Source organism: Neolamprologus multifasciatus, chromosome 6, assembly GCF_963576455.1.
Source record: "Neolamprologus multifasciatus chromosome 6, fNeoMul1.2, whole genome shotgun sequence".
In the NCBI taxonomy this organism is placed as follows: Eukaryota; Metazoa; Chordata; class Actinopteri; order Cichliformes; family Cichlidae; genus Neolamprologus; species Neolamprologus multifasciatus.
This window is the reverse complement of record NC_140444.1, coordinates 7385339-7505335: the sequence shown is the minus strand read 5'-3', so window position 1 is coordinate 7505335 and position 119997 is coordinate 7385339. Positions and strand designations below refer to the sequence as shown.

Genomic DNA, 119997 nt, shown 5'->3' with positions numbered 1-119997 from the left:
ACTGTGGCAGCTATCAAAGAATAATGATTCACCAAGGCTCCCTTAATATATTCTTTTCTATATACTTTCCCACACACACTGTAGTACTGCATGTATGCTGAAAATAGAAAGTAGCACTTGATTTGTAGAGATTCAGACCAAGGAGTTTTGTATGATTAGTTTATCGACAGTACTGCATGTAGGGAATTCCACTTTAATATCTTGAATTAGAAGTTTTTGTTCCAGTAAGCAAACAGAGAATTTAAAGTGAACACTTTGGGAAATAAACCTTGTTCGCTGTAAATCTATCTGGTAAGTCTTAGCAGATGTCATGACTGAAGCAATAAAATACGTATCAAAGAGTGTAGTGAACACCGCTTTTCATTTCAGCAGAGGCAGTGTAACACTTATTCTGAAATATAAAAAGAGGAAGAGAAGACACTCAGAGATGATCACTGTTATTATAAAAAACGTTTCTCTTGCCTGCTTCTGTTCTCTGAAGAGCACTTTAATGAGATTGCTAATGTGTGGGTCATTAAAGAAACATTATGATGTCACAGCGCTCTCAGAGCACCATGCTGAGTCATTACTGACGACAAAAGATACAATTCGAAAATCTTTGCTCCAGAGCATACTGCAGATCACGTGAATTCATCCCCCTCATATCACCAAAATATGTTTACCCTTTCAAAACAAAGAGTGCACAAGTTAGTTGCAAGGTGAGGCAGTGAATTAGACATAGTTTCCCATAAATTCCTACAAATCCTCAATCAGTATGACATGTGAAATGTGGGAAATGTATAATATGTAATATATTATGTTGAATAGAATAATGGTAAATGGCCTGTATTTGTATAGCGCTTTACTAGTCCCTAAGGACCCCAAGGCGCTCTACACATCCAGTCATCCACCCATTCACACACTGGTGACGGCAAGCTACATTGTAGCCGAAGCCACCCTGGAGCACACTGACAGAGGCGAGGCGCCACCGGGCCCTCTGACCACCACCAGTAGGCAACAGGTGAAGTGTCTTGCCGAAGGACACAATGACCGAGACTGTCCAAGCCGGGGCTCGAACTGGCAACTTTCCGATTACAAGGCGAACTCCCAACTCTTGAGCCACGATCGCCCCTTATAGAATAGAATAGAATAGAATAGGGTGATACAGCAGTGACAACAACCATTTGAGCAGATGTTGTCCCAAGCATCACACTGCCTGTATATGCACATAGTGAAATCTGCTGCCTTTTCCCCCTTTTGTGATTCAGTTCAGACCACCTTCTTTCACTTATCCATGATCCATGTTTGAAGCTTACATTTAACATGCACACGTACATTTAGGCAGTGGATATGGATCCGTACAGCCTTCTACATGTAAAACTGTAACAATTCAAACAGTGCTATTTACAGCCTTCTGTCTAGCTGCACATTTGCAAGCTGCTTTGCAACCCATTGTGCTTTCCACATATGCGTGTGGCATGACACGAGTCCCTGGGAAATAACAATGTTCTATGACAATAGTGGTCCTCACAGAACTGCTGTTTTGGTGAAACATAATCTCAGTCGTGCGGCCACCACAGTTAAACATCACTCTCATCTTTATGCTTACCCATTTTCTTTAGATTCATCTCTTTTAAGAACTCATTGTCACCTGTCAGATAACATATCCTGAGAGGTGCTACTGTCAAGGAGCAGGCTACTGTCAATCAACGTACTGTATTTGTTTCACCTGTTGGTGATTTTAAGCATGATTGGTGTGTGGTTAATGTTAGTGCAAGTCTCCAGGGAATGAATGCTACATAATGTGATTACTTCATGAGGGAAAAAAGCAAGTGTGAGAGTGCATCTGTGTATTTATGATCGTTTTTTCTTCCCTTTCTAATCTGGCCGTGATTTTAACATCAGCTATAGGCCAACCAGACAACCTGTTTTATTCTCTCTCTCTGTGTGTATACTTCTTCCCCCTCCTGTGGCCCCAGCTTGTGTCAGGCAGTGGGCCCAGCAGGATTTTCCTTGCATTTCCATATCATTGATAATTGACTGGCTCACGGAATGAGGGAGTGGAATGGCAGAGCAAATGCTTTCCTGCTACTGCAGCTGCTCCTGGCTGCCACGGCAACTGGGGCAGAAAATCGGAGCTATCGCTTTGTCATAATCAACATTCTGGTTTCCAATCTACCCAAACCTTTGTGTCTCCCATCCTTTCTTTTTTTCCTTATCAAATAGACTTTTCCAGTGAAAAGCCTGTTCCTTTTAAGCACCTGAGTCTTCCTGTGCAAACATACTAAGTCCACCATCCCTTGCAGGAACCCTGAGTCTTTAGCACTAAAGAACTTTGTAAGTGGTTTTAGTGTTTGGGTCTTTAAAAACTGTGTCCCTTTTTTGCATCTAAGATCTATTCTGTAAACTCGGTCTGGCAAGACCTTTTGCATGAGAAACAGACAATTGCTGCTCTGTCATTAAAATAATTTCCATGTAGTATTCTGTTTTACATTTCTGAGACCAGGGAATTTATACTGGCATCACAATACAAAACCTGACCATAGATTTACAAAAAAAAATGGATTTATTATGTCTTAGAACATTTCTCTTTGATATTTACAACTCACCCTTTATTAGCCATTTGGTTCTTTCGCTTAATGTCCCACCTCCTATCCTTTTTTGTGTCTCATTTTTATCTCCATTAACAATAGCTACTGAGGAACGCTACTTTCTAGAAACACAATTCATTCAGCCACACTGGGTAATTGCTGGCGTGTGAGATTGTACACCAGCCTTTCAAAGTCACCTTTTTGCTTAAGTTTTTACTTGGATGCTTCTTTACCCCGTGTGTCTGTGTGTCCATGGGTGAATATAGACCTCATGTTCAATTTTCAAAGATGAAACCCTATAAGGAATCTCAAGACAGAAAGAGTTATATGTGCATGAATTGTTAGTGATGTAGTCCAATACAAGTAGAAAATAAGAATAAGAAATGTCCTTAATATTTACTGTTTTATGAAAAAAAATATGAAAAGGTGGGGCAGTTCTAGGTATTACCTCATGCAACATGAAGTCATCATCAGGTCAGATTTTTCCATACCAGTGCTACTATGAGTCAGAGGCATGTTGGCATCAACAAAGGAGATGTCACGGTCTTTGGAAGCCTATTTGAAAACCATTTCATTTGTCACACTCTTTAGTGACTTCATTATGTGACTTTTGTGTTTTATGTACATTGAATGAAACATTAGTTACCATAAAACAAAAAAGCATAAATAAATACAAAAAAAATACATATAAAAAGGAAACATACAGAGATTTCTAGTTTTAATGATCCAGTTTGCTTAGGTGAAATGAATCTAGTTATAACCTGTTTGGTCAGATATTAGGCTAGCTAATGATGTGGAATAAATCTAAAAAGAATAGCTTATAGCTAAAACATAGTCTAAGGTAATTTAATTCTTGGGCAAATTAAATATTTGCCCCCAAAACTCTAGAAGGAGCTTTCTTTTTGTCGATGTAAAGATAAAGAAAGAAACTCATGGGTACACAGCCAGGGGCAAATGTTCTTATTTTAACTCTCTTGCTGTTTGGAGTGAAAAGGTCACTGAACACACACCAAAGCGAAGCTGCTAAATGGATGTGAAAATGACTCCAGTTTGACAAAGAGGACTGATATTTGTTAGCGAATTTTTCTGTAAGTGTGAGTAGTCAGGTATACGTGCCTTGCATTAAGTTTTGGTCTATTACCTCTGGCTTAAAGGGCAGCACGGATTCCACGGTGACTTAGTAGTCAAGCAACATAAAGTGATATACTCATTCATAAGAAAAAAACATGTACTTAATGCATTGCAGTCAGGGATGAATACCATCTTTTAATGTGATGGATTTTCTGCTACAGTCAACCATTCATTTACTCATCAAAAGAGGGGAAGATAGAAATAACAGATATAAAGCTGATATTAAGCGACAGAGAGAAAAAAAGAAGAGAAAAAAACTGTGGACTCATCTGTGTATTCCAGATCCTCAAGAATTGTGATAATTTCTTGTATAATTAAGGCACAAACTGCTCTACCGACCTTCCCTCAGCACTCATGACCTTAATGTGAACTCATTTTCTTAATTAACTTGGATCAGGAGTGAATGAGACTAATTACTGAAGTAGTCTGCAATTTTAAGTCCATCCAGAATCTACATTTGCAACCATCGTTGGATAACAAGACTCTAAAAGCATCCACTTTCAGTTTGTTTACATCGACACAGAAGAGGCATAGGTTGTTTGTGTGTTAGATAAACATGAAGGTTTTTCTTACTTGACAGGAATGTGTTTGTCTATGTGTGTTTGAGACAGATAGGCTGGGCTGTCCCCCCGGGCAAATCTTGGCAATACCAGAGCAGTGATCAGGTGCTGGCATAAGATGGCATTTAATGAGACACACAAAGCCAACAAAAGCAGTCGAGTGGCAGATTTTCAAGCATGTGACCTGCATGTGTTTGTGTGTAGGTGCTGGATGATTCACCTTACAGTTCTTCTTCCAGCTGCTGTTCGCTCAAACTTAATTAGCAGAGAGAGTGGGATTCCATCTTCTTCACTAAATCGCCATGAGTTGTTTACGAGTCAACCAACTGCTCATTTGATTGCCTGCATAAATGACACAAAGCAAATGAATCCGAACTGTCTGCTCTGTGTCAGATGGGCTGGCTGCTGGCCTGTTGTGCCTCAATAAATCAACCCCATTCGTCACACTCTATTTGTTCTCTACTAGTTGTTTTTTAAACAGTGACACAATGCATTTTATATTACATATGAGAAGGGTAAAGTTGCTTGACCGATTGGGAAGCCTGGTCATTGTCAATTGGTCAAATTCTCTGTCTTTTACACTGCTGACAACTGGTAGTGACGTGATTATAACTAAAGGCGATAGATATTTCTCAGTATCCAAATACTGTATGGAACATTTTAAAAATTGATAGTTAGATCATCGCATCTGCTCAGCTTGTACTGCAAGTAATTAGATAGATTGTGCTGCAGTAAGTGCTTTTCTCCTACTTTACCTTTTATAAGTGAAAGGTGATAGCTTTGGAATAAAAAAAAAATACATAAAAATAATTGCCCGAGCATCTTCAGCCTTGTGGACTCAGGCTCTAATCAAGGTCTACAATGCCCACATACATTATAACCTCTAATCAGATTTAGCTTCAGGAAGTGATGTGCCAGAGTCTACAGCATAGTTCCAGTCACTGGATGCTTTTATCATCCCCTGCTCAGTGTATTTATATTATTATGATTGATTCCGTTTCTTTGTGTTATACAACCACACCCAGCCAAAAAGGTCGGAGCACGGCATGCATATGTATATGGACATAACATGGCTTGCATAGCCTGTCTTTTTCTGTCTAGTCGAATGAATGAAGCATCAGTTCCGCTCTCTGATGAGTAATGATAATGCACTACCTATAAAACTGTGTAATGCGCTTCTTGGAAACTTACAGGTCACTGCTTCCTGAAAGATTATCTTAAGCCATTAATCATAAACCAAAGTGCTTCACCACATCAGCACTATTGCAAGTATAGCAATAAGTGCTGCAGTCCATCACAATTATTTGCTCCTTGTGTGAACATGTAACTTCAGAAGAGTTGAGGAAAGGAAAAAAAAAAGTGGGTCGCTTCAGCAGCTGGTGTGTATCTAGCGTGTAACTTTTAAAGTTTGTCTTCTCATTATTAAATTCCTTCTTTGTTGTACTATTCTTGTCACGGCTTAGCAAGCAAACACTGTCTGTTAAAACTCAAACAGGATTTTATGTACTAGAAATTCAGCTCTGGAACAACCTACTTGGTATTTATTTCAAGTTTTGTGGTTTATATAACGTTTTTAGAGTTACCTCACTTGTTGAATATGCAAACCGCCGCTCTTTCTTACACTTGCAATATTCGTGTAAGTGACGATGAAGTGCAGTCCGTGCAGCATGCCATCACTTTGTGGTGGGTTAACAGATTCAAGCGAGCATCTCCCCACCACACTCATCACTGAATAAAACATGTAACAACCTGTAACTCTGAACTGGAGACAACACAGCCAAGTTTAATCTTCTTTTTCATTATGCTTTTTTTTTTTTTTTTGTCATCATTCGTATTTGACGAGTGTCGAATTGCACTGAGCTGCACTACTTTGGAATATTTAACATTAATAATAAGACCATGCATGTAATTTCCTAATCGTAGAGGCTAGTACTGCTCACACAGAAATGTATTTTATTTTTTATTTCTTTATTTTTTTCTCTGATTGGGGACCAGATCTGTCCTCCCCCCTACATCCCACAGTATGACAAGCCAGCCCTCTTCTGTCCCGCCCTCAGCCCATCTTGGCTCGGGCAGGATCCATCTCTGCGACGGGACACGCACGAAAAGAAGGTGCAGAGAAACCCAACAGGCGACAGAACCAAGACAAGGAAAAAAACTAAACAAATACACACACATATTCGACACAAGGTGGTGTTTCGCAGCGTGAAGGCGGTGCGTGTTGTACAAAGCCACCAACAACCGACCGTCCTTCATTATTTAAACTGCACATCACGGCGGTGACACTCCGGAGGTCCCACTTGGCTGCTGAGATGCACGCAGGGATGAACAGTCAGATAATTTGATCTTCGCTGTGGAAATATCCACTCGGTCTCGTTGATGACAGGAGGAAAGATGAAGTTTGCGGTTGCGGTGTTGTGGTTCTGCGTGGCTCTTGGGAAAGCTACGATGCAAGGTAAGAATCTGGAAACACTCGCCTTTAAACTGCTGAAGCGGCACAACTGTCAGGACAGAAAATCTAATTTGTACAAAACAAAAGCTCAAACTGACAGAAGATTGAGCAGGAGAATTGTGTCTAGTTAAATCGAAACACGTTATATCCTCAATATTCACACTAATTGGCTAACGTGCCACGGCTCTGCCCAGTCAGAAAGGTGTTTTAAAAAGAGGCGATCATGCTATGTAGTTTAAATATGATTATAGTTTTTAATCAGGGCGCAGGACAAAACGATGGGGTCAGGTGAAAGAGCATGTTTATGATTTATTAAAGAGTGAGTTCACAGCGCCCCCCCTTGGGATGCGTGACTAAGAATGGGCTTTATAACACTACAGTAGAACAATAAGGGACGGTATAAATACAATAAATATTCACAGCAATGGGAGAGAAGAATTCCCTTACATAATAAAGCCGTGAGCGGGCTATGCCTCATAGAATTTGATATGAAATATATTGAGCAAAATACTGTGACACAGAGATCGCAGAACAGAAGTCCACGATCAAACTGCTGTCTCTTCATCATACTGCCATGTGTGTGTGTGTGTGAGCGTGGGCAGATATTACTTTAACACACAGACACAGATTAGCAATCTAAAGTTGTTTATCTGTTTGTGTGTTTGTGCACACGCCTGTGTAAATCCACTTCATCTCAGTGGCCTCGACCTTTCGCCTTAATACTTCATGGTTTAGACGAACAAGGTGCTGGAAGCTTTCCTCAGAGATTTTGGCTCATACTGACATTATAGCATCTATTACATGCTGCAGATATGTCAGTTGCGCATCAAAAATGCGAATCTCCCATTCTGTTATATAACAAAGGTGGAATGAGATCCGATGTATGAACTTTGTGACGTGGCACATTATCCTGCTGGAAGAAACCATCAGAAAATGGTTACACTGTGGCGACAGAGGGATGAATGCAGTCAGCAACAATGCTTAGGAAGGACATAGTGTTTAAATGATGCTCAAAGTGTGCCAAGGAAATATCCAATGCAAGGCGGGATGGATCCATGCTTTCATGCCATCTAAATGTTGCAGTGACTGTGCAAGTTGTAACATTTGCGTGCGTGTGTAAAGATGCTCTTTGCATACTTTGGTTGTAATGAATTGAGTTGAGTTACTGTTGCTTTCCTGTCAGCTTGGCAGTTTTACTCCGAGAACTGCTGCTCACGGAATATTTTATCTTTTTCATACCATCCTCTGTAAAGCTTCCCAGTAGATCAGCAGTTTCTGAAATACTCAGACCTGCCTGTCTGGCACCAACAGCCATGCCACATTCAGAGGCACTTAAATCACTTTTCATGGATGAGGGGAAATACTGAAATTACCCCTCAGCATTCAAAGCTCGCTTCCTACTTTTCCATTATTATAACAATGAAAAGATAATCCTTCATTAGTCCCCTAGTGGTTAAATGATACAACTTGTAGTTTCTATAAATATGATTCTTTAGTATGTGAATTAACCCCCCCCCCCCCCAAAAAAAAAAAAAAAAATCCTAGTGATTACCATATATGTCATGAGTGACCCAGTGAATGTTAAGAGGTTCAGCTTGGCTGTTTTTGCATAATTCTGTTGACACACAGACAAACCAATAAACATCAAAGCCTCTGTCAACTTGCTGAGACTGAAACAGTGACAGTGGAGTTCGAATATAAAGTTAAACTGTTGTTCATATGCACTGGTGTGTGACCAAAAAATGTGTTCCCCTCCAGTTTCCTTCTCTCATATTACCCCTCGCAGTGGTGCATCCTGCTGTGGCTCTATGTGAACAGATGGTAGTCACGTCAAGGTGATCATACCAGTTGTCACCTTCAAATTGAGGAGGAGGCAGGGTGCATGTTTGCATGCTGGGTCACTCCTTTGTCTCTATCAATCATCAACAAATCTCTTTTACTCTCTCAGACACACACACACACACACACACACACACACACACACACACACACACACACACACACACACACACACACACACACACATTCAACCTAATGCATTATAATTTCCCCACAGAGAAACAACCGCATCCTTCCAACCATCACAGTGTGTGTGTTCTGATCAATACTTTCCTCTTTACCTTTGCTCAGTCAAATATGCACACACTCACATAGTGCAGGGTCAGTAAGCGTCTCTCTGAGGGAGGGCGTTGGCCCTTGTAGAGGAATCCATCCCTGTGGTGTTTGACTACAGGGGCTCCTGGGTTTTTGTTGATGAGGATCTCGAGATGGGCTGCTTCCTGTTGTGATGGGAGATAGATGGATTCAGCTGAGTGTGTTGTTGTCCCATTTCAAGTCTTTACAAACTGAGTGCGGATCTGATGCAATAGTAGGTAATCTGTCTGCGTATGAACACAGCATGTGCTTTTACTTATGGCAGCACACCCAACAGAGAACAAGAGGATCTAAAAATGAAAAAAATACACGGTATTTTTGTGTCCATGCACAAACACACACACACACACACACCCTTCACATTTTACCCACACTGTATTTTTTTGTCCTTTGCATGTTTTTCCCCTCAATTAATGACCAATAACTATCAAATGTTTGCATATTTGTTTTTGTTTTTTTAAAAGCATCTTTTAATCTTTCTACAAATATTGCATAGGGTTAGGTTTAGACTCTCGGTAGGGTTAATGATGAGAAACCTGTCCTGAAGCCATGCAAGTGTTGACCTAGCTGGATGCTTCACTTCACTGTCATGCTTTAAGTTTCAGCATCACCACTTCATGAGGTATATCCATTTCAGAACTTCTTCAAGGACCTCTCTGCATTTGGCTGCAATCATTGCTATTCTTTCACCCATTTCTCTGTCCGTGACACAGACACACATTCCTACAGTATGAATTGCATGGATTGTACCCACCAGATAATGAGTAGGGATGGGAGTAGAAAACCATTTTGAGATTTTCTAATTAATCTGAATGATATGACTCCAAGCTTTTATTATTTTTATCAGTGCCAGCATGCATAGTCATATACACGCCTTTCATTTTCCTCTTTTTCTTTATTGTGTTCTGGCTCAGAGATGATTGATAAGGAATCAACAAGGGAGTCAATAAAGCATGGAGTGAGCTTAGAGCTTGGAGTTCTGTTTGTCTTTCAGACCCACTCAATCTGTTTCTTTTATAGATATTGCACAAATGCAAGAAAGCAGTCCTACATATTAGTTTAATATGCATGTTGAAGGACATGTACCGGTCAAAATGGACTCCAAGATTCTGCAGAGAATTACTAGAGGCCAATGTAATGAAATCTAGAGTAAGTATCTGGTTAGAAACCAAGTTTGTAAGATTTTTAGGACCAAATAAAATTAAAAGAGTTGACACTCTCACAAGTCTCTTTTACTCAAGTGATTTCTGTCTAGGCATTCTACCATAAAAGCTCGAGCTGTTGAGAGCGTTGTCATTCTGGCAGGTTTTCTCTTCACTTTAGAGGACTTCTGAACTTTTGTTATTGCAACTGTCGGGTCTCTAGTCATCTTGCATTACAAGGCTGTTCTTGCTTGCTAAGTCATTTTGGCTCGAATTATTGTGGCCACTAGATCATTATTTACCACGGCCCTCCCAAAAAGCCTCAGAAAAAAGCAACATGCAGTGTTGCACCATGATATCAAGAAATTTTCTAGACAAATGTCTTCACTGTGCCATTATATATTATTGAGATTTTTTATTGCTGTATTTCAAACAAACAAAAAAAACCAGAATAAATTATTGCAGATTACATTTTAAATGCAATCTAAAATAAACCTAGTTTCCTATATTATTTATTAATAATTATATAAATAGGGATGCCCTTCTTATCTCCCTCTCCAGCTAACATATTATATCACGACTGTATACCAAAATGTAGGACGGAAAGAAGATTGCATTGCTTAGCAGAGAGCAATGTCGCTGCATTAAGATGCAAGTGGAAGTGGGAGTTTGTTTTCTCACTTCTATCTTTTTCTCTGTCTGTTCTCATTCCCCTTGCCCCAGTTAGTGTACCCTTCTGTAGCAACCTCTCCCCTTCCCCCTGCTTCTGTCTCTCTTATATTCTAGGGGGAATTGCTTTGGGTCACTCTGTCTCACTCTTTCTCTTATCAGCACTCTCCACTCCTCTGCAGCATTCCTCTCATTTTAGAGGCTGTTGATTCAAACTTCTCTTTTCTGTCTATCAGCTTCTGTCGCAACACTACCATAGGCTGTGCCAAATATCGGGCTCTTATGCAGACAATTGCTCCAAGCTTTGAGCTGATAAAGCCACAGAGTTACTGTGGGAGGCTCTTGTGTGACTCTCAAGTACAAATACCACATAATGCTCTGAGCGTCCAACGAATGCTGCTGTCATTTTCATCTTAGTTACACACAAAGAGTAGTTTTTTTCTACTCAGTCTAGGTTTCAAACTCATACATGTATATTTTAGCAAAGATGAACTAAACTGATATTCACATCATAATCTTGCATGTTCTTCTTCATAACTGTTTACCTAAAAAAAACAAAAACCATCTCCCGGCTTGTTGAAATGAATGCACTGTTCCTTCATTGCACTGTTTCCTGTTCAGCATGAGCGTCACTCTTTAACTGACTATTATGTCTTGTGCCTGACTGCACAAAGCGCTCCGAGCTCTTTTTGTTTCCCCTGGCGATTGTTCTGTCTGAGGTGATCATGTCAGTATGATCATCTTGTCAGCCTTGGGAGCTTAGATGCATTCGCTCGGCCATGACCAGCTGTCAGTCCGAGGCTGACTGTGTGTGCATGCCTGACTCTAAGGCCCTGACTTAATTTTTTATCCCACTTATTTTTGAGACTCCGGAGACGTGTGGTAGAGCTCGTTCATGCATAACTTAAACATGTAAAACTTGTGACAGTTATGCATCTCAGTGGCAGTTATGCGCAGATCTGTTTTGCACATGAATGTTGAGTGTATATGAGGTAAGTAGCCATCTGTTTAGAGGTTCAACTAGTTTTACTTTTAAGTAATGCACTTTATGATGTACAATGAGGTCAACAAAGTTGACATTTATATATATAATTTTGCCACCACAGTGGATTAATTCCACACAAGTGCTAAATTAACTGGCTAGCCCATGACAGCCATTTTTACACATAGGCCTCTATTTTCAGAGGCTCAAAAGTAATTTGACAATTAAGGAAATAAAATATCTGGAGATGATTCCAAGTGCTGAACTTGCTATGACATGTTAGTGTGTAAATGTGAACCCTGTAAAAATGAAACCTGTTAAATATCATCATATTAACACCACCGTTTTGAGCCTTACTAAGCTGCTAGTGTGGCGGTGTCTTATAAAAGGTTTGCACAGCTGCACAGTAATGAAACAGCATGTTAGAAGAGCAGCATTGAAAGCCACAATGGTCAAAAGAATGTGAAATCACTGAGTGTAAATGACCTTAATTTAGGTGAATAAAGAGCTGAGTTTAATCATTTTACTTACACACATCAAAAGGAAAGGAAGGGGGGTGTCAAATGTAATGTTCAGGTACAGTCTGTGTGAAATATGAGCAATTATGTGATGTGTGTAGTCATCTGCATTGATTCCAGAAGCACATCTATTCCTTTACAAGTGTGTGACAGCTGCTCCTGCTTTTTACGACATACAACAGTCTTACATTTTTCCTTTCTGGCCTTATCCCTACTACCTTCTTCCCCTCCTTCCAGCCCAGGAAGATTTTGTGTCGCTGGCAGAGTTGGAGGATTCTCTGCTGAGGAACCTTTTCAGAGGTTACCAGAAGTGGGTGCGGCCTGTTCAGCACGCCAATGACACCATCACTGTACGCTTTGGACTAAAGATCTCACAGCTGGTTGATGTGGTGAGGAAATAACACGCACATCCACAAACCTGCAGGAGGTATACAGTGTGTATAGTAATGTCAAGTTAGTTAAATTGTTTTATAAATTGCCTCTGCTTGTTGACACTGCTTACTCTACCCAATATTTTTATATAATATTAGGTTACAATTACAAGGATTTGGGTAATTTTGTCAGTTGGTATTGATCAAATTCTTGAGCAAAGTAGATTCAGGTGAATACACAGCTGTGTCTGTGACTCTGCATAAATTAACATAGATTAATATGTAATGTGGTTAATACAATCCTGTTATAATCGTCTGAGGAGAAACGGGTTATTCACAGGAACAAGAGAGGAGTGTGTGGAAATAAGAAAAGAGGAGAGACAGCAGCAGGAGAACTAGAAGATAGGTAAGCGAGGCAATAGACAGATGGAACATACAATAGGTGTAAATGTTATATATGGAGGTAAAAAACGAACTATTGTAGAGATGAAGCCTTCAGTGAGGATAAACAAGGAGAAGGGTGTCGAGAGGGATTTAAAGGACCTCAAAATGAAGAGAGAGTAACAACAAGGAGAAAAGAAGAAAGACTAAAAGTGAAGTCCAAAGTGGACTTGTACATGTAGTGGGAGAGGAAGTAATGAGGCCATCAAGCTGAGAGGAATCGGATTTCATTTATTATTCACACAAGTATGCGCTCACAAAGCTGCTTGCCCCAAGTCTAAAGAGGGCAACAGTTTTACTACATCAGCATTTCACATTTGTACTTCTCCCTGAAAAGATAACATTTAGAAGAGTGCCATCTTCTGGTTTTCTGTCTAAACTGCAAATATTTATACCAAATTAATTAAATGTTGCAGTCAGGTATGCCTCACAAGCTCACGAGAGTAGACAAAATCGATTTCATAGATTTGCATCTTTCTTAATACTTTTTTCTGCTCTCAAACTCCACATGAAATGTATTCTGTCTTTGACCTTCTCCTGGTAATCCTCTACCACCCTCTCAAATGTGTTTTTATACAGTGGGTTTCATTATTTTGTATAGCACAAGATAGGAGTAAGATCACAGCAATAGTAAACCATCTCTTTTTTTTGTCTAATATTGTTTGTACTCAAAAGTGAGAAACTCTAAAATATGTGCGAGACCCCAAAAGCTGTTCCACTGCACTTATTAAGTAGGAAGCTGAAGAAGCAATTAACCCATCAACCTTTTTAGGCTTATGTCCTTTCTTTAATGCCACTCAGCTTTTTGTCTCCAGCTTTGGGTTTGCTGCTCACCTCCTCATTAGCTTCACTTATCATTTCAAGTAAGTAGATTTATAAATAATGAACTTTTATAAATTATTTTATTCTTTTTTTGTCTCGCAGGATGAAAAGAACCAGCTTATGACTACAAATGTTTGGCTCTGGCAGGTGAATACTAGCTCTACTGCTTACAAATTATAGGATCTTTAATTTTCAGTTTTCTTGAAGTAAGCTCATTTTACTGTTATTATTTACATTTTGATAAGGGTTTTTTTTGGTGTCCGTGGACAAGAAGATATAAATGAATGAGAATACATGATTAAATAAAGGTATAAATGTACCATTGCGTGCATATAAAATAATGATTATTATCGAGTAATTATCGATTTATTATTATTATTTTTAAAAGACAATAAAACTTGAGCACATGAATCTCAATAAAACATTTTCCATTTACGCATATTTCCAGAGGCACATTGTGAGGAGAGGCAAGAAATGTGCCCATCTTTAACACATTGTTAAATTTCGCTTTTGTATATTTTATTATATTTGGAGAGGTTCAAAGTACATTTAAGAGGAGGATGGATCCTGAATGACTGCGCTACAGAGAGAGATGATTTTCTAAAACTTGTGTTGGACTCACTGAACATTACATCTCTGGCCTTGGTGAATAGTAAATTGGCTGACACAAGATGTATAATAGATAAAGATAATAAATATGCATAGATATATAATAGATGAGGGTAGTTTTAACTGTTACATACTGCTTTTGCCTTTTTTTTCTATTCAGCCTTTCAGTAATAACCTTTTAATGATTCCCAATACATCCTTTAAAATGTGTCACACTAATGTTACTTTCTACTAGAGATAGCAGACGTCAGATCAGCAAAAGAACAGCAATAAAGTATTAAGAATTGGCCCCATTCTTATTGCTGTTTACACCTGATTGTAAACATTACTTTATATCTGCCGCATTGTACAGTTTCTTTAGTGTTAATTATTCTAATTATAAATTATTTAGTAAAAATTCTGCTAGTGAGCTCTTGATAGAAATAGAAAGTCATTTTTTAAACCACAATGACAAGGGCAAAAAAATAAATAATCTTAGATTGTATTTGCAAGTAAAATCACCAGTATACTTCTCCTTAAAAACAAGGAGAGATATACTGGTGGAAAACATATTCTAGTGTCCGTTCCATTCCTGCTGAGCGAGCAGCCTGGTGCTGTCCATGGTGCTGAGCATGGATGGTACCATGGACAGCACCATGTGTGCAGAAACTGCATGCACTTAGCTTGTAGGCTTAATGTATCAGTGGGTCATTGTGTTATTGTTTGTGTTTCTATAGGAGTGGGTTGATGTGAAGCTGAAGTGGAACCCTGATGATTATGGGGGCATTACCTCTATCAGAGTGCCTTCAGAGACAATATGGCTGCCTGATATTGTTCTGTATGAAAAGTGAGTTGCACAACACTCTACACACATTGGTACCACATTCTGAAGTGCTCAATGGCTTTGTTTTTTGCCTCCCTTGCCTCACTTTTGTGACTTCAGCCTTTTTTCCTCTCTCTTTTCCATTTCTTTCCATTTTCTCCCAGTGCTGATGGTCGCTTTGAAGGTTCACTGATGACTAAAGCCATTGTGCGCTGGGATGGCACCATAACATGGACTCCACCCGCCAGCTATAAGTCGTCCTGCACCATGGATGTCACCTTCTTCCCCTTTGACCGACAGAACTGCTCCATGAAGTTCGGTTCCTGGACCTATGATGGAAATATGGTGGATCTTGTCCTGGTGGACCACTACGTGGATCGTAAAGACTTCTTTGATAATGGCGAATGGGAGATCCTCAATGCAACAGGAGTAAAGGGAAGTAGGAGGGATGGGGTTTACTGGTATCCATTTGTCACATACTCCTTCATCCTTAAAAGGTTGCCCTTGTTCTACACCCTCTTCCTCATCATCCCCTGCCTTGGCCTGTCCTTCCTTACTGTGCTGGTATTCTATTTGCCATCAGACGAAGGAGAGAAACTTTCACTTTCAACATCGGTGCTGGTATCGCTCACTGTGTTCCTGCTGGTCATAGAAGAAATTATCCCTTCATCCTCCAAGGTGGGTAATCTATGTCAGTGTTTCTCCATAGTCAAGTTTTTACTGGGCTATATTATGATTATTATTTATTTATTTTTTAATCCACTTTTCTTTCTTCTGTGTTCAGTTATCCTAACTACAATCTTAATTACAGCACGCTCTAATTAAAATGGAGCACAACCCCAACCTTCTCAATTACCTGCTGCTTGAACTGCATGTCAGCTCCATTAACCAAGCAGGAGAGAAAAACGACAAAGCCTTCAGAAAAAACTACTTTCAAAGGCAATGACAGAATCAATGACTTTTCAGTCTGCAGCCCACTACGAGGCATATTTCATAGACTATTATAATGTTGCCTGAATGTTTTATTCAGGGTTAATATGTTATTACAGAGGATAGTTTAAATAAGAAGTAAGTAGAAATGCTATAAAAGCTCTTAAAATGTGTACCATGCTTTTTAAATGTATTAGACTAATTAGTATTTTTTGCAAATGAATAAAATCTATATTTAACAAGCTTTGAAACACATCAGAAATGCACTTTGTTCATCATTAAATATTTTTAAAGCCATTTTTTGTTAAATATAAACAAATTTCATCCATGACAGCAAAAAAGAAAAAAAAAGGCATGAAATTGTATTTTAAACATCAACACTGGCATCTTACAGTGTTAAACTAAAGCTCTTTTCTGAAACATGTGGGTGGGTGTAGTCTCTGCTTCATTAACAGCTCCTTGAATCTCCTGATACAGTTGCTAAGGTGAAACGGCTTATACATCTTGGAGTCTAGGAGGTACACTGAGTTATATGACGTCACGTAATTCCAATCATTTAGTAGCCACGAGCTTGAGCAGAGGTCTTTTCAAACATAATACACAAAAGACTTGTAATCTTCTGCAGAGTACATGAGAAAAAGTAAATTCTACCACAAGGAATCAAAATAATTTATTTATGTTTTATACACTGCATCCTAAAAAGCCAGTGAAACAAACTCAGGTCTCTTAAACCAGCAGTCACCAACCTTTTTTGCCTCACGGACCGGTTTATGATCGGCCTTTAAGGTGTCGCGGATAAATACAACAAAATAAAACTAGTACCGGTACCGAAAAAAAAGAAGATTTATTCATAACACATGTGAAAAGACCCAAAACAGAGTTAACGATAAAAACGATAACAAAATAACACTGAAAACTGATAAAAACCCTGAAAACTATACATTTCACACCTGAGCCTCAACTCTCGCGGCCCGGTACCAAACGACTCACGGACCGGTCCCGGTCCGAGGCCCGGGGGATGGGGACCGCTGTCTTAAACCACTACTACATGTCTTGAATTTTTCTTTAAATTTGGCTAATATTCCAAATTTTGTTGATTAGTGAGTGGAGGAAGTATCCCACAGTCTTGTTCATTAGTAATGGTAATGGGAAAGTGACGGACAGATTGGGGCCACTGCTGCAGTTATATGGATGCTGCACCAGTCCAAAGTGGTGAAGAGATAGTTTAGGGGCGCTCTTGATTTACTGGTCGACCTGCGTCCACACCCTCACCTATGGTCACGAGCTTTGGTTAGTGATTGAAAGAATGACATTTACAGCTGGGCATGTCCTACTGGGGATGGACCCGGGGTAGACCCAGGATATACTTTGGTGCTCCCCTGGATAAGCTGGAGGAGGTAGCTGGAGGAGGTGGTTCGGGAGAGGGAGGTCTGGTATCTGCTTAGGCTGTTGCCACCTTGACAGAGCCCCAGATAAGTGGAAGAAAAAGATAGCTGGATGGATGGAAGTATTACTGATGTTCGTACACAACTGAATAACTGTTTCATTTTTACATTTACAGGTGATCCCACTAATTGGGGAGTACCTGCTCTTCATCATGATCTTTGTCACATTCTCCATTATTGTCACCGTCTTTGTGATTAACGTCCACCATCGCTCCTCTGCCACCTATCACCCCATGGCCCCCTGGGTAAAGAGCCTCTTTCTTCAGAGACTGCCCAGACTCCTTTGCATGAGGGGACACACGGACAGGTAACAAAGATCAGCTTTAGTTAAACAAATATTTTACTTTTCTGCTGTTGTAACTTTAGATTTACTGTACAGCGTGGTATTGATCATTTCATGTAACGTTCAGAGTTAAGAGAGTTAGTTATAAAATTTCCAACTAACCTTCAAAGCCTAACAGTTTCAGTTAGCAGCTACACATGCAAAATAAAATAAATAAAATAACAGATTTAGTGTCATTATCTGCAGATACCACTTCCCAGACATTGAGATGCGAAGCCCAGAGCTGAAGCCCCGTCGAGGTGCGGGGAGGAGGGGCGTTCCTGGGCACTGTGGCGGTCAGCAGAGAGGCCCCCATGGAGGGAAGGAGGATGAAAACCAAGCTTGGTTGGCAATGCTGGAGAAAGCCACAAATTCCGTTCGCTACATCAGCCGTCATATCAAAAAGGAGCACTTTATAAGAGAGGTGGGCGTGGCCAAACGGGAGACTAGATGTGGGACGAATTGGGTTGCATGCATGTTACATCATCTGTTTACTGTTACAGAAGTGGCACAGAGTCATTTACATGTCACTAATGAGGGATGTTTCACTGTGAAAAAAATGTTTGGCGCTAACACAGACTCACACCTGTGTACTTTTGCCTTTCTGTGTCTCTCTTTGTTTCATCAGGTTGTACAAGACTGGAAATTTGTGGCTCAGGTGCTGGACAGAATTTTCCTGTGGGCCTTCCTAACAGTGTCAATCCTGGGAACTATCCTTATCTTCACCCCTGCTTTGCAGATGTACCTCAGCACACCTTCATGAAGGCGCACACTCTCCAACAGTTCGTTCTTGGTTTCCAGTCCGTCTTTAACTATGATTTATTGATAAAGCTCAATGAAACATTCATACTGTATCTTTCTATTGTAGAGAAAAGCTCGGGCAACAAACTTTTACCTCCCTACAACATGGTTTGCAGCCTGTAATAACTACTGGAAACTGTAATGCTCTAGATGCAACTTGTCCTTTGCTGTGAAATGCATGTAGAGGGGTGCAGAGGAGTACAAGCAATAAGCAGGTTAAGGTAGCGTGTATGATTTGAACGTCTTTGTTCGTATAAATGTAAAAGTAATTATACACGCAACAAAATGCACAATGTCACTCCATGAATATTGAGCTGTTTTATGTGTCACATGCACTTTGTTGATTATTGTATGTTCTGTAATGATGATCAGAATAAAGAAAAAATTGAATACCACTATTTCTACGTCCTTTTTTGCGACACCCACACATGCTGAACAGGTAGAATAAAGTGTTAAATCAATATATATACATATGGTAAAATGATTAGTAGTAGTAATGATAATAATAATACTAAAAATAGATGTCTGGTACCCATAGCGTCCGCTAGATGGTAATCTAGCACTGTAAACTGCACCCAAGAGCTTCAGTGTGCACTAGAATGTGTTATTGGTTGTAATGACACAGTATATACACTAAGTGGCAGCAGACATCCATTTTTTTGTCACAAAGGCACACATGACGGTCTCTGCAGAACAGCAGTAGTCTTTGTTGAACAATGTGGTGGAATTAGCGTTGAGCAACAATGGCTGAGAAACAGGCTTCATTTTTTGCTTTCCAATTTGCCTACATAATAATGCAACAGATATTAAAGATATTGTGCATAGACTATAATAAGTTAGTAAAATAAAATCACTTAATATATTACAGAGGGATGTCTGATAGCTGGTTAGGGTGTTGCCACCTCGACCAAGCCCTAGATAAGCAGGAGGAAAAGGATAGCTGGATGGATGGATGGGTTGATGCCATGGTTTAGCATCAACCCAAGTCCTGTCAGTCCTCATCAGATGAGCTCTGCACAAAGGCATATTACCATCACCATCGTCATCATTAGTAATTACACGAGGAGACAGTGACCCTAAATCTCCCCAGAACTTGTTCTCCCAGCTGACTGGGTGTGTATTTGAACCACGAACTGTAACTTTATAATGGCGGTAACTTTCTTAAATTTTTAGTCACCCAGATGTTACAAGTGGCAGTCTAAGGTGATATCGTATTATTGCGTGATTTGGCCTAGTTTTTGGAAGATGAGTTTGTTCTCTGACTTATTAAATATGACTGGGATGCTTAAGCAAGAGTTTCCCCTCTTTCCCCCGCACTTGAACAGTCTGACCTCAGCCCACTCTTCCATTATTCACAGCTACAGATCTGACTCAGGAAGACAGGTGTGTGTGTGTGTGTGTGTGTGTGACACAGATAGACTGTGACAGAGGAGGGTGCAAGCCCCTCAGGATTGCATACAAATAAACAAGCTTTCAGCTCTTTCAATGGAGAAAAATCTTTGACCGTATGTGAGACACCCAAAATATTTTGAACGGAGCTCTTCTTTCCAGCCAAAAACATATTTCATGTACTTGCTTTCTTTAGAGCTGCTGGGAAATTAATAATTCAAGACAACTAAACTGTATGAGAGGTGGCGTCACTTATTTGTGTTTAAAAAACTGAAACCCACCAAAGCACTTTAAAATATACCTTTGTCTTTCCTTATTTTCTGTACTTCTGGATCTGCATGATATCATCAAAAACAGTTGACCTTAACATGGTCATTTTAAGCATATAGCTCTGGCTGTTAGCATTGCATCTCCAATCACTTGTTTAAATTTTCTATTTGCAAGGGACAGCCAATGTTAAAGCCAATGAGAAACGTGGCCAATCTTGTGGTAATAAAGGATTATTATCAACAATGAATCATGCAAAAATAAAAACAATGGTGTGGGACTTGGGCACTTTAATCCCAGGCTTGCTCTGCCCATGACACGGCCTGTGTTAAGCACATTTTGAGTCAGTTTCTATGAATCTGAAATTGAATATAAGTTTAGTGTATTGACTTGAAGTTGCTATTAGCAACACCAAATATATATCAATACGCTACGGCACATACCACAAATCATCACACCTATTTTACAGTTTATTGCTGTGGCGTTAACATGGATGGCTTGGCACATCATGCCCCCTTCTCTGGGCATACTGTCTACATCTATACTGCAAGTACCAAAACCTCGAAGAATATAGAAAATATAAAAAACAAAAAAAGCAGCATCAATAAATAGTAAAGGATGGATGATTGAAAGATAATTTTTTGTTGTTATAATTTAGACAAATCATGTGAACAAAAGTTAACTGAAAAGAATAATAATGGATTGCATTTATATAGCGCTTTTTGAGAACCTCAAAGCGCTTTACAATTCCACTATTCATTCACTCTCACATTCACACACTGGTGGAGGCAGCTACAGTTGTAACCACAGCTGCCCTGGGGCAGACTGAGAGAAGCGAGGCTGCCATATCGCGCCATCGGCCCCTCTGGCCAACACCAGTAGGCGGTGGGTGAAGTGTCTTGCCCAAGGACACAACTACAGAGACTGTCCAATCTGGGCAGTCCAAACCGGCAACCTTCCAATTACAAGACAAACTGCCAACTCTTGAGCCACGATTGCCACAGAAAAGAAGGCACGTAAAGGGTACTCAATATGCTTTATTCTAACTCCATATTATTATGATTATTGTCTTTATTGAATAGCACATTGAATGATTTGTAGTTCCTTGCAGATCCTTTTTAACTTTCTTATTGGCAACAGCTAAAGTCTGAGTTCATCCTTTGTCTGAAAGAAAGTGTTTGAGCTTGTCTCCCTTTTAGGAAAACCTCACTCTCAGCCAACTATCTTGTGATTGGCTGCCTGTCACAAACAGAAAGTTCTAAACGTCTGTGTTTAGAGAGAGCTCTGTGTCTCTGTCTTCGTCAGTATAGCTAATATTAAGGAAACTGGCTATACTAATACCAAAAGACACACGTTGAATAAGACAGAAAAGCCCAGCTGAATATGAGTATTTTGACAAGTTGTTTATACAAATGGTGAAAAACACATATGACAAAAAGTTTAGTTGATTAAATAAAAGTCAAAAATCTCTCATTTGATCCCAGGAGGAGACACAAATCCCTTGAGGGTTGCATTAGTAAGGGCATCTGGCATAAAAAAAAAAAAGCCAAATCAAATATGCAAAGCTATCCATGGTGATGACCCCTTGCAACAAAGGAAACAGCCAAAGGTAGCTTTGACCATGTAGCAGAAAGCAAGGAACAGATTCATCTTAGTGGCAGAATTAACTCGTTAATGTTTACCAGGCAGTGTTTAACAAACTAATGATCTGACAGTCGACAAGAGGACAGGCAAGACTCTATAGCACAGAGAGAAAGCAATCAGACACAAATCAATAAGCTAGGGTGAAAATTGCCAAAGGGGGAAATGTGAGAATGAACAAAATGATAAACAAGTCTCACTTTTGTGTTGGATAAATTACAAATGACGGACATACATTCGTGGACACAAGTAACTTGGACTCACTAAAGTTGTCATGCAGTATTTTATATTCATAGGGATCCCGACTCAGTTCGTTCCATCTGAGTGAACATTCATTGCTAAGCCAGACACCGTACAAGTAAAATTCAGCTTTATGTGTCAGGTATTTTCATTTCATTTCAAGGCAATAGGCACTGCTTTACTTTGAGACAGGTTTAGAAATACACGATTAAAGCTCTCGTTGAGAAACATTCATGGTTTCTATTCTGCTTAGTACTGACTTGGGATATGCATAGTTTATTTTCTGTGACACCGACATACAATTCCAGTAGGAATGAAAAAGAAAAGATTGAAAAGGTGATCATAGAGGCACTCTAGGGAATTTCCTGGCATAAAGAAAGACTCAATTTTCAGCTTTATATCTGTTATCACCACTGGGAACTGCAGCTTATCTGAATGAAAAGGCAGAAACACACAAGGTTCTCTACAAGGTCAGTCTCACAACGATTCTTAATGGAACAATCCCAGGTTGTACATCACTGAGAAATTACGGGGTTGTGGCCCTGGCACTGTGTGTGAAAGTATTGGAAAAGACCTGTTCATCCATCCACTTGCCGACCTTATATTTTCATCACATCTACTGTGTGTGTGCGCATGTGTGTGTGTGTAAGTGCGTACACAAGCCTTGTGAATTCATGACATAAACTGTCAGTAGCACTTACAGGACTACGAAAAGCTTGTAAGGACTGCAAAACATACTCTATTGCACTCCTCAGCCTCTTCATTTAAAGGTGTGATCCTACCTTTCAAAGAAAACACAGACCTATTTCGACGTGACCTTTACCTTTCATGTCTTCTGTCATGAGAACTGACAGTCTGAGTGAAGGGCATTTGCTGTTTTTTGCTCACTGAGATATGAAAGTGAAGAAATTTATAGAAATATCATGGCAACGAGGTAGGTTTCTCAAGAGGGGTTAGCTGTGAGAAGGTGAATAGGTTGCTGTTAGTTATGGACTTCACACAGAGGTGTCATAATCTGTGTGTGCAGATCGTGTTGGAGAGAGGGTTCAAAAGCAGAAGCGTAGAGATAGGAGTGGACTTAACAAAAAGCAAGCCGTTTAATTGGGCTGGGAGAAAAACCAACAAGAATACAAAAGGCAAAAAGAGACTAGACTTTACTAACGAAACAAAACACTAAGAACTGGACACATGGATACATGGAGTGACTGACACAATATATACACATGTGGGTGATTTAAGTGGAGACACACGGAAACATACGCAGGACAAATCAGGCATAAGGAGACAGGGGAAGGAAAAACTGAACACAATGCACATGACACAAAGGACTTCCAAAATAAAACAGGAAGTAACATGCACACCAAGAGTCAGACAAGGACACACAGGCTTGACACCAAGACAGGGGTATACAAACATGGAAACACACAACAGACTTGGGAAGATGATGACAGAGAGGGAGAAGAACATGGAGACGGACCCAGAGACATGACAAGAAGTAGACCATGACACAGAGGTACATTTACTCACTGTTAAATAAATCAGGTCGTGCTAAAATGCTGCATTCATAAAACAGATTGTCTGTATGTGAAAGTCATTTATACAAAAATTCATATATTTAATTTCTAAAAGTATTTAGCGAGAAGTGATGTAAAGATAACTCAACAACATATTCATCGCACATCCTTTGTAGAGGATTTCAGCAACTTTCAGTTCATTTTTTGTCGCCAAGGAGCAGTACATGTGAATTTGCCCTTTCTAAACCACATTTCCAACATTTAACAAAGAAGGAAAACAAACAAAAAAAAACTAATCTCTTCCACTCCGGGCAACAAATAGGATATTTTCCTTGGGAGTTAGTGAAGAACAAAACAGAGTGAGAAGGAGAGTGAGTTCAGGAATTGCAAATTAATGTTTTTCCAGACCTGCTAAATATACACAAGTATTTGCTAACATGTTTGCTGTCTCTATTATTTAAGGTCTATTAAACTTGAAAAAGGTCAAAATGTAACTTTAAGAAGTAATTATGACATTTTTTTACCGGGTACATAAGATATAACAAAACATTTTCCTAATCCTGGATGGAAAAGATTTTTTGTTTATTAAGGTGCAATTAAAAAAAAAAATGAGAAAACAACATTGGGACCACTGGTCGTGTTAAGCAAATATGTTGATAAATAAACTCGTGAACCAGCTCTTGAGGTAAATATCCAGACTTTTAGCTGCTAAAGCTATAAGACACATGCAGGACTGTATTCAGTATGTGTTGTGTCTTCAGTGCAACCTGATTATTTACAGTGCAATGCATTTTAAAGTAAGAGAATAGCACACAAATAGGAGCAGAGTACCAGTAACAAACCCTCCAGGCTCAGCCAAAGGGACCCGTGTTTAATTTGAGTTGATAGCACTCATCATATATGCACAGAACTGTGTCCAGATTGAAGCCTTGGGGAGACAGAAAGCGACGTTGGGGAGGCATGGGGAGAAGGGAATTTTTTTACACTGTGGACAAGGCAATCCAGTGAGAGAGTGTGGTAAATAGTGAGAACAAGAGAAACGCTGCAGGCTCCCTTGTAATGGTCTGAGGATATCACTGTATCTGATGTTCACATTCAGTGCTTCAAGTGTACAAAACAGAGACAAGCGGAAGCAGAGAGGAAGAAGACAGAGACTGCAGTTTGTTTAGGAAAAAAAGACAACATCATGCTTAAAGAGGGATTGAGTGGGAATAGCAGATTAGCAGCGGGAAAAAGAATGAAAAAAATTGGAGGACATGAGGGTGGGTGAAAGGGTGACTAAGAAGAAAAGAATAGGAAAGAAAGAACTATAATATAGTGTACACAGGGGTGGCATAAATGACTAAGCTAACTGATGTGGAAACCAATCATATGTGCATCACACCAAACCATACAACAACTTGAAGGGTCTCTATACAGGGTGGCAATGCTGCACGCAAGCTACAACACAAAGTGCACGCACATGCAACCCACCACAACAGTCGTGCCATGCAAGGTGTGCTGCCTGTGTGCCCTGAAGATGTTATTCTCCCTACTGACAGCACCACACTGAAGCTCAGGCAAATGCCTCGTTAGAAGTAATTACGTGATGGAATATGCTTTAACAATTGGCCACATGCACCAGACTTACCTCACTGGACAGCTGCCATGCTGATTAAAGACATAAGCAGTGGTGCATGCTGAAATGAAACTGTGTTCATCTAACCTAATTCATCATCTGCACCACTGCTGCAAAGACATGCCATGGATGATGTTCTTGGTATAAAATGTTGGTTAGTGACTAACACCAAAATTATTATTATTATTTTTAAATTAACATTGATTGGGAAAACAGGGAGAACCTTATTCTTCCAATCTGAAAAAGAGTAAAGTGGAAGAAGGTATAACTGAGAGACCTAACAGTGACACTCACTAAAACGAAATCTAAATGAACAGTGAACAATGAAAGCCAAGTAACTTTTGGTAGGTGCTGAGATACCTTTTTAAAGAATGTCTTAAAAACTCAGCATGGCTCCATGTGTGAGGAGTTAACGGAATCTACAGACCAGAATCATCCAAAAATATGTTGTAATTGATGTGTAATAACCTGGAAAAAATGAATGGAGTAAATTTTTGGTCCCTGTCCTTCTTCAAGGGGTCCGTGATTTTGCACGAGTACAGTAGCCTAGAACAGACATCAATAATTACTCTACAGAGGATGGTTTGTGGTGGTTTTAGTGACCAAAGATCCTCCTCCAAGCTTGGAGTACAAGTCTAAGATGATTTTCAGGTGGTTGCGGTCTAAAACCTAACCCTCAGATGGGATTATTCATTGTACCTTCAAACAATGCTAACAAGTCTGTATATTCTTTGAAATTATTACTGACAATTTCAGAGTAAGTCATAGGGGAACAAAAGCCACATGATTCCACATGATCTGAGCCATGTCTGTTTTACTGTGAAATTCAATTTTCAAAAGGTTTCTGGGTTTTCATTCATGTACACATGTTTGTAGTCTTATTTTTTTTAATGCATCAAAGCTCAAAGTCAACTTTAGGCTGCCTCTCATTACCTTTATTTCCAACTCAAATTTCACTGTCTTCTTTTTGTCATTTCACAGATTACTTCAAAGGGGTCCCTCAGACATGTGTTGTATTGTGATGTAGAACGCTATGCTAATATGACCTTGCACCTACCTGTGCTATGGAAGACAATTTGAGCCCTATGACAATGAAAGGGTAAAGATGGTGCAGGCATGGCCATTTGGAGCTAAATAGAACTTTATGGATACAGATATATAGACTGAATCACATTGAGAGCTACTTAGCTAGAAAAATATATATTACACTTAAAGCTTAAAGCATTTAAAACCGTTTATTTGGCATTTATTTGGTAACACTCTATAAACAAAAAGTATTGCACAGTGAAGAACTAGTATTACCAGGAATCTCACCATTAAATTAGAATATTTAAGTTTTCCCCTTCCATGAAATACGCACAGTAATAATAATAAAAAAAAAGCAGCAACATAGGTGCAATCTAAAAGTAATACTTTCTCAGTGGCAGGTTCCTGGCAAAGGAGCATTGTGTTTCTAGAAGACATAAGGAGGAGCTGTAGGAAGTGTGACAAAAGAAGATTTGGCTCTCTGCTCAATGTGTGCTGTTTTCTATACTTGTTTATTTGTTTCTCAGTTTTCGATCCCTGTGGCATGCAGGAGGAGATCTTTTATTACACTGGGTGTGAAATCACGCTAAGATAAAATAAAAAGTGTGTAAAAAGTTTTTTTTAAAAGTTGGGTGGGGGCGTGCTGTCCTCTTTTGGAAATGTGTGCATGTTGAGATTATGCGTTCATCGGTTCCTTAGTCATCATCCATAAAGAAGATGAGAATGAGCCTGAAATGACCGGAGGGGACAAACCTTGACGAAGTATTGCGCAGCAGCAGCTAGCGGACAGGTGGCTGTCATCATCACCGCACTCACAAACGACCGGAAACGCGCGAGGCTCAGGCTCGAGACGTTTGATATAAAAATACGCGTGAGAGCAGCAGAAAGAGTACAAGAGAGCTGAATTCGATGTGACTTTTGAACAGACCCAAACGCAAAAAGACACGTTGGGTGTGTGCGTGCGTGCCCGCGCGTCTCCTCCAGCATCAGACAAGGGGAAAGAGAGAGAGTGAGAGAGAGAAACAGAGCGAGAGAGAGCAGCACCAGCAGTCTGACAAAGCTGCACTCCCTCAAAGTTTGACATCTCCAGCGGCTACAGAAAGAGTTGTGCTCCGCCGCGGCCATGGAGCCTCGGAAACGCACTGGTTTTGTACTGGTTGGAGTTTACCTGTGGGCAACATTCTGCTGTCAAGGTGGGTCACTGGAGCCTTCAGTCTGTATTCTGTATGCGTGGGTGAAAAGATGGCCAAAAAGATCGTGAGAGGAGCAATGGATTGACATGTTTTAAGACAGACTTCGGATTACTTCGGATGTTTATCGGTCATGAGATTTGTGTGTTAAAAAAAGCACATGAGTTGTACATACTGTAGAGACTTTTGTATATAAAAATAATAATAATAATGCTTGATTATAATGTTAAGTCAGCGTGGCAATATCAGTCGTGTGGCTATATATTTGCGGTATATTATTATATGCGCAAAGAGTGAATCCCTAAAGATTGCCACGGTTAAAAGTGCTGTATTACTGGATTTCCATGCTTGCAGCGCATGGCTCAGTGACTGCATGTGTCTGCGCGTACATGATAGTGAGTGAACCTTCTTTAATAGAGTGGCGACAGCTGGCCCACAATAACGAGGGCGTCCCGGCGGTGATGCACGAATTTCATGGGGCCATTCATCCCTTCAGTGTAATCTGCAGTTAAAGGATTGTTAAATGCGCGACTACAGTGGAACTGAGCAAGAGAACCCTCAGACGAGGTTAAAAGTCTATGTCTGAATCCCTCGTTATATTCTGTCTTTGTGCAGTAGTCTTTTTTGTTTTGCTGCTATTGAGAGGGTGGGGAGGTGGAGGGGGGTATTGAGCAGCCAGTTTCAAAAAGTGATTTCTTTGCTCCAAGATTAATATCCCAACATGGTAGGACTTCAAGTAAGGAGGGTGCTGTATGCTTATGTGTCCTCTCAGCTTCTCCCAACAGGTTGCTTGCAGCTCTAAGAAGCCACATTGCTATTACAAAAGCAGGCAAACATGCATTCTGTATAATAAAGTGGCTGGAGGAGGGGCATTTCCTGGAGAATGTTCAAGAGCAGTTTCTAAGAGACAAGTGTGAAGTTAAATGTTGTTCACGAGATGAGTCTGTGAATCTTCAAGGAAATTGTCTCGAGTGTAGTGCATCAAACCTTTTTCATTACTCACTGAATTAATGGATTTGTCTTCTGAGCCCTACAATGCTGCACAAAACGTTGGTCATAATTCATAAGACACCTTTTGAAGGGGGATTTAAGCTGTCCTGAAATGAAAAGATGCTTATTCATTGATACTGGCACTTATTCCCAATGAATGAGCATCATCGAGTTGTTGTTTTTTTTCTTAATAATGTGCATTTCTACCAGCAACACTGAGTCACACAGTGATTTCAGATCATACAGTAGTTACTCCCAGTATAGTCTGTAAAATATGGCCTGGATCTAGTCCTTTCATAGCTCACTGAACATGATTATTTGCAGTGGACTTGCCATAAAATTTAAGCTGCTAATGAGACAGTGTAGCATGATTGCTTATTATTCTGAAAAATCTATGTATACACCCTAAACGGGTAGCCATTTTTGTTGTTGTGTTTGACAACATTTAGGTGTATGCAGCTGATTCAGAGTCGGCCATGATGAAAACAGTTCAAAAGACAATTTCTCTTTGAATAGTTAGAGATAAATGATTAAGACTGAACACAAAACTGAGGTGACTCATGGGTCTGTGTTCAGAGTGACTCAGACAAATGTAAATGGCTCCTGAAAACTGAGTATTTGTCTGAATTTTGCAATTTTCAGTTTATTCTTCAGCCCATATCTTTCCTTTTTGAGTTGGGTTTAACTACCATACCATACCATCTTTATTTATGAAACACTTTAAAATAACCACAGCTTACACAAAGTGCTGTACATTAGAATTAAACAATAAACATACATAAGATATAAAAAAAACTATTAAAAAGTTAAAAAAAAAATGAATAAAAGAAAAAAATACTACTTCATTTCAATTCTAGTATATCTACAGTATACAGCAGCATCATCAAACCTGTTTCTAGCTTGATTAGCGCTGTTAAATAAATTTAAAAAAAAAGAAAGCCTGGTACGTAGATGCTGACCATAGTGGAATAGTTAGCAGGCCATGAGACATTTCCCTCTGGACTTACTGGGGATCAGAATACAAAGTAAACTGTTGGTGGTCACACACCACGCCGAATGAAAAATGTTGGTCCTGGATGATAACATTTAAATCCCTCATTGGTTTTATTTTGAAAGTTTGTCTGTTTTATTTACAGGTTGTTACACCATCACCAAGTGGCTAGAAAAAAATTGATGCAGCTTTAACCTCCTAGGTCCTGGCGTCCACATATGTGGACATCACATTTTGGGTTATTTAGACCAAAATACTCAATTTTGCTTGATATCCACTTACGAGGACATTATACTGCTACTGTTCTATCGAAATTTTAAACAAATATCCTCATATGTGGCTCTCATTTTTCTTAGAAAAAAAAATTAGGTAAAAAGAAAAAATCTGCTAATTCTTTGTTTTTACATTCATCAGGTCATCAGTTCAAATATCAAAGAGAAATTAAAAATGCATGCTATGGAAGAGTTCGGGTCTTAGGAGGTTAAAGAACATTTCTTATAATAAATAATGCAGATTCAATGCACAAATCAATGTTGCTTACAAAAAAAGAGTATGAGACAACTTGTTTTTGGAATTATTAAATCATGTTTTTGTATTGACTAGAGCAAATGGCAAAACCTCCTTAAAAACATATTTCCACTTCCCAGCAAAGTGACTTCATATATATTCTCAAGGAAACTTACTTGAAACACTCAGACACAGTTGGGCTGTCGTTCTTGCTTTTCAAATTCTGGATATGTATTGATCTTTTGCAAATGTTTGCAAACCATCTGCTTTAATGTGATTCGATTTTAAACTTGGCCAGCCTTCCTCGATGTTCAGACTCGCCAAGGCTAATCAATATTTAATCTGTCTTTGTGGTGTGGTAATCGTCATGATATCTGTTCTTTAGTTGAATGGTATCTGCTTTCATGTACATCCCTTCATGTGCTTGCAGTTGTGATCCTAACTCTGTAGGGGTATTTAAGAGGAAAACTATAATAACACACAAAGCAAAATGTACAATATTAATGTGAATTTCTACCATCAACACTGAAGTAAAATTAAATAAAACACCCAACAAGGAAAAACTGTTTGTGTTTGATCTACATATGTGTTATATGCTAGATATGTAGATATTTAGTTGTACCAAAAATATGCTTCTGGGAAATAATAAAATCCTTCCATAAATTTTCTACTTACCCAGTTCATGGTTAAGTACAAGAGGAAGGATACACCCTCATCAGGTAGCTAACACAGTAAAACAGAAAATATTCACACTTGCATCTACAGCCAATTCAGAATCACCAATTAGCCTAACTCCAAACATGTCTTTGGACTGTTGGAGGAAGCTGCACAGGAACACATACAAAGTCCACACAGAAAGGCCCTAGCCAGTCTGTGGATTTGAACCCAAGACCTTGTTGTGAGGCAACATTGACCCAATACCACTAAAGTAAGTGCTCAGATACATTAGCAGGGAAGTGTAATATCACTACAACAGAATTCCAAAGGTCCACAAATTCCACTCAAAGGGAAGAAAAAAAACTTTGATGTAGGAGAGTAATATGTGGAAGCATAATTTTTCACTTTAATGCGTTTTAGGTTTTGTTTTTTACTCACTGCTTTGTTTTGTATTTACTTACTGTTCGGTGCAGAAAAACCCTTTTACTTTCACAAAGTAACCACATTTAATTGTCTATTTTCTGGGTTACACAGAAGTGACAAGTAACACCCTATTTAATATGTGACTGGCCGCCTGACAAGAACTGACAGAAGAAAGGCAACCACTTGAACAAAGATATATTGAATACCTATTTGTACAATGCCAAAAACAAATGTAATGTCTGATAACATGGAAATGCAGTTTGGGAGCACACGTTTTAGAAGTCAGGGCGAGTGACAATTTTCTGGGCAGAGATCACACCTCACAAGAAGGACCACTGATAGTTGGTATGAGGGCCTTTATTCCACCAGCTATCAGCTTTTTAAACAAGGTTCAATTTACCCTGTCGGTTGTTGTAAACACTGACAACAGATCGTTTTCATTGCAATCTCACTGACGGTCACACTTAAAGTGGTACGATGGTCTGTTATTCATTGTCCTGTGAATTTCACTTTTTACTACTCAGTGTAAACCAACCTACCTTTTGCAGGCATTAAAGATTGACTCTCCTCTCCTCAAGCCCATCTTTGGCCTGCTGTCTTCAAGTGTCCCTTTTATTGCTGGAAGCCAAAAGCTGTTAGGGTTTCCCTTTGGCTGGCAAAAGCAATATGGTGTACAGTAAGATGGGAAACCCAGATAAGAATTTGCTTCAGGAAGTATAGTTTAATTTTTCCCCCAATATATTTTCAGTTTGTAAAACAAAGTTTTTAGTGTCGTTTAAGAAGCGAAGAATATATGGTTTTCAGTTCAGTTATGGCAATTACAAATGTAAGATTTTGGACACAATGATAGGAATAGATTTTGGTGCAAACTTTAGGAAATGACATGCTGTACTTAATTGGTGGATTTCCACCTTATGGATGTAATATCAAATCACTTTTATTGTCACATCACATGTGCAGGTACACTGGTACAGTACATGTGAGTGAAATTCTTGTGTGTGAGCTTCACAAGCAACAGAGTTGTGCAAAAATACAATAACGTAAAACAAGCAAAATATAAGAATGGCTAAATCTGAGACTAATAAATATATGTACAATATATAATAGTATATGCATTACTGGATGTGTATACTAAATATGTTTTTCTAAGTGTGTTTGTGTGTGTGTGTGTATATACATATTTTACAAATTAAATAGAGTAAACAATAAAATAAAATATAGAAAAATATACAGAGTTGGTTGAGACATGTGCAAAACAGAGGCATTTATATAGAGTGTGGAGTGCATAATGTTGAAGTTCCAGTAGTGAAGGTGAGGTGTCTATGAAGTGTTCAGCAGTCTGATGACCTGGTGGAAAAAGCTGTCTCTCAGTCTGCTGGTACGGGACCGGATACTGCAGAACCTCCTTCCTGATGGAAGTAGTCTGAACAGTTATATGTAGTATTGTGAAAAAAAATGCATGATTGCTAGAAATTAAAGGAAAAAATGAAAATAAGAGAAGCACCCTGAGGAAGACCAGTTCTACTGTCAGCTGTGTTACTTTAAGCCTAATTTTAAGTACATGAAAATGATTAATGTCCAACATGCATCAGGTTTGTGTGTAACTGAGAGATTATGATTTGTTTTCTCTGCCAAGAAGAATGACAACAGTACAGATGCCAGTATGTGTAGTATTTTAAAGGCAGCATACAACTTCAAGGGTGAACCACTTATAAACTAAATTGTCTTTCTGTCTGCTGCTGTAGAATCCAGACAATAAAAAAGAAAAAATATTTTCATTGCCGTTAACTACACTGTACTGGTATGTCCTGTGCATCTGTATCACTGAGTTCAGAATGAATGAATTAAAACTGAAAAAGAGCTACAGTTGCAATCTGGGTGATGGAAGTATGACTTGACGATGGAAAACTGGGGCAGAATCCTGTATGTCAGTGGCAGGCTCTGAGGGTAAGATGAATATTTTGAGGATGTAGCTATTTGTGTAAAAAAAAAAAAAAAAAAATGAGGATAAGACCACCCACAGAGCATGAGAAAATATAAAGCAAAACTAACCTAAAATATTTCTTATTTTAAGTTAATATTCTTACCAAAGTGTTTTTTTGGCATTGTTCACTCAGTGGGTAATGATCGACTTTTTTGGACTGTATTTTTGGATTTATCGTATTAATAGAAGTAAACATCAGATACAAAAATGTAATTCTGTAAAGATACTAAAAAAAACATATTTAAGGAATTATGAAGTTACCATAGAGAAAAATGAACAACATGACTTTTTTGAATCTTCAGCTAAAGCTTTGTAGTAGTTTAGGGAGGTTAATATAAAACGTAGACATTTTACGCTCCTTGAAAACTGCTGCCTTTTAATTCTCCCTATGTTAAGAATGAACATAATTAATGAGATTTGTATGCTGCAGCAACACTAGAAAGAGTGTAAACATTATTAGATTACAATAATGAACACATGTACAACATCAAGCATTTCTAAGATCTTACTATAGGTTTTACTGTATGTGCAGTCGTGTATTTGAAGAACAAGAAGGACAACAAAGAGGCATTTCATAACTTAAAGTGAGCATTATTTGTATTTTAGTCAACCAGTCAGCCTAGTAATCTCTCTAGTGTGTTCTGGAGAGATTAGATCTCCATTACATGAATGAAACACTTTACCTAGAAGGTCCCTAGGAGGCATCCTGGTCCGATGCTCAAACCACCTTAAATGGCTCCTTTTGATGTGGAGGAGTAGCAGCTCTACCAAACTCTCCACCCTTAGCTGTGCCTAGAAATTCTGTCCATAAATATTATGAACAGAATTGGTGGTAAACGGCAGACCAACAGGCACTGAGAACAAGATTTATTGCTGCTAGTGTTAAAATAAGCTCTAACCACAGTTGCGCAGGAAACAGAAACAATTACAAACAGCTACAGCTAAATAAACTACAGCCAATTATAACACACAGTTTAGCTCGTGCTATGTTCAGGATCTTTGTTGCTTTTTAACACAACATTTTTCAGGGTTTTTCTTATAATGTAAATATGAACCTATAGTTCTGTTGTGGAGATTTCTGCAGATATCATGTTTGCAAGATGCCCATTCCTTGAAGGAGAAGCAACAGTCCTAAATGTTCTAAATTTTTAGATGGCATGCAGCTATTACCATTTCATTATTTTTCTGAAGTCTGCTTTTTTAAGTTTGCTGTACAATAACACATCACAAGTACACACACACACATACGCATGATATTTCTGTCTAATTGTGAAGGTTTATAGCAAGACAGATTTCATTAATTGCCATGTTGACACCCATTTAGAGATGTATATTATTTGTCGTGGCTCTTTGACAGGTCTTTTTACTGTTCAGCTTGTTTTTTTTCTTGGCTCACTTCATTTTACTGACTCTCAACACTTTTGCTGGCTGCCACTTTCAGCCATTATGCAGATTTCCTGTCACCCCAAGATTTAGGAGTGGCCTATCACTCGCCAACACCCTCACTCACAAATGAACAGCTAGATGCCTTTGTTTATTTTTGCCTCATTAGCTAATTAGTCATTCACTCGGTCATTGTCGGTGCACTCACGTCTTGGCTGTCACTTGGTAATTGCTGGAATATGTTAAGACAACATCTAATTTGGACATGGATCACTGGGGAGATGCAGACTGAGACCTTTTCAGCTGTGACTGAAAATGACACTGAAGTAGAGAAGTTTAGAAAATTATCTAATGTCATCCTTTAATGAGAGAAGCTGCTGCTCTAAGGTTTTGGGGACCTCAAAGAAGAGAGACTGTGAGAGATATGCAACCCAGGAATCCTAAAATAAAATATATGAAGTCCACATATTCTCCCACCAATAACTCAAAAGAGCCAATCAGAAGCTTTAAAACAGCTGAATTGGGAAGCCAGTGTTGTTGTTCTGGAGACGAAAGTATACACTTGATGTTCACATCTGTGTTGCGCACACATTTCTACATGTTACTATAGGAAGAACATAGTCAGGATTTTCATTGTATGTTGCATGGCATTTATTCAAATGCTATGGTAGGAGCCCGAAACAGTAATTATATTGGTACTCTGTATAATTTATGTCATTGTGACATAATCCAAAGTCACCAAACATTATTAAAGTTTTTTCATCAGATTTTTACATCTTGGTGTTCACCGAACCTAAAGTTATGGCTCACTTCCATTTGTTTTACCAGAGCCTTGATTGTGTAAATTCCCCCTTGTTCTATATTTATATCAGTTGCTGTCTTTTTCAAAAGCAACACTGCAAAGCATTATAGCACAAAATATTCACATATTCTAAATAATACAGCTGAACTGTGAGATGCAGATTAAAAATTCTAACAAGTATATAATAATGTTCAACACAGGTTTACTTCAGTTTAAGCTTTGACTGTAAAGACTAGTTTGATAACAATAGTGGGTTTTTTTTTTTTTTGTCTGGTTACACTAACAGATACACACTTAGAGCTGTAACCACCAGAGTCACACTTGAACAGAAAAACTGTTTGAAATTGTGAACTCAACAGCTGCATGACATGACAGCTCCATCGATTTGACCCATCCATCATCACTCTGCTTACCCTGCTCACCCTGCCTGCTGTGAAAGGGCCTTAACAGCAACTTGGTTAAAGTCACTGCTTTGACGGCCACTCAAAGTAATTATATTTCAAATTACGACAGCAGCACTGATAAAAAAAAAGAAAAGTATTTTAGCATTGTGGATGTGCTATACCCTCGTGACACCCTGTGCTTGTTTTTGCTTGAGGGACTGTGCTGTAATACTTGTAATTGTTCAGTGTAAACGTCTTGATGAGGCATAATGAGTACGGGAGAGAAAAAAGGGAAACACGGTCAACACAATTAAAGTTCAATGATTTAATGTGCTCATCACATTCACCATAGTGCGACTTAATCAGTATTTATTGCAGGATTTGACACTGCATGAACAATGTTGGTTGTAACTGCAATAACAGCGCTGATTAGATTTAATATGGGTGGAGTAACTGTTTGATTGTTTTACAAAGTTACTGGATTGAGTGAAAAAGAAAAAGGATGTGCACAGCAGAATTTATATTGATCAGTTCCTTGCACCATTGTTCCTATGGTTTCCTTTGCTAGTTTGTTTTCCTCTTTTACCATAGGGCAAATCAGTACAAGTTAAAAAGTGAGTGACTATCTTGCTTCATTTTGGTTATAATTCTCAATTTATTCCCTGCAGTTTGTCATGGTGGAGTGTACCAGAGAAAGCTGTATCGTGATCTGATGGTAAACTACAATCGACTTGAGAGACCAGTCCAAAACGACTCTGCACCCATTGTGGTTGAACTCGGCCTCACTTTGCTACAGATTATTGATGTGGTGAGTCTCTGTGTGTTGTGAAGTGCCGAGAATATCTGAAGACAGTTGAAAGATTACTTTTGGCGATCAACACAGAGGATGAGGGTTCTTTTAAGACAAGTTGTACAGCAGCACACTGCCTGCAACAAACACTCATCTCGCAGCCAGTCGCACATAGAAGCCACTGCTGTTAGTTCAATTTGAGAGGATGATTACTTTTACTGAAAACAAGCTTGAGGTTTATTGCCTACCCTAATAACAGGATTACAAAAAGGTGTTGGTCTTCTAATAAGGGTTCTTATCTCTTATTAGAATCAGAATACTTCATTAATCCCAATTCAAATAATGAAAAATAACAGAATGGGGAAAAAACCAGGGGTGATAGCAACAGGCTGAGTGCAGGTCGGTGCAAATGTGCTAAATATTTATCCCAAAAGATTGATTATGTAAATCTTTTCCAACTTACACTTGAAAATGAAGCAATAGCACTCCTTGATTAAATAAAAAACACTATTTTTCCACGTTTTCTCATCTATTTGTCACTTTCTTTCCATACCTCCCTTGCCCAGCGTTATATGTGTTTTGGGCTTATAATGCTGTCTTACTTTGTGAAACTTGATGCATGTCTTTTAGGCTTTTTTTATATTGAAGGTATTTCATCTTTCTTTATGCATCTTTTGTACTTCTTTAAAACTGTGAAGTTGAACTTCAAAAAATTATTCCCACAGTGTCAAACCCAGTCAAGGGGGGAAAATTAAAGACTGACATGGTGAACATGCTAACCATATCCTAACCAAAGGCAGTATAGAGTGCCTCTCTAGATATTCCTGTAGAAGGTTTTCAAGGTAAAAGTTATCTACAGTGTCAAACACTGATTCCTGTCAGTTTTCAGTTTGTTGTTTTTGAAAACAACAATAAAGATCAAATATTGTAAGATTTTTTAATTTCGTCTTCAGCTATTTTCTCTTTACAGAACTCTGCTCTTCTATGCTATGCTAACTTGCTGCTTATATTTGTCACCAGAAATAGGAGAAATAACCTCTAAAACAGAGGTTAGAAGGTTTCATAATGGTGACTCAGCCTAAGAATATATTATTACTTGACAATTTTTAAAATTGTTTTGTCACCTCAAACACTTATTACCCCAAAGCATCATTATATTAAATTAGAGCTGATTAACAATGCCATCATGTCTTCCTAGCTAGTCAACAAGCTAAGGCATATGGAAAAAATAACTCGAGTGCTCAACAGACAGATTTAGTTATTTTTGACTGCATATTTTGATCCCAGACAACATTTGCCAGCCTGAATACTTAAGTAGCCACCTAACATTAGCTGGTTGCTGGTAGCCACTCATGTAAACACTTCCTGCACAACACAATACAATACCTGTGTTTGTCTTCTTCATTTTATGGATATCATTTGAAGTGGCACCCTGAGAGAAAAGCTTGACTTAAAGCATCCATTCTTATCTTTGTGTCCTACATTTTATACCCACAAACACACATCCATACACACACCATTTAGCTCAAAAGGGCACAATGCTCCCTTTCTCTGACATTCTTCACTCTTTTTAATGTTAAACCCACAGCTCTTAAATTGACACTTCTGTGGTTTGAGTAGATTTTCTGTCACATCTCATATTTTGCTCCTTCAGTGTTTGCTCTGCACTCAATCAAGTGTTTCCTCCTGTTCCCCATCTCATACACCTACTCTTGCACAAAAACACACAAACCTCCTGCCTTCTGGCCCCACCACACAGCCAGGGCACTCAACCAAAAAAGCCAAGCTGACACCCTGTCACATCCCAGAGTCAGCCCTGTGACAAGACATGAGGTTTCCTCATGATAACTACATGGTGGTACAGTAAGTCTCATACACTAGACTCCTATTCTAATTCTATTGTTAATATGAAGTCTCAAACAGCGCACACTAAAAACATTTTAATGCATTTTAGATCTTGAGCTTCCATATGGAGAATCAGAACCAAGCAGCTTCCACATGGAAGAACTCGTCACATAGTTACATGACTACAAATTTCTTTTCTTTTGAAACTATTTTATAGTTATTGTAGTTTATGTTATGTAAATATGTATAGTGTGCATGTATGTGCATGTATGTGTGTTTGTGTGTTGGTCGTTTATGTATTGTCGTGCTGTTAGATGGCTTGATAAATAATGAATAAGCTGGCAAAACCAGGTGAATTAATGCTTACTGGGCATCTGTAAATAATGTAAACCTCGCTGTGTCTGTGTCTGTGTATATGTATGTGTGTATAATTGCAATGTGTGTGTAATGTGGCCTTTGATTCCTCCATCTGCTCCTGGGTAACTCTCTAACCATGGAAATAGGGCAGGTTGATGCCCACTGGGTCCACTGCCATGAATAATGCCATACACAGACAGACTGATGGACAACTGGTAACCATATAGTATAAAGTGCCACCATGTGTCTCATGCACCCTATTAGGAAACCAGTGAAGTTCATTGCAGATATGTAACAAAGTATATTTAATTGAGGACAACACATATATACCCTTTCATTCTTTTGAGTTTCTCTTTTACCTCTGAGTGAACAACTATGAATGAGAAATAAATATTTGCAATTTTACTTTACCACACATTTACTTGAATACTATAGGTGTTGCGTTCTTAACTGATTAGGGTTTTACATTAAAAAATAAATAAAATTAATTTTAAAAAAACATGTACTATGACATTATTATAAATTTAAATATGAAATCAAATGAATAATGAGCTCTAATCCGGCTATCAACATTAAATTTGCACAATCATCGTATTGCCTCAATGAAGATGATTCAGTGATAAAATATAACAGTCACAATTTTGATGTACCATGGCCAATTCCACTGTTAAAAACTCATCTGCAGGATTTTTGCCAAAAACGCTTCATTGAAGACACATTTCAACTCAACAAGTTTTTGTTATAAAAACATACTTTCACACAATGAGAATTTGCTGTGGTGATAATTTAAAAAAATATTAATATTAGTCATAAATGCTTAAGTAAACCATTTTGGATACTTCTTCTTCAACTGCCAATTCAATAAAATTGAATTGAATTGAATTGAATTGAATTGAATTGAAGTATGCTCATGCTACATTCAAAGTAAGATGGAAGTCTATTTGCTTTGGGATAATAGTATTACTTAACAACTCTTGAGGAAGATTAAAATAGTCAGAAAAATGCTTGTAACAGATGTTTCTTTGCACAAGAGCAGGCACTTCTTCGCTTCTGTTCATGTTTGATTCAATCAACCCTGAGATATAAAGTATCTGCAGAGAGGTGCTCCTCTTTCAGATAAACTGATGCATTGCAGCAGAAGCATGACCGTATCCATTGACCTGTAAATACAAGAACAAATTTTTACTATTCTTTGTCCTGATGAAGCTCTATTATTCAAAGTAACTGATGGGAAATAAAGTCAATGCAAGTACATGAAGCACAATAGAGTTTTCTAAGAAGATATTATTTATTTCAGATTTTAGAATTTGTTGTCTTCCCTGTTTGGTGATTCTCTATCTTTGAAATATTGATCCTTTCATCTGGATTGGAAGAAAAAGAGGTAGGAAGTTATCCTATTGTTCCAAGCTGGGGATATAACTGAATGAATTCCACAGATGAAATCCTGTTTCTGGGGGAAAATGCACATGAAGATTTCAAACAAAGAACTATTTCATATGTGTATTACATTTTTCAGCCTTGAATGCTGTATCGCTTGCAGTGAAATACAGATAAAGAGCTGTTATTAAATGCAAGTGTCCATCAAGCACAGCCTACAAAAACCAATCACAGTAGATTTATGAAAAGATTAGAGTGTTTATAGCGGGTGTCACAGAGCTGATATTGTCCATTGCGGCTCAATGAAATCCCACAAAACACCAAAAAATAGAGCAAAAACACAGCAACCTTCAAGCAAAGCCAGGTCTCCAAAACTGTACATTAGGTTGTACACCAGAGGTGTTTCTTTGTAATGTATACAATAGAAGGCTGTTCCATTTCAACTGTGGAGAAGGAAGCCTGTTTAAAAGAAGCAGAGATTAGAAAGGACAGGTGGAGATAAGATTGTAGTTTGGGGGGAGCTAGGGAGGAATTGAGGAGGCGGGGGGATAGGGGGATGAGGGGGTGTAAACTGTGAGAATCGATTTTCACTACAAAGAGAAGTAAAAGCAGTGCTTTGCTTGGCTTGTCGCTGATGACACAAAGTTAAACCTTTGGAAAACTGTGGTAGTTGATTATACATCCTGATAATCATGACAGAGAATGCTAATGAAATTCGATGTTGTATAGTGTGTGCTGCTACATTTACAATTTAGAATAAGAATAAAACTGGTAACTGTAAAAAAAAAATCTCATTTACTTACATTGTTTTTTTTAATTGAGGTGACCACAATCCTGAGTGTGTGTGTCTATGTATAGTAAGTATAGTAAGTATGTTCAGAATTTCCATTATATACCTATGTGAAAAAAAATCCTCTTTTTAGTGAAAGACTGAAAAAAAACATGTAGAGACAGGGTAGCATATATAATTTTATTTTGTCAAGACCAGTATCCTACACATTATAACTTCCTTTTTTTGCGTATGACTTAGGTTTGCCATGGCTGCACCAGAGTTGTGGAATAACCTTCCGATTGTGATCCGGGCGTCTGATTCCATCCAATCTTTTAAATCACGGTTGAAAACCTATTTGTTTAATCTTGCCTTTCCTGCTTGTTAATGCTCGCACCTGACTTTTAGACATATTCTATTTTTTCTTATACATATTTTTATGGCTTGTGCTTTTATTATGTTTTTATTTTGATATGCATTTTATACTACCCCTGTGTATTAGTGGCATTGACCTGTGAGGATATTTTATACTTTGCTAAGTAGGGATGGGTATCGTTTAGGTTTTATCCGATACCGGTGCCAAACCGGTACTTTTGAAACGGTGCCGGTGCTTAAACGGTGCTAAAGAATGGAAAACACAAAAGTGGTCCAAAAACCTCTCATGTTCAGCTGTTTTTTTGTAAAAAGATAACAATGTTAGCCTTTTCTGCAGCTATGGGGCATATATGGTATCATTCTTGGCTGGAAGCAGTGCTTAAACAATGGAAAAAAAACACAAACTTTGTCCAAAAACCTCTCATGTTTAACTGTTTTCCACTTTTTCTTTGGTCATTTTAGCCTTTTTGGCCAGGGTGAAGGGAGTATCTGCCATCAAACAAGAAGACAGCTGCATGTAGCTATGATGGTGTTTGCTGTTCACCTTACATGCATTAATGTAATAACGTGGTTAGCCTACTCAACGTAAATTACACACGAACAACATTAAGCTACTCACGCAGAGAAGAACGGCTGCTGCTGCCATCATCATCCGTCATCATTTCTGCTACACTGGCAGGGCTAGGGGCCAAGACTCTCCTCTTCGGGTTTTTGGGGGATGTTGCTAATTCCGGGTCCGATAACAGGCAACCCACAAGCAGTAGATGTGCTCGGTGTGAGGTCTCGCAGCAAGCTATCAAATACGGCGCATTTCTCGGCTTTAAAAAAAAACACTATGCGTCGCCAGGTGTTTCATCAGATTTGAGGTGTTACCTTCTTTGACAGTATCACAGTATCACCTTAAAGCACTTGTTGCAGCTGCTGAGTTTGCATCTTTTGCTGTGAAGTACAGCCAGACTTTTGACCGCTTCGCCTTGGACATTTTTAATCTGTAGCTCTGCTCTAAAAGAATGTACGTACCTGGACCCGCCTACTATTCTCGGAAACTTAAAATGATTGGCTAGAATCTAAAGTGTATCATTCCATACCAGTTGGTGGCGGTAATGCACCTTTCAGTTGTTTGCCAACCGCCAATACAAATGTAAGGAAGAAGAAAGTGTATCACAGCTCAGGAAAAAAAGCACCGAAATAAAGCACCGAAATGTGCGCTGCTTTTCGGTCTGGTTACTACCGTTTATGTCAGAACCGGTGCCATCATGGCACCGGATACCGGTACCCATCCCTATTGCTAAGGCATTATAATACTCGTGTTACTTCTCTGTCTCTTATGTTAAGCACTTTGGTATACCGCTGGTTTTTAAATGTGCTCTATAAATAAAGATTGTTGTTGTTGTTGTTGTTTAGTCATAGTTTTTGTTAAAATCTCTTCTCATGAATTCCTATGTAAGTGCATTTTGACAAATGCACTTGTGCCCTGAGCTTTTTCAAGATATTACAGCATGTAGCTGCGTGTGAAAAAGCAAGTGTCCAACCTTATCAGATCAGATATTAGGCAGTTTTGCCATCAGCCCCTTAGTAGAAAGTCTGTGTAATATATGATTGTACTGCATATGAGAATAGGTGAATCACTGCAAGCATTTGCTTGCTCCTTGCAGGCTCTACACAGGTCTAAATCAAATAGAGCACTTCCAGCATCTGGGCAGCATCTGAAGCAGACTAACTCCTGTTAAGCACTGCATGCAAGAAGGTGCAATGTCCTGACCTAATTCTCTTGACACTGTCAATAGTTCATGTGTCCATGTGGAAATGGGTTTATATCACTGGCTGTACCATGTTCTCATTCAGGAACCACGGGGATTCAATATTGTGTATGGTGTCATAGCAGTTTCCCAGGTGGAAAACTCAGACTCAAAATTGGTTGATTACCAATCAGAACCTCACACTAGATAGATAAAAGGGCCATGGGTCAGTACACTCGTGTAAGAACGTTTCCCCCTCTGGCAAGCTTCGCTTTCCTGTGATGTTTCTGCCTTAACCCAGATCAGAGATAGTGCTGAGGCAGAACAAATGTGTTTAGGATTCTTTATATGCAAAATGTGTTTTAATTGATTTATATTGGTAAACACAAAGAAATTATTCTCTTCTTTGTCAGTTGCCTGTTTTATATGGTATATTTACTTTAATTTACTATAGTTCTAGTGTAAATGAGCATCTAAAAATGCTTTGTTAATACATTTATTGTGCCTTTTTATTGAAAATAGAAAATCATGGTTGCCAATATTAAGTGCAGTGGCAGTAGCTTTTCAATTTTGAGTTAGATTTTGGAGGGCCAAGTGATAATATAATTTTCAACACGTCCTGTGCTTGCCCTGGGGTGTCTCTCTGTTAGGATATGCCTGAAACACTTCACCTAGTAGGTGCCCAGTAGGCATCCTAGTCAGATCCCTGAACCACTTTAGCTGGATCCTTTGGATGCTGAGAAGTAGCTGCTCTACTATGACCCCTTTCTGGCTGAGCTCCTCAACCAATCTCATAGGCTGAGCCCAGAGGAAACTCGTGGCCATAGGTGAGAGTAGGAACATAGATTGCCTGGTAACCTGGCAGCTTTCCTTTTACGCTCAAGTCACTCCTCACAACAAACAGATCTGTACAGCAGCCACGTCAGTGCTGACACTACAACAATCTCTCAATCCCACTCTCTGCTTGGGGTAACAACTCATCCTTCTAGATGCATTGCCCTTTTCTGCCTGAGAACCATGGCCTCAGACTTGTTTTTGTTATATTTTAATCCTGCAGAGAGGAGATCCTGAGGCCACCAAACCAGAAACCTTGCTCTACTTGCCTGCAACTAGAAAGTCTGTACACAAAAGTTGTGAACAGGATCAGTGACAAAGGACAGTTTTACTCAAATAAAGGACTTAAAATACCCTCAAACATCCTCCGAAATTATTGTGAAGAATATGTCAACGCCTCTCTAAAACAATTTAACAGAAACATTATCAAAGTACTATTTACTGTTTGACTACCATTTTTAGATTATACTATTAGGCAAGCAATATTCAACAGAGGGGATATATGTGACAGTGATCCATTTCTAGTATTTCAAATCTATTTAGCAGTAAAATATAGAATCAAAGTTTACGAGCTACTGTATACATCTTAAAGAAGGGTTTTCCTAACATCTCAATGAAAATCAAGAATCATTCCAAGCAAATATTTCAGTGTACACGTGGTCTCCCAACTAATGTTTAAAGATAGTCTTAAAAACATCTGAAGGTGACCTGTAAGCTCATATCTAACCATATTTCACCACTTGGACTGTTTCACAAAATAAGAAATCCTGAACATCCAGAGGGAGAAAAAGTAACAGCGTGAAAGAGTCTGATAAGACAGAACACTGTTCAGAAGCTTAGTTCTGACAAACAGAGAAAAATGGAGAGTACAGCAAATTGATTTCATGATTTTATCTCAGTAACTTTAAAGGAAAAGTTTTGAAAGGGTTGAAATAACTGTATTATTCCAGCTTCAGAAGAAGATAGAAGATAGATAGTAGAAGATAATGTGATAAGTCACTTCAATGAATCCATGAATGTTAAAAAGGGGCTATTCAATGAAAAAACACAGTACGAGATCATCCAGTTACCCACAAGCAGCTTGCAAGTGTTTCAGATGCAAGGCAGTGATAAACATGAACCCAATGTATCAGTAATAACACAAGGAGCAAAATGTGCTGCTGTCATGTAGGATTTCACAAAACAGACTCTAGTTCATTCACATCTCAGTTTTTCCCCACTGCATTGTTCCTGTCTCTCTTTATCCAATACTACTACTACTATTTCTTCTATGACTTGCTTTGTTGAAGCATCTCTGAAATCAGTTTTCTCTGAATATTCTTTGCATTTATTGCTCTCACTCTCATCTCACTACTTCTAGATCTAGAATCATAAAAGAACCAACAGCCATCCTCTCTGTTTTTCTCCATCTGAACATTTGACCATGAGTTGGACTTTAGGAGCTTCTGTGTATTTATACTTTCACAAAAAAATACTAAGAGGAGGTCTAAGGGTGATAGAGCTTGTGGCCCCGAGACTGTGGAACTCTCTCCCCCAAACATTATGAACTGTGGACTCAGTAGCTGTTTTTAAAAAACAACTCAAAACTTACCTTTTTAAAACTGCTTTTGGTTAATTTTTTGCCTGTTTTATTTTCTCTTTTTAAATCTTTTTATGACTTGTAATCTTATGTGCAGCACTTTGTGATTCTGTCTTGAAAGGTGCTATATAAATAAAAGATTATTTATTTACAATATGGATAGAAATGGCTGTATGCTCATCTCTTTCTTGAAAAGCACTCACCCTGTCTATTGTCAATGGAAATTGTTGCTTGACCCTGTTTCTTTATTATTTTTGCTTCTGTTTAAAATATTGATATATGTTACTTCTTTGACGTGGCATTGGAAAAACCTTGTAAATAAGAGAATGCTGAAAGAGTGCATCATTGTCATTCAGTTAGCCGGCAGCTCAGACTCGTATGAGATGCTGTTTGACGTCATTGCCGATCTGTCTCATTATTGTGCCTTATGTTTACCAGAAGTGAATAATTTCTTTCTTTCTTTTTTTTTACTCTTGCCCTGTAGAATATTGTCATTTACTATCTGCCTGCACCCATGTCAACTCACTGCTGATTATTCTCTCCGTCTTCTTTTGTTCCCCTCCAGGATGAAAAGAACCAAGTGTTGATAACAAATGCCTGGCTGCAGCTGGTACGTCTCACTTTTAAGTCCTTTTTTTGTGTGATCGCTGCACAATAATTGTTGTTTAGTATATTTTTGGAAGCCATATGTGGGCTGTGTCATTTATATTTTCAATAAGTGTACACATCTGACTGCTCTTGAAGGCATAGCACAAGCTACAACCAATAACCTTTTGTTTTTAACAAAAACAATTTCTGGGAACAAACAACAAACAGCACGATGCAGTTTTATGGCAGACATCTTTAACTGCCAAGTATAAAGGAAAAATTATGTTAGGATGGATCACAAAGGATAATATGATATTATATAATATTTAATAATAGCATGGTATAAGAAGGCTATTTATTGTCAGCATTATAGCAGGGGAAGGTGATAGAAATATATTTTCAAAGATATTCTTTCAGGACTCAAGATTTAAAACACTGGGTTACTTTCTTTTGCCATTTAAGCTTTTCTATTTTACCTTTGTTTTACTCTTAAAAATGATATCTGATTTGACATTCTCAACATTTAAAATACAAATTTTAAATCTTGGTTCCTATTTCAGAACATGAACAAACATAATGTTTTCAGGCAACTCATATTAAAATAACACTTATAATATGTCTTAATTATAGTCATGGCTTGGCTACATCCAGGTCATTGTGCTATGGAGGTGAGGCTAAAGCCACAGAAAAATCAACATCCTCCTCAACTAATACAGTCACACACTGAAATACAAAAATAGTGCCGTTCCTACAGACAGGTGACAAAGAAGGACATTACTTTTTAAGTTTTTAGGCCACTACATGCCAGTCTCTGGGATATTTCTGGACTTATCAGCATTCCCAAAGATATTCTCCCACTTTATATTTTGATAATTGTCTTGGCAGCATCTGTCTAACACATCAATCCAAAATCTCCCATAGGTGCTCAGCTGGGTTGAGTTCTAGTGACTGTGAAGTGACTCACATCCATTTCATACACATCAAACCACTGAACCATAAACCCCTAGTGTCTTGTGGATAGGTTCATTGTCAGCTTGTCCAGGATCACTGCTGTCAGCACAGAAATATGTCATCATAAATTTGACCACTCAGAACAACTTTGTATTGATCTGTATTTACCGTGTTCCCTAAGGAGGTAAGTGGACCAATCCACGCTAACTAAATACTGCCCAAAGCATAACTGCTACACAATATCTTCATTGTAGAGAGTCAACGGTTCAGATTTTTACTTTGTTGTGGTGTAGAGGTATTTAATACAAAATATGTAGATTCCTGCTAAAAGTCCATCTGTGAGACTCACCTTTACTGGAAATAACTTGCACTAAGTTGAAGTAATTGTTTCCTGTATGACTTCATTAGTCTCTCATGTCATTGTGGGACACATTTGATATTGTTGATATATTCCATCTTTTTTAGTTAATTGAGGTTTGCAGATATTTGTTAATGCAGAACCCTCCATGGTGGCTGTTAGTCAGGAGGTAGGACAGGTCATATACTAAAAAGAAGGTTGGTAGGTTTGATCCCTGGTTGCACCAGTCTGCTAGAGTATCCTTGAATGAGTTACTGAACGCTGAGTTGCTCTTGATGAGTTCATCGGAATATGAATGTAAGACAGAAAACACTAAGATGTAGAAAATAATGCTTGTATGAATGTGCGTTTGAATGAGACATGCTGTATAAAGAGCTTTGAGTGTTCAAACAGGCTAGAAAGGTACTACATAAGAACAACTCCACTTATCTATCCTAAGCACTGCCACATTTCAGGTTGTTGTCTGGACTTTGACTGAGCCATTGCTCATTGTGGATTTCATGACTGCAAGTTGTCCAAGTCCTTTGGTTTCAAAACAAGTCCAAATCAGTATCCCTCCACTACTGTGCTTGACAGCTGGCATGAGGTGTTTGTACTGTATGTTGTGTTTGTTTTTTTTGCCAAATGTGGATTAGGAACTTTATGGTCTTGGCAAACATTCCAAACAAGACATGCTTTCTACAAGTCCTTAACATTTAATATGTTAACTGAGGCCGGTAGCATCTGAGATGCAGCTCTTAGGTTTTTTTGCAATTTCTCTGAGCATTTCTTGGTCTGACCTTGCGGTAAATTTACAGGCACATCCATTCCTGGGGAGGCTGCATGTGTTAGAATATGCCTGAATGCTCTAAACCAGCAAACTGCTAAAACTGTTCAAATCTATTTGATAAGTAGCACCTGTCTTTTAATTCCTATGTAAGCAGTAAGGGTGTGCTTTGTTTTCACATTACTCTATGCAGTCCAGTCAAAACGTTACATGACTGTATGTGTGAAGGGAAACATGGATTAGACTGTTGACTTAGGTTGCAAGTTGCAGCAAATGCCACACTATCTGTGGTAATTTTGTTTGCATATACTTCCAAGCACTACCTTCATAATTTCTTTAAAAACTTTGCATTGCTTCAACACAGTCCACCAAAACCTGTGTGTGGTTGTTATGCTGTTGTCAGACAAATTCCGATCTCGTATCCACTTAAGTAGAATTTCTATATCAGAATAGAAACTGGCAAAGAAGTAAATAGCATAAAAAATATGCATTGCAGCGTTTAGTAGCTCCAGGAAAAGTGTTACATCAAACCAGCCAGCCAGGTAGGTACAACAGTCTCATTATAACAACAGCCACACTCAGAAGATCCCATTAAGTATGTCACAGCCGTCACGTTGAGTTGGCTGCTGACTACCTTACAAGTTGAATAAATCAATTATTCAGGAAGCCTCCTCTTTAATACCGGCATCTACTATGGTTCAATGGCTTAAGGGGGCTTTGCAGACATTGCAATTTTTGAGAGAGACCTAAGATGTGCATTAACCAGCTCATACAAAGTCAGCCAGACAGTCAAAGAAAGGACAAGTTTGAGATTACAGGTTTATCAGTCAATGATTGTTCTACATCCAGATGTGACTGAAATACTCAGCACTGAAAATAAAAAAAACAAATAAACAAATAAAAATAGTGTATCTGAAATTGTGTTACTGTTAACAATCCATTGATTATGAAACCAACATTTTGTAGAATATTTATATAGTAATAAGGCCATTGCAGTACAAATAAAACCAATTCACCCTTGCAAATAACAAAAATCAGATTAGTGCTACATTTTCAATTACCTCTGTTACCTCTTTGGATTTGCAGTTGACTCACATGTGTCATATATGAATTTGGGGAAAAAAATCAGCCTTTCATACTCTCAAATTAGTGATGCTGTCTTGAATTTATGTTATGCAACTCCATACCTATTCTTAGACAGCTGTTACCTTACATAGCCTTCAGTCCTCCTCATCTGTTCCTGACAGACTACAAAGTTAGTGAGCTGTGATTAGTTCTGTTGGCTGTTAGTTGTGTGTTTCCAGCCAATGAACATGAAAAGAAGCACCAAACCGCCAAGGCCCACAGATGACAAGTGTAGTGATTAAGTCATTAGCTGCGTGAGTGCAGACATATGCAGCAGGCCCATTTGAGATGGATGGAATATCTTTGAAATCATTTTCTATTGTATATTTAACTGACAGATGGTGTGGAAACATGCTGACAGTCACAAGGACTAAACCTTTTAAATGGAAGAAAGAAAAAAAAAAAAACTATAAAAATACATGCATGCACATATACATACACACAAACAGATGATCCCAAATATACTGTGGCTACTTTAGCTCTAGGAATTTTTGTTGGTACATGAGGAATTTGCCCTGTGCTTTCAGCAATTGAATGTCTCCACCATATATTTATATACACACCATATAGCTCTCATGCAGCAAAAACACATCCAACTATTGGAGCATGGAAAATCTATGTCTTGTAGTGTCTGTCACTCGGATGTTAGCAGCAGATTCTTTGATTGCTGCAAGTAGTGGGACAAGACCTCAATGGACTGGGTGTGACCCACTAATTTATGGATTTTATTAAGTCTGAATACACTTGGTCAAACCACTCCTAAGCCGTTTTTGTAATATGGCAAAGCACTTTATCCTGTAACCACCTTTGCCGTGAGTAAATGTGCTTGCCATGTAATGTTTGCGTGAATGGTCTGTCCACATGAATACCCTGACAACTAGATTTCCAAACAGTGAATTGTATTGTAAAGACATGCTCAATATTGTGGTTAATCTGGGTAACACGTGCGCTTGCACACAGATTTAGAAAAAAGCATAATACTAGCATACTTTTAGATGCCAGGATGAATGCCAGTATTTATACCACTGTGGATCATATATCATCATGCTGTGCATTATAAGTAATGAAAATAAGCACAGAAGCAACACATATTACACTCACTCTGTGTTTTTAAACCCTGTGCTGTGTTCAGTTAGCTGAATACTGGCCTAGGCTCAAATGGGACTGCACATGGTTAGTGCCAACAACTGCTGGCCTGGCAACGTTTCTGTGCCAAGCTTCATTATCAGAGTTAGAGACAAAGTAGAAGAGCCAACAGCTGTATTAGTCTGTGTGAAGAGGAAATATTTGACTTCTAATGGGTTGAAGCTGTCCTCTTGTTAAGGACTTAAAAAGCTTCTTATCTGCAAACAGAGGAATATCTAATACAGCAACACTTTACTAGAAGTACCACCAAATCTTGTGGTAGTTTTACAGTGATTTGACAAAGAAAAAAAATCCATAGCAAACATTTTGAATATTATGTTCACATTGTTTGAGTGGAAAGTAGAATCCTGTACACCCTCATCCTCTAGGATCTGCTATAGAAAATCTAACTACAATAACTATTCTTGGTTAATCACAAAACTTTTCAGATCAGTTGAGATGAGGATTCAAATACCATGTGAAACATAAATTAATATCAATGCACATAAAACAGATGGAAATTTCAGCTTATCAGTGGATTTCTTCCTACTGCAGTTTCTGATACTTTTGGTCATTCAAAGGTAAAGCAATAATATGCATGGATATAGTTTCAGTAAAAAATGCTATGAAATACCAGTGATGTGATATATATGCCACTGTACCACAAATATATAGGGTGGGAAAAAGTTTCCTTCACATGTCACTTTTGTTGACCCTCCACTTTTGCATTGCCTTATATGATTTTTTCTAATTTGACACTTTGTTTTCAGCATTGGACAGACATTTACCTCTCATGGAACCCAGACAGCTACCCTGGGGTTCAGAATCTTCGTTTCCCTTCAAATCTAGTGTGGGTCCCAGATATTCTTCTCTACAACAGGTATGTTACATTCTCATCTTTTCGAGTGGTCTTATCAGGCTAGTGATTGGGTCACTTCATTGCTTTCCAGTAACTTTTGTTCAATTATTTTACTGATTAGAACCATGCTCATCTAGCAGATCCAACTATAAGTTAACATATAGATCTTCTAATACCATTAGAAGAACATGCTCAAATGGCTTTTAAATATTTCAACCGGAAACAGAAAAAAATCTTCTTTAAAAACAAAAAAAACAAACAAAGAACTATTCTGACTTTTGACAACTTAAAACTGAATACAATTTGATATATCCTTTTTCATTATCAGTCATAAAGGACTGAGAAAAGGAAATTGTGTTTTTGGAGCTTGCAGAAGCCAAAACTTAAAAGCCATCTTCTGGCTAAAATGTCAATCTTCTGGCTAAAAAACACAATTTTGAAATGACAGCAAATCAATAATCATGACTAGAATTTGTTAGTCCACTTTTGGTAATCAGCAATTTATTTTACCATGTTAAAATACTTATTCATCAATTATTTGGCTAAAACAGTAATATAAAAAGCTATCGTGGCTCAAGAGTTGGGAGTTCGCCTTGTAATCGGAAGGTTGCCGGTTCGAGCCCCGGCTTGGACGGTCTCGGTCGTTGTGTCCTTGGGCAAGACACTTCACCCGTTGCCTACTGGTGGTGGTGCCAGTGTCCGGCAGCCTCGCCTCTGTCAGTGCGCCCCAGGGTGGCTGTGGCTACAATGTAGCTGCCATCACCAGTGTGTGAATGTGTGGATGACTGGATATGTAAAGCGCTTTGGGGTCCTTAAGGACTAGAAAAGAGCTATATAAATACAGGCCATTTACCATAAAAAGCTTACAAACTATTTCAGACCAAATTAAGTAAAACATTTCATAATGTCTTTTCAAACGTAGTTTCTCAGGCAATAGTTGCTAAATTTACCCATTATGTAAGTTGCAGTCCATGGACATGACAACTTACACAGTTCTTGGTATTTCACCATATTGTATTTAAAATTGTTCACATGGTAAAGTGTAGTGAATTAGAGTGGGTATTTAATAAAGTGTACTGACTTTAAGCAAATGATAAGGACAGGCAACCCACATTACAAAACCTCCACTTTGCTGTTAATTACATCATACTGCCCACTAGAATAATCAACACTGTTTCCTCAACTCGATTTTTACCATTTAATTTTTCATTAGATTTCATTATATATTTGGGTTTTTATATTTTCTCTCTTTCGCCATTCTTCTTTTATGTAGAAAAAAATGCTTTCTTTTGTGAATGGACACAAACACTACACTACATTGCCATGTATCTGTGTATCCAAAAACACAGCAGAATGAAAGACTCTATAGATGAAATATCACTCTGGTTACAGTATCATTTAATTAAATGATCGAGCCAATTCCCTCTTAGGGGAATAAACCATAACTCCTTTTAGGCTTTGCATCTGTTTCCAGTAACAGCATAGGACTCTGACTACTGAAAACACTGTGCCAAGTGGGTAAAATTGCCAGTGCTTTGGCTAGTTTGAAAACTAATAACGCTTCAGGCTTCAGAAGAATAGAGAGAATTTAATCTATATTCTGTACTACCTTTATTTATTTGCAGAATTCTTCTCTTCTCTTAATTCCATGTTTTAGGCCCTGTCACCGTGGTTGTAGAGGAGGTTCAATTCAATAATGAACCACAGGCTCTTGGAAACATCCATCTGAACAAGCTCATTTCTTCCTTTATCAAAGAATTGGGCTTTAATAGCACAAAGGGGAAATAATCTGTCTCTTGAACACGGGCTCACTGGCTTCTCTGATACAGAGGTCAATAGAACAGAACCTCTTTTCTTTCAGCATATTTGGCTGGACATGAGGCTCCTGTGCTCATTGTTCTGCTTGGCTAGATTGAGGAAAGACAAAGCGCTTGGGCTGCTTTCACAATGTCGTCTAGATCTGGTCAGATTTAAGAAGAATTCAAGCACCTCCCATTACTGCCAGTGAGTGTCTTGATCATTTTCCAGAGTCCTTTGCATTTTGACCTTTTCTGTGGCATCAGTGTTGTCCTCAAACATAACCTGATTGTAGACTTTTATAACATATACTGACAGCTGCCTACACAGTAAACAAATAACACAGAACATTTACCCTTTTGCAAAACAGCTGTGACATAATAAAAATCAACAGCAACAGCAACACCCGGTGTGCCTCTGTGGGGCACATCAATCATGATTTTGTCTACGAGCATTTGCTGAGAAAAATTGATAAATAAATAAAGTCAATAAAAAGTGAAATAATATTGACTTCAGAGAAGGATTTGGTAGGTGTCTTGAAACACTTACAATTCCTTTGGAAATTGCAGTAAAATGTTTTAGGAGTTGCAACAGCATAGACAATTTTAGGAAGGTTTTTTTTAAAAATTATTTATTTTATTGGCCATAGTAAGTAATTGTTACAGTTTAAACTGCAAAGCGGAAGACAGTTCTAGTTCTTACTTAAGGATGTCCACTTGCTAAACATTAATCACAGAAATGTGCAAGGCAAGGCCACTTGAGGAAACGCTGAAGTGGTATTTATATAGTGCTCCAGTTTATGTGACTAAAACAGACAGCTATGTAATTGTGGATCATTATTAACCTGTCAAAACAGATGATATTAAACAGGGCATCAGCGCTTCACTTAACTCCTTGCAACAATACACTGCTTCTTGCTTACAAAGAAGTAGACTTGCGATGGGAAAAAGACAACAGGACACAAGATAGAGGTAGATTTGACTCCTGATGTTTCTGTTTCAGCTTCTTTAAGTTGATTAAATATTCTTTCATAAGGGAGAGATAGTGACAGATTTACAGCTTACCTATGACTGAGTGAGAGAGAGAATGAGTGAGAAAGAGGGATGGAAGCAAGAGCTCTGGGTGTCTACAAGGGATGATACAGAACATTAAGCGGCTTACAGTAGGGATAACTGATAATGATCAATATGCTCCTGACAGAGACCGAGATTGTAACTGACATTCTTCATGGATAAATCTGGAGTAAAATCATTTACTCTTATTTTTATGAATCAAGAAAACAAGCATGAGAGGAGATTAAAATTATGAGAAGATGTAGTTTTACAAATCCCTGATGGGAAACTAGGTCAGTGCAGTGGCAAGGCTTTAGCACACGCATTTTTTTTTAAATTCAAAGTGACAGGACCACCCTCATTCCACCCCCACCAAATCTCGACATTAAACCTCTATCCCCCATGTCAGAGAGATTTACCACTTCACTGCTAAGGGTTAGTAGGTAATGGGCATTGCAGGTTTTGGTTGCATAGGGAACAATCTAATGTATTTACCAACTTGTCAGATGTCAATTATTGGTGTCCTTCACTCCCAGAAGGAATCACATCAAATAATCTTTTCAAAATTAAGATACTTTTAAGTCAGGATCTGCCCACTTTGTGTCACAAATGTTTACTGTCTTTACTACTATGCCCCTTAAACACAACATGAAAGCCATGGGAATCAGGACTGTTGGGCCAGCTGACAATAAGCTACAATGGTATACATTGGAGCCAGCTGAGGTGGTTCGGGCATCTGACAAGGATGCCTCCTGGGCGCCTCCTGGGTGAGGTGTTCCAGGCATGTCCCACCGGGAGGAGGCCCCGGGGGAGACCCAGGACACGCTGGAAAGATTATATCTCTCGGCTGGCCTGGTGTTCTCCCGGATAAGCTGGAGGAGGTGGCTGGGGAGAGGGAGGTCTGGGCCTCTCTGCTTAGGCTGCTGTCCCCGCGACCCGGCCTCGGATAAAGCGGATGAAGATGGATGGATGGATGGTATACATATACCTTAAGTCAATCTTCAGACTATTCAGCCCTTTGTGCAAAAAATAAATTCTTATATATTTATTTTATCACAGACAGCATGATGATGATGGCAGCGTAAAGTGCGCTCCTTCCCAAGTGGTGGACTCTAATGCAAGTGCACATTTCTAGTAGATTATATTCTGGATTGTGGATATTCAGAAATGCTACAAGTTCCAAGTCTTTAGCCATGATTGACACTTCACTTGACCTTTCTTTCATCTGACCCTGGTCAGAGTAAAGCGTGGATCAAGCATCTTTGCTTTGGTCCCATCAGCCTCACATCAGCCCCTAAGATTTACAAAGTCTAAGCCCAGGTCAATCACGCTCATGTTCAACCCTCAAGGTAAGTCTGGGACTATGAAGTCTGACTGGCAATGTAGAATGTCTCCTCTCTGGCGGGGAAGATGCAGCAGACAGGATAGGAAGTGAAAAGATACCAATGATCATATTCCTTCTACTGGTGCAGAGGTGTTTAGTTGGACTTTTATCTGAGAGAACAAAAAGGGTAAACCCTATGCAGCTGCACTTCTCAAAAAGGGTGATTATTTTTTTATGCCTATGAAGCAAAAACCAGTTCAAAGAATTTCATCTTATTGGAGTCTCTGAGTGGGACATTAAGGATTCCTGGCTCAGGACTTGTATCAGATACTGTTTGATCATAAGGTAGTTCATACAACAACACCTTAGGACAAAGATCAGTGGATTGACTTTGATATTATTTCAGAGAATGTGCATTTTAATGTGCCACTTTCTGTATCCTGGATAGTCTTTTTCTGTTTCTTTTTTCTAAAGAAAGTTACTTTGACTTAGTCAAGAATTTTTGAACACTAGGTCCAGAAAGTAGGGACAGTTGTAATTTTGTATTTGTTTGTGTCAGCACATAAACAAATCAACAATCTCCTCACATGAATAAAAGATAAATACAATGACAATTCCTCTCTGTCAAAGACATGGATTTGAATATTTCATAATTTATAGATATCTGGAAAGCTTGAATACAAAAAGACTAAGCTTTCTACTTTTCTCATGTAAATAGTATAGACCATTTATCTGTAAAGAAGCATTACTTTTTTATATTATAGGTAGTTATCTAAAAGATAAACTGCTGACACACACTATAACTGTGTTTGACAAGAATGATATGTCAGTCCAGACCGTGTCATTGCATTTCTCCACTGACTATTGAAACCAGACTTCATATTCTCAGCTTCAGTTTTCAGTTTTCAGTTTTATTTGTCATATGCAAGTTAGCACGGGGTCAACATTGCAATGAAATGTGTTTGACGAGCAGCAGTCACTCAGCAGCATGATACAGTAGGAGAAAATATAATAAAATAAAATAAAATATAATAAAATAAAATAAAATATAAAAATATAAAAATAGTAAGGAGCTAAATATTAGAGAGACATGGTAAAAGAGAGAGTTTTCTGTACTGCTATATGAGAAACATATTTAAAGTTACAGTACAGTAATGACCAATTTAATTTAAGCAATACTTTACTTCCATTTATGATTTATCCATTTTATTTTTCACTTGTAATACTGGGATATTACACTTTTGGAATTATTTATTGCTATAAAGTAAAGTTTTTGAAGAATCCCATTAAGAAAAAACTCAATAAAAAGTCAATTGGAATTTAAGACATATTGTAGTTTCCATGTGATCTTTTATTAATATGTGATCTAATTAAATGCGGTTAAAGTTATACATCAAGGAGCCTGGGTCTGTGTGTGCTGTACATTATTCAAGTCACTGTCTTTCATATTAAACATTTATATTGGGGTTTTGAGAGGGGGTTTAGTAAATGAAAAATGAAATGTTTTTATTTCAATTTTTAATGCTTTAATTTGTCCATGTGAGGTAGATGTATTCCGGATACCATTACAATGCTAAATGCTAAGATCATTTATTCTAGGCAATGGATGAGAGCTACTCTGAAATATTCTCACAGTCTCTGTCTTCCACCCTTTAAGTGAAATAAAGGATTAGATATAAATTATGGATGTAGCATTATAAATCTGCATCCATTAAAGCTTTGTCCTGTTACACGTCTTCTGGATTCAGTCCCAAAAACTTTACTAAAATCTATGCTCCACCTACAAAGCAAAAAGCTTGTAAGAAGAATTTAAATGTTGATTAAATGTTCCTCACCCTCCAGTTGCATGTAGTCTCATGCTACAAGCAGTAAATATTTACTAATGGAAAATAACAGTGCGGTTTGAACTGTTGTCTGAGTTGCATTAACATTCATTCATCCTTTAAAATGAGATATATTGAGTTGCCAGTGTACCTCATTCAGTTTTCCTTTTTAAGAGGTCACAGCATACTGAAAATGTGAATTAAATATTATACTTGTTATGAATACATGGATAAATAGGTATAATTGTATGCCATTTACCGGTTCATTACTTTTTCAAGGAGGCTGTTTTCTGTCCATATGCTTTGGTAGTTTTTCCCCTTCTTTTCCATCTCATTATCCAGCATAAACAAAACTCAAAAGTGTTTACAACCGTGATAGGGTATACTTATGCACAGGAGGCTTTGAGCTAAATGATAAAATTATATGCTAATTACTCATGATGACCGTGCTAACATACTCAGATGCTTGGCAATTTAGTTTAGTTCTTTCCATTTGATGACCTCATTGACAAGTATATTTCAATCAAGATGTGTTTTAATGAGTCCACAGATTTTTTCAAGCTAATCCCTACTTCATCCATCCATTCGCTTCCGCTTATCCTTTCCAGGGTCGCTGGAGCCTATCCCAGCTGTCATAGGGCGAGAGGCGGGTTATACCCTGGACTGGTCGCCAGTCTAACACATAGAGACACAGACAACCATTCCCACTCACATTCACTCACAGATTCACACCTATGGGTAATTTAGATTGACCAATTAACCTATCCCCACTAACTGCATGTTTTTGGACTGTGGGAGGAAGCCGGAGTACCCGGAGAGAACCCACGCAAACACGGGGAGAACATGCAAACTCGACACAGAAAGACCCCGGCCTGATGGTGGAATTGAACTCAGGACCTTCTTGCTGTGCGGCAACAGTGCTAAACACCGTGCCACTGTGCCTACTTCAGTAGGTCTGAATTATAACAGAACCAGAAATTACTTGGTCCTAAACCAAAGTACACAATTTCAGACATTTCAGTTTCAGTCTAGAATTTATTAAAAGCTACACTTATTTATATTTTTCACATGCTTACTTTTACAACAATGAATAGAGGTAACTGTTGCTCGCACAGTGAAATTGGCTTCAAAGAACATGCTTCACCAAAAAGTCATAGTGATTGCTTTGATTACTGACAGTTGCCTGTGATTTTGCATGTTTGACCTCAAATACTTGGTAACTACTAGCTGAGGGACAGTAAAACTTGATTTTTACTACAACTGAGAGATTAGCTGCACAGGTCTGTCACTTCCATGGTTATTCCACTGGTCATTGACCAGTCTCTGCACCTGCAGCTGTTTTCCTAGTGACACCCTCCATCAACCTCCATCATCCACTTGCAACCTGCCAGTTCCCAGATGGGTCCTGACCAGTCTGTAGAGCTGTATGACTGGGGCATTATTAATTTTATCCCACATTGCAACCATAATTGTTAGACACCTAGAATGAATGAAGTTAATGTCAGACACTAATCTCAACATAATATGAGTCAGTGGTAGCTCACTATCTAACAGTGGCATGGTTTAATTTGACTGTTAGATGTTAATTAGTTGTTGGTATATTAAACTGTCAGTGTAGAAGACTTTATTATTAGCATGTGTGTTGTCAGAAGCTCAATAGATACATTTTCAGCATGACACAATCAAATCAGCCTAACAAAGCAAAAGTATTCTTCAACTGACTTCTCGGATACTCTTCTGGTTATTTTTACTTTCTGAAAGAAACATTAATCAGTTTTTGTGTTCCAGAGATTTTGAGCATGCAAAATAGATAATCTCTGGTGTGCTTGAAGGACGTCTTGGTAACAGACGACCGTGTTTATTTAACATGATGAGCAAAATTAAACACTCTCTGTCTGGATCTTCACTAATCCCCCTTGTCTCTGCCTGTCACCTTCATTTACCACTTGATGTTTTTTTGTCTATCTTTACTTTTGTAGTTGACTCTGACTCAGCTTAATAACTTCTATTCTCTTCTTTCTGTGTGTTTTTCTCTTCCATTTAATTGTTATGATCAATTGCCCCATTTAACTCTTTAACATTTAACTTGTCTCCATATAGTGCTGATGAGAGGTTTGATGCCACGTTCCATACAAATGTGCTGGTCAATGCTTCAGGAGCCTGTCAGTACATTCCACCAGGTGAGACATCCCAGATATTTCTATATTCTTACACAACCGTTCCACACTACTCCCAACACGCTAAATCCAAATTGTCATCATCTTAGGGACATCATTATCTCAACATCATCATTACTGTTATCACTGCCATCAACACCCTTCTCATTCTCACCTCACTGTTCTGGTGAACAATCTCTTTTCAGATTCCCAAGACAATGTCATTTTACAATCACTGAACATTAGAGACTGTTTCCACTTCCTCCACATACCAAAGTTGTTCCACTTGATATAGATCTAGTGACTCAGGGGGACAGTGAAGATCACTGAACTCACTTTCTTGTTCACAAAAACAGAATCGGATTGCTGTCTTGCATTGTTTTACTGCAACAGCTATTGGAAGATGGTAAATTATGGGTATAAGAAATATGATTCATATGGTCAGCAAAAATATTCAGACTATAGCATGCAGACATACAAGTTCAAGTTTGCAGAGAAAACTGCTATACCACTACAACCAACTTGGATTATTAACACAACTAGCTCTAGCCTCAGCATTGTCTTCTTGGCTGACAGGAGAAGAGCGCGTCATGGTCTTCCACTTATTATGCTTTCTAAAGGGCTTAGCATCATCTTTCTGTCAGCTTTAACTAGTGTCACCATTCTCTTTTAGTCTTTTACATGCACTTTTCTGTTTGCAGAACTGCTGCTCACTGAGCAATTTTTGTAAACTCTGGAGATTGTTCTGGTGAAAATCTCAGGAGATCAGCAATTTCAGACTCACTCAAACTAGCCTGCCTGGCATCAGCAAAGATGCCATGGCCACTGAACTCAAATACTCCAACCCCCGACCCCCCACCTAATGTTTGATATAACACTAACTAAAGCTCTTGATCTGTTTCTAGATCAGTATTTTTTGAATCGCAAAGCTGATGTTTATTTGTATTCTAAAAGGATATCAGTGCCTATAATAAATGGCTTGGAATATACTAGATTTTAGTATCAGAGAAGCATTTATTTAAAGTATGTTTAAGCAAAAATTGTAATGTAGAAGTAACTTTTTATTATTTTAAAAATAAATATTTACATTAAAAAAAACGGATTGGTTTCTAAAAGTAATTTATCTGCAGGTATCTTGAAGAGTACTTGCTACATCGACGTTCGGTGGTTCCCGTTTGATATTCAGAAGTGTGACCTGAAATTTGGTTCCTGGACCCACAATGGTTGGTTGCTGGATCTCCAGATGATGGAAGTCGATGTCTCTACATATATACCCAATGGGGAGTGGGACCTTGTTGGTAAGAACGAAAACAAAATGTCATGCATAGATGCTGAATAAGAAAGACCCTGATAAGACTCTCACGGAGATTCAGCATTAACTATACCTTTTATATCATCTTCCACAAAGTGAAACATCCAATCAGTGTCACACATTTTGACAGCAGGTGTTTCAGCTGTGTTTCTTTCTTTGTAAGATGCCACTCTCTTAGTCAATCAGTCCACAACGAAGGGGTCTTTAGATGGGGTGAATAATGCAGCTTCTATTTACTATAGTACTAAATAAATCTTCAACAAATTCTGTTTCTGACAGCATTTCTGTACAATACAGGTGATGCTAATTTCAAATACTGATCACAACAGGTAGGCTAGCAAAGCTAAAAATAAAATCCACCAGAAGTAGTTAAAAAGAACTCTCTCAGTTCATACCTTCAAGCCTTTCAAAAGCATCTAGGGAATGACTCCAGCATTTTGCCTACAGTTAGGGTTAGGGTTGATGAGCATATCAAAAAACATGGAAAGTTGCCCATCAAAGTGCCGTTTAAAATCATCCTCCTAACGTTATCCCTCATCCTACCAATATTTTTACCGTATATATATATATATATTCCACTGCTTGTGTCTCCATATGGAAATAAAGAACTCACATCATCTCTAATCCAGGTTTGTGTGTTAATCGGAGGCCAATGGAGTCATTTCCAGACACAAACTGACTAACACACAGAGTTGGTGCACCCAGCTGGCTGGGGGAATAGATGGGGGTTGTGAGTGTGTGTGGTAACAGCTGGCCCGGGGATGGTTCACTTAATTCAGGCACAGCCAGGCAGCTAGCTGGCCAAGAACACACACTGTCCTGGTGCCTTAGAACATGCCCATGTTCATGCAAGAGTGCAAACGCACACTCAAAAGCAAGCAGGCACGCATTGTTTCACTGTCTCAGGGGGTAACTCATTAAACTAAACAATTCCTGGGCACATTAACCTAATCTGAACTATCACAACAGAATGCCTCACCCCCACCCTTCACCTATTTATAACCTTTACCCTAAAACCAACTCTTATCCCCAAAGCAGTCCGGACCCTTCGGGACTGCACTGCAAGTCTCTAGGGTGACACATGTACCCATAGGTTAGTGTTCCGTCAGGTTAAAGTCCCTAAAGGGAATGGAGGACATGACCCCATACAAGTGAGCGCACACACGCGCACACGCGCACACACACACACACACACACACACACACAAGATGTGGTAAATGCATCTGCAGGTCTACAATCCATCAAATTAATAGAAACTAACAAAGGCTATTTCTCTTCGGCAAGCGGGTGACAAGAGTTTTAAATGAAATGAAATTGAATCCGAGCAATCAATTTAAACTGAATTCCTACAGGAAGTAACGCTCACACACGCAGTGGTAATATCAAGTGTTTTCTGTTACTCACTTGAAAAAAGTTGTGCATTTTGACTGTATTGTTGATTGTGTCATTTTCACAATCAATTAATTGCTATTAGAGGTGTGTAATGCTGGGTAAACCATACACAGGCAGCACTCTAGTGGGTTGACTTTTATTCATCACTGATTGTTGATTGTAAGCTACAAGTGACTGTCTGGCAGTCACACATACTCACACAGAGGTCCTTGATTGATGATATTAATCCAGAGGACAAGCTAACATTGTCTGCATTCCACCTTAAAATGATTATACGTATGAAATGGATCTGCTATTGTTACTGATCATTCAGCTATACAATTGTTCTTGTACTTGTAGTTTTTCTGACTATGGCCAGGCCAATGTGATGTTGATTTCTGTTACTGACCTTATAAAAATCAAAATATACCTATGCCAACAACAAAGATAAAACTATAATGTTGAACATGCCAGATATATATGACTGCTTTTTGGAGATGTAGCTGGGTAATCTGAAGCATTTACTAGCATTTGCAGGTTTTAACATTTTGTGGCAGTCCTTTACTCTTTACTCTGCTCGGCATATAATACAAACGATGATCATGGCACAATGCATTGCAGCTACAGCTAACTTTCCACAATCTCCAAAGAGCATTTTATTTGAAACTATTTAAATTACAGATAAAGGTAAATACACGCTCCTTTTAGTTTTTGTTTATTTGTTTTTTACAAAAAAAGAGTTACTGTTCAGATCTGGCCATCTGGACATGAAAGCTATATTTTCACTTTTTAGTCACCATGAAATGAACTTGAACATAAAATAAACTTTAGTCACTGCTTTTGTCATGTCATTTTACTGTTTTCATTTCATTTTTTGTCTACCCTTACTTGTTTTGATACGTTGTCCTGTGTACAAAAGGTTCCTTTCAAATATGCTGTAAGGTTCAGCAACAGGAACTGTTGTTTGTCTGTAAAATAGATGTGGAAGTATTCATAAATTTTATATAGTTTATATTTGAAAGTTATCAAGCTGGTTTTGATCAAACAAATTCCAATAACAGGATGAAAAGATGGCCAGCTGGTCAGCAAACAGATTCAAAAGCCAATTACTGCTCTCAACAAATGGCTGTCATTTTAAAGCCATGAACTTGCAACTTCTATTTCAGACTCTACTGTATGAGCAATTCTTTATACTGATTATAACTTCCTGCTAAACAAACAGGTGGAACGGATTTGAGATTATTGTGTTATATAAATGATAACGTCATACAATTTTAATTTAGGCACAAGTTGATTTTCTTTTGTTTTTTTCAAAGCAAGCTGCTTCCCAACATGATTAACTAAATCCCAGTCCAGACAAAATAATATTAATCTGATTGGTTAAAGTCTACAAATTTATGAAATAGAGAAATTGAAAGAAGAACTATTACTATTATCATACTCATCAGTTTCCAACATCTTCTATAAAAAGTACAAGTTGGCTTTCCATAAAATTTAAAACATTATACTTCTACAAGTATTTTGCCTGTATTTATTTACATTTTATTCATTTTAACTAATGCCTTTTTGTTAACAAGGCCATACATGAAGTTAAAAATGTGCATTATTGTCTTATTTTAGTGTTTATAAAAAAATATTCAGTCAAGCAGAAGAAAGAACTGGACCATTATTTCATAATTCTGTGCTTTTGACCTCTAAACTGACACCTTTTTACCCCTTAATATGTCTCCCAGGTGTACCAGCAAAGCGTAATGAGCTGTATTATGACTGCTGCAAGGAGCCCTACCCCGATGTGACGTTCACAGTCATTATGCGCCGCAGGACTCTTTATTATGGCTTAAACCTGCTCATCCCCTGTGTGCTTATCTCTGGTCTGGCACTGTTGGTCTTTCTGCTCCCTGCTGACTCTGGAGAAAAGATCTCACTGGGTACAGAGGATCACATACACATCAGGCCATCCTTGCACACAAAGACACAGATACACAGTTTCACGCAGAGGGACAATGATTCATGATTACATTCATGCATGTTGACAAAAATGTGCATTTCTCCCCTACTTTGGTCATCTCTGCCCACCAGACTGCAATTGCTTACCCATTTATTTGTCTTTGCTTTATGCTAATGCTGACATTATTGCTGTGAATAAGCATTTGCGTTGAATTCAGTTCCTTAGCAGATGAACAAAAGCACCACTGTTAACCCAGCAAAGATAATCATGTGGACCTGAAAATGCCAGCTTGTTTCAAAATGCCATTCCGTGAGACAGGGCTGCACTAAATAGAAATGAGACAGTGCCCCTTTGATGGTGGATAAGATAGTAAATATTCCAAAAATAAATTTATAGCTTTTGTCACCTGGTTTGAAGACAACCAGCTGCATTTATTTTGAGTTCTCTCAAGTCACAATTTAACAGCAATAGAGATGTTTGATGAAATAATGTATCTAACGTGTGTCTGCCCTTTTCAGGCATAACGGTACTGCTGTCTCTGACAGTGTTCATGTTACTGGTAGCAGAGATCATGCCTGCCACTTCAGACTCAGTTCCTCTAATTGGTAAGGCAATATTCAGCTCCTCGTAATGCTTTTATTGGTAATTATTTAATTGTTGGTTTAAAAACAACATTAAAGCAATTAATATGGGTAACAAATTTATAAAACTAGATATTGAATATTACATGTATGTTTCACAGGATGGTGAACTAAAATGTTTTACTATTAATTATAGTCATGTGAAGGTTTTCACAGGAACCTATGCAGTCTGAGTATGCACATCCCTCGATTTAGTGGCTTACCACTTCATTTTCTGAGTCAACTGCCAAAACTTCTGCTTTAATAGAAGCAGTTGCAATTGTTGATAATCAGTTAACCAAGTCCATTTACACAGTAGTGCATAGAGACTGTACTCTGGTGTCCACCTAAAGACATGGATGTTAATTGGGGATTCTAAATTGGTTATGGATGCCAACACTAGAAAATGTTATTTAAATCACAATCTAATATTTCCATTTTCAAATATTTAACAGCCAAAATGTGTGCTATTTCTAGTTTATTTTTAATTGATGGAATTGTTTTTGCAACAAATAGGTAAGAAAATTATAATATATCATGACTTGCCCAAAAGGTGGAAAAGGTGCCACAGTGGGTCAGTATGGAGATTTTATTTTCTCAATTTACTGACAAGAGAGAAAACCATGGAAAGATGCTGGATGAAAAGAATAATTTACCCAGGAGACAGTTGGCTACAATAGGTTAGAGTGTCAAAATAGATCTTTATGCCTCATACTCACATCATAGGGCAGTCTGTAGCAGAAAACATTCTTTGCACAGATGGACTGATATGTTGTGGCTGTGGGCGGGTTCTGAAGAGTGTGGGGTGGGTGTTTGCTTGCTGATGCAGTATGTGAAGATTATATTCAGCGTAGGAGATAAACAGTTGTGTTGCATAAGACCATACTGATGCAGACAGGGGAAGACAAGGCAGCAGACTTTAAGAAGGGAGGAGAAGCTGCAGATAGGGCTGCTGTCCTGCATCATCTGGCAGCTCAGTGATGTAAAACAAAGCCAAGAGCAAACACGCCTTTTAGAGTAGATGTTTAACACACTACAGATACTGTATATCAGAGATAATAGATAAAAGACAAAAATGTCTTTGACATTTACTATCAGAGGTTCATACAATTCCAATTATATTGTGACACGGAAACGTATAATTTCATTAGCCCGCCTTTCTACTTAATCCCTGACATCACAGCTGCATCAGAATGTGTTTGAAAAACATGCTTTCCTACATAGAAAGGATATGCATTTTTATGTCCCTGCGTGTCTTCCAGTGCCTCCAAGGCTGCGTATGTGTTATGTCTTTTGGCTACATTTTACATTAACAAAAAGAAAAAAGATGTTAGTCATCCTCTTATCCGCCCCTGGGGTGTTATGACCTTAGATTTGTTGACAGGGATAATTTCTTCACTGAATAATCAACCAGCTACCTTACTTGGTGACAGTGATGATGCTTTCGAATCTAATAATTTTAAAATGACCATTTCACTTATATATTTAAATAAATAAATCATTCAATAACAGACTACAATATCTACTAACAAGCCATGTGTCCTTTATTGAAATTGCAATATACTGATTTGTTCGTATTCTTCTTCAGCTCAGTATTTTGCTAGCACCATGATGATTGTGGGATTGTCGGTGGTGGTAACTGTTCTGGTTCTGCAATTCCACCACCATGACCCCCACGGAGGAAAAATGCCTAAATGGGTGAGTTCAATAAGGGGGAAAAAGAGACAATTTAATTACAGTATTATTTCAATAACCATCTTTCTAAAACTGTTTACCAAGCTTTGATGTGCCCCTCTTTAGAAGTTGAAAAAGGTTAGTTATTGCAACAAAAAAGGTACGCATCATTAGCACAATAACAATAACAGATCCTTCTTTGTTTAGTAATAAAAAAAAAAAATTGACTCTCCTTAGTTTCACATCATATTTTCACGAGTTTGTTTGTGTAAGGACATGACACCAAGATCTTACACAATGATTAAAGGTACTTTTTAAAACTATACTCTGCAAAACTTTTCTTAAAACCTTTACCACTTGGGGCAAGATTTTAAGAGCGGCTGTGAACAGGTGATTTCTGATGTATCCTGCTATTATCTTTTGATTTTTTCCTTTTAGTCCTGCTCTCATTCTCTTAAGAAGCTTTGCCTTTTTGGTAGGCCACCAAATAATTGCAAGAAATAGAAATTTTCAGGATGAAATCATACCAACTGTTTTTTCAATTCTGTTGCTAGCTTTAGTCATTTTAGAAGATTTTAGACTATTTTTTTTTGGTAAGTGTCAATTAAACTGTCTATGTAGGTTCTCTGTCATCCAGGTCATGGTAGTCTAAGGAACACTTTCCAGTGTAAATTAACATATCAATCGAATCTTTCCACCTTCTTTCGTCCAGCTAAATCTTTATCTTTCTTATTTCTTTCTTTCAGGTCCGAGTCTTTCTTCTCAACTGGTGCGCTTGGTTCCTCCGTATGAAGAAGCCTGGAGAGGAAAGCAAAACTCCAGTGAGCTCAAGCAGTCCTCCAACTTATAAGTACTCCCATTCTCCTGCTCACCACACTAGCACCACCAGCATTCAGATGAGCACCATACCAGGGCAGCCATCCACTCAGGCAACAACAACCAATGGAAACATGAACCTATACTTTAGCTACCACTCAATGGGCACAGACAACCCTGTGTTTCCACCTAGTGTTGATTCAGGTGTGATTGTGTGCGGTGGTGGAAGTGGAGGTGGAGGGAATCATCATAACGGTACCTCCCAGCTTGACATCCACTCAGACCAGACACGGACTTTGCTTTTGGAGCAGATTCCCGAAATTTGCCGGATTTTGGAAGAAGTGCAGTACATTGCGAATCGCTTCAGAGAGCAGGACGAGGGGGAGGCAATCTGCAGCGAGTGGAAATTTGCAGCTGCAGTCGTGGACCGGTTATGCCTGGTGGCCTTCTCGCTGTTCTCCATCATCTGCACCTTCACTATTCTCATGTCAGCTCCCAATTTCATTGAAGCCGTGTCAAAAGACTTTACGTAAGGCTGCTCTCTACCATCACTGACAGATAAAAACTAACAGTAGAAATTCTGACACAATTAGACCTGCACCACACAAGCCTCTCTTGTACTTTTATGTGAAGACACACAAGCTCAAGTTAATTTAGAATTGATATCACCATAGATCAGTACCCAGCCTTTACCCCTCTCATTACACGTTTGTAGGTATATAGCTGGGGTAATGTGTTTTTTCCCTGTGAAGGTTGCTCTTTAGCTTACAACATACATACAGGTACATAGGAAGTTGAAGCAACATGTAGTAGTTAATGATGTAGAAAGTCAGACTAATGCACTTTTCTTCTGTATCCCTGCTGCACCACATCATTTACTTGCCACCATTTGAGCGTCACGTCTCATCAGAATTCACTCTTTCCCTTACAACTTTTCTTTTCTCTTAATTTTAGAATTTACACATCCTGTCTTCACTCCGTTTTCTAGAGATGTCTTACCTAAACAACTTCAGCAGTTACATATATAGTACAGGGATTTACAGGTGTATTCTTGTAATGCATTTGTTCTTTGTATTTTATAAATAAATCCACATTTTACAGTGCAATCTGGTTAAGCTGAAATTGATTTTTTAATGAGTTAGCAAATTCACTGAGATCTACTGAAATTATACATTTCACTAATCTGAGGTGTGAAACTACTGAGTATTTTCATTTTAGATAAATATACCATTTTTTCCTCGCTAACTGAAATTTGATTTAAAATTTCAATTCAACTCAATTTTATGTATATAGTGGTCCCCTCAAGGTGAAAATGCCCATTATAATTCCCCACAGCCTGACTTACAATTGTATCTGATTCATTACAACAAAGAAAGCCAAATAATGTCTTTATACCTTCATTATTACTCTTCCTTTTACAAATGGAGCTATTAGTCTAATATATATTACAGTTTTTCTCGATTGCCTAAACACTTTTCTTGAAACTATGACTCGTATTCTCAAAACAGTAAACACAAATCCACAACGTCTCACCCAATTTCCCAAACATTGTATTTTCAGGTCAAAATTAAGCTCTACACTCAAAACCATTCACTCTTGCTGAAAAAACAAACTTTGTCCACAGACATCACACACAAGGCTTCAAAAACACACACACTACAACATAGTCTTACACATTGGTGCAATAAATTGAAAACAATATTTCAAAAACTGTCAAGTTATGTTGCTTGTGGTTCTTCCCCTCAAAAACCTTTTCATATCATGAAAACAAAAGATCCAATGTACATACAGCGGCACATTTTTATTAATTTACCATACAGTACAACACACATCAAAAACATTATTCCACCTCAGCATCCTGTCTGTGGTCTGGGTCAGGCCCGGGAATCTCATCCACATCACAGGCTATATTGGCCCTGGCCAGGGAGCAGGGGTAAAATCCTCTTGCATGCCTGATCCACCGCTGACATGCATCTACTTATATGTATAGGCAGGCTTCTTCCACGACCCGGAGGAGGTGAACACGGACATAAGGTTCTCTGTCATACACTTTCTACTGCCACGCCGAAAATAACTCCTCCCTCGGGTTTAGAAAGGGAGAGTATGCAGGCAAAAAGATGTCAGAAAACCTTGGGTTATTGGTAAACCAGTCATGAACCAGAGCAGTGTGATGGAAGCTGACATTACACCAAACAACAGCATAGTGAGGCTGCTCTGGCTGTGCTGGTTCACTGTAGTCCCGCTGGAACATATGTTGTCTTAGACCATCAAGAAAAGCAAGGAGAAGCATAGTGTTATAGGGTTCTAGAATGCCATGGCAGTGGAGTACCCCTCGTTGGCTGATGGCTGCGCACAGAGTGGCATTCCCTCCATGCTGACCAGGGACATTTACAATAGCCCAATGGCCAGTTATGTTCCTCCACCTCCTCCTTGGTGTCCTAGACCTCCTTTTCCTCCTCAACCTCTTCCTTTGCATCTCTTTGAATCCATTGTTTCAAACCTGAATGAGTTTCCGATTGGTGTGTGATAAATTTTGACTCGTAGTGTTTCCACTTGGTTAATTGTGTGCTAATTGAGCTCAAGCTGTGCTGACTTAAGTTCACATTATTGAATGCAAGTGCTTTCTAAATGGCCACATGGTATAAGCACTGAAAAATGTAGGGATTTGTGTGTAGAGTTTTGCAGTAACAGTTCACCACATCTGACTCATGTGTTAAAGCAGGGGAATAGTGTTTCAGGGAAATGGGTGTGCTTTTTGAAAAATAGCATTATGGTTTTGAAATTTTAGTTTAAAAGATTGGTTATAGTGTTTAAGCAATCAAGAAAACCTGCAATACATTGCCTGCCCTTTATAAGGTTTATTTACAGCAGACAGAAGAACAGAATACGCAGGCACCAAAATGTTAATATACCTCTGCTAACCCTGCCTTACAGGCCAAATCTTACCAATCTCTGCTTCTCCACAGCAACCCAGTCTTTCAGTGGCAGTTCATTTAAACTATAGGAATGATTTACCAGACACTGGAAAAAATACTCAGTCAACATTACTGTTTTGAAATGACATTAAAGCAACAAATTAATACTACCGGAACTTTTCTGTGACTGAAAACTTAACTTTTCAGGTCAGTTTATTAAAGTCTCACTTCATTACATCCATCCCTTGTGTTAATACAGTATAGTTTTGTTAGCATATGATGCACTATTTGTAAATCACTCACACTTACAGTGCAATTTTTCCTTGGGTAGTCATTCATCTTTGTTTATTTGTGTGAGCTAGACTTGTTTTTGTATTCTCACACAGAAACTCACAATACAGAAAGAGAATATTTTGAAATCTATTCTCAGATGCGCATTTAGTACTCTTTTGTAGTGGTGAGTGCTTTGTATTTTACTCTCTACTGCTCAGCAAAAGGCAAACACTTGTCTTCCCTAATCTCTAGTGACAACATGTAACAAGGATTACTGGGTGACTTGATACAACAGATTTTTGTTCAACTTTGTCTCTTTTCGCCCCCTGACTGTCCTCTGATTCTAGGGGGCAAAAGACATGAGTGAATTCCTATTTTAAAAACCCACATAAATGCACAGCCTTTTTCCACCAAGCTATTGGATATTTTAAATGGTGTTAAGTGGAGAAACTAAAGAAGAATGAAGCAACACCATACAGTACACCACACAGCGATTGCAGAAATACTCAATGAATTCATGCTGTTACAGTTAATCAATGCACCACGCACAGACAAACAGCTGCCAACTGCTGTCGACCTTTTATGCCACTAAAGCACTGTAAACAGTTTGTTATATCCAGTCATAATAGACATGAAGCAAAAGGTGAAGCCAATGAAATGTACAATGTTGCTTTATTGCCAATTCTTTTGTGCGAACTTAAGCTGCATTCAAAAATCTACTTTTCTGTGACCAGGGATTTGATATTTTTACTTGCTTTAAAGGTCACAAATGTGCTTTTAAAAATAACAAGGAGTAGTCTTATAATCTTTAAATGAACAGGCAGACATTTGTTTCAAACAGATCAAAAGATGAATACCACTTTCACATCTGTGTAATAAAGGCGCTATAGTCAGAGCTCTGCAGTTATCTTAGGCTACCTACATGCTGATGGTAACTTACTTGACTGACATATTTCTGTCTAACTCAGAGAAACAAATCCATTTTTTACCTAGCTGAACAATTCTATTAAATATTGGTCATTGTTCTAATTGTGCAGGGTCCTAACATATTTCAAATTGTACAGTATGTGCTTAAATATGAATTCAATCATAGATGATCTGATTACAAAACATTTATTGGGAATTTATTGGAAATGCCTGCAAATGTCCATGCAGATAGAAGTGGGAAGGTGTCACAAATGTGCTCCATCTCACCTACCAACGTGTTGGAACATACAGTGCATCAGCATTGAAAAGTTGCATTAGAAGAAATAAAGCCATGTCAGGATTTGTTTAATGTAAAAGACAATGCAATTTACAATTCAATATATTGAAGTTCACCCACACACTAAAGGCTCGAATTGCAGTTTTTTAAAGGTTTAATTCTGCTGAATGAATTTGAAAAGTATAGCTAAAAATGAGGATGTGGCAGTTTACTTTTTGCAATGCTTTTGAATTTGTCTGTTGCTTTTAATGGTTTTTAAACTGACAATGTTGTATTTTGGTCAACTTGAGTGTCTTATTCTTTGTAGTCTGTGCCTCAGTATCATTCAGAGTCATTCTACGTTGAATAATGTACATAAATGCTCAGTGTACATGACTATTTTGAGAAAAATAAAGGAGTGACTAATAATTATTTGCATTTCGCTTGCCTACATGCTATAATTCATGAAATTATATAGTTTGATTAAAATGTTACCACCAGAGTTTTCAATCAGTCGTGATGAATTCTGGAATCGACTGGAAGTGGTTATTACTAGGTTGTTTTTTGCAATCTGAACAGTCAGTGAAATGACAGCTTGTCATCTAATATGCCTGCCTAATCACAAGTGACTTCTATGGTATTGTTCACACAGTTTTATAAAATGTCATATTTCACTGACAGAATAATACATTATTTTTTTCTCACAATAAGCTCTAACCAAAGAGTTCAAAATTTGGAAAAATATACACACAATCAGGTTCATAAGTATTTGAACAATGCAACCCATAATGGGTTCTGTATACCATAACAGTCGATTTAAAAAAACAGACAACCAAGATGTGATTAATGTGCAGACTTTCAGCTTTAATTTAAGCAGAGATTTAAATCAGGTGGTAATTCCAAATACTAAACTTTTGTAGCCCTTCGTTGGTGCTTTTAAAATAAGGTCCAGACAGATGCTGATGCAACTGAAAAAGGCCATCATTACCCTGAAAAATCTATCAGACAAAACAGCAAAACTGGGTATATTCCTAAAAAGCCATGCACTGGGTAGCTCATTAACAGCCAAGGGCAAGAAAGACCACAGAAGACAAACATCTAAGTATTGAGACTGGGGGAAGTATGGAGAAGGGAAAGAACACCTCATGATCCAAAGCATACAACAATATCAGTCAATCATGATGAAGCAGAGTGACCCACAAACAAATAGCAACTGAAGCCAACTACAGTAAAGGCCTACCAGAGGCCAACAAGGAAGGTAACACAGCAATGGATGATTTTCCAGGCTTCAGGTCATTCATTGTCTAGTATTAAACACAATTATCAAAACTGACAAACTTTGTTAATTTTATAATTATTTTTAGCCTCTGAAAATAGGAGAATTTCTTTAAAAATGTCTGTAAACAGTTAATGTAAACAATTAATATCTTCGTTAAATCATTTAAATTAAACATAAAAGTCTGCACTACAATCATCTTCATTGCATGACTTGAATTGCTTGATTGCTGGACCGTGATGTCATAGAGGCAATATTGCAATAATTCTATTATTGTCCAAATACATGTATGACCCTAACTGCATATGTCTTCTTCATGACAGTGAGATCATGAAGCTTCACATGTGCAGTAAGATCCAAGTGGATCGTATTGTGGATGGGTTATCTCAGTTGTTCTCCTAACTGAAGTTTGGTCCGTTTACAGCATCCTGCCATGTGATTGCATTTGTTCCTAACCATTGGGAACCCTCATGTTAACTTCTATCGAGTCGAAAAAAGTTAGCATTCATCCTCCAGCTTCACTGTGTTTATGTTATGCTAACATTACATTATGCTAGCTGTGTCATTAGCGATAGCACATCATTATATACCAGCTAGTCCAACTTCACTAACCTTACAAAAGTCACTGTTGTTTAGTTTTCTGTCTTCATGTATGTTGGAAATAATAGCAGAGCTGTAAGTTTTAATTTTTTCAGAAATCTCTCATTTAGAACATACTATATCAAGTTTAGGTGGAAACTAGGGAGCTAACTTCCTGCTAACTTCTAACACCTGGTAAAGCAGGTTTTGCTAAAGATTTAGCAAATTTTGCTAATTTTGTTAAAGATGAAAGAATTTAGACAGTTTTTACCTGTCATTGATGCCGCAGTGTTTGTTTTAATTTTGGAACCTGAAGTGGAAAGAGTCTGGGACCCAGATTACTCCGCTGCTGACTATGGTAGCCGTAATGCTCCGACAATGCATCAAGCAGTGCGGCTACGTAGCTTACCAAAGTCGTACTAAAACATTTTTTGACAGATTTTTGAGCGCCGTGACCACATAAAATTGGTTTGAGGTCAGTAAGCACAACCAGAATTCATACACAAAGGCGCACAGTGTTATAAGGCACACTATCGATTTTTGAGAAAATTAAAGGATTTTAAGTACACCTCATAATGCGGAAAATACAGTAATTAACTTGCTGCTGTGTCAAGCTCCTAGCTTCAATAGAGACATCCACAACCAGAACCACATGTTGATTTACATATGCCAGTATTGATAGATTTTTTTTAAGATAAGACGTGACATTTTTTGACATTTCAAAACTAATTCATGTTTGATGCGATGCAAAATTCAAAGATTCCCTGTTTTAGGAATAGTATTTCTAGGCTCAGGCTTCAGATTACTACACAAAATTGAGCCAGAACCTTCTCTGCACCCTGAGCTGAAAAGTTAAACTAAACTCAGATATGTGAACATGTAACAAACATTCATCAGACAGTATGGTTCAGCAGCCTTCCTCATTTCCCAAGAGGAAGGAATGGAGGAAATAAACAAAGTCAGACAGTATACAATCTCCTTACTGCCTATGATATTAGTCAGGACTTTCAGCAGCTTAGCACACACACAAACACACAGACACCAAATGCTGCTCAGCAGTGTGATAACATGTTCAAATTGGTCAAATCTAATCTCAGGCTTCACTGCACACATACAGACAGCTGTAGGTGGCTGGAATTGCACCCCACTGTATCACACCTCAAACACATGGACCCCAACCTCCCATTTGCCAGCAGACCAAGGTGACAGACACAGTGCCATAACCTTTACCTGAAATTGTCCTGGAACAGGCCACTTTGGTTGTACTGGATGCTTGCACAGTTTTGGTGAGTAATGTTTTCTCTGTTTGGTGGCACTGTTGGTCTCAGGTAATCTAGAACACACCTCTGTGGGCTTAATAATGTAGTTCAATATAAGGACCACACACCTAACATCTCCAGTGAGGTGTATGTATACGGTCCTAAACAGTTCTATGATAAAATGTTTTGCGACTTGCAGCTAAATAAATACAAGCTAACCTGAGTATTTTGAATAACTACTGTTTTTTACAATAATAAAATGCAATGCAATATAATGTCTTATTGCATCTCTATTATTTAGAATGCAAAAAGTCAAAAGTACTTACTGCATCTTGAATATGAGGAAAGCCAGCCTCTAGCCAATGATCTGAAAGTCATTGCTGTCGTGGATTTCATGAAGTAGTTTGCTTTTGAATAACCTGCATGACCTAGTAAGTCTAATCTGATCTCTGTAATCACACATTTTCCATTCAAATGGCAGTTCTCAGCAGTATTAAAACAAATTGAACCCAGTGAGGACACAAGGCTTACCCGACATCAGGCTGTGCTGTCCATCGTTGCTGACAATGCGACTGGCTGTCAAACATTTGTGTTACCAGCTGTCCTCATTGTCTTACAGATGTGGCAATCAACCATGGATGTTTTTATGTTAAAATCTACACTTCACCTTGTCTATAACCAAGGAATAATAAAAATAGCAATAATAATAATTACATCCACGTTCATCTATTTCACGTATCAACCACTTTCTCTTCTCTCCAACTTAATCCAGAAGTATGGAAATGCATGTATATGTGTGTAGTGTGTAAAAAAATAAAAAATATATAAATAAAATGCTCTTAATCTGATTTCAGGGTGAATGGGGTATATAATCTCATTTACTCCTTCAATCCTTTTCCATTCTATTCTTAACAAATGCTTTCATAGTAACACTACGATTACAGTGCATATTCACAGTTATTCTTGATGCATAATCTTGGCTCATAACAGAACTGATTGGGAGAAAAGAGGTTATTAAAGGAGGTTAGAAGGTCACATGTTGCTGTTGGCAATACATGAGAAAACCATGCAAAGTCATTGTGCGTGCCCTAGTTGGAGGGAATTACACATGATTAAAACTAAATTGAAAGACTGTGGTTTCTAAATGAAGAAAAAAATAAACATTTAACTTAAACTTCTGTTCAGGAATTTCTGTAATTACAACCATGAGAAAGTGATTTTAATTAATGGCAATATTTCACTTCTGATCAGACATGTTCTGATAAAGCATATTTAAATGGCACCGCAAAGCAAGAAAACCCTAACCCTAACTGCAATAGCACATGAGAAGTCAGGCAGAACCTCATAAACTGGCAGTTAAAGTTCTCTCAGGTTTAAATCACTATTTTCCCCTTAAAGCAGTCAGGGGTGAATGGTGACAGTTACCATTTGCACTGCTGCTTTTTATTGCAGATGTTTTGTTGCAGTATATTATGTTGAATATAATGTCTCTGCTTGCTGTTATCAGATCAGTAAGGTGTGGAGAGGCAGTGTGTGTGACAGACACAGCCTGTGCCTGGCCCCTGCCCCAGTGCTGCAGTGAGCTAACTTAATGTGTTTGAAGAGGCGTACTTTCTGTTTTTGCGCTTCGTGCCCTAAGTGATACAAATAGGCTGCTGATGTGTGTGGGAGCCATGGCGGAAACATTTCATCATTTGATGATCATCATTTCTCCTCCTGTCTGAACACATACCATCTATCTTGTTTTTTTTCCTCCTTTTGCATTTGTGAAACATTACCACCTACTATACTATATGTGCATGTCTACTCATCCCTGTTCACACATCTCCTATATCTCTTTTACACATCTATTTTCTCCACCTCTGATTACATTTGTATTATAAAATTAAGTAAACACATTAACCAGTAAGTTACAGTAATTAAGTAGTGCTGTGCTTCCAATGTGAAGATGAAATGTCTCTTTTCGAAATATTTTGTTGTATATGACATAAATGAATTTAGTGAAACATACGTACGAGATGAAGGAAGCTGATAAACCAGTCAGGGTGAGCGAATGCATTTTTATTACACTGTATGCAATTCACTTCCAGCATATATTGTGTCTGAAAAGCAATGAAGGTTGAGAAAAAAAAATTGAGCCAGCTTTTTACGTTGTATCTTTGTAAGAGGGACCTTCACTGTACCCCATTAAATTCCCAACAATGGCTGCCCAGAAAGGATTTTGTGCATTTCTTGTAGTATAAAAAGTTTTTTTTCCCCCAGCAGAATCAGTCAGAATGCACTGCTGTGCAAAACACTGTCGCTTTGCCAAAAATATGTGTGTGTATGTAAGAGAGTTAGTTGTTTTTTTTTGTTTGTTTGGCAAAGTTAATGGATCTAACATGTACCCGTGGTGGACAGAATGCCAGCTTTGGCTGAGGTCCTCTACAGGAAGCATGTGGTAGAGGTCATGCTCTGGCACTTAGTTCTGCTATGGGGCAAAGTGCACCACTGGCAGCATGGCAATCATAACCGATGCAGAGCATCATCAATCATCATGTTGACATGATGCCAGCGACAGGCATACATGCTGAGAACAAGTACACCATCCTGAAGCTCTGGTAACTGTTTTAACAGATAACCATATTGAAGGGAATTATATTTTTTAAATTCATTTACTGGTAAAAAAAAAAAAAAAAAAAAAGTAAAAGTAAACACAAAATTAATTAGTTAGGGATTACAGAAGCTGTATAATAAAAAAGAAAATGTGAAATAAATCTAAAACTGTTTTTTATCTTTTATGCAATTTATTTTCATGAATAGAGATTTACAATTTAAAGTTGGCAAGATGGCTAATAATTTGAAATGTTATTCAAATTAGTCAGGTAATATCCTGTTTGGCTGGGTTTGATGTCCACTATTTATGGGACTTTAGAGGACATGCCAAATGATGCCAAAATCTGTGATCCAACAAAGAAATTAACTGTGTATATCTAAACATGAATAGATGAATAAATAACTGTGATCATTATTGTACCAGTGCTGCATGATTCATCTTAGTTCAAATTCATGTGGAGAAATAGCTGGTATTTACAGAAAGTAATGTTTTTCTACGAACAAAATTTTTTTTTTCTTGAGCCAGAAATAACACACACTAACTACAACCATATGTAGTCTAGTCAACGATAGTGGATAACAGATTTAATCTGACAATAACCTGAGTTCTATGCATGGTGCAGTCACCACACATCAGATTTAGGGATTCAGGATAAAAGTACTTCCATAAGTAAATAAATAACCAAACAAGATAAACATACATATATAATACAAACACAATATATCGGGTTCCTACAGCTTTCGCGTTAGCATTTTTCTCTGACCAATTGAAATGCTTGCCTCTTTCTTTTTTCTGAAAAAAAAAGAAACAAGAAAGAAAGAAACGAAGCTGACTGAGGGCTCATTATGGCTAATGGTATATAACATTTTTATCCTCAAACCAGAATTGGCAATCTTGTGCAGGCTGGTAGGTATTTTGGTTGCAATGACTCTAATTGGAATCATACTACAGTGTAACACAGACAATTTGAAACATGATTCTGTTTTTAGTGTAAAAATGTGGCATACAAGAAAATTAATTGCAGACATTTTATCTAGCTAAGTTAAGTTAAACTAATACAAGGAGCAACAAACTTTAACCAAGTTCTGCAGAGAAGTCTAATTGAAGTTATAAAATTAATATTTTAGCATTTTCCTTTAATTCTGGATCTTTTATTCTGCATTACAGTACCTCTGTTGTTATTAGCTAGAAAATAATGCTTAAAATATTAATATTTTAAGGCCTTAGGAAGGAATCTTGAAGTCTTGCAAGGAGTGATGTAAATAATTGTGTGCACCTTTAAGTAATGTTTTATGCTGTATGTTGCATTACAGGCATCCTGACTCTGACTCAATTTGCATTGGCAAAGTTAAGTAGATTTTCTATTCTAAGGTAGTCAACATGTGCTGTCTAACTCAGCGGTTACCCATTGCCTTATGAACTAATGCGACTTTTCTCTGTTTGTCTCGTGTGTCCGTTTGTGTGTGTTTAAGTAAATTTTAGGGAATGTGCAATACACATGTTCAGACCAGTCTTACGGAAGAGCAGCTTAAGTCAGGGGAGATGAAGCACATGCTGAAATAGGGTGTATATGGAGATGGAAAGAGAGCAAGAGAGAGGAGTAGGAGACAGAGAGATGGGCTGTGCCTCAGGGATGAACTAAGAGTGTGTATGTGTTACTGCTATTTTTCAACCTAATGAGATAACACACAAATCAAACATACACAAATGCACGTTTGCATGCATGCACACACATACACAATCAGACTAATACGCACAGCCAAGATTTTCTCTATCATATCAGTGTCTGTGAGTCACTGACAAAGAGAAGCCTGAGCTCAAAGAAGACTTTTCAGTTGGCTTCATACAACCTCACAAAATACTCACTAAACTTGTAAACTTGTTTGTGTTTGGGTGTAAATATGTGTATCTCTTTCAAATGTAGATAAAAGGAGTTCTGGGGACCATTTCTCTAACCCTAGAAAACAGGAGTTTGGGTGGCGCCCGAGTTTGCACGGTGGGTGGGAACCTGGTTGTTCAGACAACTCCTGAGGCGATCTGCACCAATTAAATGTCTGTATTTACATGGGATTTGACTCTCATGCTGAGAACTCTTGAACTGGGGTGCTTCCTGTCCCGAAGCAGTTGTGTGGGAGTTAAGGTGGCCATTATTGTCTCGGATAAACAGTGTTTCAATGGCTTCATCCATGTCCAGACACTCTGCACTCCAATAGGGAGTCAAGCACAAAGAGACAAAACGCAGCGTGGTGCATTGAAAACATGGGAAAAAACATTTTGAAATTGTCTTTAGCATAATACAAAGTCAACAATAACTAAGATGTATGTGGAGGTGTATCTGTGTGAGTGTCAATGTAAATGGGTACTGCAGTTTGGCTAGCATCCGTTCAGCAACCTCGTTAGTTTTAGTTCCATGTTATGCTGCAGAATGAGAAATAATATCCACTATGGCAGCGGTCCCCAACCCCCGGGCCTCGGACCGGTACCGGTCCATGAGTCGTTTGGTACCGGGCCACGAGAGTTGAGGCTCAGGTGTGAAATGTATGGTTTTCAGGGGTTTTATCAGTTTTCAGTGTTATTTTGTTATTGTTTTGATCGTTAACTCGGTTTTCCTGGGTCTTTTCACGTGTGTTATGAATAAATCTTCTTTTTTTCGGTACCGGTACTAGTTTTATTTTGTTGTATTTATCCGCGACACATTAAAGGCCGGTCCGTGAAAATATTGTCGGGCATAAACCGGTCCGTGGCGCAAAAAAGGTTGGAGACCGCTGCACTATGGTACTAATGAGAGTTATAGTTTCTTGGGATTGTAGAGGCAAACACACACATGCACACACTGATGTATTGATATTTTACAGTAGCAATCTCTCACTGTCTTAATAAAAAATGCATTTATAACAATCCATAAACTTGGTGAGCCACTCTACATTAAATTATAAAAAGGACCATAAATAATTTCTTGTAATCCTTGTAAAGTGAAACGTTCAACACATTCCCCATATCAAAACAAACAACAAACTACGTAAAACATTTACCCATATGATTCTATCGTGAACTATAAAAATGACAGCACGCACAGTGATATATTTAGATGTAGTCATATAGTATATCAAGTATTAAGTGTTCCTGTATAGAAACCCTATGTGTACATACACATGCCTATATATATGAAATAGTGATGGGTCGTTCGCGAACGAAATGGCTCTTAGAGCCGGCTCTTTGACGTGAACGACGCGAGCCGGCTCCTTATCGCGAGCCGTCACGTGGGGTTTTTTTTCTCTCTCACCCTCTCTCTCTCTCGCACTTTTTTTTCCCGCTTCACTCCGCACGCGAGCCTTGTGCTTTACGCTGGGCAGAGGGGCGGTAGTTACACTCAGTAGCACAGGAACAGAGAGAGAGAAAGAGAGCCAGGGACAACAACGTCACATTAAAAAGGTATAGTAATTATCCATAACTATTTTCAGTTGCAGATGATAAAGGATTCAGAAAGTTTATGCATGCAGGCCCATATGACAGAGAATGTGCATCTTTTTTTGGTTTTCATATTTTAATTTATATTTAATTGTGTTGTGGTTTGCAGTATTTTGTGTTGTTTCACTTTAAATTTGTAAAAGGAAAAAGCTGAAAATTTAAATAGTTAAAATTTGAAATGTGAATAGTTGATTTTTGTATTATATGATTTATTTATTACATTTTATGTGGAGTGAATAAATAAAAGTATATTTACAGCCCCTAGAGACAAAGCACGTACAAACTCCAAAACACGTAAAAACACGTACAAACTTCGAAGCACGTACAAACTTCGAAGCACGTAAAAATGTAAAAACTCCGAAGCACGTAAAAACTCAAAACACGTACAAAACACAACAGAAGTGCTCCAGGATGCTGGGCGCAGTGTTGAGCTTTTATTACCTAGTGGCTACACAAGCCAGCAAGTACCAACGACCCGATTTGGTGTGTGGTAATAACAGGTAAATGAACTTTTTTAAAAATTATTTGAATATATATGAGTGCAGTGTATAAATACACAAACAATACACATATGCTTTCAATTGTGTAATTTAAGTGATCTAGTAGCTCTGCTTTGGAAGTTCAGTTCATGCTAGAAATGTGTTTTGGAGTTTGTACGTGTTTTGTCTCTAGGGGCCACGGCATACATTTATATATAAACATATATAAATAAAACCACTTTTTTTTTTACATTAGTAATCCCTTTTGTGCATAATTTTATATCATTGTTAATAATAAATTAATTAAAGCAACAAAACAACCTGAAGAGCCGGTTCGGAGCCGAAAGAGCCGGCTCTTTTTAGTGAGCCGAGCCGAAAGAGCCGGATCTCTAAAAAGAGCCGGAAATCCCATCACTAATATGAAAGAGGGGGGAAGAGGGGGAAGGAAAATGAATAATACCTGAGGGGGAGTAGGTGTAGCCAAGCAGGAGAGTTTCTGGAGGTTAAAAAAAATAAAAGGCCTTTGGTGATTGCCCTGAGGTAGCGTTGGTTCCAGGCACTTGTACTCCACATGTGATGTCACCTGGTGAGAACAAAGGGCACAGACAACGGTCTTGTCGTGTTTATGGATGGAAATGATAGTTGCTTTAATGACAACCCCTGCTACAGTGTCAGCCCGAGTCACTCATAATCTTACTCAGAATCAACATGACAGAAAAAAAGGTTATTCGTGGCATTAAACAAAAGATTTGAATAACACATTAAATAAAAATGTCAAGCAAATATAGATATATTTACTCAGACATATGCAATATCCATTTTTTATGAAACCCAGACTTTTGAAAGAAGTTGGATGCAGGTCATTCAATTAAAGTTCTTCTGACTTCTAAGTTTTTTTCCCCCCTTCAAGGACTTATTACATTACTCTTTTTCTTCAAATCATCTTTATTTTATCACCTTTAGAAAGCTTTTTGTTTTTCAATTTGTGCATGCTTTGCAAGTTATATTGGTCTGCCTGCAGTGTATGCTTGGTAATTTTGCTTTGTTTCCATGCTATAACTCCATAAGTGTGTGTGGCCCATCTACCATATATTTATAATGATGTAGATTGGGGCCCTGGGTTCTTTTCTCTTATTACAGTATGAATTGAAACTCAAGATTATGTAACTTAAATTACCCCCAGAAAATAAATACAAATTAATAATGCACTAGGGTCATATGCTTGAATGACTTACATCTCATAGCAATACGCAAATATTTTTCACCGTAAACAAAATGAACCTACTGAGTACTTAAACTTAAAAGTGTCTGTTTACTGATTATAATTTTTTTTTTTTTTTTAAAGTCCACTTTTGTTTAGTTGTTCAACTGAAATTTCAGAGTAATTTCATCGATTAACAATAACTATCTTATTTTAAGCCGTTAAAAGAACATAAGGGAAAGTAAAAGTCGCAGGACTGAATCGTTGTGACCCCAAACTTAATGGTCGCTTCGCTCCATCTGAAGTAAACAAACGGGGTAGTACCTTTGGAAAGTCACGTGTCCAGCAGAGAAGACTCTGGCAAGCAGGCCTCAACTCCGAAGCAGCGCAGAAGCTCTCAAGAACAGCTGCAGAATATATGGGGTGTGTCTGGGCCACTGTGGGCACTACGTGTTTGCTGTCCACTTTCAGGCCAACAAAACAAAACAGGGCAACTAGCTGCTCACAGTCTGGATGTTCTGCCAGTTAGCCACCACTTTATCAACAAACAGTAAACTTCCATGCAGCAGACTTCAGGTCGACATTCGCTGCTTTGCAATGCCAAATAGTTCCCGGGTTATCTAACCGACAACCCAAAACGTTTGCAGTCATAAACTGTAGCTTTAAATCACCACAGGATGCCTCTCGCTTCTGCGTTAGCTCCTCTAGTCGTCTCACTTTGCCTGCTCCGAGACGCCACACGTCTGCACTTGTGTCTAGTTCACTTCCACTGGGACAAAACTGAGCTATCAAAGTAACACGTTTTTTTAAACAAAATAAATATAACCTTTACATTCTTATCATTTTAATTATTGATTGCATCACACAACAAATCATACATTTAACTCTTTTTAACTTTGCAATATTTATCTTTTATGAACTGCGTATTTATAACAGTTTCCTCTTCTTTTTTTTTTACTAAGCTACAAACGTATTTTCTGTCTTTGGTCCCTTTGAGCAACACGATGCTCTATAAGATGCTCTATATTGCCAACTAAGCCTTTCAATATCTTCAAATTCAAATGAATGTCTGAAATCAGGAGAGAAGTAAACCTAAATAGGTACTTTAGAATTCGTGTAAAGAACCAAGTGTGTTAGATAGGAGGACATGGTGGGTATGTTGACAAAAATGGGTTTTATTTACCCTAAAAATGAAAAAGAAATATACAAAATTAATTAACACTGGGCACTTAAAAAAAAGTCAAATGAACAGAACTAAACTACAGTCAAAATAAAAACTTCACATAACTTGAAGCTAACTGCTGTACAAAATAAATCTGATCTAACACACAAGAAATTAAGGGGATTTGAATACTGGCTGATGAGACCAGGTTGATGCATAAGAGGAATACAAATACTAACAAACTATTTAACAGTGAAGAAACAAAAACAACAGTTAGTCTCATAGTTACTTCAAATAAGTAAAACTAAACACAAGACTAAGCAAAAAATGCATCTCACAAGTCAAAGAAAATTTAAGATGAGTCAGCAATCAGCACTTCCTGTATATAACTGCACGGCATTCCAGAACACAATTTTTGCTCTTCATAGCACCAGCAACCCTCAGCAGCCACATGGACCCTCAAGCACCAGTAAAAGAAAGAAATTCAAAAATGAATGTAACTATATTGAATGTAAAATACATAAAAAAGGACTATGTGCCATTATATTTGTGTGTCTAAGATATGTTACCAACTTCAGAGTTGTGTGGCTGCATGTGCGCCAATTACAATTCTAATTACATTTATTAGCAAAAGTAAAGTAATTAATCTTCTACTTCTACCATGTCTCTTGCAAACCATGATCTGATTTTTTATTTATGCTAAAATGTTTGAAATCATTTTAATTGCACTACATACACTTAACTGCAACTGAACTAAACAGAATTGAAAAAAAGATTCATTCTGATTGAAATCTGGAAACAGTGACAAGAAAGAGACAAAAAACCAACTCAATCTCCGTGTACAAAGAAAAGAAGATGGAATACTCAAAACAGAATTGGCCATATTACAAAAAAGAACAAAAGAAAACAATTTTATATTATATTTAAGATTCAAACACTTAAAGTCCACAGTTTTTGTAAAAACACTCAGTTATGTAAGGCAGTGAAAAATGGAGTGAATGATCAGACTAATCTCTGCAGTAAGCTGCAGGCATGTTAAAGCTGGCAGTGACTTTTTTCCTTTGCACTGCTCCTTCAAAAGGAGGAAAGGCAATACACCATGCTTTGTTTGAGCCTAAATTCTTCTTCTCAAAGGATGCATGGCCCTTCAATGATTGTTAGAATTAAAGATTAAACCAATAAAACAGGAGTGTAATAACAATGAGAGACATCAATTTGATGTGGTGCGCTCTACTGAGACTGAACCACATAATTATTTGGAGGTGTAATTGAAAACCAGATTAGGGAAGCAAATGAACATCAAAGATATGATTAGAACTGCTAATGAAAGGGATGCCAGCTTCTTTTTTATAATAACATTGAAAGTGTCTGTTAACATTAAGGACAAACAATATGAAAATGATATGACTAAATCCAGCTGAAACTTAATTTCTGTCTGTTTTCAGACAATATTAGAAGATTAAAACTACAATTAATGAGTTTCAATGAATTTGAAAATTCATAACTGAACAAATGATATAAAGAGAAAATAAACAAATATATATATAGAATTTAGAGCAAAGCCCCGTTCGAGTGCTCTCATGCAAAAAGCTTTAAGCAGGCTTTGGCATGTATGGGGGCATCTGTTTTTGTTTTTTTCATTTTATTTCTATAAACACAGTCAAGGGAAGAGAGCAGCAAACGTTCACTGAGTGAGAACTGAACAAACATGGGACCACAGCTGCAGAACAGAGTGAAATTGTGTTACAGAACTGTTCTGCTTTGTGAAATCAGCAAACACTTTGTATCGTGATGCTCATAATCTGTGGTATTTACAAAACAACAGTGTAGTGTCTGTTCCACACAACACAGCAATGATGGAAGCAAATATAGTGATCAAAAAGAGCCTGTTTCCTTTTGTTTAAAGCTGAACGATCTTTCATATCATTCTTCCCACTTAGGACTTTGTACATATTTTTGGGATGTAGCCTCAAAATGCAACCATGGTTGAAAATTTAAAAAGGTTTTCTATTAATGTAAAATAATAATAATATAATTCAAAATTTAAAAAATACAAATACAAAACTACAAATAAGACATGCATTACATCTGGGAATGATCACACATGACAGCATACTTTAGAAACCCTGCTGTGCACACAACTGCTAATTTATTAGCTTGAATATTAAACTTATTTAATTATTATATAAGCCAACTTTTCTGTGACTATTTGCTACCTACCAGTGATACAGATCAGATCATTCCAAGGGATGCTGTCCTCTTTGCAGTACAGTTGAGGTTGAGCAGAGTACATTCTCTGTCATTGCCAGTGAACTCATAGCAGGTGTTTCTTTTTCCAACACAAGACACACAAGTATCAGACAACAATTCAACCACATATAAAAGTAAAACACTCAAGAAAACAAAGCACTAATGACCAGGTTCTTTATGTGTGAAGTGAAATGAGGCCTTCAAAGCAACTGCTGGTGATCTCTGTGAAGCCTCATTTTATGTTGGCTTGCAGGCCTTTAGGAGGGTCATTAGTCACCTGGCAATGACAACATAGATACCCACTGAGAAGTCAATGAAAAATCCAGGACACTTTTTGGGATCAGTGTTTCTTCTTGTTGTTCAGGCAGTCTTGGAGTGCAGGTATGATCCCTTGCAGTGGTTTTCACAAGAAACTAGTGTACTGTGTAACTTAAACATCAAATTATTATGTCATTTGAAAACAACATTGCTAATAAAATAATCCTAACACTAACGAACCCATTCATTTATGTTGTATTAGTTCATTTATAGTGCTGCAGTATGTATAATTAAAAATATGGATAACCGTGATCTGTTATATAGAGGATGATAAATCAGGTACTGGCAGGATTTTACAGTAGTTAAAGTACATTTAACGCATCTCAAAGATGCAAATTCATATTTATACAGGCAATGCATAGTGCTTAACAAATTTATTAGACAGCCACCCAATATAAGGTTTATGCCAAAGCTCCCCTAAATCTTGTTTGTTTGTTTTTGGATGGTTAATCCATCATTATGCACACACTATTGGATTAAAATTATATTTTAAGTGCTAAAATATAAATTATGTAGTTATCCATTAATTATGAAGTCTACAGTTTTACACAAAATGCCAAAATGCCAAATTACATCTATTAACATGCTTGCATGTATATGTTGGAAAAGAAAAATGTTTAGTGTCTAAATGTTTTAGTGGTTGATGTGATGTGGTCAGCCCATTCTCACTCCCGAGGCGTAACATGCCGACGTTTTGTCACGTCCCGCGGCGTTCCTGAGGAACGTGAAAGGAGACCTTCGGCGTTCTTATGGTACGCGGCGGGTTATGGGCGAAATCCAGTGCAATGACGCTCCCGCAGTAATAGACGTTCCAGCCCTGTATTCCAGCCCTAAACCTAACCTTATCTCTAGCCCTAACCATAACCTTTTTCCTGATCTTCACCAGGACTTTAATGATGTTAAATAGCGTGTTTCTAAGCAATTGGAAGAAAAAGAACAAACATGTGTAGATTGAGTCCATACGGTTCTCATATTTTCTCATTTTTCCGAGGTCGTCATTTAGGAACGTGGTGGGTAGCCGAAAACGTAATATGTTGACGATTTGTCACCTACCGTAAAATGTTACACTTTGGGAGTGAGAACGTGTTGATGTGGTGCATGATTAATTTCTGAATTCTCTGAAAAGCCTGTGCAGAGCGGGTATAAAAATGACAGTGCAGTTCAGTGACTTCAGTAAATCTTGGTTTTAAAAAAGTTTTTTACAGATTAATTTTTTTAAAAAGTGTTGTTGTTTTTTTATGACAGCTTCTCTAATAAAATTTTAAGCACTATATATATAAAGGTAAGCTAACACACTGTTGCCAAGGGTAGACTGTCTAACTACATCTGTGGGACACAACATTATTTAAATGGATGGTTAACTCGTGAAGAAGAGAGCAGTGAAGAACACAGCAGCAAGAGCAGTTACAGACTACATATGGTACTATATATTTGTTTCACAGTATGTGTGTATTTTAATATTGTGGAAACTTTAAGATGGATTACACCTCAGTGAAACCGCTTTGATTAAAACCTCACCTTGGGCTGAATACACAATGCCTTTTACAAACATAAAGGAGGTTAGATAACTTCCACTACTGAATATCTGAGATTCTTATCAAAGTTTGTTTACAAGCTGCTCAGAATAACTTTCACTACAAAAAGGACCAGGGAAATTCCTAATGTTATTACTGAACGTGAGAGTGACCTTGCTTTTGACAACATCATTTATAACGTCAGCTAATCCAGGCAGTTAAAAATCACATATAATTATAAATGTGTCAGACAATGCAAAGTCTAAAAAAGTGCTTTCACTTTTCATTTATTTTGCAAGTCCAACTGCTGTGGCTCATTTTGGGGGCAAACTGTAGACACATTTATTTTCTTAGAATACTATAGTAACTAATAAAATAAAAGAATAATGAAATCTTTTAGCGTTACAAAGCAGATGTGTTTGTAACTTATGCTCTAATAATTGTGTTTGCAGCAGAATGGGCCAATGGATAGGTAAAGACATTAAAATGAATTAAAAATGAATCTGAGAATAATCTTTGGGGAACATGCACATACAATTCTTTAAAATCATTGTATTGCAAACAGCATGGCTTCAGTAACTCCTGCAAAAACAGAAAATGTAGAGGAAACTGATTCTGCCTTGTTGTGTGAATACACTATGAAAAGTATGATGAATGTGCAAAGGTAGCTTATACCACTGCCTGCACAGAATGCAGATTTGTTTGAATTTTTAGTTTTCCACACTTTGAAATGCAAAAAACACAAAGCACTCATACAGGGAACATTAATCCTGTAAAGCAATCTTTGACAGACAATCTTTGTATCAAATGAACTCAACTATAGTTTTATTATCGTGTCACAATCGGTGTGTGTGTGTGTGTGTGTGTGTATAAGAGTGAGTGAGTGAGAGTGAGACTACCTTGACAGAGCTCTGGAGCACTGTAACAGGAAATACTTTTGTAGGCATGGAACTGAGAAAGAAATGGAAGTTCTCAGGGATTGATGTGTCTGCAAAGAAACAGAAGGAACATTACTCACAGCCATAAAAAAAGAGAAAAGCACTTACAGAATATCTGCAAAAATGCCCTGCAGGACTTTTTCAGTAATACAAATGCTCTGAAAAACCAAAGCATGAAATGCCACGTTAGTCATTTGTATTCATCTGAGTGCAATGCAGTTAAAAGTATGTTTTAAAAGTCATAAAGTTTAAAAATTAGTAGTTCCTGAGCGTATCAGTGCATTTAGGCTTGTAGACATGGTCAAGAAAACCTAGATGATGAAAATCAGCTTCTGTACATAAATCCTAAGACAAAAGACAGCTGACCCCAGGAAAGAGGTGCAGAAGGAGGAAGGACAGGACTAGCATGAGGATTGTAATCACTAATAACGTGTACATCTGGTCTGGTGCCATAAAAATGTGAACCAAATGATGGGTTAGCACAATAAACGTACCTATAGTTGACACTGACTAATCTGTGGTATCAAAATTGTCTGAACTCTTCAAAACAAGCTTGTCTTTTTTATGTATTGCTTTTTCACTTGTTAATTGTCTTAACCAGCATTTACACAGTGTTGAGTGGAGAAGATAAGAATTATACAAACAGATAAAGTGAGATAGGAGAAAAGACAGAGGAAGGGTGATTATTAAAAAAGAAAAATCATTAAAATGCATGCAAGTTGGGATATTCTGATGTCAGCTAACTTCCACCTCTGAAGGTGTCCTGTGTTTGACTGTGATATTACAACTTTTTCAGTAATTGCTGAAGGACCATTAGCATTCAGCATGCGTGCTGAAGGGACAGCTGAAAAACAGAGATATTTCATATTGCTCTGAGAAAAAAAAATCCTCATACTTTAGCCTTTTGTCTCTCTCTGTCATTGTCTGTGGTGGAGAGAAAGACGAGGACTGTTTGCTTCACATCTACTCAACCTCGAGAACTTGGGAGACAAATTAACTACAGACCAACCTGTGTGTGTGTGCGTGTGTGTGTGTGTGTGTGTGTGTGTGCGTGTGCAAGGAGGGGTTAAGGAGAAAATAAAACAGCATCATGTTTATCTGCTTTCACCAGACAGCAAACTGTTGCTAATTTCTATAGTTTCTTAGAATTAGAAGAATACCTAGGAGCCAAAAATCTGAATTTTTTTATGCCTTTTTTTTAAAATTTAGAACAACTGACACTGTTAAAAAATTGTCCCTTATCTCTAGTTCTGCAGGCTTCTGTGGTCAAATCTTACTGATAATTGGCACTTCTGCTATAGTCAAACACAGAAGAGCTAACCAATGAGGAGGCTTAGTTAATATGTAGTTATAACTCTGCTGGTTGGCTATGACAAATATACCTTCCCCAAGCAGACAGAGGAGGCCGAGACTTATTATAATATATTTATTTATTTATAATATTTACTGTAAACCTAGAATACATTTGCAGTGACAGATTGAATTCCTTTACATTTATAATAATGAACTGCGCTAACATGAAAATACAGTATTGTGCAGTTAGCTTAAAATGGCTTGGGTAGAGGTTTCCCAGACAGTTTGCAGTTCTCCTAACCCTAATGCGGAAAACATACCCACACAAGGGTAATGGGGAAAAAACCTGTTGTATACTTGTATAGTACTATGTATTATATAATATTCATTATTGTATCTCTTATACATACTACCTGAATGTTGCACTGGGTAAAATTTTCTTCTCAATCTACTGCTATGTTGTAGTTGGCTTAATGATTATTTTCTCAAACAAGAGATTGCTGGTGCCAAAGTGACTAAATATCATGCCTGGAACTTTTTTTTTTTTACACCTATTCATGCTACTGATGAATCAGTGTATAGTTCTAAAAAAATGTATATAGCCATTTCTTCTGTTGAATCTCTAGTTACTACACCATTGTTACAGCCTGCAGTAACCTAGTGATGCCTTTATGAGCTGGTGCAGAACATATCAATCTCCTGTTTTCAGTCAGGTGTAAATTTCCCCAAATTTGTTCATCATCACCTGAACTGAAATAAATACTGGCATTTGCAGTGACCCATCTTACACTGGGTAGTTTACAAACTTTCATTATGTGAACTGATTCATAGATGAACTAATGAACAGGGCCAAATTGAGCATCTCCCTCTTTGGACCTCATTATTCCAACCCACTGATATCCGGTGCATTGGCAATATGCCTGCTAAACACAGTGAGGTGCTCTGTGCTTATGTAAAGTAGCTAATAAAGACCACAGTAACTCTTGTGTATCAATGTATTTATGAAGAATACTATGTTTGGTTTAAGTGTTAGCAGTCACAGTCCTACAAATGCAGGTGTTTTTCTCTGCTTTAAAGTCTAAACGAAACTAAACGAAAAATATCATGGTCTGACCCATGCGCATCAGATACCTTCTCCACTTAATAAAAGCAACACAATAAGAAATTTGGCCAAGTAGGAACATACTGAGCTGTAATGTCTCACATTTCATAATTTCAGCTTGGTTATGCAATCAGAAAACCTTCACTGTGACCATACATTTAGTCATAATGCTGTAACAAGGAGGTGTTATTTTCACTGACTTGGTTTGTGAAAATAACAGTGTTTGTACGAAACTGCCAAAATGTTTAACTACAGCATTTTTATTCTAATCTGACTCCAGCTAAAAAATGTTCTGGGCATGAAATTCAAACAGATCTTTCCAGGTATGAAATCAGGGTTGGTGACATATTTGTGCAGTTTCAGCAGGAGCTCGGGTTTGATATTTTTCTCGTCATATTATGTCAGATTTTTAATAATTGCTTAGCACTAGGCCAGGCTGGTCTATAAAGAGAGAGAAGTGTTAGCTTGTCAACAAATGAGGAGGAAAAACTTTTATTGTTTAATATATGTGTGCATGTGTGGTGGAATTTATAGTTAGTTAATGAATCTGTTAAAATATTTATAAGCTATGTATTGTTACAAATTTAACTGACGCTGTCATGTAATTGTAATAACGGACAGCACTGAGATAACGAAGCCATGTGGTGATGTAAAATATATATGTTGAATTGCAAGCATAATTTAGGGATTCAACTTTGACACTTCAACTTTGTAGTGGTTAGAAGACACAAAATGCCATTACGGTACAAATTCTCTTATTAAGCTTCAGAGCCAAAATAATATATTCATCACTGAAACTCCTGCAACTCAACAAGAAAGTCCTGAAACTCTGAACATCCACTCTATACAGGTCGATGCAACAAGATGCAATGAACTGAAAATTGTATCACAGCCCTCACATAGCCATCTTTAAATCTTTCCACAATTGTTCAACTCCAGCCCTTCTTCCATATTTAATTTGGAGGTTAGCTCTTACTGCTCTTGCTCATTGTTATAATCAGCATTGTTTGCTTCATAGGGGAGTGGTTATAAGGCTGTGGCTCATCAAGTGCTTGATGCCTTCACATTTATTCAAGTACTGGCGCTCAGTGAAAATGCTACAGTTTTACACTTGAATTGTGTCTCACAAAAGCTTAAAGTGGATAGGATGTGTTCAAGATTGAATTTAGATCAGCAACCCAGTAGATTAGTGAATAATGAAATTTTAGGGTTGACAGATTAATGAGTGCCAAGTCGTGGGATGTAAGAGTAATCCCTGCTGAATGCTGATTCAAAATAGGTAGGATTAAAAAAAATGTCCTGTGGAAATGGTCAGGTTATTAAGTAAAAAAAATAATATATATTATTGTGACTATAATGGTAGCTGAAATTATGATAATAAGAATTATGCAAATAGCATCATAATCTTTATGAACAATTATCTTTGATGAAGACAGAAATGATAATTATGATTACAATGAAATATCATTGTGATTTTAGGGAGACTGATGAATTATTTTTGATACAAACAACATTATGTAAATACATTTTACTGTTTCCTATATTTGCTATTTTGTTTTCACTGATTCATTTTTTTTTTACAGAATAGACACTACAGATGATTATCTGTCTTTGCTGTTAAGTAAAATAAACTGCTGAAGAAATGAAATATATCATGTATACAGATTAGTTCTCCTGTTCTGACTTCATTATAGAAAAGCATGGATACTGAATTTCACAGTGTATAGTTTTGGAAACCAACACCAGTGATACAGGAGTAATGATTACCTAACGAATAATAAATTAAATTAAAACAAATAAGTAAAAATTATTTTGGCTGTTTGAGTCTCTGGAAATCAGACTTAAGCAGGATGCCATGTAATGTAGTAATATGAATAAGTGTTGTGATTTTAGGCACAATAAAGGCAACATCAGTGACACTTTTGAAGAATTTGTGATAAAACACATGCACACACAAAACTCATCAGCCTTCTCTTTATCTACATTTTTACATCTCCTCCTTATCTCTGCAAGGAACATATGTATATATGGATATTATGTTTGACATAATTTATAAATCAGCATACCTGCACATACCAGTAATAAAGGAAACATACAACAGTGAGACCTGAAAGCCACAGCCAAAGTCACCCACGGGGCTCATAAATACCAGAATGTGTAGTTTTGCCTGTACACGGGAGATGAAATACTGGAACCCCTGAAGGCAGCACTACAGACACATTAAAAAGGCTAAGCACACACAGACGATCACATAATTTCAGGAGGTCTAGTCTCAGCAGGCAAATAACTTGAAATCTGATGTGTTTTTTCCATTCATTTGGGGGCACTGATTGTAACTGAATGCTTTAGCCCAGATTCTTTTCTGCCCATTGTAAGAAACTTAGATGTTTTACAAGGTTTTTATTATCTTCTTTAACCAACTCATAAAGGCTTCCTAATTAGTTCTATTATATTAGATAGTAATATAATAAAACATTAGATTTTATTGTAGATCTTGGTACTGTCACGGTGAGTGCTGTGGCAGGCAGACAGAGGACCCAAAAGCAGGCCTTACACTGTAAAAAAAAAAATTGTAGAATTTACGGTGAATTACTGGCAGCTGTGGTTGCCAGAATTTCACCGTGAAAAATAAATTGTAAATGTAGAACACAAAACGGTATACTATTTTGGTAACCATAAATTTCACAGTAAATAATTATTATTTTTTCACAGTAAATAACTGTAAATTGTAAAATTGTTTATGGGTAATTCATGTGAAAACAACAGGCATTCCGTTAACCTGATTACAGTCTTACTTTGTTAAATATAATGAAACTGTATAAAATAATACGGTATGATATTAAAATTTTTATTATTACGGTAAATTACTGGCAGCTGTGGTTGCCAGAATTTCACCATAAAAAATAGATTTTAAATGTAGAACACAAAACGGTATACAATTCTTGTAAATAACTATTAATTAAAAAATTAATTGTAAAATTGTTCATGGTTGATTCAAGTGAAAACAACAGAAATTCCATTAACCTGATTACAGTCTTGCATTGTTAAATACAGTGGAACTGTATAAAATAATACGGTACAATATTAAAAAGTTCAATATTACGGTAAATTACTGGCAGCTGTGGTTGCCAGAATTTCACCGTGAAAAATATAGTGATAATGCAGAATACATAACGGTATACTTCATTGATCAATGTAAAATTCGCAATATAGAACCATAAACCTGTTCATGGTAATTCATGTGAAAACAGCAGAAATTCCGTTAACCTGATTACAGATTTGTATTGTGTAAATACAGTGAAACTGTATAAAATAAATATAAAAAAGTTCAATATTACAGCAAATTACTGGCAGCTGTGCTTGCCAGAATTTCACAGTGGAAAATATAGCGATAATGCAGAATACATAACGGTATACTTTGTTGACAAATGTAAAATTCACAATGGACTGCTGCTTTTTTCACAATAATTACCATTGAAATAAATGTTAAAATCTATTGAAAAAGCACAGAACAGCTGTATAATACAATCCTTTTTTTTAATTCAAAAGTTCAGATTTACATTAAATTACGTGCAGCTGTTGCAGCCAGAACACTGCCTAAAAAAATTAAGGTCCAACAAATGAGGTAATAAACATAAGACTGCTGACTGGCATAACCTGTACTTTCACTTTTTGTTATATTTTGATAGAAACATTAATAAAGACCAATAGAAATGATGAGTACATTAAACTGTTAATATTAAATAATCAAATTAATGACTACAAAGGCATTAACCTAATTAATATTAAACTTACTAGCACCAAAAACAAAAAAGTACTTAATAAACAGTCAAATAAAATTAATAACACTTGATACTTGGTGTCTGACAATGTTTCTTTTTATCCAGACTCTATAGTACAGGGCTTTCAACATGGAAACCAGTCTCTGATGTTCTGGCATTCTTTCCTTGCACCCTGAAAGCAAATACAAAGCACAATAAAGCAAACTGGACATTTAAAAAAAATAAATGTGTACATTCAATCAAGCAAATTTACAGTCTCACATTTAATACAGCTGACACTATTCATTGCATAATGATTATACAATGACTATGATGCATTGCAATGGACATAAAGATACCTCTTTAGGTCGGTACTGGATGCAGTGAGGTAAACATCCGCTCCAACTACAGCATGAGTACTGACCGCCTGTGAGCTCTCTGGGATGGGAGAGGAGCCCACTGCTTGGAGAGAAAATTAGAGACGAAGTAGAAGTAGAAGAATGATAGATGCTTCATGTCAGACACTCCAAAAGTCTCCAATAACACCAGAAAAAGTCACTAATTGTAGCGACAAATTCACTAAGTCATGCTGCTCTTTCCCACACAACTCTGCCTTTCAACTGCTGGCGGACACCATATGCCAAGAAAGGGCCTGTCTGCTGTCAGAAAAACCAGACCTGCTCAGTTTTCTGAAGAAAAAGTGCTAGGACTCATGTGTATCACAATGCACATAAATTTCTACTCTTTTGTTAACCTCTTATTTATTGCTCAGATTAATAAATTTGTTCATAACAGTGTCAAAAAACAAAAATGATAATTACAAAAATTACAAAAAATTGACTTTGTCCGTGAATAATATACATTCAACAAAATTAAACATTGACCTATTTCAAGTTTACTGACCCTAAAATGTAAGAATTGTTGTCAATGCTTCAAGATCCATTAATTTCTCCAAATATTCAGTATGTTAATTGTGTTTTAAAAGGGAAAAATGTCCACAAATTTAAACATCTGAAACCAGGTATGTAATTGATACAAATCAGAATAAAATTAAAAGACTGTTCTTATAAAAACAGAGAACTGATTTCAGAAACAAGAACAGGAGAAAAACCTTTAAAACCAGTGGCTAACTGCTACATTAGAATAAAGATGTCACACAGCCAGTGATGTGAGAGCTGAGACTTAACAACATTGTACAAGTCCATTTTTAACATGTCTCTCGCCACTCGTGGTCTGAAAGATCTGCAATAAGAGTGAGCACTCTTGGGTTCACAGACAGTTGCTTCTTGTTCTTCTTTGTTTCCACCTTTGTGCCCTTTTCTGGATTGATGTTGAAACAGCATCTGTTTAAGCACAAATTCAACTATCAATCTCTTCATAAACAATGTGCTACTCATAAGTATGATTTTTTTGTGTGTGTGTGTGTGTGTGTTTTACCTCTGAAGAAACTTGAGTGTTGAGCAAAGTCCACAGGATAGTGAATATTGAGGCAGTAGTAACTTCCAAACATCAAGCAGATGGCATAAATGAAGGTGGGAATGTTGTCATTTACAACTTTACGGTCTACAGCTAGCATGAATCGGGTTGAAGAATAGCAAGAAGATCCCGCAAAGAACATAAATGAAAGAAATACTTAACTCATCATCGGTCATTATTTTACAAAAAAATTGACAAACATTTTTTTTCTCAATTAAAGTAGTCTAAAACTGTAAATCACTAAAACAAATCCAAATAGCTTTACTTAAAAGTAAAGAATAAGAAGTAAGATAACTGAATATCAACTTACCGCACACAATGATACATGGAGTTACTGGAAGTGTCACGTTTTAGTTAATGGACTCAGGCGCAGACCGGGAATCTTTGCAGAGTTAACAATCAGTTTATTTACACAACGACACCAGGTGATACTATTTACAACGTGCTGGAGGGAGGGGAGGGGGGTCCAGGGTTCCGGGGTGTGTGAGGGGAAAGACGGGAATCAGACGCACTCCAAAGGCTCTCTCTCTTCACTCCCCACACTGGGGAAACACAAATCCACTCACTCGTCCACACGGAAACAGGCAGGCAGGGAAAGGTCCGGGGTAGATCTGCACACAGAGACGGAGGTTAATGACGAACAGACGGAAACAACTTTACGGAGTTTAACTCACTAATGGTTGAGAGACTGACGCTGATAGCTCAACGATCCAGCGACGAGTGACACAGTGCTGCCGTCTTAAATCGGCCTTGCGATCATCCCGGTAGGCAGCAGGTGCGTGGGCCAGGGGCGGGAGCCCATAATGAGCACCGCCCCGGCAGGTGAGAGAGAGAGAAGGAGAGAGAGAGAAAACATGTTGCCTAATACAAGATCAGCTGGTGAGGCACAGGGACCATGACAGTACCCCCCCCCCCCCCCCCCCCCCCCCCCCTCAACGGGAGCCTCCCGGCGACCCACCAGGCTTACCCGGATGCAGATGATGGAACTCCCGCAGCATGCGCTTGTCCAGGACGGCCGCCCGAGGGATCCAGGACCGCTCCTCCAAGCCGTAGCCCTCCCAATCCACCAGGTACTGGAAGCCACGCCCCCGGCGCCGAGAATCCATGATACGGGTGATAGAGTAGGCCGGCAGACCGTCCACGAGCCGGGGGGGAGGAGGGGGCCCGGAAGGCGGGCACAGAGGACTGGACTGGAGAGGTTTAATCTGAGACACATGGAATATGTCGTGTATTTTCATGTTGCGAGGTAGCTTGAGCTTTACAGACACAGGGTTAACTAAAGCAGAGATCTCGAACGGGCCGATAAAGGTGGGAGAGAGCTTCTTGGATTCCGCCCAGACGGGAACGAAGCGTGTGGAAAGCCACACCTTTTGTCCAACAGCATAGGCGGGAGTGGAGGACCGGTGGCGGTCAGCAAAGCGTTTATTACGGTCCTTGGTGCGTAACAACGCAGCCCGGGTGGCCTTCCACACCCGACAACACCTATGCAGATGCGCCTGGACTGATGGTACAGAGTGTTCGCCTTCGATGGAGGGAAAAAGAGGTGGCTGGAATCCCAGAGAAGCTTCGAAAGGTGACCGGCCCGTGGCGGAGGAGGTCATGCTGTTGTGGGCGTATTCGATCCAGGGCAGTTCCTCACTCCAGATGGCCTGGTTGGAAGAGGCGACGCAGCATAGGGCCGCCTCCAACTCCTGGTTCGCCTGTTCAGACTGGCCATTGCTCTGTGGATGATATCCAGAGGACAGACTGACCTTAGATCCCAATGAGGTGCAGAACTCTTTCCACACTCGGGATGTGAATTGAGGACCCCGGTCAGACACGATGTCATCCAGAATGCCATGCAGGCGAAAGACGTGGTTGGTGAGTAGGTGAGCAGTCTCCAATGCAGTAGGCAGCTTGGGCAGAGCAACAAAGTGAGCCGCCTTAGAGAAGCGGTCGACGATCGTGAGTATGACCGTATTACCTGCAGATGGTGGGAGGCCGGTCACAAAATCCAGAGAAACATAGGACCACGGTCTGGTGGGCGTGGGTAAGGGATGAAGCGGACCCGAGGGTGGCTGGTTTGGGGTCTTGTATCGAGCGCAGACTGTACAAGCGGAGACGAATTCTCTGGCATCCCGGCTCAGGGTGGGCCACCAAAAGTAGCGCTGCAGGAAAGTAATGGTGGGGTGTATTCCTGGGTGACAGGAGAAACGGGCTGTGTGTGCCCACTGTAATACCTGAGACCTGACAGTTTGGGGAACGAACAGGCCTCCCGCAGGGCCGCCTCCTGGATCCGGTTCAGTTCTCTGAGCCTCGCGAATGGCCGACTCGATTTCCCAGGAGACGGCCCCCACCACACAGGTGGCCAGGAGGATGGGAGCAGGGTCCGCCGAGACGACGGGAGAAAAAGGCACATGGGTGAAGCTTACCATCCTTCTGTTGTGAGAGGACCGCTCCTACTCCCGTGTCGGATGCATCCACCTCCACCACAAACTGCAGGGTTAGATCGGGCTGGACCAGAATGGGTGCCGAGGCGAATCGCTTTTTCAGCTCCAGGAAGGCTGATTGGGCAGCATCGTTCCACTGGAAAGGAACCTTGGGAGAGGTTAATTGTGTTAAAGTGTTAAATTGTTTATATCCTTGCGTTGAGAGTAGTAAGTACACTTCATGAGATTTTCCACCTCATCTAGGCTGACATTGGTCTCACGATGAAGCTTCTTTTTTCTTTTTTCTCCTTCTGACTTTCTGTCGTCTTAGTCACTGGCATGAATTTCATGTCCCACTTGATGCAACCATATGTGTCCTGAACAGCAGCCTTTTTTTCAGCTGGGACTTCATCTGTTAACGAATCATCTGAACACTCCTTGCACTTCTTTTTCCTGGGTGTTGAAGACCGCTTAACATTTTCTATTCTATATCTTCTATGATATCTTGCAGTGACTGAGGATACTTGGCAATCAGTTTTTTGGCTACTTCAGTTGAAGCTTGCTTACTCGGAGATGCGCTTGCTTTCATCATTTCAGAAGCAACAATACGGATCATTTCTCTTCTCAACTTTGGCGCTGGCCTCTTCCCTCTCTCCAAACACTGCAGCAAAGCTTCTGGAAACTTATCCCATGGAATCTGGAAGCTGTCAACCCAGTCTAAAACAGCAAGGACTCGGCTAGGTGAAGGTGAGAGAGAGACTGAGGAGCTTGTTGGTGAGGTAGAAGAGGATAATGATGACTGGATGTGAATTTCAGTACTTTGTGCTGTGAAACAAACAAACAAAAATAAATAAATGGGCAAAATGTATGATTGAAAGATACACAATAAAGGTAATTGAAATCTACTTACAGTTTTTTTTCCACACAGCCACCAGTTTTCTTGCTTGAATCGGTCTAAGAACGGACATCAAATCACTCTCCTGGACGAAGTCAAAATCTTCAGTGGTTTCTACACCCAATGACTGCAGTGTCTCCACAACAATATCAAGAACTGAAGGTGCAAGGTCGGGCAAAACCTTTGTAATGGCATTACGTATGCTGCTTTGGTCCATATCACCCATTTCTGTATATGAGAAAGTAAACAAAGCAATGAAAATATCAAAATATCAGGCTATGGAAGCAATCAGCTGACAAAACACTATGTTTCAACAGTATTAATTGGCATCCATCCTTCACGTATGATGTCAATGGATAGAAATCAGCCAAGGCGTTGATGTTCAGACACAACATCTTTTCAGTGTCTTTCCTAACAGAGTACAGATGATACTTAGGAAGGAACTCTGTTACTGTATGTGGACTGATACTAGGAAATGAGCAGTGTTATCTTTTATTAAAATGAGCACTACCTCACCAAACTCCAGTAAGTCAGTGTTGCCTGTGACAAGGAAATGTCCTTTCTTGTATGTTTTACCCTTATACACCATTTCAACTGTGACCTTTGTGTTCTTCTCTGTAAATCCAAATGGTCTGACAGCATCTTGAATGGCTTTACTATATAGTGCTGGGTAAAACGGAGTGCAACCTTTAACTTGCAAGGCAGTCTGGCACATTGATCCTGCTGAAAGATACGCTTGCAATAACTGATGCCGTTCAGAAAGTGTAAGGCAGAGGTTCTTGAAGTTCTTCAAGTTTCGAGCACATCTTTTGAAATAGCTGTGCTTGCTTTCAAATCGCATTGTCCATAGTCTAATTAATGGCCCAAATTTCAGAATCAGTGCTGGGTAATGTCGCAAGTAGTGATGCTTTGGTTTCAAGTTACTTTCTGGGAATAGAACTTTCCTTGACTCCAAATATTCCTGAATAAGAATATCAAGATATGCAACCTGAGATACAGAAATTTTCTGAGCACAAACCAAGTCCACAATATATTTCAGTTGAAGGAGCAACTGCCACACATCATCAGTTTCATCTTCCACTCTGTCACCAATTAGGAGAGGCAACAGCCTTAAAAAGTTCCAGTTTTGTATTGCCTGTCCTGAGAGTTTAGCTGTTTGAGGACTAACCTCACATGGCTTTGAAGAGGCATCAGTGTCTGAGTATTTAAACTGTTTAATGCGCCGATTCAGAACGGAGTAAGTGAACCATAGTTTTTTCTTCACAAAATATTTAAGAAACAACGCAACATCATATGACAAAATGCCCTCAAAAATGTCATGTCCTAAACAAGGTGGCAAACCTGGCTGACAGATGTGAAAATATTTTAAACAGTTGAAAACTGACTCAAACTTTACTCCTTCCACATATGGCATACCTTCAGTCTTGAGGCGTTCAACAGCAGAGTTGTATGTTTCTTTGGTGCGTTCTGCACCACACTGATTTGGGTCGCCACTCTGAAAATCAGATCGTGTCATTAGACAGTACCTACAGAAATTATGTGTGTAGGTTCCTTTGACTACAGTTTTATCTGATGTCACTATGCCATTTTCCTCAAGTTCCTTCAAATTTGTTAGTAATTCAGAGAACACATTTGCATGTCCAAACTCTCTGAAGTCTTTCTCTCGACATAATAACACAAGAAACATGTGGTCTGTGTCAGACCGAACATGAAGTGGCAAATTAGCAACAGACACATAAACAGCTAATACTTTATGTTTTGTCTTTGCAGAGCCTAAAGGATTAACAACTTCAAAGGCGTCTTGGTATAGCAGTAGTTTGAGACATGATGGATTTGCGTCAAAAAAATTATTGCTTTTGAATATCCTACCATCACTAATGTCACACAGTACATCTGATGAAGAGTCAGCTGACTGCTCACCTGTTACACATTTCTGCCACAAATCAGAGTTTAACAAACATTTCAAAGTCTCTCTTAGAGGTACATAGTATGCAAACTGATCAGTCCTATTCTCACTTTGTCCTAAAAAAAATTTCTTGGGCTCCACATAGTTAAACATTTATTTGAAGGACTGTACTCTGGAGTATGTTGTCCTCATTGGCCCTTTATGACATGCGGAAAACAGATCGGATCCCTTGACCACCTCACAGAGCTTGGCAATACTCTCATCAGACAATGTTGTGTTAGTTTTTAGGAGTGTATTAAGGTTATCCAATGTATATGACTGACCCAATTCATGTATGTTTTGTATTTCCTCTACAATGGTCTGGATGGTAGAAGCAGGTAGCAGAAACTGTCCTTGCAATTTCAAGTAGAATAAACTTACATTTCTGAGGAAAAGATCTCTAACCAAGTTAACCCTCTGGGGTCGCTGGACGCGCCAGCGCATCAAAATCACATGACCAATTTAAGACGACACAGCTACAAGATGCAGCATGTCAGAGTCTCCATTTCAACTTGGGTCGAAAGTGCAGACTTCAAAATATATACCAGTTTTTGAATTGCGTCGATGGGCCACGTAAAACCAGAGTTATGATTAAAAATACACGCAATGTTTTTTTCTGAACAAAACAGTGGTGTTTACAGCGGGAAGAATAGTAAAAACAGCGTTTTCTACAGACAGCGCTAGCAAACACTCTCCGCTTGTGAGTGAAAAAAGAAAAAACACATCTTCCCTATTGGTGTTAGAGTTTTAAGAGTTAGTGATGGGATTTCCGGCTCTTTCTAGAGAACCGGCTCTTTCAGTTCGACTCACTAAAAAGAGCCGGCTCTTTCGGCTCCGAACTGACTCTTCAGGTTGTTTTGTTGTTTTAATTAATTTATTATTAACAATAATATAAAATTATGCACAAAAGGAATTACTAATGTAAAAAAAAAGTGGTTTTATTTATATATGTTTATATATAAATATATGCGGTGGCCTCTAGAGACAAAGCACGTACAAACTCCAAAAAGCACGTATAAACTGCAAAGCATATACAAACTCCAAAACACAAACTCCAAAAAGCACGAACAAATTCCAAAGCACATAAAAATTCAAAAGCATGTACAAATTCCAAAGCACGTACAAACTCTACAACACGTACAAACTCAACAACACGTACAAACGTCGGAGTTTGTAGGTATTTTGGAATTTATACGTGCGTTTTGGAGTTTGTGCGTTTTGGAGTTTGTACGTGCTTTTTGAAGTTTAAATGTGTTTTCAAGTTTGTACGTGCTTTGGAGTTTGGAGAAGCACATACAAACTCCAAAACATGTACAAACTCCGAAGCAGGTATAAATTCGGAAGCACGAACAAATTCTGAAGCACGTACAAACTGCAAAGCACGTACAAATTCCAAAGCACAGTTTTGGAGTTTGCATGTGCTTTGTCTCTAGGGGCCACTGTAGAAGATGTCCTTTTGCCATTAATTATGCCAGAATTTTAGTTTTCATTGTGAATACTTGTGTTTTATACTGTAGAACTAAAAAGTATATACATATTTTTTATTTGCAGTAACTGACCATATTTACTACTAAGATATACTGTTTTATTAAGCAGCTGGATCGCCTTAATTTATTTATTTTTTACCGTAGTTTTCACAATAATTCTAACAATGTTTTGACATTTTGGTACAGTTAAAAGTACGGTATGTTTTTGGTGATTAATATACAGTTGTAGATTGTAAATTCAAATGATAATAGCAGAAAAGACTGTTATACATACAGAACTATAAATATAAGTTATGGGGTGGTTAATTGTAAATAATGTTACAAATTTTTCTTGTTGTTTCCAAAGACAATGGGCCATATTACTGTACATTAATGTACTTTAAACATTTTAGCAGTGCAAAAATTAAAGCAATTTACCATTTTTCAATTTACAGTGATTCAACATAAATATTACAATTATCTACTTTTTGGATTTAATGGTCATTTACCATTGCCATTTCGCAGTTATTTACTGTAATTTTTATGTACATTTCTTACAGTGTACAAACACAAAGAGGTGAACTAAGAGAGGCAGCTTTATTGCGCTGTACAAAAACCCAAACACTAAATACAAGAAAACTAAGCCATAAACTAGAAACCAGAAACAAAGAACTAAAATTGGAACAGAGAACTAGGAGTTACAAGCAGTATTGAGGAAACACACAGCAATATGGGATGAAGCAACAACAGGCAGCGTAAGAAACAGGAGGTATAAAGCTGGAACAGATCTAACATAATGAGACAGGAAGGAAGCAAAACTGAAAACACTGAACACAGGACTTGGAACTGTCAAAATAAAACAGGAAACATGAGACACACTAAGACACAGACTTGGCACTGTAACCGGGGAAATAAGCAGACATGAGAACATAGCTGACTGGGGGAGACAAATGAATATGAAGACAAGTGAGACTAGAAAGAAACGTGGAATACAGGAGAGGCATAGTAACAGAAAACTAATGGCTAGAAACTATCAAAGCAGAAGCTAAACACAAGCAGAAAAACAACCAAGAGAACCAGGAGCATGAATAACAATAAATTAAAGGATATTAATTCAACCTGAAACACGAACACTGGGTGGCAGACCCAGTACAATGACAGGTACTACTGGTATCTTGCTATGTTAGGCTGCAGTTACAGGAGTGGTTTCCTACATTAAAAAAAATTATAACCCATTAAAAAAACAATGCTTCTCAGGATTTGGACATGAACATGTTTTATGTTATGTTATGTGTTGACACAACACTGGTTTATTCCTTGAGTAGGGGATGGAAGAAATTAATTAAAAAGCAGCCGGTGACCAAAGAAAAAATTAGAAAGACCTTCAGAAATCCTGGAAAACCATTGTTCAAGACCACTCAAAAATGACACAAAGGCTGGCTCTTTGGTACTATTGCTAATAGAAAAACTGTCAAACAGAATAAAAAACACAGAGAGAAAAACAAGAGAGGCAGATTTTCTAAATGCTGTTCATGAAGACAATCTTTATGTGTCAAGCTCTTTAGTAAAACAAAAGTTACATTTGTGCTGTTGGGGATAATAATTAAATGAGTAAATTGTGGCATAAGTAGCCTGTGATGATTAATTTTGCTCTATTTTATGCAAGTTTTCACTTTTGCTTTATCTTGTCAATTTAGTACATTTGACAAGATAAATTTCAATGTCTTAGCAGTTCCTTTATTGTTATATAATAGTTGTGACTGCAACTGGAAACCCAGGTGTCCAATGATCCAGTGATTATCTGTCCCAGCAATATGTATGCTTATGTCTCACCAATCCTTCACTGCCAGAGAAAACTAACCGCTCAGGATAGCTTGAAAGGACGTTGGGTATAAAAAGATGTTGTAACATGCATGATAAGATAAGATTATTAGTACTGCAATGGACAAACCTAAGAAACTGTAACTGTGAAAAAATCAAACTTGAGAACTCACTGAAGGAAGTAATTGCATATATTCATGTGTGAGTGCATTTGTGTGAGTATTTCAGGGGACCCCTGACTTTGAAGCTCTGTTTGAGGCTATTTCCCAAGGATGTTGGCAGGCACAACATGCTGAAGTGGCAAGTGAATCTGGCCATCACAGGGCTGTGTACCAAAAGCATCATCTTTGGTTTGAACCACCATTAAGCCTTTCTGACAGCAGCCATGAAAACTAGTATTCATTTATTTGTTTGTTTTGTTTTTTATTTTTTAATTTTCCAGCTCTCCTAATCAGATGCCTGAACCACCTCAAGTGGCTCCTTTCAACAAAGAGAAGTGGCAGCTCTACTCTGAGCCTCTCGCAAATGCCTGAACTCCTAGGAATGTAACAGTTGTAGTTCCTTTCCTGAAGGGAAGTAGCTCTTGATCTACTGACAACAGCTTCAGTCCAGTTCTTGTATATTTCTTCCCAAGTTCTTAAACTGATAAGTCTCCCAAGGCCGAGGTCATCCCTGTGTCATTTGCACTGTTCCTGTTGCACTTTCCCTTCAGGTCAATGTTCCATTAATATACTTCGGTACAGTGGCCAAGGATGTTGGCAGGCACAACATGCTGAAGTGGCAGGTAAGTCTGGCCATCACAGGGCTGTGTCCTCCTCGTGGAGAACCACATGCTGCTGTGAGGAAACAGAAAGGATCGAGGGACTATTGAAAAACTGACAAAAAGCATAAAATAGTTTTCCCCCATGAGAAAATTCACAAAACTTCCCCAGTAGTTAGCAATAATAGCACCGCTGTTTCTTTAAAGCCTGACATTCCACAGGAAGGCTACTAACCATACACATTTTTACCAACATCAGACTAACAGTGTTTTACTTTTTCTTGACAACATGTCACCAATGAAAATGAAACGATGTTCAATTTGAGGTTCAACTGATATGGAGCACTTAAGGACAGACCAGAAATGTTCAAAAAATCTAAGAAAGCAATCTAAGGAAGCATCAGTTGTGGTGCATGTGCGTGTGTTTGTAGCACAGGTTAAGGCAGCAAACTTCCTTAAAAAAACAAACCAAAAAAAACCTCACACATAGCACACAAGATAAATGGGTTTCCTAAATAAATTGGCAGTCTTCATTAAAAACACCAAACAAAACAAATAAGGTTCATGCTGACTGAGTAAAAGCAAAAACAAAAGAGCTATATCTACACTTTTAAATAAATCTAAAGATACAAAAAGGCCGAAGGCTGTGCTCAGCCGAAAAGGCCCTCTGACATTTTTTCTACGGTTGGATGAGGACATTGATTTCCATTTTATCTCTGTGAGGTAAATACAGTTTCTAAACAGCTTAGCCTTGCTCAAAAACTGGAAAGAGGGAAGACATCCAGACTAGATCTGTCTAGAGAGATTTCTATGAGTTCTAAAACTTGTCTACTTGTAGGCAGTAGTTTGGGGAAATATATATATATATATATATATATATATATATATATATATATATATATATATATATATATATATGTATATATATAAAACAAAAGGTTGATGCTTAGCTAGTCTAGTCCAGCTGTGCATCTAGGACTGTCAAAGTCCAAAGGCAAACCTGTTTAATTCCCAAAATCTCAGAATGCTCCTTTTTGTGGTCTATCTAAGACATCTTTACACTGTTTACACTGTTTGCAGAATTCTAAAAGAGGGGACGTTGTACCAGATACTACCAACCAGCTGGTGGTAACTCCAAGCAACCAGAGTCTCATATATACACATATATACATATTTTCAAAGGTCTTATTTTAGTGTAGCTCGTCTTATTTATATTCCTGGATCTCCTTCCAGAAAACCATGTTTTGGTCATAGAATCCAGGAAAATTGAACACAGAGAAAGTCTGAGCAGAGAAGTCGACGAAGACAGGAAGACAGTAATCCTGTTAAGAGAGCCTCAGCTAGCACAAATTTCAAGTCACCCAAAATATCTCTAGAACACTGTCATGAATAATTGCATACAAAGTCTGAATTCCAACACCAAAAGTATCATCTTTGGTTTGAACCACCATTAAGCCTTTTTCTCATGCAGTTCCTTTCAGCTCAGCAATTTCTGTACGTATTGGTGGATGTAAGCACAGGTCCAATCTCTGATAACTGTGAAAGGCAGCAAAAATATAAAGGTTTGATATAGTACACTACTGAAGTGCCTGGGGTTCTGCCACCCAAACAAAAATAGGTACAAAAAAAAAGTATCTCAATTAGTAAGTAACAACATGGTTAAAAATTAAGTAAAATCTAAACCTAAAACATATTTTATTTGATTGTCAAATCTGTTTTACAAAATTGTTGTTTGGACCAAATGACTGATTTTTTGAGGCATCATAGAAAAGATGACAGTTACATTTTGTGTTAAATATACCATATTGAGGTCTGGCACTCTGTTACCCAGGAGCAAAGCCTCCAGCAAAGAAGACAGAGTAGTTACTTTTTTGATGCCCACCTGATAAATTGCTTAGCGCAATGATTCAACATAAACTGCAGACCTTTCTCCACATACTGTTTAAACACCTCCATCAGATATGCACACACTGGGTGTCGAAGCTGGGGGCACTGCAATAAGTTAAATGAGATTAAATGTAACAGTATATTAAATATATTCATAAACCTATATTTACAGTATCTACATATTTTGTAAAGTAAACATGTTCATTTTGGCATACTTAGTCTACCTGGTATCTGCTTTTTCCCCTGTCTCTTTTCTCAATGCTTAACTAAGATAACGGTTAAACTTGAAAATGACTTACATTGTAACATCTAACCTCTCCCAAAAAAGCAAAAAACCCTAAATTTCCTAAAAGGCTGAACTATTCCTGCATCAGGTATAGTGTGTTAGACAAGACACAAAGAATTAGAATAAATACACCATTATCCCCCAAGACAATGAGAGAGAGTCTCCCAGTAAAAATAGCTACAAGAAAATCAATAGAAAATGAATTTAAAACTCTAATGAACTCCAACTACTCCACACAACTGATGAAAGTTTAATTAGTTCCTCCACACAGAGAGCATTACTAAAGCAACACTTAAATAAAAAAAAGAAAAGTCACTTCTTAAAATATGTTTGTCAAAAACTGATTAAAGGAACCAAAATAGAGAGGTTGAGTAGATAAACAAAAATTAGAAACAGCAAGAAACAGGGAGAGAGAAAGAGCGAGACAGAGAGAGTTGAAGATTGATATGAGAGATGACCCATTCTTGCTGTGAAGTTAAGTCACAAAAGGCTCAGGGCTATTGCTGCCATTAACTTTGATGCAATGGGTTGCCATCAAACTTTATACTGATGCTGAATTTCTGTGTCTAGCGATGCTTGGAAGACATGTACCGGTAAATACACATAGAGGACAACACATTCACAGCTCCACACACACTGAATACTGCCATGATATAAATGGGAAAAGGGTGCTTGATGTGTAAATAATACCCTGAGCTTGGACTATAATCAAGGGTGCAGAACTATGCTCTGAAAGAAAAACAGCTAGAACCAACAATAATTTGGCTACACTGTAAAAACAAACCTATGGAATAAAATTTTTTTAAAAATTGAAGATATTAGATAGTGCGTCAAACATCAAACATAGTTTCTCCCAAATGTCAAGAGCAAAGTGGCTTTTTAAATCTAGATTTAAAGGCCAAATGACCATAAAACCAGGAAAAGGGGCTGTACTTAGTTTTAGCCTTTGGTATTTCTTGGTTCTTAGTTTTTGTCCTTGTACTTTTAAAACTTCTCAAGTTCCTGCTTCCTGATGTTGCCATCAACTGGTATAGCGACTTCTATCACTATGGACTTCTTCCTCTGCCTGCCCACCACTACTCTGTTCGGCTGGTTAGCCATCACCTGTTTCTCTGTCTGTATCTGAAAGTTCCACAGGATTTTAGATGGTGATTCTCAACCATCCTTAGGGGATTATCCCATTTTGATGTCAGGACTTCCAAGCCATACTTGACTCAGTTGTTTATGTATACCATAGGTGTCCAACTCTGGCCCGCGGGCCAAATTTGGCCCGCAGCCTAATTACATTTGGCCCGCGAAGCCATACCAAATTATTATTAGAGCTGGCCTACTGGTATTATGCAGCTAATATATATATTGTTTAGAATTAAGCTTTGGTTGTTCCATATACAGTTTTTCAGCAAAACTTGTTTGAGTCAATAAGGAGAGATTCATTCTTAAATCTGGAGGAAGATTTTTTTTTTTCAATAAATATTAATGTTAGCCCGCGACCTTGTTCCAGTTTTGAATTTTGGCCCACTGTGTATTTGAGTTTGACACCCCTGATGTATACTCTGGCAGGTTATGGCGTTCAATGTATGCCTTGCCTGATAGCGTCTTGCATCCTGCAGTTATGTACTGGATTGTCTCAGGGACATCTTTGCACTGCCTGAACCTGGGGTCTTGCCTGGTGTGGTAGACCCCAGCCTATACTGCTCTTGTGCTTGTAGCTCATTCCAGTGCTGATTAGTGCATCTGTGCTGGCTTTCAGTCCAGCTTCATCCAACTATTGGTAGAAAGTGTTTAATATCAGCCATTTTTTCTGTCTGCCATACCTGTCTTTCCATGATGTTTCCTTTTAAACAACAAACAGCACAGCATAATCAGTGAAGACCTTTGTCAGGTTGAGTCTCTGTGCTCTAATAATAACCACATTCTTACTAATGTTGAGGGTTATCTCTCTTCAGTGACCTTCAGTGAACATTATCATCATTCATCCATCCATTCTCTTCTGCTTCCCAGCTAACATAGGGCGAGAGGGAGGGTACAGCCTGGATAGACTGCCAGCATGTCACGTCCTAAGAACAAACATTATAAATTATATGTATTTCTTTGTGTCATTACCATATCTAAATGTCTACTATTCCTTAAAAAAATAAAAAGTTTCCAAATAACTGATATACAGTGGAAATGGTTTTAAAAAACAGTTTTTTTGTTTTGTTATATTTTTGCTTCATATTAGTCATACTGAGTTACAATCCATAATTTTCAGTTCACATGCTTTTTACTTCATAACTGCATCAATTTGATAACCATAATCATCAAAATGGAATTCAATCTTAAAGCCAATCTGCTTGAAAAAAAAAAAAAAAGAACATCATTGCAAAAGAGCCTGTATGAGCATCTTTTCCAAAGTAGCTGGTGAATTCATTTAAATATATTTAACTTAATGTTATAGTGTTAAAATAAATCAGTGAAAAACCCTCATTATAGATGTAATAAAGATGATAATCAATAAAATTCCGCTATTTACAAAAAGTTTGCTTAACTGAAATGTAAAAATAATTGAAGTGCGAGATAATGAATGTTTACTGATTGTAGGACAAGCAGACTCAGAAAGGTAATGGCAAATCAAAGACAGATAATGGCTCTTAACTCTTAACAACCAAAACTCATACACTCCTAAAGGACTTATTTTGTAATTTTGGCTGTAAAATTAATTTTTCTTTTTTCATTTTTCAGGAACTGTTTGATTTTTCTCTCTGGCACAAAATGGTTGAGGAGTAAGGTAATGTGAAGTGCACATTGTAAAATCTATGTGGAGCTGATGTTCATGAGAAAAAAAAAGATTTTATGCCACACAGCAGACATTCAGTCATTCAGCATTTTTTCCCATTTCTAAATATTTCTTTATCTCCTTTTATGTCACACTATTCAACCATGACATGCACTGAACTATGTAAATGAATTTCCAAAGTGAAAATGACGCTGAGAAATGAGCTTCAATGTAAAAGGGGTTGGAAGATTTTAAGGTCTTAGCTGCGAATCTGTGTCATCATCAATATAGTTTCACTGTTCTTGCTGTGGACTATAGCATGTTGTCCCAAAAAACAAGTTATCTACTTAAAATTAAAAAAAAAGGTTTCACTGTAAACATTCTGTACATCTAGCTTCAGGGTACATAAAAGCTAAATATAGTCAACATATCCATGTGTATGTGTGTGTGTTAAAATCACAGCAATCACACTGGAAATTGCTGAAAAGGCGGACGTCTGTCTGCCTAGATAATTGAATGCACATGTGTCATTGTGATGCTCTGACCCTGCCATGACCACAACAGATTTGGACAGCTCTCATCCCAAAGTCAGAGTGGTCCTGCTGGCACAGTTGCTCTGAGCACAGCTTGTACATGTGGGTCATTTTCCTTGCTAGGATACTGGACCCAAATCCCTCTGGGTAAAAAATCACCTGGATGGAGAACAGAAAAACAGTTATAGCGATTATAGATGCAGCTGAGCTTAAGTCAATAAAACAGATCAAAGAAAAATGAATTGATGAATCATTTTATAGAGACACAGTATATATGAGAAATTAGGATAACACTAAAACTGCCAGTTACTTCTGCAATATGAGCACAGTTTGGAATCATAACTGCTATCGACCTAATTGAGCTTTGTGTCTCTGCAGTCTGATATCCTTTTTGGCATGCAGTGCCATTTATGGTGAGACCAGCAAGGATACTGGACCCATTACCGCCCTTGTTGAGTGTGTTAACAGCAACAGTGTGTCACCAATCTTCCCCATGATTGTAGTTGTGTGTCCTGAACTAGACTGAGAGATATATGGTATGGTATGCCACGTTTTATTTTTAATTTAACTTTAAGTTTGAGTAGTTTACACAAACTTAACATTAAATAATAATTGCTAATCATTTGAAATGCTGATTTATAAGCCATAAGTCAGAATCACGTGTGCGTTTGTTTTGTGTGTACCTTTGCAGCTTTGGCATTTTGCATGTTTATGAGTTGCTGAGCAATGACAGAATACACTTCAATATTCATTCGGTTAAATTTGTCAAAACAACACCAAGCTCCTGACAGAGCCAGCCCACCGAAGAACCGCCCCATTATCTGTACAATATTGTGATTGATTAAAAACAGATCTGTCTGTGGAAAACTGAGACTAGAAAAACTGCAAGACACTCACACTGAATACAAATACCTGCAATTCAATTGCTAATTTTAATATTTCAAAGAAGCTATTGCACAGCTTTGTGTGTGTGTGTGTGTGTGTGTGTGTGTGTGTGTGTGTGTGTGTGTGTGTGTGAGGCATCAGTAATTTCCACTTGTCTCACAGACAGTCGAATAAAGTATTACAGATAGCCCTATATGTTGGTAAGCCACACAGGAAGATCTGGACGAAAAATGGGATTCCAGCCTGGATAAATCCAAACACCTGTCCAGCTTTAATCTACTTCAGGTGTTGTTTAACAATAACAAACTAGAGAAGACAGAGAGAATGCTTTCCCAGCTGTCTTGTCAGTATGTGCTTTCAGCAATACTGACTCCAACCTATCTGAACTGCAAGAGAAATAATCGAATAGCACCTTAAATGAAAAGCACAGTAGGTGTCAAATTAAAATTCGGTGGGGCATTTAGATTTGTGGGGTTTTAGAATAAAGATATATTCAAATATTCAGTCAAAAGGTTATTACATATGGATTAATCTTAACAAGTTGTGTTAGTGTTAATGGATCATAATTGATGGAAAAAATGATGAAACAAATAAACAAACAAACAAGGAGAAAACAGTTTAAGTATATTTCTCAAGTATGCTTGAATCTTAAGTTTTGAATTTTCTATTTTGTAAGACAGAGTCATTGTTTGGGTCCTGTATTAAATTTATAATGTACTCTAATTAATGCAAATTTAAATAAACAAAACATTTATTGTCTTAATAACACATGTTATCTATTATAGCTACAGTTGATTTACTACCACTGATTCCCGTAACTCAAACAGCTACTAATCAAGAGGTAAACAGACAATAGAGAACAGTTACATTAAATAAGAAAGATTAATGCTGCATAGTTGCACACGACCATATAGTTTAACTGCCACAAAGCAATAGTGCCATCTAATGGTACATGGTAGTAGATTCAGTCAGATTGTCACAGGCAGCACTCTATTAAAAACATATGTTTGCAATATAATACATTCAAAGTTATTCTTGTATTGACAAAAAGAGATAACAGAAAAAGAATGGATGCATGTTTCTATGAAACTGAAAAAGAAATAAACTTACTCAAAACCCTAACCTGCATGTGATTCAAGAGAAGTCGAAATGAAGTAGCACAGCATTTACAAAAATGTGCCACAATGTAAGTGTAATTTATGCAACGAGTTTTACATCAGTAATACTTTATTTACAAGTGTATGTGTCATTTTAAACCAAGGCTCAGTCAGTATAAGGCAGGTATCAATAGATATAGTCCACATTATTAGAAGCTGAACAGTTGCACCTTTTTATTTCTCCAGGCCCTGTATTTCAGCACTTTTAATATGTGTAAAATTTTAACAAAGCAACCTATCGCAACTGTCAAAACTGCTTCTGTTATAGCTTTGGCATGTATGTCTGCCGATGGAAGGTGTACAGTAACATGTACAGATGATTTAACTGTTGAGCAAAACAACAGAATGTAAGCAGAGCAAATATATGTATTAACAAACTCTCATTGGTACATTCAGCATTACAATAATCCTAAAATATGAGTTGAAAGTTGTTACAATCAGATGCAATAAAGACTTCAAAGAGTCTGTCTAATTGGATTCACCATCATTCTGATTGAGCTTGTTCGTCAAACTAATTTGTAAACTCTGCATTTTAATGTGCTGTATAAATATCTCTATTGAATATGTTGATTAACTATTACTAATAATATATGATAATTTTGTTAGTTGTTTTGTGCTCTGTTATATTTGACTCTGTTTAACCTCTCACATTTTTAAGCAGAGTACCAAACAAAAAAATTGGAAAACTGTTTAGATACTTAGAACTGGAACTCTACTCTTTTCTACTCTATTTGAGCACTCAAAGCATTTTCTTACTACAAGCCTCATTCACCCATTCACACAAGTGCTTTTTTCTATGCCTAACCACTTTAACCTAAAACTCTACATTCAGATAGATGCACTGGGAGGAACTGGGATATAACCACCAACCTTTTGGCTTGTGGACGACTGGCTCTCTATTACTGCGAGTGGTGTGATAACCATCCTAGGAAGGTATCCCAGATATTCATAGCCGTAAATGCATGTGGACAGCTCAACTGTTGCTACACAGTTGTTTAAGTTCATGTCCCAGTTGAAGGATAGTTGTCTCTGCCATTCAGGTCCAAGTTGTACCTGATATCAATCAAAAGAAAGCCTCGAGTCAAGTCAAGTTTTAAAGCTGATCACAGGAAAAATCTCCAGTTAAATCTTGTACGTATTCTACGTATTATATTAAGCCAAGAACAGGCGTTTATCAATGGTCAACTGAAGCTGGACTATCGTACCTTTTCCCAAACTAGATAGGTGACAATGTCCCTGGCATGGATATCGATGGTGACGACATGGCATATGTGTCAGTGGTGATGTCACCACTGACACATATGCACACCATATGCACACCAAAATGTGCAGGCTTGTTCGGTCAGGTTAAAATTTAACCACACAATAAAGAAGGCACCGTGAGAATTTGTACTGCCAAACGGTCATGGTCTCTCTCCAAGTGTGTTTCCACGTCCCTGCCCTACATCATCTGTGATATGGTCAGCACCACCTGGTGGACGCAAAAACAAAGTGAAATTAAAATCTCGTATAAACAAAGAGTAAGCACACACACACACACACTGGACACCCATCCCACTAATCACAGATACATAGATTAATGAACACACACACTCACACAAATTTTGTGTATATGTGTGTGTGTGTGTGTTCTATGTGTTTATCTGCGATGGGTATCCAGCCACCACTTATTCCTCCGTAGACTTCACCTGGTAGGCTGTAATGGCCTCCTTGCTAAGCTGTTGCTGTGAGGAAAACCTAGCATCCTCCACACTGCAAAGCCAATCTTCGACGTTCCCTCATGCACAGAGCAGCAGAATCACTTGGGGATGAGGATTTGATTACATCTGTTGTGTCTTGTTATGATATACTGTAATTTCCAGAGAAGCAGAGAGTGGACTTCATCTGAATATTAAAAAACCCAAAGCAGAAAACAGCTGTCAATTATAACACTCTTGCCAACAAAGTTTTTGTGACAATACCGCTTTTCATTTTCAAACGTTTTAATTTTGGGTACAAATTAAAACTGGGAATGTCCATTTTTTGCTTTAAATGCTGCTTGTAGGAGTTCTTGCATAATGCAAAATAATTCTCACCACAGTGAGAGAGCTGAAATTTAAAATTCTGCAACTGCAATTAAAAATTACATAAACTTTATGATTAGGATGACTATTATTCAAATTAATAATACTGTTATGCAAAACTGTTCACTTGAAAGATGTGCATGCAGGCTTTTTCTTGCTTTCAAATTACTGGATACCTAACTGCAACTGGTAGCTCAATCGGTGGTCCAATCTAAGGATTCTAATCTGCCAGATAGATGAGTATAAGCGATTTTATGAGATATAAGGTGGGTTTTTTTTCAATTTCTATCTACCCTTTTAGTAAGGACTGGAACAAGAAAATAACAGGCTGAATAAAACACAGTCAGAGAATAATGATCACAAGTGTGAAGGTTACTCAAACCTGACCTTTTCTCCCTCAGGGAAGGCCATATTCAGGATGTCTTTGCTATATATGGTCCTCTGTTCTCCAGCACCCACCATTTCTAGAGCACCAGAAGGTTCTTCGGGCAATAAAGCAAACTCTAGTCGTGTAATGGCATCAAAACACTTCCTGTGGTGAGCCTGCACTGCTTGAAGGTTATGTGTCTGAGCCAGAATCTTTAGCAGCTAATCACTGGATAAGAAGCAAAATCTATACGTCTGAGAAAAAGCATAAATACTAGCAGAGTGTGCAAATAGTTAGAATTTAAGAATAATCTTCTTCTATTTTCTTTAAATGTAAAATGTAAAGAATTACAGATTTCTGTAGTACATAACTGAATTAAAGAAAAAAAAAGATAATTGGCCATGATCTTCAAGTAGTCAGGTGTCAATAGATTAAACATAACTACAAATATGAAGTGAAAATTACAGCATATAGCACAAATGCTATTTAAAACTTGCCATCATTAAAGGAATAAATAGAAAAAAAGATCTAAAATTTGAAAAAGCTGCTGTGTTTTCAGGGCCTGAGATCATTTAAGATGGAGAAAGATGAAGTTGAAAACTGTCCATTCAAAATTTGATATTATATCAGGAAATCATGACCGTCATATCCTCCGGACAACAGGAGAGACTCATGATAAGTGCAAGAGGTAACATGATGATATGGGGTTGCAATCACACGCATGGCAAGGGTAATGTTTATATCTGTTAAGCACCATAATTTCTTAATGAAGCAGGGAGGTTTTGGAAAAAGATAAGCTACAATCCAGCAAAAGACTGATTTTAAAACTACAACAATTGGCCTTAGTGGTCTCAAAAGAAGAGTAATGTAAGTGATGTGATGCAATGCAGTGAAAGAAATACCACTGACCCATTTTTTGAAAAGGGCTGCAGCTTTCAAATTGTAAGTTTCAGTATATTAATATCTATCTATCTATCTATATATACATACATACATACATGGGGACAGAGCATCTCCTTGGTAGATCCTGCACCTGATGGTGACATGTGCTATGGGCTTTGAAGTTGGCCTCTAGTGTTGTGCGCCACATCCCCATTGAGTTCCTGATGAAGGCTCTTAGGGTCCTGTTGATCTTTTATAGTTCTAGGCATTCCAGGATCCATATGTGGGTCATTGAGTCATAGGCCTTCTTGTAATAAATCCAGGCAGTGCACAGGTTGGTCAGTCTGGTCCTGCAGTCTCGGCTGATTGTTCGGTCTACTTTCAAGCTTGGGTCCTCTACCAGAGGCCTGGAAGTTTGAGGGTCCTGGGCGGTACCTTAGCTGTTCCCAGGACTGCGCTCTTCTGGACAGAGATCTCCGATGTTGTTTCTGGGATCTGCTGGAGCCACTCGCCTAGGTTGGGAGTCACTGCACCAAGTGCTCCAATTACCACTTGGACCACCATTACCTTCACCCTCCACATGTTCTCTGAGCCCTTCTCCAGCTTCTCGTGTTCCTTCTTCCTGATGTTGCTGTCATTCAGTATCACTACATCAGTCACTACGGCTTTCATCTTCCGCTTGTCTACCACCACTATATCTGGTTGGTTAGCCACCACCATTTTGTCCGTCTGTATCTGGAAGTCCCACAGGATCTTAGTTCGGTCATTCTCCACCACCTTTGGAGGCATCTCCCATTTTGACCTCGGGACTTCCAGTCCATACTTGTCAGAGATGTTCCTGTATACTATGCCGGCTACTTGGTTATGGCGTTCCATGTATGGCTTGCCTGCTAGCATTTTGCACCCTGCTGTTATGTGCTGGATTATCTCAGGGGCATCTTTACACAGGCTGCACCTGAGGTCTTGCCTGGTGTGGTAGATAGATCTTGTACTCAGAGCTTGCTCCTGTGCTGCCATGATTAGTGCCTCTGTGCTGTCTTTCAGTCCAGCTTCATCCAGCTACCGGAAGGATGTCTGGATATCAGCCACCTCCTCCATCTGCCGGCGATACATACCATGTCCTTCCATGATGGTTCCTCCTCTTTCTTGGATTTCTGCTGCCTGGGGTATTCACTGAGCACGCAGTTGGTTGGAGCCATCTTCCTGATGCATTTGTGGATGTTCGTTGCCTCATCCTGGATTGTGGTCCTGAAACTCATTAGTCCCCGGCCTCCTTCCTTCCACTTAGCATACAGCCTCAGAGTGCTGGACCTGGGGTGAAACCATCCATGCATTGTCAGGAGCTTCCTTGTGTTTATGTCAGTGGCTTCTATCTCCTCCTTTGGCAAGCTTATTATCCCAGCAGGGTACATGAGCACAGGCAGGGCATAGGTGTTGATAGCCCGGATCTTGTTCTTGCCGTTCAGCTGACTCCTCCATTTACTTCTTTACTTCTGAGAAACTAAAGATGCTATTTTTTATACTTCATTTATTATACTTATATTATTTTAGTACTACTTACTTTCCAAGCTTTCTGTTACCCTGGTCTCAACTTATTGGAGCCATGTTCTTGCAATAAAATTCAAAATGTGCTAATTTTCTCATAAAAATAGAAAAAATTCTCAGGATAAACATTTGTTATGTTTTCAAAGATCGGTTTTTATTTACATTTTACACAACATCTTGATACTTTTGGAAATGGGATTGTAAAAACAAAAAAGATGCTGTTTGAAAATGTTTCAATAATATAAAAAAAGAGTACTTTGTAAAGGTCTGCTGCTGTCGTATGTAACAAACAAATGATGTGTGCAGAATATCCTGGGAAAGATGATGGTCTTGGACTCCAGGTAAGCTTCTAGACACTTCTGTAGCTCATTAAAAGAGCATTTTCCACTAAAAAGTCGCCAACAGATCTGTTTGGGATATCAACAAGGCATGTGTGCTGTCTCAATATATTCACTTGCATAAATGCATATGTTTTCATGTTTCTTTCTCTTTCAGCATTAACATGCCTATGCCTGATTTCTATGCATTCTGTTTGGTCAAATACCACACTGTGTGGCTGCTTTAAGGTCATTCGGTATCTTATTAACTTTAGTCACAATTTCTTTCCAGGACTTCCCAACCTTGAGAAACATATTTGACTCAGCAGGCAGTTGCCTCTTGATGTCTGCAGCCAAAAAGATACCTAGGTATAACCAGTTTCTTTGGCATGTGAGTCAATCATCCTGGAGAGAAGGTAATAAAGGATGGAAAATAAGAAATAGATAAGAAATAGATTGTAACAGAAGACAGTGGGGACAATGTGAGCAGACAGAAAATTAAGAATGTATTGGAAATTAATAAAAAGACAGGACACTGTTACCACAGAACTGTTCCATTACATCAACTACTGAACTCAGTGAACTTTGAAAATGGATATATTTTGCAATTTTGTTTTTTTTCTGTAGCCACTAGGGAGAGCTGCTGTTTAGCATTTAAGGGTAGAGTCAATGTGAATCAAAGCACATCTGCATTTAAAAAGTATACAAGCCTTTACTACTAAGACAAGAATCACTTAGAGCTAAATTAAAGATCAATCTATTCTTTTTTTATAGCCTTTACCAATGTTTGGTGAAAGAGGATCAGCTGTCTTAGCAATTTGTCCACCCTCTGCTTGATGCGAACTACAAAGCATGAAGAGGCTACTGCACACGCACTGATAATGCTGTCATCCAGGAGTACTTTCACACAAAAACAAACACAGAGGCACGAAGGATACGAAATTACAAATCTGAAACAATGCTGCCGTTTTACAATAGACTGCATAAGAGTGCTACACATTACAACCTGGACATCCTCTGTGCTTCCCAAGATAAGGATATCTTTGTAGGTACTATGAGACAGCATAGTAAACACGTGTGTTACTCATTAGAAGTGCTTCATCAACATGGGGTAACTATAGGGCATTTCTTGAATACCTTTTTGTATCCATGTATATTCTCCTATAAACATTAATTTCCTGAAAGAAAGCTGGCGTGTCTGATAGAGTGCTAAATGTGACTCCACAGCCAAAACAGCTTTGTTTAGTAGAATGCAGGAAGAAATAGCCAACCTGCCTAGGTATGCACCACTAAAGTTATTACCACGAACCTATCTGCCAAGTAGATTATGTTTTTGGTAGCATTTTAGCGAATTCTGATAAAAACCTTGCAGGGGCATAGTGTAGTCATGTTAACAGTCCATTAAAATTTGGCTTACAAAATTTAATCTGGGATTAATAAAGTATTTTGTTTCTGATTCAACCACCAAGGTCTTCAAGGTTAATTCATTGAGTTACTCATTGGAAATTGACAAAAAGCTGTATAACCTAGAAACTACGATTCTGTGTTGTGTATTGTCAACATAAAGAAAATGATTTGTAATGTAATGACCACTTAAAACAATCCTTAAAATTAAAAATTTGTATTGACATTTACAAAATGATGATTGGTATATGTGGATTCTAAATATCACATTATAGTTTGCATCCAAAAACCTCCGATCTCACTTTTACATTTCATATCTGCCCTTCTTCCAAGTTGACCCCAAAATGTGTTAGATCTTTAAAAAAAAGTATTTTCAAGAGAAAGAGATATCTAGTTACTTAGAAATGTACTTTATATATTATAATAAGTTTAACTTATTTATGTCGTTACTTACAAATTAATAACTATTATCCATGACCTATTTGTACATGTCTATCTGTCATGCTACTCTTATCCGATTTT

General features: G+C 38.0%; 2 protein-coding genes and 1 long non-coding RNA gene across 6 annotated transcripts; 2 read left to right on the top strand and 1 right to left on the bottom strand.

Moving 5' to 3' along the window:
* Positions 1-6184: 6184 nt before the first annotated feature.
* Positions 6185-23354, top strand: chrnb3a (cholinergic receptor nicotinic beta 3 subunit a). The gene is made up of 8 exons (XM_085161709.1): positions 6185-6716; positions 12416-12567; positions 13915-13959; positions 15138-15247; positions 15388-15901; positions 17715-17905; positions 18128-18344; positions 18549-23354. Exons 1-8 carry the CDS (start codon positions 6641-6643, stop codon positions 18681-18683), a joined length of 1440 nt encoding a protein of 479 aa, XP_085017835.1. The 5' UTR covers positions 6185-6640; the 3' UTR covers positions 18684-23354.
* Positions 23355-27108: 3754 nt separating this feature from the next.
* On the top strand, positions 27109-79716 carry LOC146516276 (neuronal acetylcholine receptor subunit alpha-7-like). The gene is made up of 10 exons (XM_085161708.1): positions 27109-27609; positions 36395-36534; positions 45957-46001; positions 51075-51184; positions 59260-59339; positions 60446-60613; positions 63732-63926; positions 64465-64551; positions 66155-66264; positions 66987-79716. The coding sequence occupies exons 1-10, from the start codon at positions 27540-27542 to the stop codon at positions 67587-67589; spliced, it is 1608 nt and encodes a 535-aa protein (XP_085017834.1). The 5' UTR covers positions 27109-27539; the 3' UTR covers positions 67590-79716.
* Positions 63293-97000, bottom strand: LOC146516275 (uncharacterized). 4 transcript variants are annotated; one of them, XR_014874388.1, is made up of 5 exons: positions 96061-97000; positions 82610-95966; positions 81545-81667; positions 66939-67038; positions 63293-66256 (listed from the first exon to the last, which is right to left on the bottom strand). It is a non-coding gene; the product is annotated as an uncharacterized LOC146516275 (long non-coding RNA). The 4 variants fall into 4 exon arrangements; XR_014874386.1 differs by having other exon boundaries at positions 63293-67038; positions 82610-94816; positions 94983-95966; XR_014874387.1 differs by having other exon boundaries at positions 63293-67038; positions 96061-96710; positions 96793-97000.
* Positions 97001-119997: the final 22997 nt, after the last annotated feature.

Coding starts and splice junctions, on each gene's coding strand:
- chrnb3a (XM_085161709.1), top strand. CDS start 6,641: ATGACAGGAGGAAAGATGAAGTTTGCGGTTGCGGTGTTGTGGTTCTGC. Junction 15,248..15,387: donor GATATTGTTCTGTATGAAAA/GTGAGTTGCACA, acceptor ATTTTCTCCCAG/TGCTGATGGTCGCTTTGAAG. Junction 17,906..18,127: donor ATGAGGGGACACACGGACAG/GTAACAAAGATC, acceptor CATTATCTGCAG/ATACCACTTCCCAGACATTG.
- LOC146516276 (XM_085161708.1), top strand. CDS start 27,540: ATGGAGCCTCGGAAACGCACTGGTTTTGTACTGGTTGGAGTTTACCTG. Junction 36,535..45,956: donor TGCTACAGATTATTGATGTG/GTGAGTCTCTGT, acceptor GTTCCCCTCCAG/GATGAAAAGAACCAAGTGTT. Junction 51,185..59,259: donor GATATTCTTCTCTACAACAG/GTATGTTACATT, acceptor GTCTCCATATAG/TGCTGATGAGAGGTTTGATG.